Source organism: Bombina bombina, chromosome 11, assembly GCF_027579735.1.
Source record: "Bombina bombina isolate aBomBom1 chromosome 11, aBomBom1.pri, whole genome shotgun sequence".
Lineage (NCBI taxonomy): Eukaryota > Metazoa > Chordata > Amphibia > Anura > Bombinatoridae > Bombina > Bombina bombina.
The window spans coordinates 132,865,340-133,009,518 of NC_069509.1; positions in this window are offsets into that span (position 1 = coordinate 132,865,340).

Consider the following 144,179-nt stretch of genomic DNA (forward strand, 5'->3'; position numbering starts at 1 on the left):
AATTCAGCCTTCATATGATCATAACCCCATGGGATTCATATAAAACATCAAACATACACCCACTTGTGTCCTACTTGAGAGGAAGCCTTGCTGAGTACAGAACTGTGTATACTATTTTGTACTTATCAAGCACATTATTATATTGGTAAATAAAATGATTTGCACAAACATGGATAAATATGGGAATTAATTGATTCATCGACACATGGGTGTAATGATACAAATACGTAAATAAATGTAAAAAAGCAAGTACATACATATACATTATAAAATATTTGTTAATAAATAAACACACTAATACTTGAAATAGACAAAAAAGGGAAAAAATATTCTACATTACTAGTGCAATTTATTTATATTTTCAGTAGTCTCTGTATAATTAAAATATTGCTGCAGTCACATATTGTATATAAACTGATGACATTGGGCACAGAGTATTCAACAAACTGATGTAACAATACAGATCAGTTTTGCTTTTAAAGGGAGATGAAATCCAATTTTTTTCTTTCATTATTCAGATAGAGCATGTGATTTTAAACAATTTTTTAATTACTATCTAATTTGTTTTGTTCTCTTGTATTCCTGTGTTTAAAATAATACCTAGGTATGCTCAGGAGCTGCTGATTTTCAGCTGCAAATATATGCCTCATTTTATTGGTTCAGCTAGCTCCCAGTAGTGCATTGCTGCTTGTTCAACAAAGGATACCAAGAGATTGAAGCAAATTAGATAATAGAAGTAAATCAGAAAGTTCTTTACATTTGTATTCTCTATCTGAATCATTCCTATGGCTGATTTTCAAAACTAAATTCAAATCAGCCAATAGAATGAAAGCTTTGTCTATTGGCTAATTTGAATTAGGATTTGAAAATCAGCCAATAGGAATGCTTGGGCACTGTTATATAAGGGGGAACCTCGCATGCAAGCTTCAGTGTGCGGCAGTGACTGCATGAGGACGAATCGGATGGAAGATAAGAAAAAAAAGAAGAAACTTCGGATAGAAGATTAGAAGCATCGGATAGAAGATAGTAGATGGAAGAAGACTGGCCCAGCGGAGCGCTGCAATGTTTTTTTTTTAGTTTAGTGTGCAAAAAAAACCTGTAATTACTGATGCCCTTTTGTTCACCGTTGGTTTTTTTTAGAGGTGGTTTTTTTTCAGGGGACTTAAGTTTTAGCATAGGTCTTACTGATTGGAATTTTTCATTTTTAGTCATTTAAAAAAAAAGAAAAATCTGTAATGGTTGGTTTTATATTTTCTGTAATAGTAGTTTTTTTAATGGTAACTTAGGGGGTATTAGGGGTGTTGGAGGAAGTTAGCTGTTAGGGGGTACTTTACAATGGGGATGTGTGGCTGATAAGGGGTTAATAGTATAGCTGGGGTAGCTTGCGATGTAGAGCTGTGGCAGACTAGGGGTTTATAGTGTAGCGGGGTATTTTATGATGTAGGGGTGTGTTGGTTTAGGGGGTAATAGTGTAGCAGGGTACTTTGTGATTTGGTGATGAGTCGGTTTAGGGGTTAATAGTGTACCAAGTAGTTTGCAATGTGGGGGTGCGGCAGATTAGGGGTTAATAGTGTAGCAAGGTACTTTGCAATGTGGGGGGTGTTGGTTTAGGGGTTAATAGTGTAGCAGGGTACTTTGCAATGTGGGGGGGTCGGTTTAGGGGGTAATAGTGTAGCAGGGTTGTTGGCGATGTGGGGATGTGGTGGATTAGGGCTTAATAGTGTAGTTTAGAGCAACTTTTTTCTCCGGCCAAACTAATTATGGGAACTTTCAGGTTGCGTAAAAAGTTTGATTGTAAAATGTGATTGCAACTTGTAATACGAGCGCACATTGCAGCTCAACTCCGCCCATAGAACTTATGGGAAGCATAAATTACCATGAGTTTGCAGAAACAAATTTGCGGGAATTTAAACACCATATCACTTGTCATCTGTGCAAATGAGTGCAAAAAACACAGCGATCTCACATTTGCGCTCCTCGCGCTAACGATAGCATCCCACTCGTAATCTAGCCCTATATGAGAATTGAGCACATACGATCCACTATATTGATAAGCGACCCAACTATTAGAATTAATTCCAGTATTTATGTTTGAAGAAACTGATTGAAACTTTACTGCAATTCTGTTTTTGGCACATAATAGTTTGAAGCTGCTGATTTGCAGTTGCCAGATTGCGAGTGGTGCACTGTTGCGTTCGAGCGATATTGGGTTTATCGCAGCTGCTTGCGTGAGACAGAAGTAGCGCATATTACAAGTTGAAAGAAAACGTATTTGCTCAATCGCAATTGAATGTAACGAGCATTGGGATAGCGAGACCTCAGAGCTCTGTTTGACTGTAACGCTCAAATAAAAAGTTGCACAAAATACATAAAAATTCTCTTGAATTACACCCATAATAACACATCTAATAAAAATTATTGAAGAGAAAAAAAATTGATGCTTACCTGATAAATTATTTTCTTTAGAAATGATGATGGTCCATAGTCCTCCATAACATATGGATATACTTCCCACCACTAGGAGGAGGTCAAGAACAAGTGCTTAAAAACCCTCACACTTCCCTTCAGTTTAAAGGATTACTGTATAATTGTTTTAGGTGTGTACAACGATTATATATACCTTCTTATCAAGGTTAAACTTATAACATTCACTTACTTCCAATGCCTAACGATCCGTGTAACATAAAAAAAAAGTATTTCATATTTTTTATCCTGTCGTCATTCCAGACAACCCACTAATATGGGCTGTCTAATCGCTGTTTACATCCTCCAATCGGCAGTCTATTCTATGAATATAATTAACTGGATATTGCGTCATCTTGCGCATGCGCAGTCCATCCGTTGTTATCGCGCATGCGCTTTCCTTTAGCTGAAGCTGATAATGCCAAACTACAGGATATTCTCTCCTTACCTTCAAAGCGCAGCTCCCTCTTTTGAATTACACCCATAATAACACATCTAATAAAAATTATTGAAGAGAAAAAAAATTGATGCTTACCTGATAAATTATTTTCTTTAGAAATGATGATGGTCCATAGTCCTCCATAACATATGGATATACTTCCCACCACTAGGAGGAGGTCAAGAACAAGTGCTTAAAAACCCTCACACTTCCCTTCAGTTTAAAGGATTACTGTATAATTGTTTTAGGTGTGTACAACGATTATATATACCTTCTTATCAAGGTTAAACTTATAACATTCACTTACTTCCAATGCCTAACGATCCGTGTAACATAAAAAAAAAGTATTTCATATTTTTTATCCTGTCGTCATTCCAGACAACCCACTAATATGGGCTGTCTAATCGCTGTTTACATCCTCCAATCGGCAGTCTATTCTATGAATATAATTAACTGGATATTGCGTCATCTTGCGCATGCGCAGTCCATCCGTTGTTATCGCGCATGTGCTTTCCTTTAGCTGAAGCTGATAATGCCAAACTACAGGATATTCTCTCCTTACCTTCAAAGCGCAGCTCCCTCTTTTGCTCCAGTGAGTGACGTAGTCAATGTCGTTGCTGAAGCTTGCGCAGGCGCATCGTATCTAAAAGCCGCCATATTCCGACCTGGGTTGTCAGCCCGGATAGGACTCCTTGAAACGGTACCCATGCAGTGGGTTTGGAAAAGGAGAAAATTATAAAAAACAATTGCGGTGAAACGGTAACTATTTAAAACGATGAGTACATTGAAAAGTGTATTGTTTAACATCCTTTATTTGATTAATGCATACTTTTTTTTTTGAGTACAGTGTCCCTTTAACGTATAGCCGAGCATAGAATAGGAAACATATAGGTAGGAAAGACAAAAACAGAATTTATGTTTACCTGATAAATTACTTTCTCCAACGGTGTGTCCGGTCCACGGCGTCATCCTTACTTGTGGGATATTCTCTTCCCCAACAGGAAATGGCAAAGAGCCCAGCAAAGCTGGTCACATGATCCCTCCTAGGCTCCGCCTACCCCAGTCATTCGACCGACGTTAAGGAGGAATATTTGCATAGGAGAAACCATATGGTACAGTGGTGACTGTAGTTAAAGAAAATAAATTATCAGACCTGATTAAAAAAACCAGGGCGGGCCGTGGACCGGACACACCGTTGGAGAAAGTAATTTATCAGGTAAACATAAATTCTGTTTTATCCAACATAGGTGTGTCCGGTCCACGGCGTCATCCTTACTTGTGGGAACCAATACCAAAGCTTTAGGACACGGATGAAGGGAGGGAGCAAATCAGGTCACCTAAATGGAAGGCACCACGGTTTGCAAAACCTTTCTCCCAAAAATAGCCTCAGAAGAAGCAAAAGTATCAAACTTGTAAAATTTGGTAAAAGTGTGCAGTGAAGACCAAGTCGCTGCCCTACATATCTGATCAACAGAAGCCTCGTTCTTGAAGGCCCATGTGGAAGCCACAGCCCTAGTGGAATGAGCTGTGATTCTTTCGGGAGGCTGCCGTCCGGCAGTCTCGTAAGCCAATCTGATGATGCTTTTAATCCAAAAAGAGAGAGAGGTAGAAGTTGCTTTTTGACCTCTCCTTTTACCGGAATAAACAACAAACAAGGAAGATGTTTGTCTAAAATCCTTTGTAGCTTCTAAATAGAATTTTAGAGCGCGAACAACATCCAAATTGTGCAACAAACGTTCCTTCTTTGAAACTGGTTTCGGACACAGAGAAGGTACGATAATCTCCTGGTTAATGTTTTTGTTAGAAACAACTTTTGGAAGAAAACCAGGTTTAGTACGTAAAACCACCTTATCTGCATGGAACACCAGATAAGGAGGAGAACACTGCAGAGCAGATAATTCTGAAACTCTTCTAGCAGAAGAAATTGCAACTAAAAACAAAACTTTCCAAGATAATAACTTAATATCAACGGAATGTAAGGGTTCAAACGGAACCCCCTGAAGAACTGAAAGAACTAAATTGAGACTCCAAGGAGGAGTCAAAGGTTTGTAAACAGGCTTAATTCTAACCAGAGCCTGAACAAAGGCTTGAACATCTGGCACAGCTGCCAGCTTTTTGTGAAGTAACACAGACAAGGCAGAAATCTGTCCCTTCAGGGAACTTGCAGATAATCCTTTTTCCAATCCTTCTTGAAGGAAGGATAGAATCTTAGGAATCTTAACCTTGTCCCAAGGGAATCCTTTAGAGTCACACCAACAGATATATTTTTTCCAAATTTTGTGGTAAATCTTTCTAGTTACAGGCTTTCTGGCCTGAACAAGAGTATCGATAACAGAATCTGAGAACCCTCGCTTCGATAAGATCAAGCGTTCAATCTCCAAGCAGTCAGCTGGAGTGAAACCAGGTTCGGATGTTCGAACGGACCCTGAACAAGAAGGTCTCGTCTCAAAGGTAGCTTCCAAGGTGGAGCCGATGACATATTCACCAGATCTGCATACCAAGTCCTGCGTGGCCACGCAGGAGCTATCAAGATCACCGACGCCCTCTCCTGATTGATCCTGGCTACCAGCCTGGGGATGAGAGGAAACGGCGGGAACACATAAGCTAGTTTGAAGGTCCAAGGTGCTACTAGTGCATCCACTAGAGCCGCCTTGGGATCCCTGGATCTGGACCCGTAGCAAGGAACTTTGAAGTTCTGACGAGAGGCCATCAGATCCATGTCTGGAATGCCCCACAGCTGAGTGACTTGGGCAAAGATTTCCGGATGGAGTTCCCACTCCCCCGGATGCAATGTCTGACGACTCAGAAAATCCGCTTCCCAATTTTCCACTCCTGGGATGTGGATAGCGGACAGGTGGCAGGAGTGAGACTCCGCCCATAGAATGATTTTGGTCACTTCTTCCATCGCTAGGGAACTCCTTGTTCCCCCCTGATGGTTGATGTACGCAACAGTTGTCATGTTGTCTGATTGAAACCGTATGAACTTGGCCCTCGCTAGCTGAGGCCAAGCCTTGAGAGCATTGAATATCGCTCTCAGTTCCAGAATATTTATCGGTAGAAGAGATTCTTCCCGAGACCAAAGACCCTGAGCTTTCAGGGATCCCCAGACCGCGCCCCAGCCCATCAGACTGGCGTCGGTCGTGACAATGACCCACTCTGGTCTGCGGAATGTCATCCCTTGTGACAGGTTGTCCAGGGACAGCCACCAACGGAGTGAGTCTCTGGTCCTCAGATTTACTTGTATCTTCGGAGACAAGTCTGTATAATCCCCATTCCACTGACTGAGCATGCACAGTTGTAATGGTCTTAGATGAATGCGCGCAAAAGGAACTATGTCCATTGCCGCTACCATCAACCCGATCACTTCCATGCACTGAGCTATGGAAGGAAGAGGAACGGAATGAAGTATCCGACAAGAGTCTAGAAGCTTTGTTTTTCTGGCCTCTGTCAGAAATATCCTCATTTCTAAGGAGTCTATTATTGTTCCCAAGAAGGGAACCCTTGTTGACGGAGATAGAGAACTCTTTTCCACGTTCACTTTCCATCCGTGAGATCTGAGAAAGGCCAGGACTATGTCCGTGTGAGCCTTTGCTTGAGGAAGGGACGACGCTTGAATCAGAATGTCGTCCAAATAAGGTACTACAGCAATGCCCCTTGGTCTTAGCACAGCTAGAAGGGACCCTAGTACCTCTGTGAAAATCCTTGGAGCAGTGGCTAATCCGAAAGGAAGCGCCACGAACTGGTAAAGCTTGTCCAGGAATGCGAACCTTAGGAACCGATGATGTTCCTTGTGGATAGGAATATGTAGATACGCATCCTTTAAATCCACCGTGGTCATGAATTGACCTTCCTGGATGGAAGGAAGAATAGTTCGAATGGTTTCCATCTTGAACGATGGAACCTTGAGAAACTTGTTTAAGATCTTGAGATCTAAGATTGGTCTGAACGTTCCCTCTTTTTTGGGAACTATGAACAGATTGGAGTAGAACCCCATCCCTTGTTCTCTTAATGGAACAGGATGAATCACTCCCATTTTTAACAGGTCTTCTACACAATGTAAGAATGCCTGTCTTTTTATGTGGTCTGAAGACAACTGAGACCTGTGGAACCTCCCCCTTGGGGGAAGCCCCTTGAATTCCAGAAGATAACCTTGGGAGACTATTTCTAGCGCCCAAGGATCCAGAACATCTCTTGCCCAAGCCTGAGCGAAGAGAGAGAGTCTGCCCCCCACCAGATCCGGTCCCGGATCGGGGGCCAACATTTCATGCTGTCTTGGTAGCAGTGGCAGGTTTCTTGGCCTGCTTTCCCTTGTTCCAGCCTTGCATTGGTCTCCAAGCTGGCTTGGCTTGAGAAGTATTACCCTCTTGCTTAGAGGGCGTAGCACTTTGGGCTGGTCCGTTTCTACGAAAGGGACGAAAATTAGGTTTATTTTTTGCCTTGAAAGGCCGATCCTGAGGAAGGGCGTGGCCCTTACCCCCAGTGATATCAGAGATAATCTCTTTCAAGTCAGGGCCAAACAGCGTTTTCCCCTTGAAAGGAATGTTAAGTAGCTTGTTCTTGGAAGACGCATCAGCCGACCAAGATTTCAACCAAAGCGCTCTGCGCGCCACAATAGCAAACCCAGAATTCTTAGCCGCTAACCTAGCCAATTGCAAAGTGGCGTCTAGGGTAAAAGAATTAGCCAATTTGAGAGCATTGATTCTGTCCATAATCTCCTCATAAGGAGGAGAATCACTATCGACCGCCTTTATCAGCTCATCGAACCAGAAACATGCGGCTGTAGCGACAGGGACAACGCATGAAATTGGTTGTAGAAGGTAACCCTGCTGAACAAACATCTTTTTAAGCAAACCTTCTAATTTTTTATCCATAGGATCTTTGAAAGCACAACTATCCTCTATGGGTATAGTGGTGCGTTTGTTTAAAGTGGAAACCGCTCCCTCGACCTTGGGGACTGTCTGCCATAAGTCCTTTCTGGGGTCGACCATAGGAAACAATTTTTTAAATATGGGGGGAGGGACGAAAGGAATACCGGGCCTTTCCCATTCTTTATTAACAATGTCCGCCACCCGCTTGGGTATAGGAAAAGCTTCTGGGAGCCCCGGCACCTCTAGGAACTTGTCCATTTTACATAGTTTCTCTGGGATGACCAACTTGTCACAATCATCCAGAGTGGATAATACCTCCTTAAGCAGAATGCGGAGATGTTCCAACTTAAATTTAAATGTAATCACATCAGGTTCAGCATGTTGAGAAATGTTCCCTGAATCAGTAATTTCTCCCTCAGACAAAACCTCCCTGGCCCCATCAGACTGGGTTAGGGGCCCTTCAGAAACATTATTATCAGCGTCGTCATGCTCTTCAGTATCTAAAACAGAGCAGTCGCGCTTACGCTGATAAGTGTTCATTTTGGCTAAAATGTTTTTGACAGAATTATCCATTACAGCCGTTAATTGTTGCATAGTAAGGAGTATTGGCGCGCTAGATGTACTAGGGGACTCCTGAGTGGGCAAGACTCGTGTAGACGAAGGAGGGAATGATGCAGTACCATGCTTACTCCCCTCACTTGAGGAATCATCTTGGGCATCATTGTCATTGTCACATAAATCACATTTATTTAAATGAATAGGAATTCTGGCTTCCCCACATTCAGAACACAGTCTATCTGGTAGTTCAGACATGTTAAACAGGCATAAACTTGATAACAAAGTACAAAAAACGTTTTAAAATAAAACCGTTACTGTCACTTTAAATTTTAAACTGAACACACTTTATTACTGCAATTGCGAAAAAACATGAAGGAATTGTTCAAAATTCACCAAATTTTCACCACAGTGTCTTAAAGCCTTAAAAGTATTGCACACCAAATTTGGAAGCTTTAACCCTTAAAATAACGGAACCGGAGCCGTTTTGAACTTTAACCCCTTTACAGTCCCTGGTATCTGCTTTGCTGAGACCCAACCAAGCCCAAAGGGGAATACGATACCAAATGACGCCTTCAGAAAGTCTTTTCTAAGTATCAGAGCTCCTCTCACATGCGACTGCATGCCATGCCTCTCAAAAACAAGTGCGCAACACCGGCGCGAAAATGAGGCTCTGCCTATGCTTTGAAGCCCCTAAAGAATAAGGTGTCTAAAACAGTGCCTGCCGATATTATTATATCAAAATACCCAAATAAAATGATTCCTCAAGGCTAAATATGTGTTAATAATGAATCGATTTAGCCCAGAAAAAGTCTACAGTCTTAATAAGCCCTTGTGAAGCCCTTATTTACGATCGTAATAAACATGGCTTACCGGATCCCATAGGGAAAATGACAGCTTCCAGCATTACATCGTCTTGTTAGAATGTGTCATACCTCAAGCAGCAAGAGACTGCTCACTGTTCCCCCAACTGAAGTTAATTGCTCTCAACAGTCCTGTGTGGAACAGCCATGGATTTTAGTGACGGTTGCTAAAATCATTTTCCTCATACAAACAGAAATCTTCATCTCTTTTCTGTTTCTGAGTAAATAGTACATACCAGCACTATTTCAAAATAACAAACTCTTGATTGAATAATAAAAACTACAGTTAAACACTAAAAAACTCTAAGCCATCTCCGTGGAGATGTTGCCTGTACAACGGCAAAGAGAATGACTGGGGTAGGCGGAGCCTAGGAGGGATCATGTGACCAGCTTTGCTGGGCTCTTTGCCATTTCCTGTTGGGGAAGAGAATATCCCACAAGTAAGGATGACGCCGTGGACCGGACACACCTATGTTGGAGAAACAGGGTTTGTCTTTAGAACTATCACTCAACATGAAGGGGACGGGGACTGTGGACCATCATCATTCTGAAAGAAAAGAGTTTATCAGGTAAGCATACATTTTGTTTTCTTTAATAAAATGATGATGGTCCATAGTCCTCCATAACGTATAGGAGTAATACCCAAGCCGATGGTCTATGCTACAGGCAGGGTAGGACAATTTTTCTGACAGTTCCAATTTAACCGAATTACGTCCTGAAGGACTTTTTTCTGCCAAAATCTGCTTGTGAAGAAGCAAAAACATAAAATCGATAAAATTTGGAAAAAGTATGCAGAGGAGAGATAGATAGATAGATAGATAAATAGATAGATAGATAGATAGATAGAGGTATAGATATATATTTTACCAAAAAAAATCATATATATATATATATGTAGAAATGTGTATTTGTGAAAAAATAGAACATATTCTGCTATGTGAAGAACATTGGGATGTGAAATATTTATATTATATGTCAGGTTAGCACACTTAAGAAAATGTGATCGGCTTTGCGCACGAGTAAAGTAATTTTTTTCCACTTTTCAAAATCTATTGAAGTCTATGGGAGAATACGTTAACTCGGTCGTGAAATTTTCACTTTGGCTTTTGCATGCATCGGGTTATCAAACAAGCAAAAATGTTTTACTTTCAACTTATAATACATGTGATACCCAACCCGTGCCAAAATCCGAAGTCAGCACGCAAGTAGGAGTGATTAATATCGCTCCACACGTAATCTAGCCCATAGACGGGACATGTTGATACACAAATACGGATTAACATAAATGCTAATACTCTGATATTGGCAGTTCATGCTGATACTCAGATATAGACAGGACATGCTGATACTCAGATATAGATAAAAATACATCTAATAAACTGTGATAAATAGGACATGCTGATACACAGATATGGATAAATATACATGCTAAGACACTGATATAGACGAGACATGCTTATACTCAGATATAGACAAACATATGTCTAATCTAATTAAATAAAGAGTACATGATGATACACATATATAGACAAATATACAGTTTAATATAGACAGGGCATGCTAATATTTATATATAGATAATAAACATACATCTAATACACTGATATAGACAGGACATGCTGATACTTATATATAGATAAACATACATTTAATCTCTGATATAGACAGGGCATGCTGATACTTATATATAGATAAACCTACATCTAATACACTGATATAGACAGGACATACTGATACTTATATATAGATAAACCTACATCTAATACACTGATATAGACAGGACATGCTGATACTTATATATAGATAAACCTACATCTAATACACTGATATAGACAGGACATACTGATACTTATATATAGATAAACCTACATCTAATATACTGATATAGACAGGACATACTGATACTTATATATAGATAAACCTATATCTAATATACTGATATAGACAGGACATACTGTTACTTATATATAGATAAACCTACATCTAATACACTGATATAGACAGGACATACTGATACTTATATATAGATAAACCTACATCTAATACACTGATATAGACAGGACATGCTGATACTTATATATAGATAAACCTACATCTAATACACTGATATAGACAGGACATACTGATACTTATATATAGATAAACCTACATCTAATACACTGATATAGACAGGACATGCTGATACTTATATATAGATAAACCTACATCTAATACACTGATATAGACAGGACATACTGATACTTATATATAGATAAACCTACATCTAATACACTGATATAGACAGGACATGCTGATACTTATATATAGATAAACATACATTTAATCTCTGATATAGACAGGGCATGCTGATACTTATATATAGATAAACCTACATCTAATACACTGATATAGACAGGACATACTGATACTTATATATAGATAAACCTACATCTAATACACTGATATAGACAGGACATGCTGATACTTATATATAGATAAACCTACATCTAATATACTGATATAGACAACAATGCTGATTTATATATATAGATAAACCTACTGTACATCTAATACACTGATATAGACAGGACATACTGATACTTATAGATAAACCTACATCTAATATACTGACATAGACAGGACAATGCTGATACTTATAACTAGATAAACCTGCATCTAATATACTGATATAGACAGGACATAGTGATACTTATAACTAGATAAACCTATATATAATACACTGATATAGACAGGACATACTGATACTTATATATAGATAAACCTACATCTAATATACAGAACAGATATAGACAGGACATACTGATACTTATATATAGATAAACCTACATCTAATATACTGATATAGACAGGTCATACTGATACTTATATATAGATAAACATACATCTAATACACTGATATAGACAGGACATACTGATACTTATATATAGATAAACCTACATCTAATACACTGATATAGACAGGTCATACTGATACTTATATATAGATAAACATACATCTAATACACTGATATAGACAGGTCATACTGATACTTATATATAGATAAACATACATCTAATACACTGATATAGACAGGTCATACTGATACTTATATATAGATAAACATACATCTAATACACTGATATAGACAGGTCATACTGATACTTATATATAGATAAACATACATCTAATACACTGATATAGACAGGACATACTGATATATATATATATATATATATATATATATATATATATATATATATATATATATATATATATATATATATATATATATATATATATATATATATATATATAAACATACATCTAATACACTGATATAGACAGGGCATGCTGATACTTATATATAGATAAACATACATCTAATACACTGATATAGACAAGACATACTGATACTTATATATAGATAAACCTACATCTAATACACTGATATAGACAGGACATACTGATACTTATATATAGATAAACCTACATCTAATACACTGATATAGACAGGACATACTGATACTTATATATAGATAAACCTACATCTAATACACTGATATAGACAGGACATACTGATACTTATATAAAGATAAACCTACATCTAATACACTGATATAGAAAGGACATACTGATACTTATATATATAGATAAACCTACATCTAATACACTGATATAGACAGGACATACTGATACTTATATAAAGATAAACCTACATCTAATACACTGATATAGAAAGGACATACTGATACTTATATATATAGATAAACCTACATCTAATACACTGATATAGACAGGACATACTGATACTTATATAAAGATAAACCTACATCTAATACACTGATATAGAAAGGACATACTGATACTTATATATAGATAAACCTACATCTAATGCACTGATATAGACAGGACATACTGATACTTATATATAGATAAACCTACATCTAATGCACTGATATAGACAGGACAATGCTGATACACATTTATAAGTAAATATGTTGCCTAAAAAAATGATATCAACATAGGAGTGGATGTCCTGAAATGTGAAGAGAGAGATTAAGGCAATATTAAACCAATATTACTTTTTATTAACATTTGTATACTTCTCAACATGTTAAAAATTAAAACTGCTAACTGAAGATGGTTGTTTTCTAATTTTTCTCCATTTGTGGAGTTAAGGTTTATGTAGGTCCAAGTTCTTAAAAAGAAACAAAAAAACAGAAGAAGGAGGGGCTTCAAGACTGGTCATTAGCAGGATTGAGTGTCCCGACAAGCGGGGGAGTATTGGTAGGTATGCTTACAAACCTGAAAACCGTGCAGTGGTGTAAAGAAGGTGGCTTTGAGCAAAGCAAATGAACAATGTCCTCCAGCTTCCAAGATTCTTTAAAATAGACCTTTATTCAGCAAAACAAGGGTCCAATACAGCAAACAGCATTGTTTTGTGCTACAACATGCACTTAATCAAGCATGATTAAGGGCATGTTGTAGCATGAAACGTTGCTGCTTGCTGTATTGGACCCATGTTTTGCTGAATAGAGTTCTATGTTAAATAATCTAGAAAGTGGAGGACATTGTTCATTTGCTGAATTTGGGGTTTGGTAAACCACCTCTGTTTGCTCATAATAAGTGCTGTACCCACACCTGCCTTTGTAAGTATTGTTCCTTTAAGAACAGTCAATGAAACTAAATCATGATATAGTCAAAGAATTTTTAAAAATTCTGAAACAGAGCTGAAAGAGGGAATTGTAGACCTGAGACACTAGAAAGAATACAAGATGACCTAACAGAAATATAATATAGATTTTCTGACCTCCAGGGCTTTGTAAGCAACCGCTAAATTACTGCCAGCTAAGATTAAAATCACAGTGGGAAACGCTTACAGAACAATCAAGGTTTTGTAATCTAGAAACAATCAAAGGATGCAAGCTATTAGAAGAGCAAATCATGGTGCGTGGGTTAATTAAATAATATTTCTTATACGTGGACCTCAAGTGATATCATTTTACAATTACATTTCTCTACATACATATGAAAAGTATAAATAGCTGTAGCATCTTTACAGATCTGTCAGCTAACACAGACTTCCAAAAGAAACCAGTGACCCTAGAGGTGGTTGTTATATAAAGAGGCTCCTTCAGTATTGGAGGGATTCTGTATCCTCAAACCGCCAGCAGCTATGAGAGCTAATGAGTTCCTGGGGGATATGCAAGAAAAACAAATACTGTACTCCCAACTAAAGAAAACCACAAGAAAGGATTACCTAGCCGCAAAGGCCCTGAAAAGATAAGCCAGGAACAATTTTAACGACAGAGCAACCAAATAAACTACATCTTCCAACTTTAATGACAATTTCTGGGATCAGAGATTATCCACAAGATTTTTCACTCCTAAATGGCTTTATTATAACTTCTTAGAGTCACATTGAACCTTCTGAGATTTGTGGGATTAGGTTATTAATTTTTTATGTTTAACCAAATGAAATTCAGTTAGGTATAATATCCATAATGTAAGTCACCTTATTGCTGTTGCTTCATTGATCAATTATGCAATTTTTAATCATTGCTTGATTTGGAGGTCAAAGGTTTGTGAGTTTTATTGTCGTACATATTAAATCCAATCAATACAAATACCAATAGCGCTTCTAGCTACTTGTGTGCTTCCCCATCTTTCTTCAATAACAGCACCAGAAATTTCTGATCTGGTTGACACCAGTTTTAAGGAAGTAATGTTACCATCAAATGGTCAATAAGATGCAAGCATGCCATGTACCTCTGCAGTCCTACAAACAGGTAGATTACGAGTTTTGCGTTAAGGCTTTTAACGCTGAAAAAAATGACAATTTCAGCGTAATGGCAGTAACACCAACCATGGCCTGTAACCCAACGTCTATGCCGCACTCAAAAAAAATACGTTTTTGTGTGGGATTTTCATAACGCCGGTATTACAGGTTGTGCGGTGAGGCTAAAATACTTCCGTTACAGCCTATACCGACACGATCCATGCCGCCATCTGAGACCAGTAGTTATGTGTTTTGTGCAACAAAAATGTTTCACAAAACTCAGAACTAAAGTGTTACAAAGTACACTAACACCCATAAACTACCTATTAACCCTTAAACCGTCACCCTCCCGCATCGCAAACACTATATTAAACCTATTAACCCCTACTCCGCCGCCCACCTACATCACGACTATTAAATAAACCTATTTACCCCTAAACCTCCGGGCTCCCACATCTCCTCAACTAAATAAATCTATTAACCCCTAAACCGCCGCCCCCCCATTGCAAAACACTAAATTAAACTATTAACCCCTAAACCTAATACCCTCCTTAACTTTAAATTATAATTACAATATAACTATATTTAAATAAATAAAAACTTACCTGTTACATACAAATAAACTTAACATTAAACTATAAATTAACCTAACCTTACTATTCTAATAAAATGTAAACTATCAATTAAAAAATCTAAATTACAAATTAAAAAAACTAACACTACGAGAAAAAAATTAAAATCTAAAATTACAAAAATTAATAAACACTAAATTACAAAAAAAGAAAAACACTAAGCTTACAAAAAATAATAAACGAAATTATCAAAAATAAAAACAATTACACCTAATCTAATAGCCCTATAAAAATAAAAAAGCCCACCCAAAATAAAACAGCTCTTTTACCTGTAAAAAAAAAATACAAAGTCCCTCCAAAAGTAAAACCCACCACCCAACCAACCCCCCAAAATAAAAAAAAAACCTAAGCCAATAGGATTTCAGTAGCTCTCATCCTATTGGCTGATTTGAATTTGAAGAATCATTTTGAAATGGCTACCTTGCATTGAAGCTTCAGTGTACAGCGGAGACCGTATGAAGAGGACGCTCTGCGCTGAATGTCTTCAACGCTCCGCTCCGCCCTACCGGGATGAAGATAGAAGACGCCCCCACGATGTATGAAGATGTCGCTGCCTGGATGGAGACTTCTCGCCGCCTGAATGGAGATGGATGTCCTGACTTCAGGAACCGTGAGTAGATATTCTGGGGATAGTGTTAGGTATTTTTTTTATTTTTTGGAGTGTTTTTTTTCTCAGATTAGGGTTTGGGTAATTTGATAAAGAGCTAAGTGCCCTTTTAAGGGCAATAAAAAAGAGCTGAATACCCTTTTAAGGGCAATGCCCATACAAATGCCCCTTTAGGGGCAATAGGTAGCTTAGTTTTTTTTAGAGTTAGTTTTTTTTTTTTTTAGGGGTTTAAGGGTTAATAGGTTTATTTAGTTGCGGAGATGTGGGGGCCGGAGGTTTAGGGGTTAATAGGTTTATTTAGTGGCAGCGATGTCGGAGAGCGGCGGAATAGGGTTTAATAACTTTATTTAGGTGTCGGCGATGTTGGGACAGCAGATTAGGGGTGTTTAGACTTGGTATTTATATTAGGGTGTTAGACATCAATGGGGCTACGTTATGGAGATTTTTCATTCCGCGATTGCAGGTGTTAGTTTCTTTTCTAACACTGTCTCCCCATTGATATCTATGGAGGAACACGTGCACGAGCACGTCAAAGCAGCCCTTGGCTTTTGTGCGGTATGGAGCTTAATGCAACCATATCGCACGCACAAGGAGGCTTTTCAGTAACTCATAATGGCAGCGCTATGGAGAGTGAAATAATGCATTTTTGTCGTTAGTTTCGCACCCTGTTTAGCGTAAAACTCGTAATCTAGGTGAAAGTAATTTGAGTGAACACAAATTAATACATGGTGCACCCAACTTTCACTTTGGGGGAGTAAGGAGGTAGACCGTATTCTATCATTAATTCCCTACCTACTCCAATACTTTATATAGTGAATGGGAGCAGTACCTTATCTTCAGTAGTTTGACTTCTCTGGAAATTTGCCGATTTTAGAATGAGAATGGTTGACCTCACTAAGCAGGATTCAAGGAGAGACACATACATTACAATATAATGCTAAAAATGATTTTGTGTGATTTTTTGATAATCTGGCCCTAAGAAGATAAGAATTAAAGGGTCAGTACAGTCAAAATTAAACTTTCATGATTCCGATAGTTTATCCAATTTTAAACTTCTTTCCAATTTACTTCTATTGTCAAATTTGCTTGCTTCTCTTGATATCCTATGTTGCCGAGCATACCAAGGTAGGCTCAGGAGCAGAGATGCGCTACTAAGACATTGGATGAGCATATTTGATAATAAAAGTTAATTGGAAAGTTATTTATAATTGTATACTCTATCTGAATAGTAAACGTTTAATTTTGAGTTTACTGTCTGTTTAATACAAATTTACAATAAACAATATGGCCCCACAAATGTTTATTTCGTAATAAAAATAGCTACATTTCTAATGCTCTTATCATTTTATTCATAAACAAACTTAGCAATAGGTTATACATATTAGGCATGTGCAGTCTGTATGTACCACAATTCTAAATCTGATCCCCATTAGTATGAATCTGTTTATATTTTTAAAATGACATTCTAATGGACAACTAATATTCATTTGTTAGCCTTACTGAACCTAATTAACTCCCATAAATAGATTAAACACATGGGTAAAGTCTCAATAAGGATCTGCAAGCAATGGTGATTGGCGGCTGCAGGTTACTGCCGCTCCTCATTGGCCGACTGGCTGTATTCTACTCAGAAGCTACAATCAGTAAGACACACAAAGAGGGACTTTACATATCCTCCTTCACATAGTTTTCTAGGATAAGTAATGCAAAAAGTCACTGCTCTAACAAATATATATTTATTATGTATTTTTTTGCATGAGAATGTCCATTTAAAATAGAAAGAAAATGTGTCTCAATGAAGCTTGTGGCATACAAATGGTTAAGCTCATTAAATATCTTGATTGGGGGTAAGATCTTTGGGGGAAAAAAGTATGTATTCCATAGTATTAATGAATCACGTGAGATTAGTTGCACTCAAGGGCCTAGATTACAAGTGGAGTGCAAAACTATTAGTCCATTGAGCGCTAACGCATTCTTTCCAGTCCCCATAGACATCTATGGAGCGCACTACAAAACCTTGTTCTGGTTAAATGAAACCCTTTTTTTTTAAGCAGAACATTTTGTACTTGAAGAAAACAGAGAAAATAATATGACCTAAGTCAGAGCTCGACAAACCCAGGAGCTAGGGAGGCACTGGGAATTTTACCTCTGGCTCCTAACTTTTGGATTATTCTTCATATATCTCTATACAAAAAGCACTGTTTGGCTTCAAAAAGTAGATCAGGCTTCTAAATATTCTTACTGGCTTTTAAATTTTAAACAGATTTTTCGACCCCTAACCTAAGTATTGCTTTTGAAACCACTTAGGTCTAGACTGGACACTCATACACTAGATGTTTTTTTTCTCCTACAATAGAAACATAGGTCTGTAAGGCATTCATGTTGTTTTTCTTTTTCTGATCTGTGAAATGCTCAGTAGAATAGGTTCTTCAAGGAGGAAACTGGAATAAGTACTGTAGGTGCAAAGAATAACAAGATTTCCTGTCTTGTCAATGAGAATGCTCTTGATAAAGTCTAAACAAAGACATGTTGAAATGAATTCCTCCACTGAACTAGGCTTGTCTTTATAAAGGATTTGCTCTTGTATCCTTTAACAAAGACATCTCTCAAACAAAAGAATAAATATGTCATCCCAGCTAGTTTCAGCAGCAAGTGTCCTAAATTCTATTGCATAATCTCCGCAGGATTTATTTGGTTTGCAATGTTTGATCCATTATAGCTTCCAAATGCTGCATATGTTTCATGTGGTTCTTCAGAATTTGAGCCTTGTGGCTAATAACCCTTTCTTATTCTGTAGGATCTGTACAAACTGTGTTTCTTCTGGTAATATATATACACAGACACACAGAGCAGGAGTCAGGTAAGGCTTGAATAAAAGTGTTTAATTAAAGCAAATAGAGTCAAGACAGTTCACTCCAGAGCAAGGAACAAACAAATCAAACAAAGCTAGATAACTGTAAGTAGCACAGTTAAAAACATAGGACTCAATGGGGCAAAGTAGTCCAATATAGGGAGCTCAATGCAGAGTACAAGAGGTTAAACTGAAGCTGTGATCATTAAACCAGCATAGTTCCTATGCACTTGAGTCTCTGACTATCCCCTACCACATCCTGGTCAGCAGTTCACATCTGTGACTTTCATTGGAGCATTTGATGCACCACCCCGGAAAATTATGGGGCCTCTCAGAGCTATCCAGCCTGCCTATCTGCATGGGGGGCTACCCTTAGGCCACCATTTAAAAAAACATCATCCCCGCTTTCAGCTTGGCAGTCACTCAACTCTTTACCGTCTGCTCGCTGGACCATGACCCTACTTTATCTACGGAATACATATACTGTAACCCAGTAGGGAACCCCCATATGAGCCAGTCATTCAACCAGCAACAACAGGTAGAGTCTATATGTTAGGATATATTAGCATTACCAACGCCATTTTGTCTTAGGCATCCATTTTGTCTAGAATGATTTATTATAACTGCTTATTATGTACCAAGAAATCTGCAGATGTTAGTAATATTTGTATAGCTAGATTGGCCTTGTGAATGTTCCTGGCAATGTGCCTGGGAGCCCCGTTATCTATGTAAGATGCCCAAACGGCCTTGCTTTGGGCTGAGCTATGCGCCGAAATGTACTTGTATTATTGTTATAGAAATACTCCTTAAAACTCCTCTTTTACCCAATTATATTTCAACAAGTTTCTCTTGTTCCTGAGAAATATGGTATAAGATAATGTAGTTATGAACACGTCATTGTTTAACCCTATATGCTGTAACTATTGCCTATAAAAAGTATTGTGCATCTTCAGATAAAAAGAACAGCTTTTAGACTGACTTGCTGCGTGTCTGGTTTCTGTTCCCGAGATATCTCGTTCAGGTAACCCATTCAGTTCCAGGTGAAGGTGTGCTAACTGACACTCTCTCCCTGAAAATAACACCTAAGACTACATAAAAGCACAGGCTTACTAGGCTAGCTCAACTTAACCTACCCAAGCCAAGAAAAAAAAATATGCTCCCACAGTACCACACAAGGCCGCTTATTCTGCCAAACGACCACACATACGAAGTAGAGGGAGGGAAAAATATCTGGAGCAGGAAAGAAAGAGGAAGAAGATGGCTGATGCCAAGATCTTATACAGGTAAGAGAGCCCAGCCCCTCTCACTCCCAACATAGTTGCACATACAGCAGTTACTCTCATAGCTAAGAAGGTTAACTCTTAGGTACGCTCCAGACTCACAAGAGTCCTACACTAAAGCAGTTACAAACACTGCTGCCATAGACTGCAATAGACATATGCACACTTATGAATTCCTACCAGCCTACCTAGTTTTACTCTAAACAAAGGATATCAAGAAAACAAAACAAATTGGATAATAGAAGTAAATTGGAAAGTTGTTGAAAAACATAATTTATGCTTACCTGATAAATTCCTTTCTTCTGTAGTGTGATCAGTCCACGGGTCATCATTACTTCTGGGATATTACTCCTCCCCAACAGGAAGTGCAAGAGGATTCACCCAGCAGAGCTGCATATAGCTCCTCCCCTCTACGTCACTCCCAGTCATTCGACCAAGGACCAACGAGAAAGGAAAAGCCAAGGGTGAAGTGGTGACTGGAGTATAAATTAAAAAATATTTACCTGCCTTAAAAACAGGGCGGGCCGTGGACTGATCACACTACAGAAGAAAGGAATTTATCAGGTAAGCATAAATTATGTTTTCTTCTGTTAAGTGTGATCAGTCCACGGGTCATCATTACTTCTGGGATACCAATACCAAAGCAAAAGTACACGGATGACGGGAGGGATAGGCAGGCTCTTTATACAGAAGGAACCACTGCCTGAAGAACCTTTCTCCCAAAAATAGCCTCCGATGAAGCAAAAGTGTCAAATTTGTAAAATTTGGAAAAAGTATGAAGCGAAGACCAAGTTGCAGCCTTGCAAATCTGTTCAACAGAGGCCTCATTCTTGAAGGCCCAAGTGGAAGCCACAGCTCTAGTAGAATGAGCTGTAATTCTTTCAGGAGGCTGCTGTCCAGCAGTCTCATAAGCTAAACGAATTATGCTACGAAGCCAAAAAGAAAGAGAGGTAGCGGAAGCTTTTTGACCTCTCCTCTGCCCAGAGTAAAAGACAAACAGAGAAGACGTTTGTCGAAATTCCTTAGTTGCCTGTAAGTAAAATTTTAGAGCACGGACTACATCCAGGTTGTGCAGTAGACGTTCCTTCTTTGAAGAAGGATTTGGGCATAAAGAAGGAACAACAATCTCTTGATTGATATTCCTGTTAGTAACTACCTTAGGTAAGAACCCAGGTTTAGTACGCAGGACTACCTTATCCGAATGAAAAATCAAATAAGGAGAATCACAATGTAAGGCTGATAATTCAGAGACTCTTCGAGCCGAGGAAATAGCCATTAAAAATAGAACTTTCCAAGATAACAACTTTATATCAATGGAATGAAGGGGTTCAAACGGAACGCCCTGTAAAACATTAAGAACAAGGTTTAAACTCCATGGTGGAGCAACAGTTTTAAACACAGGCTTAATCCTGGCTAAAGCCTGACAAAAAGTCTGGACGTCAGGAACTTCTGACAGACGTTTGTGTAACAGAATGGACAGAGCTGAGATCTGTCCCTTTAAAGAACTAGCAGATAAACCCTTTTCTAAACCTTCTTGTAGAAAAGACAATATCCTAGGAATCCTAACCTTACTCCAAGAGTAACCTTTGGATTCACACCAATATAGGTATTTACGCCATATCTTATGGTAAATCTTTCTGGTAACAGGTTTCCTAGCCTGTATTAAGGTATCAATAACTGACTCAGAAAACCCACGTCTTGATAAAATCAAGCGTTCAATTTCCAAGCAGTCAGCTTCAGAGAAGTTAGATTTTGATGTTTGAAGGGACCCTGTATCAGAAGGTCCTGTTTCAGAGGTAGAGACCAAGGTGGACAGGATGACATGTCCACCAGGTCTGCATACCAAGTCCTGCGTGGCCACGCAGGTGCTATTAGAATCACTGATGCTCTCTCTTGTTTGATTCTGGCAATCAATCGAGGAAGCAACGGAAAGGGTGGAAACACGTAAGCCATCCTGAAGTCCCAAGGTGCTGTCAGAGCATCTATCAGGACTGCTCCTGGATCCCTGGATCTGGACCCGTAACGAGGAAGCTTGGCGTTCTGTCGAGACGCCATGAGATCTATCTCTGGTTTGCCCCAACGTCGAAGTATTTGGGCAAAGACCTCCGGATGAAGTTCCCACTCCCCCGGATGAAAAGTCTGATGACTTAAGAAATCCGCCTCCCAGTTCTCCACTCCCGGGATGTGGATTGCTGACAGGTGGCAAGAGTGAGACTCTGCCCAGCGAATTATCTTTGATACTTCCATCATAGCTAGGGAGCTTCTTGTCCCTCCCTGATGGTTGATGTAAGCTACAGTCGTGATGTTGTCCGACTGAAACCTGATGAACCCCCGAGTTGTCAACTGGGGCCAAGCCAGGAGGGCATTGAGAACTGCTCTCAATTCCAGAATGTTTATTGGCAGGAGACTCTCCTCCTGACTCCATTGTCCCTGAGCCTTCAGAGAATTCCAGACGGCACCCCAACCTAGAAGGCTGGCGTCTGTTGTTACAATTGTCCAGTCTGGTCTGCTGAATGGCATCCCCCTGGACAGATGTGGCCGAGAAAGCCACCATAGAAGAGAATTTCTGGTCTCTTGATCCAGATTCAGAGAAGGGGATAAGTCTGAGTAATCCCCATTCCACTGACTTAGCATGCACAGTTGCAGTGGTCTGAGGTGTAAGCGTGCAAAGGGTACTATGTCCATTGCCGCTACCATTAAGCCGATTACCTCCATGCATTGAGCCACTGACGGGTGTTGAATGGAATGAAGGGTGCGGCAAGCACTTTGAAGTCTTGTTAGCCTGTCCTCTGTCAGGTAAATCTTCATTTCTACAGAATCTATAAGAGTCCCCAGGAAGGGAACTCTTGTGAGTGGAACGAGTGAACTTTTCTTTTCGTTCACCTTCCATCCATGTGACCTTAGAAATGCCAGCACTAACTCTGTATGAGACTTGGCAGTTTGAAAGCTTGAAGCTTGTATCAGAATGTCGTCTAGGTATGGAGCTACCGAGATTCCCCGCGGTCTTAGTACCGCCAGAAGAGCACCCAGAACCTTTGTGAAGATTCTTGGAGCTGTAGCCAATCCGAATGGAAGAGCCACAAACTGGTAATGCCTGTCTAGGAAGGCAAACCTTAGGTACCGATAATGATCTTTGTGAATCGGTATGTGAAGGTAAGCATCTTTTAAATCTACAGTGGTCATGTACTGACCTTCTTGGATCATAGGTAAAATTGTCCGAATAGTCTCCATCTTGAACGATGGAACTCTTAGGAATTTGTTTAGGATCTTTAAGTCCAGGATTGGTCTGAAAGTTCCCTCTTTTTTGGGAACCACAAACAGATTTGAGTAAAACCCCTGTCCCTGTTCTGATCGTGGAACTGAATGGATTACTCCCATTAACAAGAGCTCTTGTACGCAGCGTAGAAACGCCTCTTTCTTTGTCTGGATTGTTGACAATCTTGACAGATGAAATCTCTCTCTTGGAGGAGAGTATTTGAAGTCCAGAAGGTATCCCTGAGATATTATCTCTAGCGCACAGGGATCCTGAACATCTCTTGCCCAAGCCTGGGCGAAGAGAGAAAGTCTGCCCCCCACTAGATCCGATCCCGGATCGGGGGCCCTCAATTCATGCTGTTTTAGGGGCAGCAGCAGGTTTCCTAGTCTGCTTGCCCTTGTTCCAGGACTGGTTAGGTTTCCAGCCTTGTCTGTAGCGAGCAACAGCTCCTTCCTGTTTTGGTGCAGAGGAAGTTGATGCTGCTCCTGCTTTGAAATTACGAAAGGAACGAAAATTAGACTGTCTAGTCTTGGCTTTGGCTTTGTCCTGAGGCAGGGCATGGCCTTTACCTCCTGTAATGTCAGCGATAATCTCTTTCAACCCGGGCCCGAATAAGGTCTGCCCTTTGAAAGGTATATTAAGCAATTTAGACTTAGAAGTAACATCAGCTGACCAGGATTTTAGCCACAGCGCCCTGCGTGCCTGAATGGCGAATCCTGAATTCTTCGCCGTAAGTTTAGTAAGATGTACTACGGCCTCCGAAATGAATGAATTAGCTAGTTTAAGGACTCTAAGCCTGTCCGTAATGTCGTCCAGAGTAGCTGAACCAATGTTCTCTTCCAGAGACTCAATCCAGAATGCCGCTGCAGCCGTGATCGGCGCAATGCATGCAAGGGGTTGCAATATAAAACCTTGTTGAACAAACATTTTCTTAAGGTAACCCTCTAACTTTTTATCCATTGGATCTGAAAAAGCACAGCTATCCTCCACCGGGATAGTGGTACGCTTAGCTAAGGTAGAAACTGCTCCCTCCACCTTAGGGACCGTTTGCCATAAGTCCCTTTTGGTGGCGTCTATTGGAAACATTTTTCTAAATATCGGAGGGGGTGAGAACGGCACACCGGGTCTATCCCACTCCTTAGTAACAATTTCAGTAAGTCTCTTAGGTATAGGAAAAACCTCAGTACTCGTCGGTACCGCAAAATATTTATCTAACCTACACATTTTCTCTGGTATTGCAACTGTGTTACAATCATTCAGAGCCGCTAACACCTCCCCTAGTAATACACAGAGGTTTTCCAGTTTAAATTTAAAATTTGAAATATCTGAATCCAGTCTGTTTGGATCAGAACCGTCACCCACAGAATGAAGTTCTCCGTCCTCATGTTCTGCCACCTGTGACGCAGTGTCTGACATGGCCCTAATATTATCAGCGCACTCTGTTCTCACCCCAGAGTGATCACGCTTACCTCTTAGTTCTGGTAATTTAGCCAAAACCTCAGTCATAACAGTAGCCATATCCTGTAATGTGATTTGTAATGGCCGCCCAGATGTACTCGGCGCTACAATATCACGCACCTCCCTCTGAGCGGGAGATGTAGGTACTGACACGTGAGGCGAGTTAGTCGGCATAACTCTCCCCTCGTTGTTTGGTGAAATTTGTTCAATTTGTACAGATTGATTTTTATTTAAAGTAGCATCAATACAGTTAGTACATAAATTTCTATTGGGCTCCACTTTGGCATTGCAACAAATGACACAGGTATCATCCTCTGAATCAGACATGTTTAACACACTAGCAAATAAACTTGCAACTTGGAAATACAATTCAATTAGAATAATATTAAAACGTACTGTGCCTTTAAGAAGCACAGAAGATCTATGACAGTTGAAAATTAATAAATTGAAACAGTTATAGCCTCAATCCTTGTAAACAACACAACTTTAGCAAAGGTTTAATCCCATTAGCAAAGATAACAAATTCTGAAAGCAGGAAACAAATTACAGAATAAACGTTTTTTATCTCAGTCAAACTATAATTCTCACAGCTCTGCTGAGAGAAATTACCTCCCTCAAAATAAGTTTTGAAGACCCCTGAGCTCTGTAGAGATGAACCGGATCATGCAGGGAATACAATGAGTTGCTGACTGAAATATTTGATGCATAGTAAAAGCGCCAAAAAACGGCCCCTCCCCCTCACACACAGCAGTGAGGGAGAACAGAAACTGTCAGAAAACAGATTAAGCAACTGCCAAGTGGAAAAATAGTGCCCAAACATTTATTCACTCAGTACCTCAGCAAATGAAAACGATTTTACATTCCAGCAAAAACGTTAAACATAATCTCTAGTTATTAAACAGCTTTATGTATTTCTTACAGTGTAATTCTAGTGAAGTACCATTCCCCAGAATACTGAAGTGTAAAGTATACATACATGACATTATATCGGTATGGCAGGATTTTCTCATCAATTCCATTGTCAGAAAATAAAAACTGCTACATACCTCTATGCAGATTCATCTGCCCGCTGTCCCCTGATCTGAAGTTTACCTCTCCTCAGATGGCCGAGAAACAGCAATATGATCTTAACTACTCCGGCTAAAATCATAACTCAAACTCTGCCAGAGAGATAATAACACACTCCGGTGCTATTTTAAAATAACAAACTTTTGATTGAAGATATAAAACTAAGTATAATCACCATAGTCCTCTCACACATCCTATCTAGTCGTTGGGTGCAAGAGAATGACTGGGAGTGACGTAGAGGGGAGGAGCTATATGCAGCTCTGCTGGGTGAATCCTCTTGCACTTCCTGTTGGGGAGGAGTAATATCCCAGAAGTAATGATGACCCGTGGACTGATCACACTTAACAGAAGAAACTGTATGCTCTATCTGAATCATTAAAGTTTATTTTTGACTTTACTGTCCCTTTAACATACAGGCCTAAATTACAAGTGAAGCACTATTCATAGGTCAGAGTGCGCTGTCAATATCACTGGACAGTGCTAAGATTAGTGAGCAATCTGGTATTGCAATTACATGATGAAACAGAATTACCAGAGAATGTTTAGCCCGGCCAACATCCCTTTAGTACGCTCTATACTTTCAATGGATATAGCAACTGCGCTAAACATCTCTCACATTACAAGTTGAAAGTTATGTGTTGTGTACAAGTGCAACACATAATAGTGATAAAAAAAGTTAGCAAGACTTGAGACCTGAAGTAAAGTGTTAGGGCTACAAGAAAAGTCAAATAAAACTTGTCAAACATATTAAAATAAAGTATTACACTCATATACACTGTATATACAGATATTAAAAATAAAATTTAAGTTTATTATTAAAATAAAATGTGTGTTTATGTGTGTATATATATTTGTAGGTGTATATGTATATATCTGTACATATGTATGTGTATATGTATATATCTGTACATATGTATGTGTATATGTATATATATCTGTACATATGTATGTGTATATGTATATATATCTGTACATATGTATGTGTATATTTATATATCTGTACATATGTATGTGTATATGTATATATCTGTACATATGTATGTGTATATGTATATATATATATGTACATATGTATGTGTATATGTATATATCTGTACATATGTATGTGTATATGTATATATCTGTACATATGTATGTGTATATGTATATATCTGTACATATGTATGTGTATATGTATATATTTCTGTACATATGTATGTGTATATGTATATATCTGTACATATGTATGTGTATATGTATATATCTGTACATATGTATGTGTATATGTATATATATGTGTATATGTATATATATGTATATATGTATGTATATATGTATATATCTGTACATATGTATGTGTATATGTATATATATATCTGTACATATGTATGTGTATATGTATATATCTGTACATAGGTATGTGTATATGTATATATCTGTACATAGGTATGTGTATATGTATATATATCTGTACATATGTATGTGTATATGTATATATATATCTGTACATATGTATGTGTATATGTATATATATATATGTACATATGTATGTGTATATGTATATATCTGTACATATGTATGTGTATATGTATATATCTGTACATATGTATGTGTATATGTATATATCTGTACATATGTATGTGTATATGTATATATCTGTACATATGTATGTGTATATGTATATATCTGTACATATGTATGTGTATATGTGTATATCTGTACATATGTATGTGTATATGTATATATCTGTATATATGTATGTGTATATGTATATATCTGTACATATGTATGTGCACACATATATACACATATAAACATACAAATATATATATACATACAGCTTTCAACCTTTTCCAGTCAAATAACTTGAAATATAACATAAAACTTAGCAAATGACATATACCTTTTAAACAAAGTGAATGTTTATTTTTTCTCCATAGAAATACTTTTAATACCTTTGTTCTTCACTTAGAAGAAAATATTATATTTATTTTTAAATATATCTATATATCTATATCTATATATATATATATATATATATATATATATATCCATATAGATATATATAGTTATATATTCATAACAGTTTCTTCTAAGTTAAGAACAAAGGTATTTAAAGTATTTCTTAACACACCTTCAGCTTTAGTGCAATTGGCTTAGCGCACCTTCGGGGTAGCACACGAGCGAAAGCCAGTAAAGGCTTTTGTAGTGCACCCCATAGCCATCTTTGGGGAAAAGGAGTTAGCACAGTCATGTTATCCAATTTCCAGATGATAGCACGCCCAAGTCTTTTGCTCGCTCGCAAACTGTTTACTTTCAACTTGCAATACAAGTGCAAGAATAGGATCATTATTGGTTTAACTTACACAGTGTTAGCGCTAATAAGCACCTATATTTCTGCGCTCCGCTTGTAATCTAGACCACAGTAAGTAATTTATCTTGAGTAATCTGTGTTGCACAAATATTAACTTCCTACTAGATTTAACTAGGGTTTCAAGGTGTCAAGTTTTGAACTGAGCAGTCCAATATTTCATCTGGCTGTGCAGTAAAATCTGTACAAAAATACTGGCACAAGAAGTTCAAAGAGATACGAAAGTCAAAATTAAACTTGCACGATTCCGACAGCATGTAAGTTTAAGACACTTTTAAATTAACTTCTATTTTTAAATATGCTTTGTTCTCTTGGTATCCCCTGTTGAAAAAGAATATGCACATATCCTACACTAGTGGGAACTGCTGCTGATTGGTGCCTGCACACATTTGTTTCTTGTGATTGGCTAACTAGATGTGTTTAGCTAGCTGCCAGTAGTGTAATGATGTTCCTTTAGCAAAGGATAAGAAGAGAATGAAGCAAATTTGATAATGGAAGTATATTGGAAAGTTGTTTAAAATTATATGTTCTATCCGAATCATGAAAGCAAATTTTGGGGTTTCCTGTTCCTTTAAATGACTTTGTTGGTTTAAATGACTGATTAAAGCATTACTAGTACAAAAGTGTTCAATTAATGGCAGATGGGAATAAAATCATTGCTTTTCTTTTGTTAGTGACATCAATTGGTAACTCAATGTATTTGTTACTAATAACCAAGGAAATATACACACTGTCATACACATCAACATACTAGAACACACATGGATAAATAAGTGCACAGTGATATAAATATGCACATACACTGATATAAATATATGCACATGCACTGATATAAATATATGCACATACACTGATATGGACAGACAGTGATATAAATATATGCACATACACTGATATAAATATATGCACATACACTGATATAAATATATGTACATACACTGATATAGACAAACACTGATATAAATATATGCACATACACTGATATAAACATACGCACATACACTGATATAGACAAACACTGATATAAATATATGCACATACACTGATATAAACATATGCACATACACTGATATAGACAAACACTGATATAAATATATGCACATACACTGATATAAATATATGCACATGCACTGATATAAATATATGCACATACACTGATATAAATATATGCACATACACTGATATGGACAAACACTGATATAAATATATGCACATGCACTGATATAAATATATGCACATACACTGATATAAATATGCACATACACTGATATAAATATATGCACATACACTGATATAAATATGCATATACACTGATATAAATGTATGCACATGCACTGATATAAATATATGCACATACACTGATATAAATATATGTACATACACTGATATGGACAAACAGTGATATAAATATATGCACATACACTGATATAAATATGCACATACACTGATATAAATATATGCACATGCACTGATATAAATATATGCACATGCACTGATATAAATATATGCACATACACTGATATGGACAAACACTGATATAAATATATGCACATGCACTGATATAAATATATGCACATGCACTGATATAAATATATGCACATACACTGATATGGACATACACTGATATAAACATATGCACATACACTGATATAGACAAACACTGATATAAATATATGCACATACACTGATATAAATATATGCACATGCACTGATATAAATATATGCACATACACTGATATAAATATATGCACATACACTGATATGGACAAACACTGATATAAATATATGCACATGCACTGATATAAATATATGCACATACACTGATATAAATATGCACATACACTGATATAAATATATGCACATACACTGATATAAATATGCATATACACTGATATAAATGTATGCACATGCACTGATATAAATATATGCACATACACTGATATAAATATATGTACATACACTGATATGGACAAACAGTGATATAAATATATGCACATACACTGATATAAATATGCACATACACTGATATAAATATATGCACATGCACTGATATAAATATATGCACATGCACTGATATAAATATATGCACATACACTGATATAAATATGCACATACACTGATATAAATATATGCACATACACTGATATAAATATATGCACATGCACTGATATAAATATATGCACATACACTGATATAAATATATGCACATGCACTAATATAAATATATACACATACACTGATATAAGTATATGCACATACACTGATATAAATATGCACATACACTGATATAAATATATGCACATGCACTGATATAAATATATGCACATGCATTAATATAAATATATGCACATACACTGATATAAATATGCACATGCACTGATATAAATATATGCACATACACTGATATAAATATATGCACATACACTGATATGGACAAACAGTGATATAAATATATGCACATACACTGATATAAATATATGCACATACACTGGTATAAATATATGCACATACACTGGTATAAATATATGCACATACACTGATATGGACAGACAGTGATCTAAATATGCACACACACTGATATGGACAGACATTGATATAAATATGCACACATACTGATATGGACAGACATTGATATAAATATGCACACACACTGATATGGACAGACAGTGATATAAATATGCACGCACACTGATATGGACAGACATTGATATAAATATGCACACACACTGATATGGACAGACAGTGATATAAATATGCACACACACTGATATGGACATACAGTTATATAAATATGCACACACACTGATATGGACAGACAGTGATATAAATATGCACACACACTGATATGGACATACAGTTATATAAATATATGCACATACACTGATATGGACAGATATTGATATAAATATGCACACACACTGATATGGACAGACAGTGATATTAATATGCACACACACTGATATGGACATACAGTTATATAAATATATGCACATACACTGATATGGACATACAGTTATATAAATATATGCACATACACTGATATAAATATATGCACATACACTGCTATAGACAAACAGTGATATAAAAATATGCACATACACTGATATAAATATATGCACATACACTTATATAAATATATGCACATACACTAATATTATAAATATATGCACATACATTGATATAAATATATGCACATACACTGATATAAATATATTCACATACACTGATATGGACATACAGTGATATAAATATATGCACATACACTGATATAGACATACAGTGATATAAATATATGCACATACACTGCTATAGACAAACAGTGATATAAATATATGCACACACACTGATTTGGACACACAGTGATATAAATATATGCACACACTTATATGGACAGATAGTGATATAAATATATGCACATACACTGATATGGACAGACAGCGATATAAATATATGTACATACACTGATATGGACAGACAGTGATATAAATATATGCACACACACTGATATGGACAGACAGTGATATAAATATATCCACACACACTGATATGGACACACAGTGATATAAATATATGCACATACAATGATATAAATATATGCACATACACTGATATGGACACACAGTGATATAAATATATGCACACACACTGATATGGACAGACAGTGATATAAATATATGCACACACACTGATATGGACAGACTGATATAAATATATGCACATACACTGATATGGACATATAGTGATATAAATATATGCACACACACTGATATGGACACACAGTGATATAAATATATGCACATACACTGATATGGACAGACAGTGATATAAATATATACACATACACTGATATGGACATACAGCGAAATAAACATATGCACATACACTGATATGGACAGATAGTGATATAAATATATGCACACACACTGATATGGACAGACAGTGATATAAATATATGCACACACACTGATATGGACAGACAGTTATATAAATATATGCACACACACTGATATGGACAGACACTAATATAAATATATGCACATACACTGATATAGACAAACACTGATATAACTATATGCACATACACTGATATAGACAAACAGTGATATAAATATATGCACAAACACTGATATGGACATACAGTGATATAAAGATATGCACATACACTGATATGGACGGACAGTGCTATAAATATATGCACATACACTGATATAAATATATGCACATACACTGATATAAATATATGCACATACACTGATATAAACATATGCACATACACTGATACAAATTAATGCACATACAGTAATATAAATATATGCACATACACTGATATAAATATATGTACATGCACTGATATAGACAAACACTGATATAGATATATGCACATACACTGATATAAACATATGCACATGCACTGATATAGACAAACACTGATATAAATATATGCACATACACTGATATAAACATATGCACATACACTGATATAGACAAATGCTGATATAAATATATGCACATACACTGATATAAACATATGCACATGCACTCATACTGACGGGCAGTGATATAAATCTATGCACATACAGTGTATGTGCATAGATATATTTATATTACTGTATGTCCATTTGAGTGTATGTTATACACTCATATGGACATACAGTGATATAAATATATGCACACACTGATATGGACAGACAGTGATATAAATATATGTACATACACTGATATGGACAGACAGTGATATAAATATATGCACACACACTGATATGGACAGACAGTGATATAAATAAATGCACATACACTGATATAGACAAACACTGATATAAATATATGCACATGCACTGATATAAATATATGCACATACACTGATATAAATATATGCACATACACTGATATAAATATATGCACATACACTGATATAAATATATGCACATACACTGATATGGACAAACAGTGATATAAATAAATGCACACACACTGATATGGACAGACAGTGATATACATATATGCACACACACTGAAATGGACATATAGTGATATAAATATATGCACACACACTGATACGGACACACAGTGATATAAATATATGCACATACACTGACATAAACCTATGCACACACGCTTATATGCACTTGCACTGAAATAAATATATGGACATAAACTGATGCACATACACTGATATATATATATATAAGCAGCATGAGGCAGGTGCACTCTCACGAACAGTTCTCCAAGTGCCAGGGTGCTAGAGTATGCAAGGGTATATAGAAATAAAAAACAGCACTCTTTGGATTTAAACAGCAAATCAATTTATTTGGTAACTTTTCGGGGAATGCTCCCCTTCATCAGAACCTGTTGAAGGGGAGCATTCCCCGAAACGTTACCAAATAAATTGATTTGCTGTTTAAGTCCAGAGAGTGCTGTTTTCTATTTATATATATATATATATATATATATATATATATATATATATATATATATATTTATATTTATTTATTATACCCTGTTTAGCAAATATGTTGATATGGTAAAACCACACAGTTTAAAATATTATACAGTACAGTAATCACCAGGAGGACACTAGCCCACCAACAGAATGCCTCCCAATAGTGATCATCCCTCATTTGTCCACCACCCCCTCTTCCAAGGCCTGCACCAGCTCCACATGACCACACCCAAACCAGAAACAATCCCACCCATGGCACGCCCTGATACCACCCACAGCACACACGGTTTACCCTCCCATTGTGGCCCCACCCACTGATCAACGTTGAGCCTCCTGGAAGTGCCCCCTATATGTAATTGCTGGAGGAGCCACTGGCACCCATTATTCATCTGTCTATCCATTCATAAATAATATTTATCTGTTTGCCGTATATTATTATGATACAATAAGGGTGAAACGGAAGCCCTGCATTGGTGCACAGGTTAATGGAGTTGACCTGCATCGGTCACAGCACATACAGATTTCACTGGCTTTATCTGAGGATACACATGGCCCTGTGCAGCCCAAACTCACCTCCATGTATAATGCACCTGCCCCGCCCTTGGTGCACACACACTGAGGACACAAATTCATGGGCCAGTGTCTTCTTGCTGCCACTGTCTAGGTTTGTTTCTGTGTCTTGTGCCTAGTGGTGGATTGCAGCCAGCTGAAGCCTCAACATAACGACGGGGGAACTAGAGGGACGGACCGAGGAAGTAGGAGAGAGGCCATGGCTACAGGGGCTCACTGGGGGGGGGGGGGGGGCATATTAGGCAGGTACTGCACAGATACATATTCTTAAATCTGGAATTCCAAAATTCAAACAGTCTAAAATGTAAACATTTTCACTAATATTTCTTTAAAAATACAATTATCAAAAAATACTATTTTTCCTGCCCGTAAGCTGTATTATGTAAATATTGCCTAAATGACATAAGATTTTGTTGTTTACACTTGGTCCCATCCCCTCTCCCAACTGTCCCATTTTAAAAATGCAACTGTTGCAAAATCCAAAGTATTCCAAAATCCAAACTATTCCTAAATCCAAACCTTTTCTGGTACCAAAGCAGTTTGGATAAAGGGTTTTCTACCTGTATTCGAACTGGGAGACTGTCTAACTGTGCAGCTACCACTTGTTAATCCATATGTATATAAAGGATGTGCCACTGAAAAAAAATGTCAGACCCTCCCATACGACGCAGATTAAAATTCTTATTTTTTTTCTTTTTATTTCAGTTTTTTATTTTTTATTTAAAATAATTGTTATTGAGGTAGTTATACAGACGTGTACACTGACAATTATAAACAATAACTGTGTAACAGACAAATACACTTGACACACTATATACTATTCTGCAAAATACAACTGTGTGTATATATATATATATATGTATATAAATAAAATGAAAATTAACACCTCAGAGATTATTTATTAAGACCCCTATCTATGTACCTATAAGTAATATTATATGAAATAAAGTCCCCCAATTGACCTTTAGACGCCTCTTGGATCTCTGTGCCAATTATATAGACAACATGGGGAGTTTTAGGGGTTAAGTAAGATTAAGAGAAGGCCTCTCATGGACCTAGGCTATTAGAAAGATATATAATCTGGAAACTATTTTACTCAAAAGTGGGATAATTATATACAAATCAACTAGCAAGTGGAAAAACATAAAATATAATTAACAAATGTAGGAGGCCATTATAACATTAATTAGAAGCGAATATTCACCACAACTGGAGCACGGGAGATTAATCATTAGTATAGGACAGTTGTAGCTCATATTAAATATGGTTGAGGGTTATAGATTAGGATCTAGGTTCTGAACTAAGTAGAACAGAATTCAAATTGGTAACAAAAAGAAAGGGCAAGTAATTCAAGGTTTAAAGTGATACTTCCATTAGGTGTCAAAAACTAATATTGCACACCTTTCTGTCTCAGCCGCTGACAGCAGGGCAGCATGTTATACTATCCCAAAAAGGAAAGACCCTAAATCAATAATAAAATAAAGTATAACCTTCTATAAGGAAGGTAATGAGCATTAGTGATAATGACAGATACAACAGCCCATAAAAACAACTGAGTGATGGTCTCCGTTAATCCTCACTTTACATATAGGGGTACAATCTAATAAGAGGCATACTGAACAAAATAATGCTTCTTATGGGACTCAAAATACATTCTACAGTGACTGCACAACCAATTCTATGTTTGAAAGTAAGTCTATTTCTATTATGAACAGTACAAATATTGTAGTTATATAACACGTGCTCAACATATGTGCAGTTATATCTAGGAGCTACTACAGGTAACAAAAAAAATATCAGCCACCTAGCATGAAGATACATGCTTAAGTGTACGGTTCGGTTGCTTATAAAGAGCAGTATTGAACAGAAGTCCAAGCACATATTTAAAAAAATATGAACTTTTTATATAGTAAAGGAACATTGTACACTAGCTTTTTCTTTGCATAAATGTTTTGTAGATTATCCATTTATATAGCCCATCTGGGAGTGTTTTTGTAACAATGTATAGTTTTGCTTATTTTTAATAACATTAAGCTGATTTTCAGACTCCTAACCAAGCCCCAAAGTATCAGATGTATACTGATGTATACAGATTCCTGCTGCTCCTGTTTGTGTAATCTGTCTTTTCATATGCAGGGGAGGGGGGGGGGTGTCTGCTGTTTCTTCTTTCCCAGACCCTTTCACTGGGTATCCCAGCCTAACCAAATCAAAAGTGCTAAACTGTACTAAGTGTCTATTACATGCAGTTATAGGAAAATTGGTGCATATTGTCCCTTTAAACTGTAATCTACATCAGACTAAAATTAGAAAGGGCAGCATTGATGTGAAATGTTTAACCAATGTATAATTTATTAATCTTGTCATTTCTAGTAATAAAAAAAAATCAGGTTAATGTTTTCAATACAATATAAACATTAGAAAACCACATTTTCGGACAAATATTATAGGATATATCAGATAGAGACCAACGGCTGCTTGCATGGTTTAGATCAACTTGGAACTATTTCCTGCAGTAGCAATTAACCTATAGCTATATATGTTAAGCCCTAAGGCAATACTTCCATATCTAAAAGTAAATGTGATAATACACCACAATTACACATGCAATTACATTTAACAAATTAGCATCAGTCACGCAGTGAGAAAGTTTAACACGGCATAAACTGTACACTATGAATTTTATCACATTTAGAGAAATATCCAATAGCAGGAATCACTACAGAAAATAACACATCTAAAATAAGAAGTGAGCAATCTAATTACACATAGGTTTCGATGTCGAGCGGGCCTGTCGAAATATTCCAAGCTCCCGACATAGCGGCATTGCTGAGGGGCATTTAGTATACATGCCATTGATAGGCGATACTGGCTATAGACAACACCCAGCATCGCCGACCATATTGGTGATATATAGTAAAAGGTTCCCTAGAATATAACTGTCGTCTGCCTAAACACTAATCTTAATACCCCTAAACTGAAGAACCCCATGGTCGCAAACTACACTATGCCACCACATACCCAATGCAAGTCGCTAACTATTAACCCCTATGTGCCACATACTCACGGCAAGTCGCTAACTATTAACCCCTATGTGCCACCTACTCACGGCAAGTCACTAACTATTAACCCCTATGTGCCACATACTCACGGCAAGTTGCTAACTATTAACCCCTATGTGCCACATACTCACAGCAAGTCACTAACTATTAACCCCTATGTGCCATATACTCATGGCAAGTCACTAACTATTAACCCCTATGTGCCACATACTCACGGCCAGTCACTAACTATTAACCCCTATGTGCCACATACTCACCGCAAGTCACTATCTATTAACCCCTATGCCACCACATACCCAAACAAAACTAACCTAATACCTAAACCCCCTCTAAACTAAAAACCATAAGTTAATCAAAAAACATAAATGTAAGTAAATAGAAATAACTACTAAACCTAAACTGCCACAACCCCAAACACAATCTAACCCTACTCTACCTAACGCCTAACCCCGCCTCTAAACTACCACCCCTCTAAACTAATCCTACTAAGTTATAAAAAAAAATAGGTTACAAAAAATAATTAACTACAGTATCCAAAATTAAAAAACACCATTATACCTAACACTAAACTACATGGTCCATAAAATAAAAAAACACCCAAAACAAAACAAAAAACCTAACACTAAAATAAATTACAATAGTCCCTAAAAGGGCCTTTTGTAGGGCATTGCTCTAAAGTGATCAGCTCTTTTTGGAAGAAAACAATTTCAACCCCCCCCACAACACAAGTAACCCCCTACCCCCAAAAATAACAGCCTATAAAATAAAAGTTAAAATAAAAAACCCCATTTCTTTAAAAAAAAAAAAAAAAAAAAAAAAAAAAAAAAAAAAAGACCTAACTCCAAAAGTCGTACTCACTGTTGGGTAATCCAGATCCTCTTGATCCGAAGTTGGGCCCTCTTCATCTGGGTTCCTTGCACTGGGGGCTCAACTTTGCGGCGGGGGAGGTGGACTTTGGCTCTTTTCTACAAGCCCTCCTCTTCCGCTGTACACTAAAATTCCAGAAGTGCTGTACCCCAATATATAGGGGTATCGCCTAACTCAGATTTGCTGATTTTAAATAGAATAGAAATGGATAATTAGAATTTAAGAAGATGCGGAGCAAAGGCAGCGGAAAAGGCCGCCAAAGTCCACCAAAGTCGCGGCGAAGATGGGCCCCAGGTGCCAGCAACCGGGATGAAGAGGGCCCCAATGTTGATGAAGATTGCAGAGTGGAGACAGTAAAAGAGGCCGCCGAAGTTCACCTCCGCGAAGATGGGCCCTCAGCGCCAGGAACCAGAATGAAGAGGGTCCTGACGTTGAAGATTGCGGAGCGGAGGTGGAGGAAGAATGGGGTACCGGAATGGGGAAATGGATTTAAAGTGTCCCAAATTCCTTGCAGAAGGTAGCACCCCCCAAACAATTGGTATCCCTAGGTCCCTCATCAAATTGCCAACAACATTCTAAAAGGGCGACTTGATCCCCTGCACCCTACTTGATCAGCACCCCTTTTAAGAAGTGGCAGACCTGGGCTCAATTTTGATCCGGTGGTGAGTTCCAGGAGCCCAGCTAGACTGGCAAGGGTTTTGCTGGCCTTTCGGTGATCGGCCACCAGCATTTTTGCACATCTCTGTGACACATTATTTAAACATTGATTATAAGTTTAGCAACATAGCTTCATAGTTATAATGGGGCGACTTAGTATCATTTATTATAGTGAGTTATTTTTTGACAGTAGGCAGTATATGGGAGTTAGCTGGGTTTTCCAGGGGCATGTAAGTTAAACATTACGTCAGTGTAGGCGTTATTAGGGACTTAACTGGACGTTCCAGGGGGTGTAGGTTAGGCGTGATGTAGGTGTAGGCGGTCAGTGGAAGTTAGCAAGGTCGTGCAGGGGAAATGAGGAATAGAAGAAAATAGAGGGGCGCCTCATGTGTAGGATCAACAGATATAAAAATCAGTAATAACAGTAGTAGAGCCAAATGGGTACTCACACACCTCACAAGCACACCAATGTGCTGGTAGTAGCAGGCTGCAGATTCAAATAGGTGTGGCAGCTCACCTCTCAGGTAGTACTGTGATGCTGGAGATGGAAAAGGAGACTGTTATTACTGATTTTTATATCTGTTGATCCTACACATAACTATTCCTCATAGTTATACCCGGACCAGTCGGCGAGGAGGAGGCAGCCACCACAGGGCTTTTCCACTTGGTTTTGAAAAGGACTCATTTTTGCCTTGATTTTGTAATTATATTTGGACTTCCCTCATTTGAGAGGATTTTATTTCATTTTTCTTTTATTTTGTTTTATTATTTTTTTATCTGTATTGTATACACAATTACCAATTTGCATTTTTTAAAGAGTATATAGATTAATATCACTATCTATATTATCACTAGCGCCCCCTTACTTTGCTGTAAGGCTATATATACACGTGCAGGGGAAATGTAGCTTAAGCATGACATAGTAATAGAAAATATAGGCCCTCAACACTATAAATAATCAAATCTGTTTTATTAACATAGGAAAAGCGACGTTTCAGGGTCGCAGCTCCTTATTCATGCTTGATGACATTATAATGGCCCAGTACATTTTTAAATACCTTCATTTTGGCGCCCTTACACCCACAATTGGGAAGGCGCTCCATCTAGTGGCCATATGGATGCATACACCTGATGTCTACCCTTAATTTAATATTATACAACTATCTACAGAATTATCTAATGACTTTTAAAATGAATACATAAATGTTTAAAAAAAATTAATATACTAAAAACTACATTTTTGCTGCTAGAAATTTTCAAATAGTTAGAGAAAATTAAGGTTAAAGTTACATGATTAAAAATAGCATGATAGGTCATATTTTTTATTGAGCTCCCTTGGTGTTAGTGTTTCCAATTTGTGGATCCACCACATTTCTCTTTGTTTCAAGAGGCGCTCCCTATTAATACCTATCCTATTGGGTGGAATGTGATCTGTTATTTGCCACCTCAATTGACTTATACTATGGCCTTTCTCAAGAAAGTGGCTAGACAAGGGGGCTTCAAGATACCTACACCTGATATTCGAGCGATGTTGGCTCATACGGTCCCTAGCTTTATGGGTTGTTTCCCCTATATAGACCATGGAGCAAGGACACTTAATTAAATAGACCACATAAGTAGCCTCACAGGTGTAAAAGCCCTTAACAGAATATTTTTTACCACTATGTGGATGGTGAAAATTAGCCCCTCTAATTACAGAATTGCAACTCATGCAGTTAAGACACGGGAAGGTTCCGATGTTTTTGTTACCCAATAGAGATTGTTTTAATTGTTTGCCTACCCCAATGTCTGTGTGGATGAGGTGATCCCTCAGGCTCTTGACCCTTTTATGGGCCATTAGGGGAGGTTCCTCAAATTGTTTAATATCCGTATTGCAATCTTTGAGGATATGCCAATTTCTGCGGATAAGACCTGCTATTTTATTGCTTAATGGGTTGTATTGGCTTACAAATACCATCCTGTTGTCTTTATTTTTAGATGTTTTACTTTTAATTTCATGCAATGTCTCTACTGTATGATTTAAAAGTTTTAGAGGGTAACCCCTATCTGAGAATTCCTTGGTCATTTCATTAAGCCTCACTGCCTGCCTGTCCTTATTTTCAACAATTCTTTTAACCCTAAGAAACTGACTCGTGGGTAATGAGTTTACCAGTGATCTAGGGTGAAAACTGTTATATTTTAAAAGACTATTTTTATCAGTTTCTTTTGTATGGAGATCAAACTCAAGGTGATGTCCTGCCTTCAATGCTCGGGTGTCCAAAAAAGGTATTGACTCCTCGCTATAGCTTACTGTGAATGACAGGTCTCTCACCTCTGACTTTAATTCCCCCTAATGGCCCATAAAAGGGTCAAGAGCCTGAGGGATCACCTCATCCACACAGATATTGGGGTAGGCAAACAATTAAAACAATCTCTATTCGGTAACAAAAACATGGGAACCTTCCCGTGTCTTAACTGCATGAGTTGCAATTCTGTAATTAGAGGGGCTAATTTTCACCATCCACATAGTGGTAAAAAATATTTTGTTAAGGGCTTTTACACCTGTGAGACTACTTATGTGGTCTATTTAATTAAGTGTCCTTGCTCCATGGTCTATATAGGGGAAACAACCCGTAAAACTAGGGACCGTATGAGCCAACATCGCTCGAATATCAGGAGTAGGAATCTTTAAGCCCCCTTGTCTAGCCACTTTCTTGAGAAAGGCCATAATATCAAAAGTCAATTGAGGTGGCAAATAATAGATCACATTCCACCCAATAGGATAGGTATTAATAGGGAGCGCCTCTTGAAACAAAGAGAAATGTGGTGGATCCACAAATTGGAAACACTAACACCAAGGAGGCTCAATAACGAATATGACCTATCATGCTATTTTTAACCATGTAACTTTAACCTTAATTTTCTCTAACTATTTGAAAATTTCTAGCAGCAAAAATTTAGTTTTTAGTATATTAATTTTTTTTAAACATTTATGTATTCATATTAAAAGTCATTAGATAATTCTGTAGATAGTTGTTTAATATTATTAAATTAAGGGAAGACATCAGGTGTATGCATCCATATGGCCACTAGATGGAGCGCCTTCCCAATTGTGGGTGTAAGGGCGCCAAAATAAAGGTATTTAAAAATGTACTGGGCCATTATAATGTTATCAAGCATGAATAAAGGGCTGCGACCCCGAAACGTTGTTTTTCCTATGTTAATAAAACAGATTTTATTATTTATAGTGCTGAGGACCTATATTTTCGATTACTATTTACACAAGGACCTAGCAGTATCCTTGGGTTACTCGTGCACTATCCCTGGAGTGTGTGCTGTTCCTGTTTGTTGTATTTTAAGCATGACATAGTTATAGGCATTCAGGGGAGTTAGCGAGGCGTGCTTGTGAAAGTAGCCTGCACTTTGATTCAGACATATCGACACAAGATTGATATGTTCAAATCAGCAAAGTGCAGCTTTCAGCTGTCGAGACTACATCGCCTGAGCTAGTTAGTGTAGGTGTAGAGAACTTAGGTCCCCACAGCAATATTTGAAGTGTGCCTACACAGAAACTATTTTGGTATCAGTGAGCACACTGTCTGCGCCACTTCAAATAGAGCCCCCCAAAGCCGCAGCAAAATGGCGATGTGGGTGGTCACCCTCCTATTGACTTCTATGGGAGAGACATCACCACTTGCTGGCATTGCTCGTACATGCCCCTTTTCTTATAATATCTCAATGTCGATGCTTTGAATTTCGGGGCCTTAGTGTCTAACTTACACCAACTCGCCTTTTTAAAGAGTCCAAAAAGATTACACATTTTGACAGTATAACATTCTTCATGATTGGAAAATCTGTTGATGGAGGCATATTTCTTAATGCGCTGCATATACCTTTCTTCTTCTGCCCCCCAATAACAGGCTCCTCCACTGTCGACAGGTGCATGTGCCTTTTCTGAAGAGCATAGGCCAGACTACAGTCAATATATCCACTCCTGTATTCTATGTTTTGTATGTAGAGTTTATTCACTTCATGATATATAAATGATATCATGCCAGTAATATATATTTTGATGAAATAACTTAAAAAGTTAAACTTCCTAGAGACGTACCCTGCCGCTTCAGAAGCTGACTCCGCCCCCCCACCAAATTCCAATTTTGAATAGAGCAATATCATTAAAATCATCAGCAAGGACATCAAACACACTGATTTATTTTGTGCCACATCTGACACTTTATCAGAGTATAAACTGGTCAGCCCTGACTGTCCTATATACAGCAGCTACAGATCTACATAACTGATGTACTGTTAAGCATAAATCCCCATTTATGCAGCTACATTAAAATATATAGTATGGGCCAGATTACTAAATATTGCTTGCGGGCAAGTGATATTAGCGCTCCACTGAGTAATACCAGCACACGCTAATGTGCAGTGAAGAGGGTAAGTAGCACAGCGATGGCAGCACATTTTTAAATATACAGGTATATGTATAGGACTATATAATGTGTTAATATGTGTATATATACATATTAACACACACAGATATATGTATATATATATATATATATATATATATATGTATATAGTTATATATATTTACTGGGAACACACAGTTCCCATAGACTGCAATGTTAAGTGCCGTTTTGTTTTCTAACACCTCACTCCCACCAACTTTAGACCTCAAAAACTTTCTAGTGCTGTTTTTTATCTTTTATAAAAAAACTTAAATACCCTCTATTTTGAGGGCATTTGGCGCACTTTTAGAAAATAAACTAGAGATTGGATCTCCCAGTAGCAATAACAAGCCACTTGTAATGGCTGGTTAATTATTGCGGGCACGCGATAATTTAGCGCTCGACTTGTAATCTAGCCCTATATTTGCAAATATTTACACTATTAAATATGGACATTGCAAAATATATAACAAAAAAAAAAATTTAAAATACAGGTGGCCCTCGGTTTACAACGGTTCGATTTGCACCGTTTCAGAATAACAACCTTTTTTTTCCAGTCATGTGACTGCTATTGAAAAGCATTGAGAAGCAGTGCATTGATTAAAATAGCCAGTAGGTGGAGCTGTCCGCTTGTGTTGCAGCAAAGATATGCAAGCCAAGCAAGCTGAAATTAATCAGTTTAACCAGAACTGAGCTATCGAGCAGCTTGCAAAGGAACAAGATCTTCCTGTCTATAAATCAGTCCAGATTGGAATGCATAGAAAGAACTGTTTGCAGAAAAATGCAAGTAAAGTCTGTGTTGTGTGATTATTTTATTAGGTTTATAATGCTGTTTAGCAAATGTTTTTGTTCTTTTAACTTAGTTTAATTATATATTCTGCGTTGTGTGATTATTTTATTAGGTTTATAATGCTGTTTAGCATTTAAAGTCTTCATTTCAAAGCTTTAAAAATAATGTATTAGGTGTTACTTATGACAATTTTGAGAGGGGCCTGGAACCTAACTCCCACACTTCCCATTGACTTACATTATAAACTGGGTTTCAATTTACAACGGTTTCGATTTACAACCATTCCTTCTGGAACCTAACCCTGACGTAAACTGAGGGCTACTTGTACTCTATTTTAGATGCAACAAACAAAAAAAAAATAATAATATCCCTTTAGCTAGTATATCTGTCATTCTGTATGCCGCTCTCAGCCTTGAAACTGTGCATTTACTGTGTATCTTTTGTTTTAATCTCCCTGCCTTCATTTTCTAATCCATCAGTCTCTTTGATGGAATGGTTTGATTTTCTCCTGTTTATTTTTTCCTTTCTGTAGTTTTTGGGCATTATTTCGGTCTGGTTCTGGCTCTACATAAATGCTTTTTTTTGTATCTTTCTGAACCTATTTCTTATACTTGTGTGCACTCTGCTTTGCTTGCTGTTTCTATCCCATGTAAATGTTCTTAAATAATAGCAAATAACTTAACATGCTCAGTATCTCATAGTGATTACTTAAAGGGACATGAAACCCAATTATTTTCTTTCATGATATAGAAAGAGCATGCAATTTTAAACAACTTTCTAATTTACTTCTAATATCTAATTTGTTTTATTCTTTTGATATTCTTTGCTGAAAAGCATATCTAGATAGGCTCAGTAGCTGCTGATTGCTTGCTGCACTTAGAAGCCTCATGTGATTGGCTCACCCATGTGCATTGCTTTTTCTTCAACTAAGGATATCTAAAAAATTAAGCAAAATAAACAATAGAAGTAAATTGGGAAGTTGTTTAAATTTGTATTCTCTTTCTGAATCACGAAATAAATATTTTGGGTTTAGTGTCCCTTTAATATCCATATACATCAAAAAAGGTGACATTTATTCACATATATTTACTTAGAATTGTTCAAAACCTCTTTTTAGAAATGCTTCTAGTAAAAGCTATATAACTGTTTAGTAAAGGCCCATTTAAAGGAACATGTGTCAGAGCATTTTCCCATTGCACTATTGCTTGCACATAAGTAAATGTATTGGGGTCAAATTATCAAGCTCCGAATGGAGCTTGATGCCCCTGTTTCTGTGTGAGCCTTCAGGCTCGCCGGAAACAGTAGTTATGAAGCAGCGGTCTAAAGACCGCTGCTCCATAACTTGTCCGCTGTCTCTGAGGCTGCGGTCTTCAATCCGCCCGATCCTATATGATCGGGCTGATTGACACCCCCTGCTAGCGACCGATTGGCAGCAAATCTGCAGGGGGCGGCATTGCACAAGCAGTTCACAAGAACTGCTTGTGCAATGATAAATGCCGACAGCGTATGTTGTCGCCATTTATCGATATGTTGCGATGATACGCTACATCGTATCATGTCCACTCGCACTTTAATAAATTGACCCTTTAACCTCTACAAAGCCGAACTTACAATATCAAATACCCAATAGCAAATTCCCCCATAGAAGTCAATGGGCAAAAAAAGTGGAAAAAACCTTACACCCTACTCACGTACAAACCGGATTGCATATTCTCAAGTGCGCTAACCCGACATGTAAATATGAATATTTCACATTCCTATGTTCTGCACATACAAGAATATGTTCTATGTATTTATGAATACATATATATATATATATATATATATATATATATATATATATATATACAGTATATATGATGGTATTTTAATCAATATATATAGCTACACCTTTTTATATACATGATTACATATAGGTATATAATAGATATATACAGATATATATTGGGATATCTATTTAGAAATACATAGAACATATTCTGCTATGTGCAGAACATTGGAATGTGAAATATTTACAGTAAATACATAGTATAACACTTTATTAAATATGAATATTGCATCTATATATGTGTACATATGTATTTATGTGTCTATATGAGTATATGTCTGTTAATACATATATACACATATAAATACATACTGTATGTACACATATATAGGCATTTATATATATATACATACATATACATATAGGGGCCTATTTATTATTGTGCAAGCGGACATGATCCGTTATTGCATATCTTGTCTGCTGCACATCGATAAATGCCGATAGCATACGCTGTCGGCTTTTAACATTGCACCAGCAGTTCTTGTAAACTGCTTGTGCAATGCCGCCCCCTGCAGATTCGTGGCCAATCGGCTGCTAGCAGGGGGTGCAATACGATCGGGTTGATTTCTGGCGAAGTCTGTCCGCCACCTCAGAACAGGTGGACAGGTTATGGAGCAGCGGTCTTTAGACCGCTGCTTCATAACTTCTGTAGGCTCACCGGAAACACGGGGCATTGACAAATATTCCCCATAGCCTTTCTTGTATAACAGTTGAGACCTCATATCTTTGAGCCCTTATAACTTTTTTTGGCAATATTTTTTAGAAATAATTTTTATGATATGGTGTTAATATGAGTGTAACTGTACTTTGTATTGTATTTTTGATGTGTTTTATGAGATCTTTTTGTTTCGCAAAACAGTTAACAAAAGCTCTGAGGTTGCACTTGAACTGCATTTACTTTCATATTGTAATACCAGCGCAATTTAACCTACACTCAAACGAACGCCAAAACCCGAAATAACTAATTTGCACTCCACTCCTAGGGGCCTATTTATCAAGCTCTGTATGGAGCTTGAAGGCCCGTGCTTGATTGACACCCCCTGGTTGATTGACACCCCTGCTAGCGGCCGATTGGCCGCGAATCTGCAGGGGGCGGCGTTGTACCAGCAGTTCACAAGAGCTGCTGGTGCAATGCTGAATGCGGAGAGCGTATTGCTCTCCGCATTCAGCAATGTCTGTCGGACATGATCCGCTGATCGGATCATGTCGGACAGACATTTCATAAATAGGCCCCCTAATCTGACCCTAAATCCACTCCAAAGCAGCAATGCGATACAGTGGCCTAGATAAACATATCAGGAGAACCAATGACAAGAGGCATATGTGTGTATCCACCAACTAGCTCCCAAAAATGCTTTTCAACAAAAGGATACCAAAAGAACAAAGTACATTTTATAATAGAATTATGTTGGTATGTCTCTTAAAATTGCATGCTATATTTAAAACATGAAAGTGTCATATTGACTGTCCCTTTAAAGAAATCGCCAAAGCACCAAAATGCATGAGAATTCCTTTTAAAATGATCAATGTGCTAATTAAAACAGTTACATCGTTATATCAGGATAAATGCAGTATAATTAATATGCATTAAAGGGACATGAAACCCAATTATTTTTTTTGTGATTTAGGTAGAACATACAATTTTAAACAATTTTCCAATTTACTTCTATTATCAAATTTGTTTCATTCGCTTTGTATCATTTGTTGAAGGAGCAGCAGTGCACTACTGGTTTCTAATTGAACGCATGGGTGAGCCAATGACAATCGGTATATGCAGCCACCAATCAGCAGCTAGAACCTAGGTTCTTTACTGCTCCTGAGCTTACCTAGATAAACCTTTCAGCAAAGGATATCAAGAGAAGGAAGCAGATTAAATAATAGAAGTAAATTTAAAATTTGTTTAAAATTATATGCTCTGTCTAAATCATGGATGTCTAATTATGACTTTACTGTCCCTTTAAACCTCAATAATTATTTTGCAGAAAAAGGATAACGCAACTAGAACATTATTATACCCAAGTAAGACAAAAACATTTACACACTGCTCCGTATTCTGGCATTAACAAATTATGCAAATATCAGTATCAAATTAAAATAGGAAAACACACACAATACACAAACCCATAAATAAAAGAATAAAACACATTTAGTTAGAACAGAATTACAGATGACGCCATTAAATATTGTCTGTGGTCTTCACATAAAGCACAGAAGAGGTCACCCCATAGGTCAGCAGGGAACTGGGGAGCATCCAGACCAGATGTTACTAGTGAGGGTTTAGTTCCTGTCGTTCTGTACTGCAGAAATTTCGAGATATAATAGCCAGAAATCTGGAGACCACCCTGATCAAGCACCTGCTAAGCTGTAGGATGAGATGTGACCTTTATTTTTCAACAACAAAGTGTGAGCTTTTATTCATTCAAGGTCTCTGTTTATAGATTTAAAAAAAACACATTAGCTCTGCGGAATCTGTTGGCACTCTACAAATAACCGATAATAACAATATTAACACATAAAATTTAAAAATAAATAAATAAAATTGCCACCTATTGACTTATGACTAGATGGCCTATTGAAGAATATTCCTCTGGAGACAGTCTATATGTGCCATGTGAACTTCTAAATGGGAGCTTTATAACTGGAATTCACAGTAAAAGAGCAATGAGTGTGGTTCATAAAAACAATCTTTATTGAAAAAAAAGTATAAAAACATAATAGCTGCAAAAATACACTGGCTGCAAACAGGGGAGCCCACCTGACGCATTTCACGCCCACATACTAGCACTATCTCAAAGATACTGCCATCCGGTTGAGCATTCCTCTTAATTGGAACATGCCCCTCCCTTCAGGTCAGGCTGTCATTACTCATGGTGATATCTGCAAGACTAATACCATACTCTTAGCATAAATCATTCCACGTTACAGTGTACTGGTATATAAGTAAGCAATTATTTGAGTTACGTTAAATATCTCCAAGGTACAAAACTAAATCCAACAAACTTATCAAAATTTCTCTCTACTATCGTCATTCTGGTTATGAAATGTCTTGAGGGTCCCTCTATATGACTATAAATCAATACTAGGATACACTTGCATCCCATAAACGTAAAAAATGATAAAACCGAGATTATACGTATATAGTAGGAGGAAGAAGCTTCTAACCTTATATAGTATATATATGTATATATATATATATATATATATATATATATATATATATATATATATATATATACTGTATATATATATATATATATATACACACACAAATATAAATATATATATTTACACACACACAGTACTGTGTGAAAGTCTTAGGCCTCCATTAGATTTGTTGTTTTAGCAAAGTTTTATTGACTATTTTGTGGTCTTTTTATTAAGATACAAACAGAAAATAAAGAAAATATGTACATAAAATATTTTAAAAAAACACATTTTTCAGAACAAAATTGCTTCTTCAAGCAAAAGTCAGTATTTAGTGTGACCCCCCTTGGCACTAATCACATCTTGAACTCTTTTGGGGAGACTGTCCTGAAGTTTATGAAATAATCTTCGGGTATATTATACAAGGCTTCTTTCAGCACTTCCCGGAGTTCTTCTTTAGATTTAGGTTGTCTTTTATTTCTTTCTCTGTTCAGGTGATCCCATACTGCCTCTTTAATATTTAGGTCTGGTCCATGACTGTTTTATCAGCTGTTTTTCTCTCCAAATATGATTTCACTGCATTGGTACGGTAGTGTGCTTGGTATCATTATCATGCTGAAAAATAAAACCATTCCCAATCAGGCACTTTCCAGAAGGAATAGCATGATGAATTAAAACCTGTCTGTACTTTTCAACATTCATGATACCACTAATTCGGACAATATTGCCAACACCACTAGTAGAAATTCAGCCCCAAACCAGGACAGACCCTCCACCGTGTTTCACTGAAGGCAAGCACTCATTCTTCCATCTCTCTCCAACTCTTCTTCTCACATATTGTCCACGATTGGACCCAAAAATTTCAAACTTGGATTCGTCACTCCATAATACTCTTTTCCACTAATCTTCATTCCAATCTTTGTGAGCTTTAGCATATCTTAGCCTTTTCACCCTGTTCCTTTCGGAAAAAGTGGTTAAGTTTTGGCTGCTTCTACAAAGACCATTCCTGACCAAGCTTCATTCGGACTGTAGAAGGGTCAACTTGGCATCCCGATGAAGCTGCCAGATGCTGAGCCAGGTGCTTGCTGGACTTTTTCCGGTGTCTCAAAGAAGAAACTCTGAGAAACTTCTCATCAGATTTTGAAAGTTTTCTTGGCCTTCCAGTCCATTTTTGTCCTTGATCTCTCCTGATTCTTCAAATTTCTTTATAATCACTTGAATACCACATTTTCTGATTTCCCTTTAAAAGTGGCCTTGCGGATGCAAAAGTATGATTTTATGTCTGTCAAATTCTTTATCATTGCACAAGCATTTCACAAGAAATGCTTGTGCAATGCATCCTCCTGCAGATTCTCGGCCACTAGCAGGGGGTGTCAATCAATCCGATCATATCCGATCGGGCTCATTGCTGTCCGCCTCCTCAGAGGTAGCGGACGAGTTAAGGAGCAGCGGTCTTAAGGCTCGCGCGGAAACAGATGCATTGGGGCTGATTGTCTGCTTAGTAAATCGGCCCCCATATGTCGAATACCAAAAATTCATATCAGCAGTCCAGTATATTTTTTAAAGGGCTGACAACACCACAGCCATCCAAAAGTTCCACCAATAGGAGAATAATGTTTGGGTAGCTTCAAAATACAGGATCTACACCACTCTTTAAAATTTGCAAATTACCGGAATATTTCACAGATGTATAATCCGGCCAGCAACACCCAACCAATCACTAGCTCAAACCACAATAGCAGAAGGGTGTATGCTAGTGTGGGTAAGAGAAGGGATCTATGCCGACTGGAAGAAATGTAATAAGATATGAAACAAATGTTGCCAACAGATCGCAATATATGATTCAAAGTTTCAAAACTAACAGGTACAAAGTACGCAACATGTATAAATTGCAGGATGGAAAATGCTATTAATTGAATACAAATAGATTCAGGCACCAGCAGCAAGGCACATATATTTGTTGGTAGCAGGTCACAAGCTGTATTAAAGGGCAGCAAAGTTCTGTGTTGTTATGCCGCCACATGTGCGCATGTATGCATTAATAGTATAGCTCCATCAGTTCACTTATACGAAATGCGATACAAAGTTTACATGAGCATAAATTGTAAGGCCATTCGAGTCTAGGCAGTTATAGCCAAAGTGAGCTCAAACTGTAAGGCAAAATGAAGTGGCTGAATTAAAATAGATTTGTTGCAGATAGCTTACACGTGCATTAAGTCGTAGGCACCGGTATCTTCCACTCAATCAATGTGTGTCCCAAGTCAGCCAATTAGAGGACGAAGTGGAGCAATGTGGGTCAAGAGTCTTGCTTGCATAGCAATGTATAGCGTTTTTTGCACTGGATCTCCTCAATCTCTGCAAACCGGCACTAATCCAATAAAGCAACTGCATAAGCCATAGCCTACATGCGTTTCACCCCCCACTCAGGGCTTCATGGAGTAGTAAATTTATTCCAAAAGAAGTAGTTAGTATATGGGTATTCTCACTTATATCATGCTACTCCCGATGTTACTCCCGAAACCGGTATGTCTGTTGTTTGTCAAAGTCCCCAACACAATCGTCTCAAAGCCGGATTTATTGATTTTCACACAAAGGGGTAGATTTATCAAGCAGTGGTTGCTGCAATCTACCCCCGAAGTTTCGGGTCCACCTGAAACATAAGTTAAGAAGAGGCGGTCCCTAACTCATCCGCCACCTCTGATGTGGCGGACAGCAATCATCCCGATCAGATACGATTGGGATGATCGACACCCCCTGATAGCGACCAATTGGCCATGAATATGCAGGGGGCGGCATTGCACAAGCATAAATCAACCCAAAGTATCAAAGAAATATTTGTGTGAAAAGTATAAAGTATAAAACCATTTTCTCTAAAATTAGTTCACTGTAGGGTATATTGTGCATAGCCAGAAGACCCACCTACCAAATGCCATTCTAGGGGCAATGCCCTACTAAATGCCCTTTTCAAGGAAATCTTTTTTTAGGATAGAATTTTTTATTTTACAATAGGACATTTTTTATATCAGGTCAAAAGAGCTTTATTCCCTTTAGGGCACTGCCCTACCAAATGTCCTTCTTAGGGCAATCTTTTTTTAGAATAGGGTATTTTTTATTTATTTTTTTAAATCACAAAAGAGCTAAATCCCTTTAGGGATATGCCCTATAAAATGTCCCTTTCAGTGCAATTGTTAGAGTAGGTTTTAGTGTTAGTATGAGCTTTTTTTTAGGGTACTTTGGTTTTAAGATAGTCATAACTGTTTTATTTCTTTTTTTTTTCATTTTTGGTGTGCTTTGTTTTTTTTGTAATGTGCTTTTTAATTTTGTGTAATTTTAGTGTAACTTAGGGGGTGTTAAGGTAGGTACCTGGGGGGGTTAGCTGTTAAGTAGTTAAAGGACCATAATACCCAAATGTTTAAACACTTGAAAGTGATGCAGCATAGCTGTAAAAAGCTGTCTAGAAAATATCACCTGAACATCTCTATGTAAAAAAGAAAGATATTTTACCTCAAAAGTTCCTCAGTAGCCACCTCCCATTGTAAAGGATTTCTAAGCAGCATTTTAGTGTGTTTGTCCTGGGACAGCTTAGGGGATGAGCCTCGTGAACTCTCATATTATTTCACCAATCAGGTAAAGGAAGCTTACTATGAAATCTCATGAGAGTTAAGTCAAATCTCATGAGATCACAGTAAGAGTTCATGACCTCAGAACTGCTGATGCTGATTGGCTGCTGTTAATTTCTTCATTTTATTTTTTTTTTTACCTGCAGCTGGGAGCACGTGAAGTATAACTTTTTGCACAGAACTTACTCTGCTGAGCTGAGGAGATTGTGAGGTAAAATATCTTCCTTTTTTACATTTTTTACATAGAGATGCTCAGGTGATATTTTCCTGTCAGCTTTTTACAGTTATACTGCATCAGTTTCAAGTGATTTAGCATATGAGTATTATGTCCCTTTAAGTAGTGTAGGGGTAGTTTACATTAGGGGGTTGTGGCAGTTTAGGGGTAATAGGTTAGAGGGTTTCTTGCAGTAGGGGGTTGTGGCAATTTAAGGGTTAAATAGTGTAGGGGTATAATGAGGTGGGCTATTGGCAGTGTAGGGGTTAAAAGGTTAGGAAGTTTATTGTGGTGGGCTATTTGCGGTTTAGGGGTTAAGTAGTGTAGGGGTATAATGCGGTGGGCTATTGGCAGTGTAGGGGTTAAAAGGTAAGGAAGTTTATTGTGGTGGGCTATTGGCGGTTTAGGGGTTAAGTAGAGTAGGGGTATAATGCGGTGGGCTATTGGCGGTTTAGGGGTTAATAGGGCAATCTGATTTCCCTGCAAGCTTAACCCAATTTGAAAGGTTGTGATTTGAAAGAACAAAACCAGCTATTTTGTATACAAAAAAAAACAAAACAAAAAAAGCTAATTTTCATACATTTTATACTTTGTAGCTAACAAGTCATTGGAAACTCATTATGGGTAAAATAATATACAGTACACTGATCCTTTAAATCTGATAATTAGGCATTTTAGAATTGGAGATGCACACTACAGACTTCAGAATCCTAACCTTGTCACATCTCCCACTCATTGTGCTGAGAAGGGAAATCAGATAAGGAGCTGCAAAGCAATGATAGTTTTACTAACAAAATGACACTGACTATGGGGCATATTTATCAAAGTGCGAGCGGACATGATAGGATGTAGCGTATCATGTCTGCTGCACATCGATAAATGCCGATAGCATACGTTGTCAGCATTTATCATTGCACAAGCAGTTCACCAGAACTGCTTGTGCAATATCGCCCCCTGCAGATTCGCGGCCAATCGGCTGCTAGCAGGGGGTGTCAATCAGCCCAATCGTATAGGATCGTGCGGATTGCAGACCGCAGCCTCAGAAGCAGCGAACCAGTTATGGAGCGGCGGTCTTCATAACTGCTGTTTCCGGCAAACCTGAAGGCTTGCGCGGAAACAGGGGCATGAAGCTCCATTCAGAGCTTGATAATTCGGCCCCACAATCTGAATCATGCAAATTTATTTTTGACTTTACTGTCCCTTTAAGGTTATTCAAGCCAATAATTTTGTATGTATAATCCACACAAAGTAAAAGGCTATATGAGTTGCACATCTTTTTGTAAATTTTAATTATATCTCTATAATTTCTGATGTATGACTATTGAAACATATTGCCTAAAATGCGATTTGAACCTGTGAACTTTAAAGGGATACTAAACCCAAATTTTTTCTTTCATGATTCAGATAGAACATGCAATTTTAAGCAAATTTCTAATTTACTCCTATTATCAATTTTTCTTTGTTCTCTTGTGATGTTTATTTGAAAAAGCAAGAAATCTAAGTTTAGGAACCGGCCCATTTTTGTTTCAGCGTCCTGGGTAGCACTTGCTGATTGGTGGCTACATTTAGCCACCAATTAGCAAGCGTTACCCTGGTGCTGAACCAAAGATGGGCCGTTTTGTAAACTTAGATTCCAGCTTTTCAAATAAAGATACAAAGAGAAAATTGGATAATAGGAGTAAATTAGAAAGTTGCTTAAAATTGCATGTTCTGAATCATGAAAGAAAAAATTGGGTTTAGTATCTCTTTATTACAATAACAAGGTACTTATGTGCCAAGCTATTTAGGCTCTTGATGATGCTTTTAGATTTCTTAATAAAATCAGAGAGAAGACATTAGTTCATCATACACACATATTAAAGGGGTTCAAATTATCTTTGCTTAACCAAAAGTGAAGTGGATCTTGTAAGTTTATTACATTTTAGTCTGAGCTCGAACACATGCCTATTAATATTTGACTATTTCTCCATTCAAAACATTTACATTTTTGCATATTAATTAAAATACTGAACCAACTCACTTAAAGGGATAGTAAACCCCAAAATTTTCTTTTACGATTCAGACAGAACATACAATATTAAACAACTTTCCAATTTAATTCTATTATCACATTTTCTTCATTCTCTTGTTATCCATTGCTGAAGGGACAGAATTGCACTACTGGCAGGAAGCTGAAAATATCTATTTAGCCAATCACAAGAGAGAAATGTGTGCAGGCACCAATTAGCAGCAGCTCCCACTAGAGTAGGATATGTGCGTATTAAGAGAACGAAGCACATTTGAAAATAGAAGTGAATTTAAAAGTGTCTGAAAATGAGATGATCTATCTGAATCATGCACGTTTCATTTTGACTTTCCTATCCCTTTAACACATTTTCAAACTTTTAGTCAACTGGATAACAAATTAATTTGCCAAACTATAAATTTGTGAATAGATTCAAAAGTCAAAAGCATGTATCGAGGTGCTATTAAAAACTTAAATAGACATTCCAGCCAAAATTGGAATCCACATGGGTTAATTTCAGTTTTAAATAGAATAATTTTTGTAATATACGCGTTTTAGCAAAAATGTTTCTAATAAAAGCTATAGCTGTTTCAAAAGTGTATTTAAGTATGCACCGTGCACCAGCATTTTAAACACAGCACTTGGTCAGAGAGCCTAAGGTGCTTGACTCAGTGTGTTAACTGCTGACAAGATGCAAGCCCCCCTGATGCTCTGAACAGCTGCAGTATTTAAAATGCTGGTGCACTGAGAATATCTAGATAGCTTCACATGCACGTGCAGAGAAAAATGTTAAGACTAAAACAGGGATAACTTTTACTAGAAACATTTTTGCCAATTCAATTATATTGCAAATATGTTTCTATTCAAAGATGTAATTCATCTATGTGCATTTCAGTTTTGACTTGAATGTCCCTTTAAATTAAACACATAAAACAGATTGAGCAGTAACTCTTGTATTTGTTTGCAAATTTCCAGTCTAATGCTGTAGAATGTATCATCTTTCCTCTTGCTGGATACATGGGTGTGAATAATAGATTTAAAAAAATGATCATTACTCCCAAACCATTAAATATTAATAATAATATCCCTAACACAGTCTATTTAAACAAGTTGAACCCTTAACCCTTTCATATAAAGCTATTACAACACAAAAGTGTGAATGAGACGTCATCTCAGCTTACCTGGTAGTAACATGAAACTAGTGACTCTTCACAAATCAATCAGTCAGTAAACATAACTGTATTCATAAGACGGCAAAGTCTTTAGAGAACACAGATTTGCAGAATAGTGGGTGGGGAACTCGTGACTGATTAACTCCATCTGTTAGCAAAACGTATCTAAAGTAAAGTAAATGAGGAAAAATAAAAAGTATATTTCAAACACTCCTAAATTGCATTTGAAAAATCCAGGGTTCTACAGTGCAAATTTTCTTTGAATGTGTGTTCCAGAACTTACATTTCTTTGTTCAGTTTTGAATCATTGTGATTCAATATGATTAAAGGGACATTAAATGGGTAATATAAAATAACAAATCGTGTGTATGAAAAAAACTTTCAATATATTTTATTATTTATTTTGTCTTCTTTTCTGTAATTCCCTTCTGAAATTGTGAGCTTTTCAGTTAGAAATGGAAGTGCAGAACACTGTTATATTCCACACAGCCATTGGCTGCACACTCTAGTGACCTATTTATAACGGTCTGTAATTGGCCACAGCAGAGAAGGTAACCTAAGTTACAACATGGCAGCTCCCATTGTTTTATAGACACTAAAACTTTACACTTAATCCTATATTATAAAAGGCCAAGGCCAAGTGTGTTTGTCTAAAGCCGTCATGCACAGTAGAGACTGCGCGCGGACAAACACACCTGGCCTTCAGCTGCAGAGTAGTGCGCACTGCGGAAGCTGCCTGGTGGGGGCGTGACCGGCGCCGGGCGTGCCGTGATGGGGGCGTGGCCGGCGGGCGTGGGGGTGTGGCCAGCGGGTGTGACGAGGGGCGTGGCCTCGTGGGAGCGTGCGGGAGGGGCGTGGCCGGCGGGAGAGACCAAAACAGAGGAAGGAAGGAAGGAAAGAAAGAAAGCGAGCAGAAGAGGGGCAAGAGCAAAAGAGGGAGAGAGAGCGCAAGAGAGTGGGAGAGAAAGAGGGGGAGAGAGAGGGGGGAGAGAGCTCAAAAGAGAGGGGGGAGAGAGAGCTTAAAAGAGAGGTGGGAGAGAGAGCACAAAAGAGGGAGAGAGAGAGCGCAAAAGAGAGGGGGAGAGAGCGCAAGAGAGGGGGAGAGAGTGCAAGAGAGGGGGAGAGAGAGCGCACAAAAGAGGGGGAGAGAGAGAGCTCAAAAGAGAGGGGGGAGAGAGAGTGCAAAAGAGAGGGGGGAGAGAGAGCACAAAAGAGAGGGGGGAGAGTTTAAAAGAGAGCGCAAAAGAGGGGGGGAGAGAGCGCAAAAGAGAAGGGGGAGACAGAGTGCAAAAGAGGGAGAGAGAGAGCAAAAGAGGGAGAGAGAGAGCGCAAAAGAGAGGGGGAGAGAGCAAAAAAGAGGGGAAGAGAGCGCAAAAAAGAGGGGGAGAGAGCGCAAGGGGGAGAAAGCACAAAAGAGAGGGGGAGAGAGAGCGCAAAAAAGAGGGGGGAGAGAGCGAGCGCAAAAGAGAGGGGGGAGAGTTTAAAAGAGAGCGCAAAAGAGGGAGGAGAGAGCGCAAAAGAGAAGGGGGAGACAGAGTGCAAAAGAGGGAGAGAGAGAGCAAAAGAGGGAGAGAGAGAGCGCAAAAGAGAGGGGGAGAGAGCAAAAAAGAGGGGGAGAGAGTGCAAAAAAGAGGGGGAGAGAGCGCAAGGGGGAGAAAGCACAAAAGAGAGGGGGAGAGAGCGCAAAAAAGAGGGGGAGAGAGCGCAAAAAAGAGGGGTGAAAGAGCGCAAAAGAGTGGGGGGAGAGAGAGAGAGCTCAAAAGAGAGGGGGGGGGGAGAGCTCAAAAGAGAGGGGGGGGAGAGAGAGTTTAAAAGAGAGGGGGGAGAGAGAGTGCACAAAAGAGGGGGAGAGAGAGTGCAAAAGAGAGGGGGAGAGAGCGCAAAAGAGAAGGGGGAGAGAGCGCAAAAGAGGGGAAGAGAGAGTGAAAAAGAGGGGAAGAGAGAGCAAAAGAGAGGGGGAGAAAGAGCAAAAGAGAGGGGAAGAGAGAGCAAAAGAGAGGGGGAGAGAGAGCAAAAGAGAGGGGGGAGAGAGCAAAAGAGAGGGGGAGAGAGCAAAAGAGAGGGGGGAGAGAGAGAGAGAGAGCGCAAAAGAGGGGGGAGAGAGAGCAAAAGAGAGGGGGGGGAGAGAGAGAGAGAGAGCGCAAAAGAGGGGGGAGAGAGAGAGCAAAAGAGGGGGGAGAGAGAGAGCAAAAGAGGGGGGAGAGAGCAAAATAGGGGAGAGAGAGAGCAAGAGGGGGGAGAGAGCAGATGAGGGGGGGGGGAGAGAGAGCGAGCAAAAGAGGGGAGCGAGAGCAAAAGAGGTGGGAGAGAGCAAAAGAGGGGGGAGAGAGAGCACAAGAGGGGAGAGAGAGAGCAAAAAAGGGGAGAGAGAGAGAGCAAAAGAGGGGGGAGAGTGCAAAATAAGGGGGAGAGAGAGAACTCAAAAGAGAGGGGGGAGAGAGAGCGCAAAAGAGAGGGGGGAGAGAGAGGGAGCAAGGGTTGGAACCGCGGTACCTAAAAAATTGGCCCGTGTACACGGGCTTTAGGACTAGTTTATCAATATTTAAACAACTAATAAAACTTAAAAAAAAACATCTACATGTTATTCTTAGACTAATCTTTTCTTTCAATGCATCATTCTATTAAGCATTTATTTAGGACCTGATTATAAGTGGAGTGCTAAATATCGCTTTCTTAAAATCATAGATCACAAAAAAAAAAAAAAATCATAGAACACAATATAAAGGCAATGTTCAGTGCAGTTTATTTTCTAACACCCCACTCCCACAAATTTTAAAGCCCCTTAAAAAAAAAAAGACTACTACATTTTTTTAATAAAAAACTATAACGCCCTCTATTTTGAGGGCATTTGGGGCACTTTTAGAAAATCTAATCTCTGATTAATTTTTGGAGTGCTAATTGCTCATGGTAGCCATAACCAGCCACTTGTAATGGCTGGTTAATTATCCATTAACCCCAGAGTGACTGTATGACATTTTATATGTAACCCACTGAATAAATTGTGCCTTTATAATAACTGAGAGCAAATCTTAGAGCTATTGATGCCACACTTCTGTGAGCAGTGAGTACCACTCTTTGGAGCATTCGACTGATACATTTTAGGTAGTATTCCCCTGTAAAGTGGAGGAGAAGGACATTTATATTGACACACTACTTGCATCTCATACAACCTGAGTTCCAGTTTTGTAGTATGGTACTATCAGACACTTATATACGTATATACCGTGAACTCTTGCACATGTTTAATAGGGGCTGGTGCCTCAAAAACTGTGCATATAAAAAGACTGTACACAATGAAATAATGAAAATAAATATGAAAGTTTTTGTTTTAAAATTGAATGCTCTATCTGAATCATGAAAGTTTAATTTTGACTTTAAAGGGACAGTCAAGTCCAAAAAAAACTTTCATGTTTCAAAAAGAGCATGTCATTTTAAACAACTTTCCAATTTACTTTTATCACCAATTTTGCTTTGTTTTCTTGGTATTCTTAGTTGAAAGCTAAACCTAGGAGGTTCATATGCTAATTTCTTAGACCTTGAAGGCCGCCTCTAATCAAAATGCATTTTTCACCACTAGAGGGCATTACTTCACGTGTTTCATATAGATAACATTGAGCTTATGCACTTGAATTTACCATGGAGACAGCTCTGATTGGCTAAAATGCAAGTCTGTCAAAAGAACTGAAATAAGGGGGCAGTCTGCTGAGGCTTAGATACAAGGTAATTACAGAGGTAAAACGTGTATAATTATAACTGTGTTGTTTATGCAAAACTAGGGAATTGGTAATTAAGGGATTACAGGTAGCCCTCAGTTTACGCCGGGGTTAGGTTCCAGAAGGAATGGTTGTAAATCGAAACCGTTGTAAATTGAAACCCAGTTTATAATGTAAGTCAATGGGAAGTGAGGGAGTTAGGTTCCAGGCCCCTCTCAAAATTATTATAAGTAACACCTAATACATTATTTTTAAAGCTTTGAAATGAAGATTTTAAATGGTAAACAGCATTATAAACCTAATTAAATAATCACACAACACAGACTTCACTTGCATTTTTCTGCAAACAGTTCTTTCTATGCATTCCTATCTGGACTGATTTATAGACAGGAAGATCTTGTTCCTTTGAAATCTGCTTGATAGCTCAGCTCTGGTTAACTGATTAATTTCAGCTTGCTTGGCTTAACTGCAACACAAGTGGACAGCTCCACCTACTGGCTATTTTAATGAATGCACTGCTTCTCAATGCTTTTTCAATAGCAGTCACATGACTGGAAAAAAAAGGTTGTTATTCTGAAACGGTGCAAATTGAACCGCTGTAAACCGAGGGCCACCTGTATCTATCTCTTAAAACAACATAAATTCTTCTGGTGTTGACTGTCCCTTTAAGTTAAATTTTTTACTTTCTTTGGCAAGACTCATACAGTATTAAAGGGACATGAACTCAATTTTTTTTTCATGATTCAGATATAGCATACATTTTTGAACAATTTTCCAATTTACTTCTTTTATCTAATTTGTTTTATACTCTTAGTATACTTTATTGAAAAGCATACCTAGGTAGTCTCAGGAACCGGGAGCTAGCTACTGATTGGCTGCTGCATATATATGGCTCTTATGATTGGCTGATATTTTCAGCAAGCTCCCAGTAGTGCATTGCTGCTTCTTCAAGAAAGGATACCAAGAGAATGAAGAAAAATTGATAATAGATGTAAACTTTAAAGGGACATAATGCTCATATGCTAAATCACTTGAAACTGATGCATTATAACTGTAAAAAGCTGACAGGAAAATATCACCTGAGCATCTCTCTGTTAAAAAGGAAGATATTTACCTCACAATTTCCTCAGCTCAGCAGAGTAAGTTCTGTGTAAAAAGTTATACTCAGCTGCAGCCCAGCTGCAGGTAAAAAACAAATTAAAAAAATGAAGAAATGAACAGCAGCCAATCAGCATCAACAGTGCTGAGGTCATGAACTCTTTTACTGTGATCTCATGAGATTTCACTTAACTCTCATGAGATTTCTCTGTAAACTTCCTTACACTGAATAGGGAAATACCATGAGAGTGCACGTAAGCTCGCTCCTTCGGCTCTCCCAGGACAGACATACTGATATGCTGCTTAGAAGTCCTTTACAATGGGATGTGGCTACTGAGAAACTTTTGAGGTAAAATATCTTTCTTTTTTACATAGAGATGTTCAAGTGATATTTTCTAGTCATCTTTTTACAGCTATACTGCATCACTTTCAAGTGTTTAAACATTTGGGTATTATGGCCCTTTAAGGTTGTTTCCAAATGTATACTCTATCTGAATCATGAAATAAATAAATTGGGTTTCGTGTCCCTTTAAGTTTGAAGTAGTAGAGAGTCAGACAAATTTTGGATGGATAATTTGTCTTAAAAAATATATTATTTTGTCTAATATTCGTGAGGTGGGAAGTTTGGAATATGTTTGTTAATAAAAACCCATTTATACGGAGACTTCCGTTGTGGGAGGAGCTAGCGCACGCTGTGCATTCGCATCATGTAGCTACTAGCATAGACTCGAAGGTCCGGAAAATTGTGCTCCACACCGCTATTGCCCTTGGCTCCGGATCCATTTTGGGGCTGTTTGGGTGCTTGGTCTATTGCGGGCCTTAGCGGTGGATGTCTCCCATTCGCAGTTTTTGCCTGCGGCAGGTCCTGCAACACCCGTGAAGAGGGTTCCCTTGGTGAAGCCAGGATCGACTCCCGCTGACAGCACTACAGCCGAATACCAGGCATCACAAGACGCCTGCTGGATACAGGTCCCTGGTGACGTAATCTGGGTTGGAACTCTGAGGATGTCGCTTGTAGGTCGGAATTGTGTGTGCTTGGTGGTTCCCTCCTCGCGGCTACAAGAGGTTCTCGACATCCTGCAAAGTATCCAGTAATTCCCATGGGCACCTTGGCTGCTCTCTGTTGCACTTGCTATGAGGTTCTACGGAAACCCAGCTCATTAAAAGACCACCCTTCACCTTCCAAGCTGCAAGTATATTACTTTCTTCAATCCGCTTCTTTTTTTTTTGGTTGTTATTGTTGCCTATACAGCTGGCTGGGCTTATCAACCCTTTCCTTTGCCCTTTAAGGATTGTAACCCTGCTTCTAAATAAGATGGTCCTCTCTGATTACCACTACTTCAATTTTTTGTTGTGAAATAAGTTTAAATTAACAGTGTCTACAAAAATATATTTCACGTTATATCATCCTACAAATCTTAATTCAAAATACTAAATTCATATTCTGTAATGTCTATGACCCCAATATATCCCCCCCCCCCCCCCATTTTGGCAGAAAATCAAATTGAAACTGTTCCCTTTTATTGGAGAGAATCTCATCTCTGGAGATGATTTTAATATGTTGTTATGTCCAGAACTGGACAGATTTTCTAACAAAAAAATTGAAAGAGCATAATAAGGCTGCGACATGTTTTAATAAATTCTGTCATAAACTTAAATTAACTGATATCTGGAGGGTTAAAAATAAAAGGTATATATTTATGTGAATCTAAGTCTTTTAAGACCTTTTACAGGATTGATTTTCTCTTCATTCAGAAACACTTTCTATTTTAAGAATGAAAGCAGGAATAAGTGAGATAATAATATTGGATCATGCAATCGTATCCCTATCAGTTTCCTCTTCTTTTAATGCTAAAGATAAAAATCAATACTTCTCTTTTTCGTGTTTTTTCCTTAATAATCCTAGATTTACAAACTAGTTGAAACAAAAATTGAAGGATTTCTATACCTTTAATATCCCTTCCTATAATAAGACAGAAACATTCTGGGAAGCTTCCAAGGCGGTGTTACATGGTGAGATTAAATCATATCTCAGTTTTTGGAATAAGAAAATAATAGCCTCAGTAATCCAGTTTGCCAATCGGGTGAAAAATGCCTATAGGAGATTTCAACTGGCCTCTTCTTGGATTAACTGGAATAAATATGCTGAAGCCAGAAAGTAGAGGGATATATTCTTAAAACAAAAATCTCAGGCAAAAGAATTAAAAATTAGTAATCATTATAGAGGTTTCTATGGTTCCTCTGCAAAACATTTGGCCAAACTCAGAAAAAATAGAAAAAGTAAAAACTATATCTATGCTATCAAATCTGGCAATAATAGATATACTGATCCTAAGGATATCGGTAATGCATTCTTCTCCTTTTACCAACAATTATATTCAGGGACTGAACCTAATCTTAACAATCAAGATTTGTTTTGGTCCAACGTCAAGATTCCAAAAGTCACCAATGAAGAATTGTCCATTTTAAATCTTCCTATTTTGGCCGATGAGATTGAGCTTGCTATAAAAAAGACTAAATTAAATAAAGCAGCCGGCCCAGACTTTCTTCTGTCGGATGAGATTAAAGATGTATTGGTAAAGTTATACAATAACTATTATTTATCCAATCTCCCAATGTCCACTTATTTTACAGCTGCAAAAATTTCTCTGATTCTTAAAAAGGTAAAAACCCTGAAGACTTAACCTCATATAGGCCTATTTCGGTCCTAAATGTAGACTATAAAATTCTAATCTCTATTATTACGGATAGATTCAATCCTTGTCTTGATAAAATTATCCATTCAGATCAAACTGGATTTATGAAAAGGAGAAACCTAACTAAAAATCTCTGTAAAGTTGTCACTTTTTTAGATTACTCCTGGAACGAAGTCAACAAAGAGAGGAATCAAAAGATTAAATATACTGCAATACTTACACTTGATGCTGAAAAGGCCTTTGATTCAATTACTTGGGGACATCTTTTTAAGGCATTAGATAACTTTGGATTTAATAGTCAGATCACGCACTTTATTCATAATATTTATAACAACCCCATATCATATCTTCTTATTAATGGGACACTTTCCCTTAAAATCTATCTCAAAAGAGGTACGAGGCAGGATTGTCCGTTATCCCCACTCCTCTTTAATATTGCGCTGGAACCGCTAGCTATCTATTTAAGGGACACCTTAGAAGGAATTTCGTTCGGTAAATACTCCCTGAAAATTCTCCTGTATGCTGATGATTTACTTCTCTTTTTACATAATACATCCCATACTATTCAGTTAGTTCTTCAATTGTTTATGCTATTCAGGTCCTTCTCAGGATATATGATACATTATAAGAAAAGTAAACTTCTATGGGTTAGTAAGACCACTCTTAGTTATCAAAATTACCCATTTAAAACAGTTGATTCCTTCAGATACCTTGGCATCTATTTACAAAGGGATCCTAAACGTTGGTATAAATTAAATTATGTTCCCCTGATACAGAAAATAAATTGATGCAAAAATCAGTGACAGACGGTCTTTCTCTCCCAGACGTTAAGCTATATAATATAGCCGCGCTAGTAATTGACATTGATTGGCTTGTTGAAACTGAGGGGTTTACTTCAATTGATTTAGAAAGTCATTTTATCGCCCTATTTTCTTTAAAGGCCATTATACATTGCCCTTGTAATTAATTACCTCTAAATATACTATGTCAAATATCCTTTTAAAATATAATTAATGCTTGGCAAACATTTTGCTCCCTCCTTGTAGTTGACTTCAGATTTTCTGAATATCTTCCCATAATTGGTAATCCACAATTTACCCCAGGACATTTCCAGAAGGTTTTGTTTTATTATGGCAGAAAAAGAACTTAAATTCATTAATCAAATAATCGCTGAAGATGGGCTTATTTTACCACATTCGGATATCATACAGCAATTTAATCTTTCAAGAGCTGATTGGTTTGCATAACTTTAAGTAAGACATTATCGCCTAGAGTTCTGCGTTATCCTTAAAAAGTAGCGTTAAGGGGTGCTTTTTATCTAACGCTGGTATTACGAGTCAGGCAGGAAAGGGTCTACCGCTCACTTTCTTTCCGCGACTCGAGGCTACCCCAAATCCCCTTAAGTCAATTGCGTATCCCATCTTTTCTATGGGATTTGCCTAACGCTTACTTACGAGTCTTGGAAGAAGTGAGCGGTACAGCCCCTACCGCCAAGACTCCAACTGCAAAAAAAAGTCAGTAGTTAAGAGCTTTATGTGCTAAGCTCTTAACTACAGTGCTATAAAGTACACTAACACCCATAAACTACCTATGAACCCCTAAACCGAGCCCCCCCCCCCCCCCACATTGCTAACACTATAATAAAAAATTTTAACCCCTAATCTTCCGACCGGACATCGCCGCCACCTACATTATCCCTATTACCCCCTAATCTGCCCCCCCCAACCTCGCCGCCACCTACCTACACTTATTAACCCCTAATCTGCCGACCGGACATCACCGCCACTATAATAAATGTATTAACCCCTAAACCGCCGCACTCCCGCCTCGCAAATACTATAATAAATTTTATTAACCCCTAGCCTGCCCTCCCTAACATCGCCGCCACCTACCTACAATTATTAACCCCTAATTTCTCCCCCCCAACGTCGCCGCTACTATAATAAAGTTATTAACCCCTAAACCTAAGTCTAACCCTAACCCTAACACCCCCCTAAGTTAAAAATAATTTAAATAAAACTAACTAAATTTACTATAATTAAATACATGTTTCCTATTTAAAAATAAATACTTACCTATAAAATAAACCATAATATAGCTACAATATAACTAATAGTTACATTGTTGCTATGTTTAGGATTTATATTTATTTTACAGGCAACTTTGTATTTATTTTAACTAGGTACAATAGCTATTAAATAGTTAATAACTATTTAATAGCTACCTAGTTAAAATAATTACAAAATTACCTGTAAAATAAATCCTAACCTAAGTTACAAATACACCTAACACTACACTATAAATAAATGTATTAACTAAATTACCTACAATTAGATCAAATTAAATGCAATTAAATAAACTAAACTATAATACAAAAAAAATCTCCACTAAATTACAGAAAATAAAAAAAATTACAAGAAGTTTCTAATCTAAGCCCCCTAATAAAATAAAAAAGCCACCCAAAATAATAAAATGCCCTACCCTATCCTAAATTACAAAGTAATCAGCTCTTTTACCAGCCCTTAAAAGGGCTTTTTGCGGGGCATTGCCCCAAAGTAATAAGCTCTTTTACCTGTAAATAAAAATACAATACCCCCCGAACATTACAACCCACCACCCACATACCCCTACTCTAAAACCCACCCAAACCCCCCTTAAAAAACCTAACACTAATCCCCTGAAGATCTCCCTACCTTGAGTCGTCTTCACCCAGCCGAGCCAAATTCTTCATCCAAGCAGGGCAGAAGAGGTCCTCCATCCAGTTGAAGTCTTCATCCAAGCGGGGCAGAAGAGGTCTTCCATCCGATTGAAGTCTTCATCCAAATGGCATCTTCTATCTTCATCCATCCGGAGTGGCCGATGACTTCCCGAAGAATGACGGTTCGTTTTAATTACGTCATTCAAGATGGTGTCCCTCGAATTCCGATTGGCTGATAGGATTCTATCAGCCAATCCGAATTAAGTTAGGAAAAATCTGATTGGCTGATTCAATCAGCCAATCAGATTGAAGTTCAATCTGATTGGCTGATCCAATCAGCCAATTGGATTGACCTCGCATTCTATTGGCTGATCAGAACACTTCAACTGGATGGAGGACCTCTTCTGCCCCGCTTGGATGAAGAATTTGGCTCGGCTGGGTGAAGACGACTCAAGGTAGGGAGATTTTCAGGGGGTTAGTGTGTTTTTTTTAAGGGGGTTTGGGTGGGTTTTAGAGTAGGGGTATGTGGGTGGTGGGTTGTAATGTTGGGGGGTATTGTATTTTAATTTACAGGTAAAAGAGCTGATTACTTTGGGGCAATGCCCCGCAAAAATCCCTTTAAAGGGCTGGTAAAAGAGCTGATTACTTTGTAATTTAGGATAGGGTAGGGCATTTTATTATTTTGGGGGGCTTTTTTTATTTTATTAGGGGGCTTAGATTAGGTGTAATTAGTTTAAACTTCTTGTAATTTTTTTTTATTTTCTGTAATTTAGTGTTTGTTTGTTTTTGTATTATAGTTTAGTTTATTTAATTGTATTAATTAATAGTAAATTTAGTTTGTTTTATTTAAATTATATTTAACTTAGGGGGGTGTTAGGGTTAGACTTAGGTTTAGGGGTTAATAACTTTATTATAGTAGCAGCGACGTTGGGGGCGGGAGATTAGGGGTAATAATTGTAGGTAGGTGGCGGCGATGTTAGGGAGGGCAGATTAGGGGTTAATAAAATTTATTATAGTGTTTGCGAGGTGGGAGTGCGGAGGTTTAGGGGTTAATACATTTATTATAGTGGCGGCGATGTCCGGTTGGCAGAATAGGGGTTAATAAGTGTAGGTAGGTGGCGGGGAAGTGGAGGGGGGGCAGATTATGGGGGTAATAAATATAATATAGGCATCAGCGATGTTAGGGGTAGCAGATTAGGGGTTCATAGCTATAATGTAGGCTGTGGCGATGTCCGGAGCGGCAGATTAGGGGTTAATAATATAATGCAGGTGTCAGCGATTGCGGGGGCGGCAGATTAGGGGTTAATAAGTGTAAGGTTAGGGGTGTTTAGACTCGGGGTTCAGGTTAGGGTGTTAGGTGTAGACTTAGAGAGTGTTTCCCAATAGGAAACAATGGGGCTGCGTTAGGAGCTGAACGCTGCATTTTTAGGAGCTGAACGCTTTTGTTTCCTATGGGGATATCGTGCACGAGCACCTTTTTCCAGCTTACCGCTACCGTAAGCAACGCTGGTATTGAGGGTGGAAGTGGAGCTAAATTTGCTCAACACTCACTTTTCTGAGGCTAACGCAGCCATTCAGAAAACTCGTAATACCAGCGTTGGCTTAAAGGGACATTAAACCCAAACATTTTCTTTCATGGTTCAGATAGAGAAAACTATTTTAAACAACATTCCAATTTACTTCTATTATCTAATTTGCTTAATTCTTTAGATATCGTTTGCTGAAGAAATAGCAATGCACATGGGTGAGCCAATCACACGAGGCATCTGTGTGCAGCCACCAATCAGAAGCTTCTGAGCCTATCTAGATATGCTTTCCAGCAAGGAATATCAAAACAGTGAAGCAAATTAGATAATAGAAGTAAATTAGAAAGTTGTTTAAAATTGCATGCTCTTTCTAAATCATGGGTTTCATGTCCCTTTAAGGGTGCGCTGGAAAAAAAAGCCTTGCTAGCACCGCAGGTCTTCACCGACAAAACTCTAAATCTAGCGGTATGTTAATAATCAAGACTGGGATAGGGGTTTGTTAGATTGCTGGTCCGATATTAAATCCTGCATTAAAAAATTTGCAGCAGGCAGTTCTTCAATTTCACTTATCTATAATATTATGCTCAATAAACAAAGTCAATTATTCCTTAATAAATTATCCAATTATTGGATGTTTTTCTTTCCTACCTTAGACCCAAACTTTATCAGATATAGTTTTGCAGTTTTGGGTGAGTGTGAGATCTCAATGTTATAGAAAGAATCACATATGAAACTTCTGAATAATTATTATTTATCACCTTCTAAGATGGTGAGTGTCACGGATATCAGATGGCTAAGGCTACCCCACACCCCCTACAACCTCACCCCTGTTGTTTCTCAGTGGTTTTGTGCTCCTCAGAGCAACCACCATCTCTGGAGACTGTTTGCTTTATGTGTTCAGAGAAGGGTTGGTTTATGACCAGGAAAACCCTCCTAGGCTGGCCGGGCTCCTGGAACTCCCGGTCGGCCGCCTCACAACGGACACCCGCCTAACCCGTCTCAGGCTGGCCAGGCTCCTGGAACTCCCGGTCGGCCACAGGACAGCAGGAAACCCGCTAACTTTACCCCACGTCGCTCCAGCAACCATATGCCCCAGAGCTCCGCTCTTTTGGGGATTAGTAGCCCCTAGGGAGGACAAGAGGTGGGGTAATTAACGGAGGGGAGCTCCTTTGGGAACTGGGGGCTTTGGACACCCCTAACCCCGTAACTTCAACGGACTGTAACTCCGGTCCCCAGTAACGAATCATGCTGATTTTTGGACTGTGGCATCTGGGGACCGATAGCTTTAAAATGACACCACTCCGCTCCACCAGGATCACCCGAAACCGCCACCCCTAAGTATTGGGATTATGTGAGACTGTGGCTCCTATGGAGGTGCCAGGCTGTCTGGAGGGCAGGAATGGTTGGAAAATAGTGGGATTGTCCAGGGTCTTATCAAGATGAACTGTCTGTATAAAGGGAGTGTATCTTTTCAATAAAATGAGTTCCTGTGTAACCTGAATGCTAGTGTGTCTAGTTATTTGGGTGAGCTCCAGCTAAAATCACTATCCTGAGCTACATAGCAGCCTGTTCCAGGCAGAGGAAGGACACACTGGAAGAGCTACCTAGTCTGGGTAGCTGGAGTCTGCCACAGTGTGGAACACTGAGTACTGTGCTGTCAGGCATCAGGGGTGTCTACAGGCTGTGGTCACTTGCCAGCTACATAGCTGCAGTCGGCAGGGAGGAAGCAGGACCCCTTTTGGCGGAGCTACCCAGTCGGGGTAGCCGGGGGTATCCGTCACATTTGCTGGCAGCGGTGGGATCTGCTTCTTTTACAAGGCTCCTGCTGACAGAGGAGATGTACCACAGTAGCCGGTAAATATGGAGGCAGAGTTCCTAGGGAGAGTACAAAAGATGCTGACTGGAACAAAGGATCCTTGTTCGGAACAGGACGTTCTGACATGGAGGAACCTTGCCCTCCGAGACCTTTGGTGGGAGGCTCTGCAACAGGAGCAGGAAAAAGGAAAGGTCCTCCCCATGAATGACACGAGATTCCGGGTACGGTGGACCGTGAGACTGCCTTTCCTGGGAGAACAGCCAAAGAAGGAATTGCTAGCTATTCTACATAGACTGATCCAGCAAGAGATGTGGGTGGAGGACGGCTATCGAGCCCTCCAATGGCTCGCTATGCAAGCGCAGCCATGACTGGAGGAAGGATCCCCCACAGAGGGCTTTGGCTTCAGCGGCCCTGGATTGTTGTTTACAAAAAGGACAGAGGACCCACAGTTTGGGAGCGAGACAGATCAGGGTCTGGAGGATATCTCTGGGCTCCAAGAGGAACTGCTGGATCTCTTGGAGGAGACCTGGCTGCTGGATGATCTGGATTTTATAATTAACCAGGAAGAGGCACTGGTCAAGGAATACAAGAGGCTGCTGGATCTCGCTAAGCAGCGTGCCAGGGGCATACAGATCTGGGGTGCATCCCTCTGGGATTCATGGAGCTCGACTGTGGAGGAGTGGCAGCAAAGAGAAAGGGAACCAGGGCTGCTGGATCCTGATCAGCAGTCTGGCTCTGAGCTTATAGACTTGGACAAGGGAGTCACCCCAGCAGAAGTGCTGACAACAGGGCAGAGAGCCGCCGGCCTCTTCCCAGCACCTGTAACAGCTCCAGGAAACCTGGGAGCGGAGGTAGTTGTCCTCCCTCCCCTTACAGAGAACCCCTTGCAGGTAGAGATGGATGTCAATAACTCTCCCCAGCAGCAGAACCCCTTCCCGGGAGTGGAGACAGTCGGTCTCTCTCCCCAGCGGCAGAGCCAGGAGCCTGGAGAGGGGACAGTCAGTCTCTCTCCCCAGCGGCAGAACCATCCCCTGGGAGCGGAGGTAGTTGTCCTCCCTCCCTGTTAACAAAAACCCTTCCCGGGAGAGGAGACAGTCGGTCTCTCTCCCCAGCGGCAGAGCCAGGAGCTGGGAGAGGAGACAGTCGGTCTCTCTCCCCAGTGGCAGAGCCATCCCCTGGGAGTGGAGGAAGTCGTCCTCCCTCCCCGTAAACAGAACCCCTTCCCAGGAGTGGAGACAGTCGGTCTCTCTCCCCAGCGGCAGAGCCAGGAGCCGGGAGAGGAGACAGTCAGTCTCTCTCCCCAGCAGCAGAGCCATCCCCTGGGAGCGGAGGTAGTCGTCCTCCCTTCCCATAAACAGAACCCCTTCCCGGGAGAGGAGACAGTCGGTCTCTCTCCCCAGTGGCAGAGCCAGGAGCTGGGAGAGGAGACAGCCGGTCTCTCTCCCCAGCGGCAGAGCCATCCCCTGGGAGTGGAGGTAGTCGTCCTCCCTCCCCGTAAACAGAACCCCTTCCCGGGAGAGGAGACAGTCGGTCTATCTCCCCAGCGGCAGAGCCAGGAGCCGGGAGAGGAGACAGTCGGTCTCTCTCCCCAGCAGCAGAGCCATCCCCTGGGAGCGGAGGTAGTCGTCCTCCCTCCCCGTAAACTGAACCCCTTCCCGGGAGAGAAGACAGTCGGTCTCTCTCCCCAGCGGCAGAGCCAAGAGCCAGGAGAGGAGACAGTCGGTCTCTCTCCCCAGCGGCAGAGCCATCCCCTGGGAGCGGAGGTAGTCATCCTCCCTCCCCTTAAACAGAACCCCTTCCTGGGTGAGGAGACAGTCGGTCTCCCTCCCCAGCAGCAGAGCCATCCCCCGGGAGCGGAGGTAGTCGTCCTCCCTCCCCTTACAGGCAAACCCTTGCAGGAAGAGATGGGTATTGGGAGAGGAGAGAGTTTGTCTCTCTCCCCAGCGGCAGCACAGTTTCCCATGGAGTGGAGGTAGCAGACCTCCCTCCCCAGCGGTTGATCTCCTTCTCAGGAGAAGAGACGGACGGACTCTCCCCTCAGTAGCTTGGCAGGGTCTCTACCCTTTTCTTGTCCTGGAGTATATCTCACAGGGGGCAGGCAAGAGGGGTAACCGCTCATGCAGTTGGTGCCACAAGTTTGGGCACCCGAGTTTTGCCTGCCCCATCAAGGAGCAACCTCAACCTACAGTCTGGGGTGGGTATACTGCCGGGAAACTGGCACTGGCTTTGTTTGTGGGTGGGTCAGCCGGTTCTCAACAGAGTGTCACAGAGGGAGACAGTTTGGCCATGGAACTTAAGGACACTGGAACTTGTGGAACAGCAATTGTTTGGGAGCCGGCCTTAGCAAACTTGTTTGGGACTTTGCATTATGTGACTATCCCTGCGCCCAGGGTGCAGGGTATAAACTCCAGCAGGAACCCCCCCCCCCCAGGGTGCCCCAAGCTCAGGAGAGATGGGATAACCTCTCTCAGCAACCGAGAAGTGGAGGGCCACCGTCGGACAGCCCCAGGCCGACCCATTAAGGGTCTAGCCGGGTCTGCCAAACTGGAGGGGGGGAGATGTCACAGATATCAGATGGCTAAGGCTACCCCCCCCTACAACCTCACCCCTGTTGTTTCTCAGTGGTTTTGTGCTCCTCAGAGCAACCACCATCTCTGGAGACTGTTTGTTTGCTTTATTTTGGCATGTTTTTGTGTTCAGAGAAGAGTTGGTTTATGACCAGGAAAACCCTCCTAGGCTGGCCGGGCTCCTGGAACTCCCGTTCGGCCGCCTCACAACTGATACCCGCCTAACCCCTCTCAGGCTGGCCAGGCTCCTGGAACTCCCGGTCGGCCACTGGACAGCAGGAAACCCGCTAACTTTACCCCACGTCGCTCCAGCAACTATATGCCCCAGAGCTCCGCTCTTTTGGGGATTAGCCCTAGGGAGGACAAGAGGTGGGGTAATTAAGGGAGGGGAGCTCCTTTGGGAACTGGGGGCTTTGGACACCCCTAACCCCATAAATTCAATGGACTGTAACTCCGGTCCCCAGTAACAAATCATGCTGATTTTTGGACTGTGGCATCTGGGGACTTAGAGCTTTAAAATGACACCCTGGAAGTGCCGCCGCTCCACTGGGATCACCCGAAACCGCCACCCCTAAGTATTGGGATTATGTGAGACTGTGGCTCCTATGGAGGTGCCAGGCTGTCTGGAGGACGGGAATGGCGGGAAAATAGTGGGATTATCCAGGGTCTTATCAAGATGAACTGTCTGTATAAAAGGAGTGTATGTTTTCAATAAAATGAGTTCCTGTGTAACCTGAATGCTAGTGTGTCTAGTTATTTGGGTGAGCTCCAGCTAAAATCACTATCCTGAGCTACATAGCAGCCTGTTCCAGGCAGAGGAAGGACACGCTGGAAGAGCTACCTAGTCTGGGTAGCTGGAGTCTGCCACAGTGTGGGATACTGAGTACTGGTGCTGTCAGGCATCAGGGGTGTCTACAGGCTGTGGTCACTTGCCAGCTACATAGCTGCAGTCAGCAGGGAGGAAGCAGGACCCCTTTTGGCGGAGCTACCCAGTCGGGGTAGCCAGGGGTATCCATCACAGTGAGATTCTTCCCATCTCAACAGTTCCCCTGCCCACGTTGCATGTCGCTTAATGCCGATGTGTAACATATGTTTTGGTATTGCCCAAAAAGAAATTCAATAAACTCCCTCCCCTTTTCGGAAGGTGCTGAATACTATCATATTAGCAGCCAGACATCTTATTCTTAAAAATTGGAAAGCACATTCTACCCCTGATTTTTCTCTCTTCCTTAAGGAAATACAAAATCAAATTATATTTGAATCTTTTCATGTTAAAACCGCATCAGAAAAAAATAATAACACATTTTTTGTTAGACTGGTCTCCTATAATTAAAACGTATCCGATTATAAATCAAAAACATATTATCTCTCGCTTTTTGAATTCTATTAGTTTTACGGAGTTCACTCTAAATGATATATTTCCTGCCCATTGGATAATATCCAATAGAGAGTTTTAGGACTGGGTAGAGGAGGGGGGGAGAGGGGATGGGGCAGAATGGAGAGCGCGCAATTTCAATTTGTTTACATTGAAACTTTGTTCCGATGTAGACAAATTAGTCCCGTCAGGAAAGGGTCTTTTATTTTTATAAAAAAAAATTTCCTCACAAAATAATTCAAAGAATACACATTTCTTTCTAATAGTATGGAGAGTCCACAAATCCTTTTAATTACTAGTAGGAATTAAACTCCTGGCCACTAGGTGGAGGCAAAGAACACCCCAGCAAAGCTTCAAGTATCCTCCCATTACCCATAATCCACAGTCATTCTTTGCCTGTGTAACATTGTAGGTGATGTGCGAAGAAAGGTGTCTGAAGAAATCAAGTTGTTAATCCTTTAATGGGTACTGCAAGCAAGGATTGGGGTTATGCTGTGTCCATGTAATTCTATTTAGTAAGAGTAATAGTGGCTTTTAGCAGTTGGAAGATGGCGAGGTGGTCTTTGCTTACCTTCCAACATTTTTGCTACCCCAATATAGAAAACCAGGGTTGGTTACTCTGTTTTTTCTTTATCTACAGGTCTATGTCAGTGAGGACTCTGTCACACCTGTTTGCTGTACCTGCGCTACAGCGGATCCACAGGTAAGTGCTTTTACCTTCTAGGTGAGAAGGATGCAGCACTTAGGAGTTCCTTGTTTAAAAACAAAAAAGGATACTTAGAGAACAAATGTGGATCCTTATGTGACTGAATATCCCTTTTAAAGGTTGGGGATTTATTGGGCAGCAGTTCAGGGCACTGTTCTGTCATGTGAAGGCTTTATTTGATTTTGGGTTTGGGGGTTTGTTTGCACAAGTTTACCTTTTATTTAGTTTGGGTAATATCCCTTTAAGAAAGTTGTTGGAACGCACCTTACTTTTGAATTTGCGATCATGTAACCGCTCTGTTTCTTCCTGAGTGCTGAACAGTTTGTTTCTAGCCGGCTGTTTGGAAGACGGATTTTCAAGGAGACAGACCGGATTTTCTAGCATTAGATTGTTTTTCCTGCCTATCGCTCCTCTCTGATGTTTGCAGATCTCTAGGATCTGCAGTTTGAACAGGATTTATCTGCTGGTGTGGATTGGAGTGAGGTTGGGTGAGGTGCCAGTTTTAATAATTATTTATCTATGCTTAGAGTTTTATTTAAATTTTTTAAATATTGAAATTAGAGTATAAGGGAAATAAAGGGCTCTTTTATTTACTATGGAAGTCGATCCCAAGCTTTCTCTGTCATTTTATAAATATCTTTATTGTGCAGATGCCAAGGCTATACCGCCTGTGCAATTTTGCTCCCCTTGCCTTAATAAGGTTTTACTATGTAAGGATAAGGATTCCTTATCTGAGCCTTCTTTTTCTCAGGATAATGCTGTTCAGGGTTGTCTCAGCATTTTTTTAACATGTCCCAGTCTTTAACAGATTCACATGCAGTGCCCTGCGGTTCCTCTCAGTCAGTCTCTTGGAGTGTTTGTTTGCCTAAAGATTTTGCTGTGCAGTTGACTTCTGTGCTTTACCTAGTTTTCTTTGGGTTCTGATTCCGCCAAGACTGATTTGGTTAGTCTTTCTCAGTTATTTAGCGAGGATCATTCCTCTGCAGCTTCTGAAGGCGAGATCTCTGATTCAGAATCTGCATTTTCTAGTACAATAGATTCTGAGGAGGTTAATTTTAGATTTAAACTGGAGCATCTCCGTTTAATTTTTAAAGAGGTTTTAGCTACTTTGGATGACTCTTACAGAGGCTCCTAAAAGGCTTATAAACTGAATAGAGTTTTTGTTGTCAAACCTAAATCTGTGGAGGTTTTTCCTATTCCAGATCGCATGTCTGACATTATATCTCAGGAATCGGAGAAGCCGGGTGTTCCTTTTAACCCATCTCCTGTGTTTAAAAAGACGTTTCCTGTTGCTGATTCAGTGCGAGATCTGAGGGCGCTATATCTACCTTAGCCAACAGAACTATTCCTCTCAAGGATAGTTCCCCTTTTAGAGACCGTATGGATAAGAAACTGGAGGGTTATTTAAGAAAGACATTTCTTTATCAGGGTTTGTAGTGGCAACCAGTTGCTAGTATTGCGACAGTTGCTGGTGCAGACTCTTATCGGCGTGATTCTTTGTCTGATCTAATTTCAGAGGAGACTACTATAGAGGAGATCCAGGATAGGATCAAGGCTCTAAAGCTGGCTAATACTTTTATCTGTGACGCCAGTATGCACATTGTTAGGCTGAGAGCCAAGATTTCTAGTTTTGCGATACTAGCCCGTAAAGCCCTTTGGTTAAAGTCTTGGTCTGTGGATGTGACTTCTAAATCCAAGCTTCTGTCTCTACCTTTTAAGGGTAAGACTTTATTTGCTCCTGGTCTGGCAAAGATCATTTCCACAGTTCCTGGTGGAAAGGGAGTTTGTTTGTTTTTACCACAGGATAAGAAGAATAGACCCAAGGGTCGTCAGACTTCTAATTTTAGTTCCTTTTATAACTTCAAGGGACAGAGATCTTCCTCGCCTTCTAAATCTGAGCAAGCCAAGATTTCTTGGAGAGCTAGCCAACCCTGGAACAAGGGTAAGCAATCCAGAAAGCCTTCCACTGAGTCAGCATGAAGGGGCCACCCCCGATCCAGTACTGGATCAGGTAGGGGACAGGCTTTCTTTTTTCAGCAGGTTTGGATTCACAATGTTCCATATCCTTGGGCAATGGATGTAGTCCTCCAGGAAAACAGGATAGGATTCAAGCCTTGTCCCCTCAGGGACAGATTCCTATTATCAAGATTATCTGTAAACCAGGTAAAGGGAGAGGCCTTCTTAGACTGCGTAAGGGATTTGTCCTCTCTGGGAGTGATTATCCCAGTTCCTCTAGCAGAACAGGATCAGGGATTTTATTCAAATCTTTTTGTAGTTCCCAAGGAGGGAACTTTTGGACCCATTCTAGACTTATAGTCTCTCAACAAGTCCTTCAAAATAGAGACTATTCATTCTATTATTCCTCTAGTTCAGGAGGGTCAGTTTATGACCACTATAAACCTAAAGGATGCGAATCTTCATGTGCCTATCCACAGGGAACATTTTAAGTTCCTGAGGTTCGCTTTTTTTGGATCAACATTTCTAATTTGTAGCTCTGCCTTTTGGCTTCGCCACTGCTCTTCAAATCTTTACAAAGGTTCTAGGGGCTCATTTGGCTGTGGACAGATCTCTAGGGATTGCGGTTGCTCCTTACCTGGACGCTATCTTGGTCCAGGCACCATCTTTTCAGTTAGCAAGGTACCATACAGATTCTCTGTTAGCTATTCTCCTCTCTCACGGGTGGAAGGTGAATCTAGGGAAAAGTTCCTTGGTGCCAAGTACCAGGGTATGTTTTCTGGGTACAATCATAGACTCTGTATCTATGAAGATTTTTTTGACGGAGGTCAGAAAATTCAAGCTTCTGGAGGCCTGTCGTTCTCTTCAGTCCTCTGTTCGTCCATTGGTGGCTGTATGCATGGAAGTAATTGGGTCTCATGGTGGCATCCATGGACATTATTCCATTTGCTCGCTTCTATCTGAGACCTTTACAGTTATGTATGCTCAATCAATGGAACGGAGACCACTCGGATCTCTCTCAGAGGATAGTTTTAGATAGTTTTAGACTCTCAGACAAGGATGTCTCTGTCTTGGTGGATCTCCCAGGACCATTTGTCTCAGGGCACTTGTTTCCTGAGACCTTCTTGGGAGATTGTGACCACGGATGCCAGCCTGTTAGGTTGGGAAGCAGTTTGGGGGTCCCTAAAAGCACAGGTACTTTGGACTCAGGGGGTGTCTGCCCTCCCTATAAATATCCTAGAATTCTTAATTCTCTATCAGCTTGGCCTCAATTGAGTTTAGTCCGCTTTATCAGATTTCAATCGGACAACATCACTTCGGGGCGTATATCAACCACCAAGGAGGAACCCGGAGCTTATTAGCTATGAAGGAGGTGACTCACATTCTTCAGTAGGCAGAGCCTCACAATTGTCATCTCTCTGCCATTCATATCCCAGGGGTGGACAACTGGGAAGCGGATTATCTGAGCAGGCAGACGTTTCATACAGGGGATTGGCCCCTCCATCCGGAAGTTTTCTCGATGTTAACCCTCAAGTGGGGAGTTCCGGAGCTGGATCTGATGGCATCTCGTCTAAATACCAAGCTTCCAAGATACAGAGCAAGATCAGGAGATCCTCAAGCAGCTCTGGTAGACACCCTGACAGTGCCATGGGATTTTGGTCTAATTTATCTGTTTCCTCCGGTTGCCCTCCTTCCTCGGGTAATAGCTCATATCAAACAGGAGCAGGCTTCAGTGATTCTAATAGCTCCAGTGTGGCCTCACAGAACTTGGTTTGCAGACCTAGTGAGGATGTCCTCATTTCCCCCGTGGAAATTTCCTCTGAGGAAGGATCTTCTACTTCAGGGTCCCTTCCTCCATCCAAACTTAATCTCTCTGAAGCTGACTGCTTGGAGATTGAATTCTTAGTCTTGTCCAGACAAGGTTTTTCTGTGAAATTTATTGAGACTATGATTCAGGCTTGTAAGATTTATTATAAGGTATTGCGTAAATACCTTCATTGGTGCTGATCTAGGGGTTTTTCTTGGAGTCAGTTAAAAATTCCCCATATTATGTCCTTTCTTCAGAAGGGCCTGGAGAAGGGTTTATTAGTCAGTACCCTAAAGGGTCAGATTTCGGCTCTGTCAATTCTTCTGCAGAAGCATCTGGCAATTTTGCCAGATGTTCAATCTTTTGTCCAGGCTTTGGTTAGAATCAGGCCTGTGTTTAGGTCTCTTGCTCCTCCTTGGAATCTTAGTTTGGTTCTTAAAGTTCTACAGGAGGCTCCATTTGAGCCTATGCATTCTGTTGATATCAAGTTATTGTCCTGGAAGGTTTTGTTTCTGCTGGCAATCTCCTCTGCCTGTAGATTTTTAAAGCTTTTGGCTCTATAGTGTGATTCTCCTTATCTTATTCTTCATGCGTATATGGCTGTTCTCCGTACTGTTAGGATTTCTACCTAAGGTGGTCTTGGAACACAATATTAACCAAGAAATTGTTGTTCCTTCATTTTTTCCTAATTCTTCCTCTAAGAAGGAGCGGTTATTGCACAATATGGATGTTGTACGTGCTTTAAGGATCTATATACAGGCTACGAGAGATTTTCGTCAATCTTCTGCTCTTTTTGTTGTCTTTTCTAGTAAACGGGGAGGTCAGAAGGCTACTCTCTCCTTCTGGTTGAGAAGTTTTATTCGATTGGCTTATGAGACACCTGGACTGCAGCCTCCAGAGAAAATTATTCTTCCTCTTGGGCCTTTAAAAATGATGCTTCTATGGAACAGATTTGCAAGGCAGCCACTTGGTCATCATTGCATACTTTTTCCAAATTTAATAAATTTAAAGTTTTTTCTTCAGCTGAGGCTTCTTTTGGGAGGAAAGTTCTTCAAACAGTGGTGCCTTCAGTTTAGGTTTGCCTGTCTTGTGTATCCCTCCCTTCCATTCTGTGGACTCTAGCTTTGGTATTCGAAATGTTGAATCGTCTGACCACAAAACATGATTCCACTGTGCTACTGTCCATCTCAGATGAGACTGAGCCCAGAGAAGTCAGCGGTGCTTCTGGACAGTGTTGATGTATGGCTTCTGCTTTGCATAGTAAAACCTTAACATGCATCTGTGGATGCAGCGGCGAATGGTGTTGACTGACAAAGGTTTACCAAAGTATTCCCAAACCCATGTCAAGATATCCCTTACAGACTCATGACATTTTTTAGGACAGTGACATCTGAGGGATCAGAGACCACGCACATTCAGAAGTGGTTTTCGGCCTTGCCCTTTATGCACCAAGATTTGACTGGATTTCTTGAATCTTTTAATTATATTTTGCACTGTAGAAGGTGAAATTCCTAAAATCCCAATGATTTGTCTTTGGGGACTGTTGTTCTCAAAGTGTTGGATTATTCGATGACTCATCTGTTGGCAGATTGGCAAGCCTCGACACATCCTTGTTCTTGATGGCCTTTTTTGGAGGCTCCTTATATACTATGATTACATGATTGCCTCACCTGTTTCACCTTCTTATTTCAACTTGTCACATCGTGTTGCAGTCATCAGATTTGAAAAGAGTGTATAATTTAAAAAATACATTAAATTCACAAAGTAAAACATCAAATAATGTGTTAATAATGTGTTTTCAATATAGTACAGGCTAAATTGAATTTGCAAATGACTCTATGGGGTCAATTTATTAATGTGCGAGTGGACATGATACAATGTAGTGTATCATGTCCGCTGCACATCAATAAATGCTGACAGCATACATTGTCGGCATTTATCATTGCACCAGCAGTTCTTGTGAACTGCTGGTGCAATACCGCCCCCCTGCAGATTCGTGGCCAATCAGCCGCTAGCAGGTAGTGTCAATCAACCCCATCGTATTCTATCGGGTTGATTTCTGTCCACCACCTCAAAGCAGGCAGACAGGTTATGGAGCAGTGGTCTTTAGATCACTGCTTCATAACTTCTGTTTCCGGCAAGCTTAATAAATTTACCCCTATGTTTGTTTTTTTGCATTTTCCATACTGTCCCAACTTTTTTGGAATTGGGGTTGTATTTTACAAGGTAGCTTCTGTGTTAACTTCTGTGGAATATCTCCTGGAAAAAACAGCCGTATGGTCCAGTATCCTTCCCTTTGCTACACAGCCAGGTGCCAATGCTCCATTTTCAACTGAAAAGTCGGTGTAGTCCATCAGCCAATCAGATTTTTCCTACCTTAATTCCGATTGGCTGATAGAATCCTATCAGCCAATCGGAATTGAGGGGACGCCATCTTGGATGACGTCCCTTAAAGGAGCCGTCATTCGTCGTAGTCCGTCGGTGAAGAAGGTGGTTCCGCGTCGGCGGAAGGAAGATTCAAGACCCGGCTTGGAAGATGACTTCGCCCGGATAGAAGACCTCTTCAGCGCCTCTTTGAAGATGACATCGGCCGGATCGAAGACTTTTCTTCAGCGCCGCCTGGATGATGACTTCATCGGATGGAAGATTTCTTCAGCGCCGCTTGGAGGATTAACTTCTTCCGCTCCGGATGTCCTCTTCAGTTCCATCGGTGGCTCGGCTGTGTGAAGACAACTAAAGGTAGGATGATCTTCAGGGGATTAGTGTTAGGTTTTTGTAAGGGGGGTTTGGGTTAGATTAGGGGTATGTGGGTGGTGGGTTTTAATGTTGGGGGGGGGTTGTATTTTTCTTTTACAGGCAAAAGAGCTGTTTTCTTTGGGGCATGCCCCCACAAATGGCCCTTTTAAGGGCTGGTAAGGTAAAAGAGCTTTGAAATTTATTTAATTTAGAATAGGGTAGGGCATTTTTTTATTTTGGGGGGGTTTGTTATTTTATTAGGGGGCTTAAATTAGGTGTAAGTAGCTTAAAATTGTTGTAATATTTTTAACATGTTTGTAACTTATTTTTTTATTTTTTGTAACTTAGCTTTTTTTATTTTTTGTACTTTAGTTAGTTTATGTAATTGTATTTAATTGTAGTTATTTGTAGGTAGTTTATTTAATTAATTTAATGATAGTGTAGTATTAGGTTTAATTGTAACTTAGGTTAGGATTTATTTTACAGGTAATTTTGTATTTCTTTTAGCTAGGTAGTTATTAAATAGTTAATAACTATTTAATAACTATTCTAACTAGCTAAAATAAATACAAAGTTACCTGTAAAATAAATATAAATCCTAAGATAGCTACAATATAATTATTAATTATATTGTAGCTATCTTAGGGTTTATTTTACAGGTAAGTATTTATTTTTAAATAGGAATAATTTATTAAAAAAGTATAGTGTAGTGTTAGGTGTAATTGTAACTTAGGTTAGTTTTTATTTAACAGGTACATTTCTCTTTATTTTAGCTAGGTAAGCTATTAAATAGTTAATAACTATTTAATAGCTATTGTACCTAGTTAAAATAAATTGAAAGTTACCTGTAAAATAAAAATAAATCCTAAGATAGCTACAATATAATTATTATTTATATTGTAGCTATATTAGGGTTTATTTTAAAGGTAAGTATTTAGTTTTAAATAGGATTCATTTAGTTAATAAGAGTTAATTTATTTATATTTATTTAATTAATATTTAAGTTAGGGGGGCGTTAGGGTTAGGGTTAGACTTAGGTTTAGGGGTTAATAATTTTATTACAGTGGCGGCGGTGTAGTGGGGGGCAGATTAGGGGTTAATACATTTATTATAGGTGGCGACGGTGTAGGGGGGGCAGGATAGGGGTTAATAAATTTAATATAGGTTGCGGCGGGTTCAGAGAGCGGCGGTTTAGGGGTTAAACTATTTATTTAGTTGCGGAGAGGTGCGGGATTAGCAGGATAGGGGTTAATAATTTTATAATAGAGGGCGACGGTGTAGGGGGGGCAGGATAGGGGTTACTAGGTATACTGTAGGTGGCAGCGGTGTCCGGGAGCGGCGGTTTAGGGGTTAATACATTTATAAGAGTTGCGTCAGGGTCTAGGAGCGGCAGTTTAGGGGTTAATACATTTATAAGAGTTGCGGCAGGGTCTAGGAGCGGCGGTTTAGGGGTTACTGACTTTATTGAGTTGCGGGAGGCTCCGGGGGCGCCGGTATAGGGGTAGAACAGTGTAGTTTAGTGTGAGTGCTTAGTGACAGGCTAGCAATAAAGCTGGGAAAAAGCCGAAGGGCAGCGAGATCGGATGAGTGATAACTCTCACAGTCCGCTGCTCATCGCTTCGCGGCTTTTTGACAGCTTTATTTGATAACTTAGGCGTATTTTTTAAGGTCCGCGGCGGCGATGTGAGGTGAGGTTAGGCGGGCGTATTGGGCCGGTGAAGCCAGAAAAGTAGACGGCTTGATAACTACCCCCCATCGCATGCAATTTTAAGCTACTTTCTAATTTGCTCCTATTATCAATTTTTCTTCGTACTCTTAGTATCTTTATTTGAAAAGCAGAAATGTAAGCTTAGGAGCCTACCCATTTTTGGTCCAGCACCTGGGCAGTGCTTGCTGATTGGTGGCTAAAGTTTGTTGTGGAAAAATATAAAAATAATTCGAATTAGGCTTGTGCATTGGTTTTGTTACAAATGTGAACTCATAACAAAAACATGGATACTCGGTTGGTCTTCACAATATGAATATCAGAATGACTAAATTTAAAGAAGACAAAGAAATACTGACGGAAAAAAATATATAAATATATCCATCAGGAATGAATGAGGTTTAAAAATAATTTAAATATATACATACACAAATGCCTTAAATGCCTTTAGCAGAAATGTATATGTAAGATGACTTTATCACATGTTAATTAATGACAAAACATCAATGAGACATCTCAATAATCTGTGCCTCGGAGCAACAGCGCTCTGTATCAGCTGATGCAGCAGAAATGATTTATTAAAATCCAAGTAGGCAGATTGGCATAAAGCCTGCTTGTGAAATATGTAATGTCAGTTATATAAGATAATTTACACAATGCCTCCCAACAATTAATATTTTTAAATAATATCACTCTGTCAAACCAAGCCCTTTTAGGAGAACTACTAGGGGCTATAACCCCTTTTTTTTCGTGGCCGGACTTTTAGCCGACGGACATTTGGCCGAAACACAGTTGGCTGTCAGATAACAGTCCGGCCACGAGATAGATAGATTTGATAAATAGATAGATTAGATAGATAGATAGATAGATAGATCAATAGATGCATAAGATACATTTGATAGATACGATAGATAGATAGATAGATAGATAGATTTGATAGATAAATAGATAGATTTGATAGATAGATAGATAGATAATTTCCCAGACAGAGAATTACAAGACGTGCGGGCTGGGACCCATGGTAAGGTTCCCAGAGGCAGTTGCGGCGCCCGAGGCTCTGATTAGAATAGAGCACTCTGGAACGTATCTGCCCTCGGCCGAAATCGGAACATTCTTTAGCTTTCTGTCTGTCGGCCAAATGTCCGTCTGCCAAATGTCCTTCTGCATATTGTCAGAGCACCTTTTTTTTGGGGGGGGGATAATACCCCATATTACCTAAAGAAATCCTTGCTCTGTTTTTTTTCACAAATAGGTTTACAATGCATGCAACTGGCAGCCAGGGGACAGAAAATTATTCAGTTATCATTCTGTATTTGCTATTGGCAGCTAGAGGGTAGAAAGAGATTATATTATTGCTCTGTGTACTGCTGGGAGTTGGAGGTACAAAAGGCAAAATAAAATAATGTGTTACTAGAAATAAGGAAGCTAAATTACAGTTTTATGTTTAAATGACTGTTTTGTGTGTGTTACTGGCAGCAATTGTGGTAGAAACATATCTCTGTATTATTAAACAACCGAGACTTAGAAAATAGTTAAATATGTGTCACTGGCACCCAACAGTATAAAATCACTGCTCTGTGTGTTAATGGCAGCCAAGGGAGGTAGAATTAATTATCTGCCTTCTCAGGTAGATTTCGAGTTTTGTGTTACGGCTTTTAACGCTGAAAAATTGTCAATTCCAGCGTAATGGCCAAAAACGCATATTACGAGTTGTGTCGGTATAGCTATACCGCAAGCATTTTAGCCTGTAACGCAACGTCCATTCCGCACTCAAAAAAATTACGTTTTTGCGTCGGACTTTCATAGTGCCAGTATTACAGGTTGTGCAGTGAGGCTAAAAAGCTTGCGTTATGCTCTATACCTAACCCCTAATACATCGCTCACCCACATCGCAACTATTAAATAAACCTATTAACCCCTAATCTGCTGCCCACCCACATCGCCAACACTATAATAAAGCTATTAACCCTTAATCCGCTGCTTCCCACTATCGCAAACACTACATTAAACCTATTAACCCCTAATCTGCCGCCCACCCACATTGTGACTATTAAATACATTTATTAACCCCTAATCTGCCGCTCCCGACATCGCCGACACTGATAAAAATTATTAACCCCTATTCCGCCTCTCCCCGACATTACCGCCACTATAATAAAGTTATTAACCCCTATTCCGCCGCTTCCTGACATTGCCTCCCATATTGCAAAACACTAAATTAAACTATTAACTTCTAAACCTAACACCCCCCTAACTTTAAATTAAATTTACAATATAACTATCTTAAAATAAATAAAAAAACTTACCTGTGAAATAAAAATAAACCTAACATTAAACTATAAATTAACCTAACCTTACTATTCTAATAAAATAAAAAATACTACCAATTAAAAAAACACTACAAAAAAAATGTAAAAATCTAAAATTACAAAAAATAATAAACACTAAATTACGAAAAATAAAAAACACTAAGCTTACAAAATATAATAAACAAAATTATCAAAAATACAAATAATTACACTTAATCTAATAGCCCTATAAAAATAAAAAAGCCCCCCCAAATAAAAACACCCCGTAGCCTACAATACACTACCAATACCCCTTAAAAGCGCCATTTGTAGAGCATTGCCCTAAGTTAAACAGCTCTTTTACCTGTAAAAAAATGCAAGTCCCCCCAACAGTAAAACCCACCACCCAACCAACCCCTCAAAATAAAAAAATCTAACTCTAAAAAAAACCTAAGCTACCCATTGCCCCTAAAGGGGCATTTGTATGGGCATTGCCCTTAAAAGGGCATTCAGCTCTTTTTTCATTGCCCTTAAAAGGGCATTTAGCTCTTTTTCAAAAGCCCACACCCTAATCTGAAAAAAAAAAACATCCCAAAAAATAAAAAAAATACCTAACATTAACCCCAGAATATCTACTCGCGGTTGCTGAAGTCCGGACATCCAGGCGGCGAGAAGTCTTCATCCAGGCGGCGACATCTTCATCCATCGCGGCAGTGCAGAGCAGCGAAGACAACCAGCGCGGAGCGTCCTCTTCATAGGTTTCCGCCGTACATTGAAGCTTTAATGCAAGGTAGCCGTTTAAAAATGGCGTACCGGGGGGCGGAGCCTACACTCAAAGCGGCTAGATGCGTCTCTGTGAAGCTCTGTGAGTTCTTATAGATTTTTTGCAAATTACTTACAGCAAACTGATGCTACCTTAAACTCATAAGAAGGATTAAGTTCTTGAGATTTAATAGACTCTAAGAGCTGAGAATTGGACTGTGTTTTGCCTATGCTCTTTGAGTCAGCCACGCTGCAGACTTTCTCACAGGCCTAGAAGCCATTTTACAACTACGCAGCACTGAATAAGGAAAGTGAGCCCTGTGTGGATAATGAAGTGTGGGTCTGGGGCTGCCGCACATTAACCCCCCACCGTACACCGAGGTTACGATATCCAGTATTTGGATAACATTCTCTACATTTGCAAGAGCCGTACTAAGTTTCTATAGCTGAAAAGGAAATACTTATAATTACTGCCCAGATGGCCCTGGCAGCGATTGACAAATGGGAATTGGAGATGCAGAATTTGATACGGCACCATTTTGAGGACTTGGGGAGGCAGTTGTGCCAGATCCTGGTGACAGGAGGATTTATGCCTTTGGAGCATGGCGATAGTGCTACGGAGCAGGTGGGGGAGGTGATCACTATAGTGCGACATTCCTCCTCAGTAGATCAGGCCTTACCCAGGGATGATGTGTGCAGTTCCGGATTGCTTGGTGGCGATACAGCACCCTCCCAAGAAACTTCTATAAAGGCAGCCGGGAGATCAGTCGATGGTGCTCAACTAGCAGACTGCAATCCCTACCCTATAAAGCCCCCGGTTCCTAGCCAAGTCTCAGTTTGCCGGTCAGTGGGGGAGAGGAGCAGCGCACCGGAGGTGACTAAGGAGCCCTTGGAGATTACTAACAGAGGTGCCGCATATTCTTCCAGGGCTCCCACACATGCACAGCAGTCGCCCTCAGTGAACATAGCAATATCACCCGAAAAGTGCTGCCGGGTGGCTGGAAGAGAGGAGCCTGTATATAGGACCTGTGACGCGAAATATCGGTTGAAGGTACGTTCCAGACCCTGTCACTTTTTGTTGGAACTGGCGAACTCACCTTCATTTCCCCTGTGGATTACTTTTATTCCCCACATTGTCCAGCCATCAAGACCGGGAGCGGGCTCCCTGCACTTGCTACAAATGACGGATCAGTTGACCTGGGAACACTCTGGAGCTCACTCCAGGATAGCCAGTCAGTTTCTCAGCAAGGAGGTTTGCACCCCGCATTGTACCACTAATTCAAGCTCTTTTAAACATTTGAAAACCGGAGTGGGGTGACTATATCCATTATTGTGAAACTATTCAATGTGCAGCATTATCCTACGTATCCCCATAACAATCAGCTCACCCTTTACTACTTGGCCTTTGTTTTTGCTTTTTACTATTACAGTCTCCCACAACAGTACGTATTTGTTTTCATCATGAGGCTGCTTATGTTCTCATGATATACACTTTGACCCTATACTGCCATATTTCTGTTAACATAGTTTGATTTTAGCTGCTCAGGTTTCCAGGGCATATATTAACTTTGGGGATTTAAATTGTTAAATATTGCCTGTATATTGCCATAACCCTGTTACATAACCTGATTCTATGAACAAAATTTGGGGAAAAAATCTCCAAAAAAATGTACACTTGGTTAGCACTCTAATTCCCTAATCTGGAATTTTGTCTGAGTTACAAGATGGCGGCTCATATGGATTGAATTTAAAACATAACTTTTATTAAACTATGTATTAAAATAAATGGAATGGACAATACATTTAAAAACCCAGGAATGATTCAACTAATAAAGGAATTCTAAACAGAGTTGTAATTAACCATGTAAATAACTGCTATAATGTCAATAGCATTTATAAATAACTGGACTGGGATTTCAACCGATTCTATGCGTTATCAAGTTCTAATACTAGTGGGAGTAACACACAAGATTGTTAGAACATTCTTATATATAGTAAGTATTCTTAAGACAATATCAGGTTATGTAGTGTGGTGGTTATGGTATCATGGGGTATACCATATACTTTAATATGGGGTTCAGTGTAATATTGATGCTCATTGAAAATTATCCCCAAATGGGTACACTGAGCTGAATATTGATTGACCCCTGTAATGATATTTATGTCTCAATTTTAATTACTTTATAATTGATAACTTGATTCAGTGAGCTGATAGTAGATCCAAAGTTAATAAATAGTTAAACACCTTTATACGGGTGTCATCAGTCTACTAGTGGCTATCGTAAAAATATTCAAGAATCTGGCTGATATCCAAATTGCTATAGTGTATTTATGGTTTTTTAAGTCTCTGATTTATTCCAAATTATGGTAGACCATTAAGTATTTGATGCAGTTCTAATAGCACAGCAAGTTGATTGCTGATATGCCTTATTATTGAACTAGAGTTTGTATATCCATGCTCATCTAATATATATAGCTCCTCTGTAAACTAAGCAGCTGATTGTAATATCAGTAAACTTTAGGCCATGATTATTGATCTCTTATACTATCATATCGTCTAAGTAAGTCTCTATAAATAATAATATAGATATATCTTATATAAGGAGCCTACGGTGAGGTATAAAATGATTTATATAGGTCAATAAATGTGACTTGTTAATTCAATATTATCAGCGTCGCCTACTGCAGCTCCGTTATTTTGCTGCAAGTAAGTGTACTTCAGCCGCAAAGTAAATTAACAAATTAACAAAGCCAAAGACAAAAGTTGTAAGTTAGTAGCCACTTAGTTTCTAGGAGTATTTCAATGACAGCGTGTCAATAAGGATACTAGGTTTTTACTTTTAAGGCAGTTGGTTCATCGCTAATAGAAAGCTGACACAAACAGTGATACAATGTCAGTGACTACCCATAGTAATTGTAATAATTTAACCACCTTGAAAACTGATTATCTGTGGTTTAAATCAGTTTCCCACAATGGTATCTTATTTTCAATGTGTCTTTGCAGCGTTACTCGCCGTACTGTTTGTTAAATAAAAGCCATTAAGTCTGGCTTGTTAGTTAAGTATTAACTACAAAGACTTAGTAAGTCATCGGTATACCGCTGCTTTAAATAATTACAAGTCAGTCACCATTTAAATAACAGAATCAACGATTTCCTGAAAATTAAAACTTATATAACACTATAAGGAGCCCATTTTACTCCCAACCTCCCCTGACATGTTTCGCCGAGCAATTCGGCTTTATCAAAGGGTTTTTTCCCCAAATTTTGTTCTAAGTTTGCCAGTACACAGCACCTAACAATGATACTATAGACATAAGTGGGATAGAAGCTCATCTTCCCCCAAATATAAATTGCTATATAAAAGTATCAATAACTATATTCCCTATTTACAACCAGTGGTGCCATTGGGCCCTCCTTTGTTCTACAGGGAGTGCAGAATTATTAGGCAAGTTGTATTTTTGAGGATTAATTTTATTATTGAACAACAACCATGTTCTCAATGAACCCAAAAAACTCATTAATATCAAAGCTGAATAGTTTTGGAAGTAGTTTTTAGTTTGTTTTTAGTTATAGCTATTTTAGGGGGATATCTGTGTGTGCAGGTGACTATTACTGTGCATAATTATTAGGCAACTTAACAAAAAACAAATATATACCCATTTCAATTATTTATTTTTACCAGTGAAACCAATATAACATCTCAACATTCACAAATATACATTTCTGACATTCAAAAACAAAACAAAAACAAATCAGTGACCAATATAGCCATCTTTCTTTGCAAGGACACTCAAAAGCCTGCCATCCATGGATTCTGTCAGTGTTTTGATCTGTTCACCATCAACATTGCGTGCAGCAGCAACCACAGCCTCCCAGACACTGTTCAGAGAGGTGTACTGTTTTCCCTCCTTGTAAATCTCACATTTGATGATGGACCACAGGTTCTCAATGGGGTTCAGATCAGGTGAACAAGGAGGCCATGTCATTAGATTTTCTTCTTTTATACCCTTTCTTGCCAGCCATGCTGTGGAGTACTTGGACGCGTGTGATGGAGCATTGTCCTGCATGAAAATCATGTTTTTCTTGAAGGATGCAGACTTCTTCCTGCACCACTGCTTGAAGAAGGTGTCTTCCAGAAACTGGCAGTAGGACTGGGAGTTGAGCTTGACTCCATCCTCAACCCGAAAAGGCCCCACAAGCTCATCTTTGATGATACCAGCCCAAACCAGTACTCCACCTCCACCTTGCTGGCGTCTGAGTCGGACTGGAGCTCTCTGCCCTTTACCAATCCAGCCACGGGCCCATCCATCTGGCCCATCAAGACTCACTCTCATTTCATCAGTCCATAAAACCTTAGAAAAATCAGTCTTGAGATATTTCTTGGCCCAGTCTTGACGTTTCAGCTTGTGTGTCTTTTTCAGTAGTGGTCGTCTTTCAGCCTTTCTTACCTTGGCCATGTCTCTGAGTATTGCACACCTTGTGCTTTTGGGCACTCCAGTGATGTTGCAGCTCTGAAATATGGCCAAACTGGTGGCAAGTGGCATCTTGGCAGCTGCACGCTTGACTTTTCTCAGTTCATGGGCAGTTATTTTGTGCCTTGGTTTTTCCACACGCTTCTTGCGACCCTGTTGACTATTTTGAATGAAACGCTTGATTGTTCGATGATCACGCTTCAGAAGCTTTGCAATTTTAAGAGTGCTGCATCTCTCTGCAAGATATCTCACTATTTTTGACTTTTCTAAGCCTGTCAAGTCCTTCTTTTGACCCATTTTGCCAAAGGAAAGGAAGCTGCCTAATAATTATGCACACCTGATATAGGGTGTTGATGTCATTAGACCACACCCCTTCTCATTACAGAGATGCACATCACCTAATATGCTTAATTGGTAGTAGGCTTTCGAGCCTATACAGCTTGGAGTAAGACAACATGCATAAAGAGGATGATGTGGTCAAAATACTCATTTGCCTAATAATTCTGCACTCCCTGTATAACTTGATTCTATGCTTAAGTAGGTAGGTTAGTCTTCGGGCTGCACGCCTCATCACTTATAGGCTCTCTTGATTTTAAATCTGTTCTTCAAGTGTTATTAAATGTATAGTAGTCATGCAAGTACCTGTATTCTCCCATCTTTAGCCCAAATCACCGCCTGCACCTAAATGTAGAGTATAAGTAGATCTATAACTCCTGAATACTTCCACATAATGCATATACACATTAGGCTACCTAATGCCATATGGAGATTTCATGCCCTATCAGGTAAGAAAATCCATTAACATAGTTAGGAGTTGGCTGGAGCAAGTTATTCATCCTCCTGTTGTGGTGCATAGGGCCCATGCTCATATGACAGGATCAACCTTTACTTATCACTAATGCTCTGTTGAGATATGATGCCATACACAGCTACCAAACTGAAAAGATATAAGTATTGTATGAATGGTGTCCTCTGACAAATGTTAATATAACTCCTATTACTACCTAAGTTATACTTAAAACAACTTGTGTCCTCATACACAAATGGCCAATGATGTATTCCCCTTTACATGTATTATGAACTGGTACTTTAATGTTTTAGTGTTCCTAGTCAATTTTTTGGAAATGGCTTTATATTCGTTGTTCTCCAATTTATACCCAACTCCCTTAATTGCGCCTAGTCTTAACTGCCTAGTTTCCTATTCCTTATGTAATGTATTTCTTATGTTTGATCTTCTTTATTATTATATTTTATTATAATTATCATTATTTAGATTTTCCTTACCTCAGTATGCTCTTATAGTTATATGATTCACATAAATATGTACGTACAGTTAGTAGCGCACCATTATATATACTTATCAAGGGTCCAAGAGTGGCCCTGCATACTCATGGTCCACCAGTGACCCCTACTATACCCCTCAATTAAAATTCGCTATTGTTAAAGGTCCAAGAGAGGCCATTAGTTTCTTTAAGGGGATTTTCTGTTTGAGCCTTGTCACTCTCAAGTAGGGGTTATCTATCTATCATTGTTTATCATTGTTTATCCTTGTCTACCTTTGCTTGCTGTTCTTACTTTATTATGTAACAAAACGGAAAATGTGAGGTCTATTTTTAGCATTCTGTTTGCAGAACTGTGAAGTAACAGATTTGACTGTATAATGTGGTAATTCAATTGATATGTGTTTTTGTTTTTTGGGTTCTCATTGCATACAAATTTTGTAACTCAATATACCTGTTATTTCACATATTCGACCTCAATAAAAAGTATTAAAAAAAAAATAATAATAAAAAAAAAAAAATGGCGTACTTTGCATTCCTATTGGCTGATTTGATTCTTCAAATTCAAATCAGAGCTACTTAAATCCTATTGGCTGATTTGAGCAGCCAATAGGATTTCAGTAGCTCTAATCCTATTGACTGTTTTGAAAAGCCAATAGGATTTCAGTAGCTCTCATTCTATTGGCTGTTTTAATAAGCAAGATAAAAATGTTATAAGGGACAAAAGGTGATTTCTAAAATGCATAGCAGTGCATTTGAGTGGTGCTGGTGACATTTCATGGGACATAAATAGTGCTTGCACCATAAACAAAGTACAGCGGGGCACAAATCCTACTTCCTACCAACTTACATGCACATGTTAAGAGCTTACACCGTGATAACTCTCTGAAACTCTATTTTCTTATCTTCATCTTTACAAATGACAATCTTAGAAATCACAGGACAGCATTTACACAATCACCTAACAAGACTAAACAAATCACAACAAAAACACTTTCCTTTCAAACATTTATTATTATTTTTTTTAAAACTGCTCTCTTAGACCCAGTGATTAAAAGTGCAACAAGGCGGCGAGATATTTAAAAGGGATCCTTCGCCATGTCAAGAATGCCGGCAAAATATTAAAAAGGGCTGGCAGTACTGTTTAAAGGCAACATTGCAGTGAGATGTTTTACCATACATTTCAGTGAGTGGCGATGTTTTTCTGACACCACCGATATATTCAAAGTAGCAACACCACCTACATTGAAGGTGTATTGTAAATGCAATGATCGCTTTACACAGTACTGTATGACAATACAATTTACATGTGTCAACATATACTTAACCCCTGTTCTTACAATACAATAGTTAATTAAACATATTGATAGTGTATTATAATGTTACAATATGTATGTAAATGTGATTGTACTAATCTTCTATTATGTCCTAAGGCCAGGGCTCGACAAACCCAGGAGCCAGGAAACCACTGGCTCCTAGAATTTTATCCCTGGTTCCTAACTTTTTGGATTATTCTCTATATATCTATATTCAAATATCACTGTCTGGCTTACTGACTCCTAAATTTTAAACCTATTTGTCCACTCATGCCTTAGGCGTGTTTTTTTTAACTTATTTTAATATTGCGATTGCAGATTTTCAACATTCTTATTTACATTTTATTGAGAACACGCATTTATGATCGCAATAGTCATACTTCACAATATTGCGATTGCAATTTCGTTTTTGTCAAAATTATATTTCATAATTATGCAATAGCATTTTCGCGTTTGTAATATTCATATTTGGGCAATTGTGTTTTACTTATAATATTGGGATTGCACTGTAGCAAACGTGTTCTATATTTATATTAATATATATATATAGATCTATATTGACTATATATCTATTCTATCACAATAGAAGATTAGTACAATCATGTTTACAGTTTACATACATATTCTAATATTATTCTATACAATCCCTCAGCTCCTATAGTTTTAATATGAAGATTTTTTTGTGTTTGTCTTTATTAACAAAGTCGAACGCAGACATGTTGAATATATAGGCGTTCCGTGGGAGTTTACTGGGCGTTACATGGGAGTAACCTGTATTTTAATGGGCAAACATCACAGTGGGTTTCTAATATTCAAAGCACTGTCCTCCATGTCTTTTTTTCAGCCATATCAGTCTTGCCACCTTTTCAGTGGCAACATTTCCCAGTGTTTCCCAATTTTAGTCTCAATGGTACATTACTGACTGTAACTAAAGAAGATAGGGACTTGGGAATTATTATTTCAGATGATTTAAAATTTGGTACACAATGCCGCAGTGCAGCCAGTAAGACCAGTCGAATACTTGGTTGCATTGGGAGAGGTATTAGTAGCAGAAATTGCAAGGTTCTTATGCCACTTTACAGATCATTAGTTAGACCAAATCTGGAATACTGTGTACAGTTCTGGAGACCATATCTTCAGAAAGATATAAATAAACTAGAAGCTGTCCAAAAGATGACTACTAAAATGGTACATTGTCTAAAATATAAAACGTACAAAGAAAGACTCCATGATCTAAATATGTATAGTTTAGAGGATAGAAGGGAAAGAGGTGACATGATAGAAACCTTCAAATATATGAAGGGACTTAATAAAGTTGAAGCTAAAAGCATTTTTCACAAAAAAAATAAATGCCAAAACAAGGGGTCACAATCTAAAGTTAGAGGGTTGATGGATTCAGGAGAAACTTGAGGAAGCATTTTTTTACAGAAAGGGTGGTGGACTCATGGAATAATCTTGAGAAAGGCTCAGAAGGAGTTGAAACGCGTAGATTTGTATACTATAAGGAAAGTAACAACGAAGATTGCAATCTAAAAGTTTATTGTTGCAAAGAACAAGCTGTTGGAATTACCCTGTAACAGTAAAGTATCTAAGAGCGGTAAGGCGCAAAAAAGTGTTTGAACAAATAGCCTGAAAATAATTGCTACAGACTCTGTGTGAACCCTATGGTGCCTGGAGACACGCTGAATACATTAATCGTGTCATCGGAAGGTAAGCCTGAAATATTCACTGCAGACTCCGTGAGAACTGTTTGGCGGTAGATCTGCTAGCCTGGAGACACATTGGAAAATAATACGTGTCATCGGAAGGCAAGGTAACAAAAAGTAAGAGGATATTTTGGGCACATTAGGGGCGAGAGCAAATAAGTATTCAAAAAGGCATTTGTTTTTACCGCTGAGGTCTCATATAATATTGACTGTTACCCAATCTGTGTAGTGGATATTGGACTGGTGTAGTACATGAAATACCGACACACACAGCAAATCTATTTGGGGATAGAAAGACTAACAAAGTTTGAAACGTGCAACATTATATTGAATAAAATATTTGGATACAAAAGTTTGCAATACGTGGAATAACTTCTAATAGGTGAAAATAACCGTTTCTTTTTCAAATACAACAGTAACGAACACCAAAGCATCCTACTGGCCAGTAGAGGACATGTGATCATTTACGGATGGACATTTACACAGATGGTCATTTAGCTAATACTGTTTGAATGTTTGAATTTATTTATCTACAAGGAATATACTTAGAGTGTTATATAGTGCGCACTACTAACACATATTGTTGTTTATAATATCAATTTATTGGGTTGGTTTTATGAAGTATTAATTAACTATTAGTTTTTAATTTGATTTTATCTATTCAGAATATGTATATTAATTGGTGTAATAAAATGTTATAGATCAGAATTTAACATAGAATATTTAATTTTATTATTTGAAGCTGTATGAATTTAACTGCTACCCATATCTAGTTATATAAGTCAAATATTAATTGGTATCTTTATTGAGTATCAGTAGCTATTTTTTAGTTTTTTTTAGTGTCTTTATAGAATATCAGTATCTATTAAATAGTGGCCTCTAGTTATCAAGCTCCGTACGTACCTGCCTTCGCCGGCCCCAATACTCTCGCCTAAGCTCGCCTCACATCGCCGCCGCGGACCTGAATACGTTTGCCAAAGTTATCAATAAATCTGTCAAAAAGCCGTGCACCATGTACGGGGCGATGAGCAGCGGACTGTGATAGTTATCACTCATCCGATCTTGCTGCTCTTCGGCTTTTCTACAGCTTTATTGATAAGCTGTCACTAAGCACCCACACTATACTATACTGTTCTACCCCCTATACCGCTGCCCCCGGAGCCCCCCGCAACTAAATAAAGTTATTAACCTCTAAACCACCGCTCCTAGACCCCGCCGCAACTATAATAAATATATTAACCCCTAAACCGCCCGCTCCCGGACCCCCCCGCAACTATAATAAATGTATTAACCCCTAAACCGCCGCTCCCGGACCCCTCCGCCACCTACATAATACTTAATAACCCCTATCCTGCCCCCTCTATACTGCCGCCACCTATAATAAATGTATTAACCCCTATCCTGCCGATCCCGTACCCCGCCGCAACTAAATAAATTGTTTAACCCCTAAACTGCCACTCCCGGACCCTGCTGCCACCTATATTAAACATATTAACCCCTAATCTGCCCCCCCTACACTGTCGCCATCTATAATAAATTTATTAACCCCTATCCTGCCCCCCTATACCGCCGCCATCTATATTAAACTAATTAACCCCTAAACCTAAGTCTAACACTAACCCTAACACCCCCTAACTTAAATATTATTTTAATAAATCTAAATAAAAATTACTCTTATTAACTAAATTAATCCTATTTAAAACTAAATACTTACCTATAAAATAAACCCTAAGATAGCTACAATATAACTAATAATTATATTGTAGCTATTTTAGGATTTATTTTTATTTTACAGGCAAGTTTGTTTTTATTTTAACTAGGTACAATAGCTATTAAATAGTTATTAACTATTTAATAGCTACCTAGATAAAATAAAGACACATTTACCTGTAAAATAAAAACTAACCTAAGTTACAATTACACCTAACACTACACTATCATTAAATAAATTATTCCTATTTAAAACTAAATACTTACCTGTAAAATAAACCCTAAGATAGCTACAATGTAATTAATAATTACATTGTAGCTATTTTAGGATTTATATTTATTTTACAGGTAACTTTGTATTTATTTTAACTAGGTACAATACAATAGTTATTAAATAGTTATTAACTATTTAATAACTACCTAGCTAAAAGAAATACAAAATTACCTGTAAAATAAATCCTAACCTAAGTTACAATTAAACCTAACACTACACTATCGTTAAATTAATTAAATAAATTACTAGCCAGTACCTACAATTAAATACAATTAAATAAACTAAACTAAATTACAAAAACAAACAAACACTAAATTACAGAAAATAAAAAAATATTACAAGAATGCTAAACTAATTACACCTAATCTAAGCCCCCTAATAAAATAAATAAAAAATAATAATAAAAGTCCCTACCCTATTCTACATTACAAAGTAATCAGCTCTTTTACCAGCCCTTAAAAGGGCTTTTTTGTGGGGCATGCCCCAAAGTAATCAGCTCTTTTGCCTGTAAAAAAAAATACAACCCCCCCAACATTAAAACCCACCACCCACATACCCCTACTCTAACCCACCCAAACCCCCCTTAAATAAACCTAACGCTACCCCCCTGAAGATTTCCCTACCTTGAGTCGTGTTCACCCAGCCGGGCCGAAGTCATCATCCAAGGGGCGCTGAAGAGGTCTTCCATCCGATAGAAGTCTTCATCCAAGGGGCGCTGAAGAGGTCTTCCATCCGATAGAAGTCTTCATCCAAGGGGCGCTGAAGAGGTCTTCCATCCGATAGAAGTCTTCATCCAAGGGGCGCTGAAGAGGTCTTCCATCCAATAGAAGTCTTCATCGAGGCGGCGTCTTCAATCTTCATCCATCCGGAGCGGAGCCATCTTCAAGCGAGCCGACGTGGAGCCATCCTCTTCAACCGATGCCTACTCGCCGAATGAAGGTTCCCTTTAAGGGATGTCATCCAAGATGGTGTCCCTCGAATTCCGATTGGCTGATAGGATTCTATCAGCCAATCGGAATTAAGGTAGGAAAAATCTGATTGGCTGATTCAATCGGATTGGCTGATCCAATCAGCCAATTAGATTGAGCTTGCATTCTATTGGCTGTCTATGTGACAAATCTAGTAAAGGTACAGTGAAACTGAATGTACATATGTATAATTTTTTATTTTGTGTAAACACGCTTTAAATACATCCCCCCACTGTCTGGTAAACCCAAAAAGGAAATTTCCCATTGGTCTGTCAATGTTTTGAATATCAGGGCCTTAAAGGGACACTGAACCCAAAAATGTTCTTTCGTGATTCAGATAGAGCAGGCAATTTTAAGCAACTTTCTAATTTACTCCTATTATCAACCGTTAAATATGCTGTCGGAAGCAATTTTGTTTAACGACTGCTTACAATGTCACACACTGGGGCATATCTATCAAGCTCCAAATGGAGCTTGACGGCCCATGTTTCTGGCGAGTCTTCAGACACGCCAGAAACGCAAGTTATGGAGCAGCGGTCTAAAGATCGCTGCTCCATAACCTGTCCGCCTGCCCTGATGAGGCGGACAGAAATCGTCACAATTCAACCCGATCGAGTACGATTGGGTTGATTGACACCCCCTGCTGGCGGCCGATTGGCAACGAATCTGCAGGGGGCGGCGTTGCACCAGCAGCTCACAAGAACTGCTGGTGCAATGCTGAATACGGAGAGCGTATTGCTCTCCGCATTCAGCGAGGTCTGGCAGACCTGATCCACATTGTCGGATCAGGTCCGCCAGACCTTTGATAAATAGGCCTCTATAGCTCAATATCGACACCTGTGTTCTTGCTACAGAAAACATTTTTGCGCCCCATAGAAAGTATTAGAAACCGTTAAGTGATAACTTATCCCAGTTTTCCAATGAAAGCGCAAACCAGACGGTAAAGTCAAAATTAAACTTTCACAGTTTCAAAAGAATTGCAAATTTGAAACAAACTTTCTAATGTACTTATATAATCAGATATGCTTTGTTCTTTTAGTATTCTTTGTTGAAGAGTATATCTACGTAGGCTCATAGGAGCTAAGGAGTGTGCACTATATGGCAACAGTGCTTGCAACAATATTACACTCAGTGTTCTCCACTGAACATTTTGCCAGCCGGGTGGCATTATGAAGAAGCCGGAAGGGGCATATCCAAAGCACACATTAAATGCATATTTTAACATAAAATGTGCAATTAAAAATGAAAAAAAATTTGTATTGGCCAATTTTAGCCGGGTGATCAGTAAAATCAGCTGGGTAGTGCACCCGTTAAAAAGGTCCTGGGGAGAACAATGACACTGCTACAATGTTGCAAAACACTACTGCCATAGAGTACTAAAGACAAATGCACACTCCTGAGTTCCTGGATTGGTGGTATCCCCCCTAGGGGAAGTGACAAAAAAGGGTAACAGGGTACTTTTTGCCTCATTTAGCATCTGTCCTATCCCAAGGGCAGGTCTGTGAATGATGCTATTGACCCCTAAGTGAGCTCAGTGCGGTATCAGTCCTTTGACAAGGTACTGCAGTTGGTCAGAGAAGCAAGGCCTAGGGTTCTCATGACAAAGTTAGACACTAAATGAACTTTCAGAGTGCTTCCTATTAAACTGGATTCCTTACAGTTGATTCAAGTCAAGTTGAAGGAAGCCTATTATGTAGGCAGATGTTTGCCCATGGGCTGTTTATCCACTAGGTGGTGGGGATGGAGGCAGGTAGCAGGGCCCTACTACCACAATGATTTTTTGTTGGTAGGTCAGAAAGTTTGGGGAGTGCTCTAGGCTTATGGACATAATGTTTTCCTTAATGTACCATTTTGGGGTTCCATTTGAAGCCGACATATCGTAGGGGCCTGCTACTAATCTGACTTTCCTTGGAATAGATAGACACGGTAGAGTTGGTTTGCCAATTGCCAGAGGAGAAGCTGCAGAGACTGATGGACGCGGTTAGTTTGACTGCGTCAGCAAGTTTTTTTTCAAGTTGCGCAAACTTCAATCCCTGTTAGGCCAGCTCTATTTTGTATGCAGAGTAATACCAATGGGGAAGGTTTTTAACAGGTGATTAGAGGATTCATAGAAGGGTGATGGCAGGGCAGATAGGAAATGTCAGATCACAGAGGAAATGAGGGCCCACTTGCAGGTTTGGGAAATTGTTCTAGAGGATTTTAATGGGGTTCGTGTATGGAGGTCTCAACCAGTGCAGAGCCAGTCGCTTCATCTTTTTACAGGGGCTCATGGTTATGGGGCATATTTTTAGAGTGCTTGGAATGCGGCTCCTTGGCTGGCATCTTGAGTAGAAAAGGGTTTACAAGGAACCTGATGCTTTTTGAATTGTTCCCTATAGTGATGGCAGAGGAGTTATGGGGAGATCTGTTAGCAAGTGTCTGAGGTGCAATATTAATTTTGTGGCACAGCATGTGATGGGGTAAGAAATGTATTAGCAGATGCTTTGTCTCGCTTCCTGTGAGAGCAATTTAGGAAGTTGGCTCCATGCTCATCACATACCTAACATGTTTTAGATTAAAAAAAAAAAAAAAATACATTGTTCACACTATAGTTACTAAACCATCAGGAATTTCTTTCTTCTCTCTCACCCTGTGGGTTTGCGTTACACCTCTCCTCCTTCTTGATATATATATATATATATATATATATATATATATATATATATATATATATATATATATATATATATATATATTGGGTAATCCTAGGATACCCGGGTAAAATGGACATTACCCAAGCGGGTGTGGGTAAAGCCCGATGTAAGATCATAAATCTCCTCAGAGTGCGGAGTCACTGCATCAAAAATATATAGCATGCACTGTAATTCCCCATCTTCACTATCCTTTTTGCCTTGGGGTGGATGCCAGATGATCGGCGGTGCACCTTCCTTTAAACCCCCAGGCAGAGGCAAAAGAAATAGTGTAGATGGGGGGAATTACAGTACATCAGGCTTTACCCAGATCCGCTTGGATAATGTCCATTTTACCCAGGTAATCCTAAGATTACCGTATTTCTTGCTTTACCCGTAACTTATAAATAAGAAAATTTAGAACTTATTCTTCAGCAGTAACATAAAGAACTTCCTGATAAAGTAACATATATAATCGTAACCCACATGCATACGTTCGCAAAGTAACATATATTATCGCAACCAACATGCATAAGTTTGCATCATGTAACAGAGTATAGCATAAGGCTTCAAATGAAAAATGTATCCCCATTGGATGCCTAAACATGATTGACATGCAATCCTACCAATTAGAATCAAGATAATTCCTCATGATCATCAAATCCAATACACAAGGTGGGATTTATGAACCAGTAAATAGATTTACCAAACAGCTGGTGTGTAACCCCTCTGAGGAAGCGTGAGTAAAACATGTGTCAAGCTTCAGAGAGTTCATAATCTCATTTTTTAAGCACTTACTCTCTATGATAACTGTTGATTGCCAATAGCTTGTAAACGTATGTTATATTCTGAGACCAGTTGTTGTGCTATGTTAGTGAAACAAGTCAGTTAAACGTTAAAGGGCCATAATACCCAAATGTTTAAACACTTGAAAGTGATGCAGCATAGCTGTAAAAAGCTGATTAGAAAATATCACCTGAACATCTCTATGTAAAAAAGAAAGATATTTTACCTCAAAAGTTCCTCAGTAGCCACCTCCCATTGTAAAGGATTTCTAAGCAGCATATTAGTATGTCTGTCCCGGGACAACTGAAAGGATGAGCTTTGTGCACTCTCATATTATTTCACCAATCAGGTAAAGGAAGCTTACTATGAAATCTCATGAGAGTTAAGTCAAATCTCATGAGATCACAGTAAGAGATAATGACCTCAGCACTGCTGATGCTGATTGGCTGCTGTTCATTTCTTCATTTTTTTAATTTGTTTACCTGCAGCTGGGAGCAGCTGAGTATAACTTTTTACACAGAACTTACTCTGCTGAGCTGAGGAAATTGTGAGGTAAAATATCTTCCTTTTTTACATAGAGATGCTCAGGTGATATTTTCCTGTCAGCTTTTTACAGTTATACTGCATAAGTTTCAAGTGATTTAGCATATGAGTATTATGTCCCTTTAATCTAGCCCCCACTATAGAAGTGGCTTAAGCAGACAGAATCTATTGCACTGAATAGCTGTGCAAAAGTTAAAGTGAATGTAAAGTCAGCCTCTTCTCTAAACACCTGTGTAACAGTTGTCAAAAAAAACCTTGAGTTTCATTCATCAAATTCTACCTTTTTTATTCGTTACCTTTATTTTCATTATTTTATCCTTGTTTTCGCTGAAATCAACCTCCTCCCGGCATTCGCGCTCCGTTCCTCTATTTTTTGATCGACGTCTTGATAGCCAATAACGGCTCTAACCACAGGGGGACCCACCCCATTACCATGACGTAATACGTCATCATTGCGCATGCGTTTACTCACAATGTTATACGGAGTCCTGTCATTTCAATTGAAAAAAATACACGGGAGCGCGCAGTGCCAATACGTAAACAGCGGGTGGGACCGCTGTTTACGTAATATGGGGAAGAATAAGCAAACAGAGAGTGGGAGGAGTGGGTAAGTGAATGATCGATAATTGTTATATAAAATAACATTGAAATAATACATTTTATTAAAAACGGATTGTGGCGGTATGCTTTATCGTATGATTCTCTACAACAATATATTATACAATCTGGAAAAATTTACATTCACTTTAACTGTGCAAGCAAGGACTTTATAATTAAGGATAGAGTATTAGCTAGATAGCTTTAATCTCACAATCTGACATCCCACATATTAACAGGTCCTCTTGTTACAGCATTATTTCTGAATGTATTAATAGCCGGCTGCAAAAAATATTGTTTGTATCTGACTGCTTGATATTATACAAACTAAGTACAATGTTTCATATTTAGATACATGACTCTCAGAGGTATTATTCACACACCTATAAATTATGGGTATAGATACAATTTTTTCATTAAAATCTTCCATGTCTCAAAAGTAAATCCATACAAATTTTTGCATAGAAAATTAGCACATCTAGGCAAGTTCCCCGCTTGCGTTTCCCCAATAAAACTTCACATACATTGTTACCAATGCACAAGAGGATTCTGGGTAAGATATGCAAATTAGATATGCAAAATCTCAGTTTTTTTTGCTTCAAATACTGTTTTAACACAACGATTCCTTAACAGGATTATTGCAGCAAAATTCTGTAAAGATGTTTGCACTACTGATCTCACAATTTTTTCTTGCCAACTAAAAGGTTGCAAACTTTTTTCAAAACACTCAAAATATTTAATTCCCTAATAGAAAAACACATGCATACAATCTCTGAGGAAGTGTGCCTGGTGGCACAGGAAACATGTCAGATCTTACCTGTGGGTATGGCCAACCACCTTTTTCTTATTTGATATATTACAACATATTTAATACCCTAATAGAAAAACACATGTATACGAAAATATAGGTGAATGCGCCATACGCAGAAAGCAGCGTAATGTGATTTATATTGGTTGCAGGATTTAATTTTGAAAGTGCGCCCTTTCCATCCCTATCCATCGACCTCCATTACTTTCAATAGGAGCCATCTCACCACTCACAGGGACTGCCTCTTTTTTATGATCATTCTACCAGGGCACCCCCTGCAAGGGTTGTTGAGAAAACTATGTCTGATCTGGCGAGGTTTAGATATAGCGAACCCTAAGGATAATATACAAACGTAAAATTTATGTAGAACATTTCGCTAACTATATTTTGCTTGAATCTAATACTTCTATACTTTATAAAGGTAGTCAGTGCTGTCTGCACAGCTGCCAATGCTATGTTTCTAAATCAAGGCTTTATCTACAGCCCATGAAGGCAGATATTGTCCTTCTCATACCCCCCAAACAATTTACAAGGTCAAAAGGAGCAGTTATATAACTGAAATTAGTCATACTCCTTTGATGCAGTTCATAGATATACTATTATAGTACATTCTGCAGTGAATGCTATTTATTATAGTGATATAAGTTTATTTAACATGAGGTAAGTTTTCTATAAACACATAATACAGTGCAAACACCCTGACTCTTTTTTTACAGTCTAATAAAATAAAGCCATATGAATAAAAAAAAAAGTTTTCTTATCAAACTTTGAAAGTCCTTTAAAAAGAACTTTATTTATAGAGTTGGGTAACAATTGGATATAAAAGACCAAATTAAAAAGGAACAGTAAACACAAGACATCTCTGTTCTGTTGCAATAGAATAACTAATTAGCCAAGTCTAAACATTTGTAAAACACTGTGTTTACTGCAAGTTTTTTTTCAAGAGTCAAGTTCCACTCACCCCTTGCCTTATTAGGATGAGCCAAGCCAAGATTGAGTCTGCTACCATGGTCATAATATTAGTATAAAGTGCATTGTTTTACTGTTGTTATCAGTTTAAGCAAATTAGGGGCAGATATGTAGCGGAGGTAGCCTTGAAAAGTCAGCAGGGTGTGTATAAAGTTCTGAGAATTACAAAATCCACAGCTAAATTACATGAAGATACAAGGCTGCCCCCTTACGTCAGTTCTATTGACAGATTTGCATTTTAGCCAATCAGTGCTGCCTCATGAATAACTCCACAGGAGCCAGCACAATGTTATGTACATGGCACACATGAACTAGCTCTGTCTAGCTGTGGAAAAACTGTCAAAATGCACTGAGATAAGAGGCAGCTTAGAAATTAGCATATGAGTATACCTAGGTTTAGCTTTCAACAAAGAATACCAACAGAACAAAGCAAGTTTGATGATAAAAGTAAATTGGAAAGTTGAAAATTGCATGCCTTATCTGAATAATGAAAGTTTAATTTTTACTACACTGTCCCTTTAACTCCCTGCTAAGAAAAGCCTAAGTATATAAATGGGGGAAATTAAACATGTTCCAAAAGATGCCTTGATTCATCCCTGGTATTTTATATCTAGGCTTACCAGAAGTCCCACTTTTACTGGGATTGTCCCGGTTTGGAGGCGCTGTCCCAGTGTCCCACCCAGTTGTTCATTCTGTCCCAGTAGGTTTGACACCTCCAGGTTTCAAATCATGTGTCTGGGTTTCAGCCCACCTGAAACCCGGACACATTATTCAAAATGACTGGACTGTGGCTCTCCAGCATAGTTGGATGCTGGTACTTTGTTACATACAGCCCTGCTTAGCTTAACGTTCATGTCCTTCAAAGTTTACATTTAGTAATACAGACTGAGTGAGCAGCGTAGGTTTTTTTTTAATTTTGTAGTACTACTTGGTTTATTTTTCTAAGAATTTAACCCCCCCCCGACCCCTGGTGATATTGCCGGTAATACACCTTTCTTTAGGGGAATCATATGGGTATGACTAGGAAGTACAGACAGGCAGGATTTTTAGCCTTGATCTTGCTTTACTTCATGCAGAATAGCATTTTGGCTATAATCTTCCTGCATTATGGTATAGAGTAGCCTCTTAAACAGCTTTAGCAGGTATGTGTTTCTTTTTTACTTTCATTGAATGTTGTATTTATGCCTTATCAGTATTTGGCGTTGTTCCTTAATTAGACACATAAAACACATATTACACTGCAGATATTAAATTGTGAAATTGATAATTATGAAAGTGATAATTATGCTTGATGTTTGGCATTATTTAGAATCTGAGATCTAGATTAATGATTTATTTGCCATGAGAACGTAATGGTGCCTTTTTCACTAGGGGGTGGTCTTATGGTCTATTTAAACTGTGTGATTCACTTGTTTGACTGAGGAAGGGTAGAGTATCCACAAAACATTACACACATAAAAGCTACTACTTTAAAAGGACCGGTAATTGCCACGCCCCCTTGACCACGCTCCTGACCACACCCCCACTGGCACCGCACCAGGTGGTCCCAGTTTCACCTCTAAAAATTATGGTAAGCCTATTTATATCACATCTCATAGCTTCCCCTTACCTGACATCTGATTAAACACTGCTAACCTTTAATATAACAGAACATCACAAATAAGATTTCAGGATTAAAAAAAACTTACATACAGTAAGCAATGAGTTTGACAATAGACAATAACGTCAAATTGAAAACCACAGTGACCTCTGTGGTGGGAGTACTGCACTGCACACAATATTAAATACATTAAAGGGAAATTCCAGCCAAAATTGGAATCCACATTGATGTATTTGAGTTTTGAATAGTAACATTTTTGTTATATATATGTATTAGCAAAAATGCTTCTAATAAAAGCTATAGCTCTTTCAAAAGTATATTTAAGTATGCACCGTGCACCAGCATTTTAAACACAGCACTTGGGCCGCTGCAGTTTTTAAAATGCGGGTGCACTGAGAATATCTAGCTATGCTTTACATGCACGTGCAGAGAAAAATACTAACACTAAAACAGTGATAACTTTTACTAGAAGCATTTTTGCCAATACATGGATTTTGCATATATGTTTCTATTCAAACATCTGATTCATATATGCACATTTACAATTTAAAAAAAGTTTCCACTTTACTTGTATTATCAAATACATTTGATTTGTTCCCTTTGTATTCTTTGTTGAAGAGATACATAGGAAGGCGTCTGGAGCAGCACTAAATGGAAGGTAATGTTAGTGGTCTTGCTTTGGTTAACAATCTTGCAAAACTGCTGCCATATAGTGATCCAGACACATGCATGCTCCTGAGCTTACAATCCTTCTTTTCAACAAAAGACCCCAAGAGAACAGAGGAAATTGGATAATAGTAGTAAATTAGAAAATTGTTTAAAATTGCATGCTCTATCTGATTCATGAAATAAATTGTTTGGGTTTCATGTCCCTTTAATTTTGACTTTACTGTCCCTTTAAATATATACCCACACTTATTCAACACATGTGCAAAGTTTACATCATCTCAGTATCATAACCAGCACTAGTTGACATGTGCACTAAAGAAGGTGCCTGCTCTTAATAATGATGGCATTGATGGCGGTTGCTTGCACTCAAAGTTGGTGATGTCCGCGATTAAATTATAAACATTAAAGGGACACTAAAGTCATAATTAGACATTCATGATTTAGACAGAGAATATTATTTTAAACAACTTTCCAATTTACTTCTATTATTTAATTTGCTTCTTTCTCGTGTTATCCTTTGATGAAAGGTTTATCTAGGAAAGCTCAGGAGCAGCAAAGAACCTAGGTTCTAGCTGCTGATTGGTGGTTGCATATATATACTTATTGACATTGGCTCACCCATGTGTTCAGTTAGAAACCAGTGGTGCATTGTTGCTCCTTCAACAAATGAGAGCAAGAGAATGAAACAATTTTTATAATAGAAGTAAACTAGGAAGTCGTTTAAAATTGTATGTTCTATCTAAATCATGAAAGAAACTTTTGGTTTTGATGTCCCTTTAAAGTGCAGATGCGAACATCTCAAGTGCATTTACCAGTATATTCTATCTAGGTAATCCTCCATGATAGGTCTAATATAATGATTCTCATGGAGGGTTTAGCTCAGAACAACATTTCTACAATCAATACTGAAAAATGGCAAAAAAAAGGTAAAAGGAAGATAATTACACTTTAAACTGCTGAAAGGTTACATCATTTTTTTGGGTTTCATGTCCCCTTAAAATGAATGTCTACCACAAAAAATGCATTATGTTTAAAAACTGAAATTTACAGACTACCTATTTTACTTTTACAATTTTTTACCTCATTAAAATTAATTATTCATTTCCAAATTCATCTAACAGATAAAAGCGTGAAATTGAACCATATTTCTGAAGTGACATTGAATAATATCTGATATTCATTTTCGGAAAGTAAAATCATTGCAAACTCTATGCACTTTAAAATATTCAAACATTAAAGGTTGCCAGTTGCAGACCTTTTAAGACTGAAGATCCCAGTAGATAATGAAATAAAATTACACCGAAATCAATTTCCTATTTTTCACTATCATTTTGAAAATTGCACTTCAAGTTTAGTTTTTGTATGAGTAGAGCTAGTTTTGTTTTTTTTCTCTCTTTCGAGAGGAACAATCTCAACGGAAAATTGCTATTCTTCCTAATTATTGGAAATGCACTGGTAGCTTCATTTTTTTCCATTCCCTACTTCTTAAAAATTGCATTATAATATGGTTTAAGCTTGAAAATGAAAAAAACTATTACCGTATAGCAGATTGCGTCTATCTGTTCGTTATTTAATGATAATCGTAATTCTTTATAAACGGATCTTGTGGCTTGTAAAAAAAAATTGCTTTAATTTATTTGCTGAAAATAAATCTCACAATGCCTTTTCCCCATTTAATAACTTTTTTTTAAGTTGAATAACTTTGAAATCTAATGCACCCAAGGAATGACCTGGACAGTTCGGGTTTCCATTTGGGTATTCGGGTTTGAAGCTGGGTCAGGCTAGAACATGCAGATGTCAGGGTTTGCTCGGTAATAGTCACAGCCAAAAAGATGACGTGCATTTGTAACATACTGCACATGCCCACAGTTATTTCTCTCTTGTGCTTGTGTCTTTGCCTGTCAGTGTGTCTGAGTGTGGGAGTGTGTCTCTTTGTGTAAGTTTTTTTTTTTTATAGAGAGTGTATGTCTTTGTGTTTGTCAGTGACATTCTGTGTGTGTGAGTCTGTGTGTTTTTGAGTGTGAGAAAATGTGTGTTAGTGTGTGAGAGTGTGGGTGTGAGCATTAGTGTTTTTGAGTATACTTGTATGTGACTGAGTGACTTTCTGTGTGAGATAGTTTGTGAGAGAGTAGGTGTATGTGAGTGTGTTAGTGCGTGAGTGTGTGTTAATGAGTTAGAGTGCGTGTGAGAGTCTGATTGTGTGTGAGACTGTGAGTGTATTATAGTGTGTGTTAGTGTGTGTGAGAGTAAGTGTGTGAGTATGTGTGTGAGTGTGTGTTAATGTGTTAGAGTGTGTCTGAGAGTTTGTGTGTGCATAATAGTGTGTGTGAGTGTGTGTGAGAGTTTGAGCGTGTTTGTGTGTGAAATAGAGCGTGTGAATATTTATGTGCAAGTTTGTGTTTATGTGCTATTATACATAGTGTGTAGTCTACAAAAATGTTTTTTTGCTGTGCACAGAGCAAGGGTGTTCAGGTTTGGCCTGAACTAAAGGATGTAACCCTTATTACACCTGAACACTCTACTTTAGCCAATTTGTGATGTTCACTTAAGGGTTAAATCGCCATTACTTCATTCTCACCTTAACCCAATAAACACACAGACGACTTTTTGGAGGTATAAGACAGTGGAGCGATGTAAAAAATTTTAATAACCAGGCACAAATAACTAAACTTTCTTAAAGCTTAACACTAGGTGGCGACATCTGAGGTCCTAATATATACAAATAACATAGTCCATCGTTCAAGCGCTGCAATGCTCCTGCCGAGCATTGCCTATCAAGGGGGTTGACTTCATCCATTAGGGATTTCTAGCTCAGCAGGCCCACGGGGGAGAGGCGTTACAAGCTGCGACTTGTAACATCATGCCCCTCCCATTAGCTTGACCTCTCCCTTACAGAAGCCAGACAAATTATTAGGCTGTGACCCCGCTGGCAATATACATTTCAACACCTAGCTTCGAACCTTAGGGGCCCTCCAGATGTAAGACGCCTCAACAAACATCACCGATGTCAAAGGACTGATAGTGAACGGAGCTAACCTCCGGATTGATCGCGTCAGTCACCGATTTACCTTTAGGGTACGATAAATGCAGAATCATCCAGAATTTCCCTGCTTCCTTCTTTGGAACAAATACCAGTGGGAAGACAACCAGACCTTCCTTAAATGGCCCTGCCATGCACCCCAATTTCAACTCCTTGTCCAACTTTTCTCTAACTGCTGATTTTACGCTGATTTTAAATTCCGCCTCTGCTGAGCCCCTACCACTTCCCCCAACACAGGTATGCAAAATCCTTTATGCAAACCGGATAGTAAAAGCCCAGGCGCCTCCCTGTTCAGATAAGCTCTGAGCGAAGGCTCAAGAGCGCCCAACTTCAGTGGCGTTGGCGCCCTTTGGGCCAGCAGCTCTTCTGCCTGCGTCACACCCGATAGCTTCTTTCCTCCTTGAACATTCAGCCCCGGAATTCGCCATCCCACAGTACAAGCAGGAGTGACGAAAGGAGCAGTTTGCCACTCTGTCACACTTGCCGTCGTTGTATTTCCAACATTCCCTGCCTTTCTGCTTTAAGCCCCCAATCTGTCTGTTCAAACATGCCTTCCCTCCCGGAGGGAACGTCAGTCGTACCAAATGACAATAACAGGTTCCCCGCCATCTTACGCCTATAATCCGCATTGTATGACCTCCATACCCCTTCTTTGTACGTTTTATGGATAAACTCAATCGTTTCCATATACTTTAGCACATCTTATCTCTGCTCTGGCCTGGCCTCAGTCAGACAGGATGCCAGTACCCAAAAACAACTCCACCACTCATCTATAGTTTTTGGTCTTTTGACCTTCTTAGGACCAGTGCCGTTGTCGCTCCACTCCTTAGCCCTGTAAGCCTCAACTGATAACTCAAAAATATTAACATATTTTCCGTTCATAATCTTTTTAACTACCTTACTCTTAAGGTGAGAATGCAGCTGATGCTGCAGGGATATGTGTCTCCCTGTATAGCCACCTTCCTCTCCGGTTCCCCAAGGGGTGACAGCTCTCTGGTCCAGGCTTGGCAGCCCTCCTTGGCTAGTACTCCCTGGAAGCACCCAACCTATATCCCCAAGTCCTCCACCCAACCCTGGCGCCAGTCTCAACTCTTGTCTCTCTTGTCCAGCTACCAGCTTGCGCAAATACCTAAGTTTTAGCCGAGTCAGGAGCCAAAGCGAATAGTCAGATGAGCCGGAATCAGGAACAAGGAAAACAGCAGAGTCAGGAACAAGCCAGGGATCAGGAACCAGGAAGGACGTCAGGCAGCCAGGTAATACATAGGAACTCACACAAACAGGTCTGAGACAACGCAAAGGCAAAGCATACTGACCAGAGGCCCTTTAAATAATAAGTGATGACATCACAATTCTGAGACTGCATCCTGTCTCACATGGATGATGCACACCAGTCTGGCCATAAAAGGAAGTTCAAGAAATGAGCAGCATCCCCCACAATGCACCATAGTCAGGAAGAGAGGTGAGTAAAATGGCTGCCAGCAGCACATGGCAAACAACAGGGAAAAAACCCTGACAGTACCCTCCCCTCAACGACCACTCCCCCGCGGGAGGACAAAAGGCTTATTGGGGAAACGGGCATAGAAGGCATGGAGGAGGGCGGGAGCATGAACATCAGAGGCGGGAACCCAAGAACGCTCCTCTGGACCGCAGCCCCTCCAGTGAACCAAATACTGTACACGGCCCCTGGACATACGGGAGTCAATAATGCTGCTGACCTCATACTCCTCATGGTTGTCAACAAAGATAGGACGGGGACAAGGCAACACAGTGGTAAACCGATTACAAACCAATGGTTTCAAGAGGGAGATATGAAAAACATTGGAGATGCGCATAGAAGGAGGAAGGTCAAGAGCATAGGCCACAGGATTAACCCGTCAGAGTATTCGAAAAGGACCAACATAACTGGGAGCCAATTTATTGGAAGGCACACAAAGGTTCAAGTTGTGGGAGGACAGCCAAACTCTCTCACCAACCTGATAGGAAGGTGTGGGCAGACGCCTACGATCAGCCTGGAACTTTTGGCACTGCATAGAACGATGAAGGCAATCCTGAATCTGCACCCACGTGGAACAGAGTTGCCGGATATGCTCCTCCAAAGGCAGAAAACCCTGATACATGAATGAATCGGGCAACAAGGATGGTTGAAACCCATAATTCGCCATGAACGGGGATAACTTGGAGGAAGCATTAATAGCACTATTACGAGCAAACTCTGCCCAAGGTAACAGTTCAGACCAATTATTGTGGTGATCTGAGACATAGCAACGGAAGAACTGTTCCAGAGCTTGATTAGACCGTTCCGCAGCCCCATTGGATTGAGGGTGATATGCCGAGGAGAAGGAAAGCTGGATCCCCATTTGAGCACAAAAGGAACTCCAAAATCTGGAGATAAACTGGCTACCCCGGTCCGACACTATCTCCTTGGGTAACCCATGTAAACGAAAGACCTCCCGGGCAAAAATCGAAGCAAGCTCCTGAGCGGTAAGCAGCTTCATCAAGGGAATGCAATGTGACATTTTAGAAAAACGGTCAACCACCATAAGGATAACAGTATTGCCATTGGAAATAGGGAGCTCGACAATGAAGTCCATGGAAAGATGTGTCCAAGGACGCTCACCATTAGCAATAGGTTGAAGAAGACCCACAGGAAGACGTTGAGGAGTCTTATTCTGTGCACAAACTGAGCAGGAGGCAACATACGCAGCAATATCAGAATGAAGACCTAGCCACCAGAATTGTCGAGTGACAGACCAAATCATTTGGTTTTTGCCTGGGTGACCGGCGGCTTTAGGATAGTGGTAAGTGTGCAAAAGTTTAGTTCGAAGATTCTCAGGAACAAAACACTTACCACTAGGTTTCTCAGGAGGTGCATTGGTTTGTGCAGCCAGGATCTCCTCCCCCAAGGGAGAAGTCAAATTAGTACGTATGGTAGCCAAACTATGGTCAGGAGGTATAACAGGAGTAGGTACAGACTTCTCCTTAGACAGAGGTGAAAATTGTCGAGAGAGGGCATCAGCCCTAACATTCTTACTACCAGTCAGGTAGGAGACCACATAATTAAACCGAGACAAAAATAGCGCCCATCTGGCCTGTCAGGCGACAAACGTTTTGCTTCAGATAGATAAGTTAAATTCTTGTGGTCAGTAAGAATGAGCACTGGCACGCTAGTACCCTCGAGAAGATGCCTCCATTCCTTGAGTGCCAAAATTATGGCCAGTAATTCCCTGTCGCCAATTTCATAATTGCACTCCGTTGGAGACAATTTCTTAGAGAAGAAACCACACGGATGCAAGGAACCGTCAGGCGTAGGACGTTGAGACAAGAGGACACCTACTCCAGTCTCAGACGCATCGACCTCAAGAACAGGGTTAGGATGAGCCAGAACTGGAGCGGCAGCAAAGGCAATCTTAAGACTATCAAAGGCCTTTGCGTAATGTCAGGGTGCCAGGAATCAGACTGAGACGAGAAGTGCAAAAATAATCACAACTTTATTCATAGCAAAAAATAATAAAAAGTCCACAAGTCAAATAACAAGCCAGGAGTCAAAACCAGAGCTGGAAGTCAGACGAGCCGAGTCAGGAGCCAAAGCGAATAGTCAGATGAGCCGGAATCAGGAACAAGGAAAACAGCAGAGTCAGGAACAAGCCAGGGATCAGGAACCAGGTAGGACGTCAGGCAGCCAGGTAATACACAGGAACTCACACAAACAGGTCTGAGACAATGCAAAGGCAAAGCATACTGAACAGAGGCCCTTTAAATAATAAGTGATGACATCACAATTCTGAGACTGCATCCTGTCTCACATGGATGATGCACACCAGTCTGGCCATAAAAGGAAGTGTAGGAAATGAGCAGCATCCCCCACAATGCACAATAGTCAGGAAGAGAGGTGAGTAAAATGGTTGCCAGCAGCACATGGCAAACAACAGGGAAAAAACCCTGAGAGGGTTCACCTGCTGTGGGCACTGGTGGTGGATGTGCTGTTCCTTCCGCACGCCCCGCTGCTTGCTCTCCTGGTGCTGGCACTTCCCCGGATCCTGTAGCTTGCTCCAGCCCTGCTGCCATTCTGCTGACGTACCTTATCCCATCCTGGAAAGACAAAATGGAGCCAGAGTACCAAGGACACCATAGTGAGGGCCAAACCCCACCCCATGCATAGGTCTGCCCTGCTATTCCCCCAGCCCTTGCACCTGCAAGTGACTTCCTGGACCACCCTGCAGGCACACAGCATGATCCCTGCTCACTTATGCCACATTCATACCCCTGGCCGTAAGAAACAACTTCTTGGCCTAATCCTGCATCCCTCCTAGGAAATGCCCCCACTGCGGTAACAGGTGGGGCCTGAGTGGCCTGCCCACTATCATGAGGCCTATTCCCTGACCCCTGAGCCAGCAACGATGCCAGCCAATATATCTCTTCCATAACTGTCTGCTGTTATCTTTCCAGAAGCTCATGCCCAGCTTTCATGCTGCCCAAGCTGCTATGCCCCAATCCCAACTGATCGCCTGTTCCCCTTGGACCAAATTCTCCATTTCCACCTCCCATGGGCCTCCCATGCCCCCTACCTAAATCCCAATAGTGAACCCCACCAGTATCCCCCAAGCTCTGCCGCACCGGACATCTTGAGCCAAAAGCCCCCTCTCTACCACCACCTGCTCGCCCATTTGACCCGCCACCCTGGGTCCCCGGACTCCCGACTCTACCATACTCCCTCAAATGGTTGGCAGTCAGATAGATAACTTGGTGATCCCTGTGGAGAGAGCACATAGAATAGGACCAATACGTGAAAATTCTACGGCCACACAGAGACCCAGACCAGTTATAATAAAGTTTTTAAACTACCAGGATAAGTTCCACATTTTACGACTCTATCGCAAGAATGGGGGGATTAAGGTAGGCCAGACAAGATTGTTATTGTTCCAGGACTTCTCGACAGAAACACAGGCAAGGAGGAGAGAAATGGCGCCATACTGCTCCAGATTAATCAATGGAAATTTGAAGGCTAGATTGCTGTATCCGGCTAAAATTGTACTGGAGAGGGATGGCGCCATGTTTACTTTTTCGAAAGTTGAAGAGATCAAGGCCTATTGTCAAAAAATGGAATATAGTGGAGTTAGTGAGTACCCTAGGCGGAAATGTGTTATTATGAGATGGATGGTGGTCCAAAAGCCAAAAAGGCTATTTTGGTTAAGTTTATGTTGTTTTAATGCATGCCCCAGCCCTCCTCTTTTTCCCTTGATGTTTATGTACTTAACTATGTTGGGAGGGGGGGAGGGAAGGGGGCTAGTATCATTGGGGGAGTGCAGCTCCCCCAACAATTTTTGGTTCGGATTAATGAGATTAGATTTTTGATTGTGAAATATAGGTTTTGTAGTATGGATAATCAGATTGCCGGGACATGGGACTGGCTAATCTCGTCAAGAGTTGGTTTTTTTTGGTTTTTTTTTTCTCTTTTTTTCTCTCTCCTCCCTCTCCCAGCGTCGCCCCCCCCTCTCTCTCCAAGATGTGGTTGATTGTAGACGGAAAGATATTGGTAAATATAGATGAATAGACTGAATCTGTTGTCTTGGAATATAGGAGGAATCTCCTCACCCATTAAGAGGAAACTAATGATAAAACTCCTGGGCTCCCATAAACTGGACTTAGCGTTTATTCAGGAAACGCATCTACCTCCGGTAGAAGCTGCTAAATTACAAACTAAATGGGTAGGAGAGGTTATATGTACACCTTATAGCCAGAGGAAAAGAGGGTTAGCTATATTGCTTAGCAAAAATTTAAATTACCAAATCTTATCAGTTTACAATGATCCAGAGGGTAGATATCAAATCTTGGAAATTAAAATAGATAAGAAATTTTATATCTTCTGTAACCTCTATGGTCCCAACAAAACTGATAGAGATTTTTGGGAAGTATTAGGATTGAAACTTTTCCAGTTTCTAGGAAATAATATAATAGTAGTGGGAGATTATAACATGACCTTCTCATATATCCTAGATAGATTCAACAGTAGATCGAGGGATAGGAGAACCAGGGAGACCAAGATTCTTCATAAGTTTTGCCAAAGATTGGCACTAAAGGATATCTGGCGAATCCAACACCCCGATCAGAGGGGCTACACGTGCGAATCCAGGTAATTTAAATCCTTTTCCAGGATAGACTTTTTCCTAGTCTCCAGTCAACTGATGAAGTTTGACATAAAAGCGGAGATTAAGGATGTCAAAGTATCTGATCATGCAATTATCTCATTAGAGATCCAATACGGGACCTTCACTCGGAGTAGCAATGCGCGTTTCTTCTTCCCCCAATATCTGGTACAGAACATCAAATTTAGGTCGTGGTTGCAAGAAAGATGGAAAGAATTCTTTAAACATAATAAAGACTATTTGGACAAACCTGAAATCCTCTGGGAGACTGCAAAAGCAGTCCTTAGAGGCGAAATAAAAGCATACTTAATTAGGATGAAGAGAAAAAGGGACCAGAGAGAGGAACAACTAGCCAATACACTTAAAAAGGCATATGTGCGTTACATTCAAGATAAAACTGTACTGAACTGGGATAAATATAGGAAGATCAGAGGAGAAAGGGACCTGTTTCTTAATCAAATGATGGTAGAGGAGGACAAGATGCAAAAAGCTTTCTTTGCGGGGAATCAGGGTATCTCAGCTAAAATATTATCGAAAATGGTCAAAAATAGACAACAGAAAAACTTTATTACAACTATTACATATCAGAACAGGAGATTCAACAAGAGTTCAGAGATTAGACAAGTTTTTTTGACTATTATCAAAAGCTGTATTCTCCCACTATAATAGATCAAGACAAAAAAGAGAAATTCTGGCAGAAGATTAAAATACCCCAGATTACAGAGCAAGACCTACAAAGGTTGAACGAACCAATTACAATAAGAGAGATATCAGACGCCATAATCAACCTCAAAGGAGGTAAAGCTCCGGGACCGGATGCTCTACCGGCCGAATTTTATAAATTATTACGAGAACCAATTCTTCCTCTTTTACAGGCAATATTTAATGATTACTTTATTGGAAATAAACCACAATCCCCTTTGTTCACAGCTTCAAATGTGGTCCTGATTTTAAAGAAGGGAAAAGATCCGAGCTCTCCTTCATCATATAGACCGATCTCCCTCCTAAATCAGGACTACAAACTGCTAACAATTATTTCCAATCGTCTCAAGGAAAGCCTGCACTATATGATACATCCAGACCAGGCTGGTTTTATGACAGGTCAGAATCCAGTTAAAAACATACAGAGAGTACAGCTGGTCCTGGATTATTTTGCCAATAAAGAGCACAAGAAATCTCATCGTAAACCTGATCTGGCGATTCTTACAGTCGACGCCGAAAAGGCGTTCGACTCGATTGGGTGGGATCATCTCTTTGAATCATTAGAGAGGTTTGGCTTGACAGGGGCATTTCATCAATTCATACAGAAAATTTATAAAAATCCTGTATCAGCAATCATAGTAAATGGTGAAACATCAGACAGATTCTTTCTGAGGCGGGGGACAAGGCAGGGGTGCCCGCTATCCCCATTACTTTTTAATCTGTCTTTAGAACCCTTGGCAATTTATTTAAGACAGGAGGTAAAGGGGATTAGAATAGGCCAACAGGAGATGGTGCTATTACTTTTTGCGGATGATCTCTTATTATTTCTAAGCAACAAAATTCAGTCCATACCTCAAGTTCTATCTATAGTTGGCCTATTTGGATCTTTTTCCGGTTATAGGATTAATAACGAGAAATCGGAACTGTTATGGATTCAGAAACCAGCCCAAACAATAAATCATCCGTTCCAGGAAACTTTATGTATACAATATTTGGGCTTAAGTCTGAGTAGCAATCCTAGGGAGTGGTATGAACTTAACTTTGTTAAATGCATCAAGCAAATACAGGAAAAAGTTCAAAATTGGGTTAACCTGCCACTTAGTATGACGGCTAGAGTTATGCTCATAAAAACTATTATATTCCCTAAATTACTTTACTTTCTTCAAAACTTTCCATTGCTGTTATACAAGAAAGATATTTTGATGCTTCAGAGGGCTTTTAATAATTTTATTTGGCGGGGGAAGAGGCCACGAATAGCTTTTGAAACTTTGACACTGACAAAACGATGTGGAGGCCTTGTATGCCCAAATATTAGAACCTATAATTATGCCGCTGTCTGTAAATTTGCATTGGATTGGATCACTGAAGGAGACCATGTTACATGGTATGACCTGGAGTCGCACATGGTGGCTCCCTTTGATTTAAAAGCGATTATACATAATCCAGCGAGAAAATTGCCGTCCAATATAACACAATATGTGACTATTCAAGATGTGGTTAGGACATGGCAGAAAGTATGCTTAGCAACTAAGAGTAATTTTCGTAAATCTGTCTTCCTCCCACTTACAGGGAATCCAAGCTTCCCGCCAGGTTTGAACATGTCGGTCTTTTCCAGATGGGCACAGGCAGGGCTCTATTCATTAGGCCAATTGTGTCAGGAAAACCAATTGGTAGTTAGACCCTTCGAGGAATTGAAAGGCAAATATAATTTAGAAAGGTCATCCTTTTATGCCTACTTACAAGTTAGACATTGGATTGGAGACCTAAGAAATGAAACAGGGATCGTATTAGACATGGGGGAAGTTAGTAGTGTAATCTACACTTACTCCGAGGGGGCAACATTTTTTTCAAGAGTATATAAAATGCTAATGAACATTCAAGGGGAAGCCCATATGGAGGGACTACTTAGGAAATAGAACAAAGTATTACCTCTAATAGGGAAAGAACGGATAGCCGATAGTGTCAGACTGGCAATGAAAGCAACAACCCTAGTCACCTGGTGGGAATCGCATACCAGATTACTGAATATGGCATACTTGTCCCCGGCCCGAATAGCTATATGGAGGGGCGATACAACATCTGGGGAGTGTCCCAAATGTAGACAAGAAAAGGCAGATTTAACCCACTGTTTCTGGGAATGCCCTAAAGTGAGGCAATTCTGGTACAAAGTTAATTTTTGGTGTAATAAGGTTATGGGAGTCCAGACAAGGCTTTCACAACCTGAGATATTCCTTCTGTTCCAATACAATAGTAGTAAACCGGGAGTCAACCATAAATTTTTGAATGCCATGATATTGGTAGGGAGAAACGTGATCCTCTCTAACTGGAAGAGTAGAGGTGATCTCAAGTTGTCCGAATTCCTTAGGAAAGCCCAATATCAAATATTATTGGATCAGCATAATATAAAACCTTCTAATAACAAACAACTTCGACAATTTTTTAACAAATGGAAGGAGATGATTCTATCCCTTTCTATAATTAGTCAGAGGCAAATATTGTCTGAATGGTTCCAACATCAGATACAGATAGGAAGATTACCCAGATCATGGGCAATGGACTAACGGACGGGGAGAGGGGGGAGAACTAACTAATTATTTTCCCTCTGCCTCTTTCCCTTTTTTTTTTTTTTTTCTCTCCCTACTCTTGGTAAATATTGTAAATATGTAATGAGACCTAGTGGAACCAAATGTATTCCACTAGATTATACTGTGATATTATACTTTTGATGTATTTTCTCTGTTTAGTAGATAAGATTCGATGTGGATGGTGGAAGCTGTAAAAAAAATTTTTTCCTTCCTTGTTCCTGTTTTGTGGAAAATCAATAAAAAATAATATATAAAAAAAAAGAAGGCTCATTAATATATTTTTGCATTGCTTCTAAAACAGTTCTGACGGACTTCCTGACAGCTCCAGAGAAGGCTACACTAAATGTACGGTTAGACAGATAGGAAGAGAACCACGAGAGAGCTGTGTCGCAGATGCCGAAGGATTGGAGGGTTTGGAGCAAAAGAGGGTGGTCAACAGTGTCAAAGGCTGCAGACAGGCCAAGGAGGATAAGCAGAGAGAAGTGGCCTTTGGATTTTGCTGTAAGTAGGTCATTGGTAACCTTGACAATTGCAGTCTTTGTGGAGTGATGGGGATGAAATCCAGATTGCAGTGGGTCAAGAAGAGAGTTTAGTGTAAGGAAATGGGATAGACGTGCATATACTAGCTTTTCGAGGTCCTTTGAGGCAAGAGGGAGTAGGGAAATATAGCTATATAATTATACCCTTTGGGTTCACATTATGTTTCTACTGATGGTGTCAGGAACATACCTTCTAAAGTAGAATTAGACCTCTTTATAAGAAAACTGGTTCTGTACAGTAGATCAGACTTACCTAACCAAGTGATATTTGATGTTTGTTATTGGGTAATTTCTAAAGCACCAAAAGACTAAACTCTACTCTTTAAAGGGACACTCAAGTCAAAATCAAACTTTCATGATTTAGATAGAACAGCAATTTTAAACAACCTTCTAATTTACATCCATTAACAAAATATGCACAGTCTTTTTATATTTACACTTTTTGAGTCACCAGCTCCTACTGAGCATGTGCAGGAATTCACAGACTATAAGTATATGCATTTGAGATTGGCTGATGGCTGTCACATGATGCAGTAGTTTTGAAAATAGACATGACTTTGAAATTTGTCAGAAAAAAAATCTACTACTCATTTGAAGTTCAGACTAAGGGGTTGAATTATATCCCTTGTTTCAGGCTCGCCGGAAACAGAAGTTATGAAGCAGCGGTCTAATAACTTGTCTGCCTGCTATGGGGCAGCGGACAGAAATCAACCCGGTCGAATACGATCGGGTTGATTGACACCCCCTGCTAGCGGCCGATTAGCCGCAAATCTGCTGGGGGGGTATTGCACAAGCAGTTCTGGTGAACTGCTTGTGCAATGATAAATGCCGACAGTGTATGCTGTCAGCATTTATCAATGTGCAGCGGACATGATACGCTACATCGTATCATGTCCACTCGCACTTTGATAAATATGCCCCTAAGTGCCATTGCATTGTTTATTTATCATGCATTTGTTAATTATGCAGATCTACTGTATTTACTGGTCCTTTAACATGAAAATTGACCAGTTCCACCATGCCTAGAGCATACAAGATAGGACACATGAAACATCATCCAGTTAAAATGTAAATTACTTCATGATTATTTTTGCATTTGAAATATCTGGTTTTGGCAGTGCTATATAAAAGGTACAATAAATAGAAAAGACAGGAAAGATAGAAACATTACAGAGCAGTGCTCCTTAGAGCAGCATTTCTCAATTTCAGTCCTCAGGGCACACTAACAGGCAAGATTTTCATGATGCCTGAACTAGCGCACAAGTGAAACAATCAGCTGATTAGTAACTATGATTATTAACCTGCTCCCACCCAAGGTAATCCTTAAAATCTGACCTGTTAATGTGTTTCTGAGAACCGGAATTGAAAACACTGCCCTAAAGAGCTTACAATCTAAGAAAGCAAAATAATCACTAGTTTTCCTATTAAACCATCATTAAATATTCAGTACAAGAACAGAATAACATTTCCAGTGTTAGCGTTTTTAAAAGATCCTAAGTGTCACCAAAGAAACAGGCTACCAAATGTACTAGTATACAGCATACTGTATGTTTTTAGCATATGTCAGTAAGTGAATTTGTTTCTTTACTTAGAATTACTATACAAACCCATGCACTGAATCTTCCCTCTATATAGGAGTTAGCTGACTGCACTCACATCTATTTGATTGCTGAGTGCTTGGGATTGCTGTCCTCACTGGCATTTTGTAACAATTAACAGGGTTTCCCAAAGACTTGTCACGTGGCAGAATAAATGCATATCTGCAGTTTATTCCCCTATTAAAAGTAGGTTGTGCTCACTAGGAGAACGTTTTGGGTGCTGGAAGCAAAGTTTCTTCTAAAATTAACTGCATATTATTGAGTTATTTAAAATCAGTATAACTAGGAGAGTGTTACGTCCCTTTAATCAGTGCTTCTTAAAGGGACAGTGTACAGTAAAATAGTTTTTTCCTCATGTGTTTCCAATGACTTGTAATACCTTCAACAATGTATAAAATGTATGATAAATAGCTTGTTTTGGTTTATTTTTGTATATGAAATAGTTAGTTTTGTTCTTTTAAACCATAACTCTGGTTTGAGCTTGCTGGGAAATCAGATATTATTATGTTATCACTTTTTTACACACACATGCTTCTTTATATAATCTCTGTCTAAATACCAAAGCCCAATACTTAGAGAGAACTGAAAACTAACATTTTATTACTTATCTCTCCTAAACTGTACAGGGAGTATAAATTCTTCTGCTGGCTATGTCTGCACAGCTTATCTGTAACCTATACTTAAAGAGACATAAAACCCCAATTTTTTTCATGATTCAGATAGATTATACATTTCTAAACAACTTTCCAATTTACTTTTATTATCAAATTTGCTTCATGCTCTTGGTATCCTTTGAAGAAGCACCAATTAGCAGCTAGCCCCCAGTAGTGCATTGCTGCTCTTGAGACTTCCTAAATATGCTTTTCAACAAAGGATTCCAAGAGAGCAAAGACAATTAGATAATAGACGTAAATTGGAATTTTGTTATAAATTGCATTCTCTATCTGAATTATGAAAGAAAAAGGTGGAGTTTTATGTACCTTTAAGTATTGAAACTTTTAGTATAGGCAGTGATACCACAGGCAAAAATCAGCTATTTCAAATGCTGAAATAAAAGTAAATAAGCTATCTGAAATAATTTAATTCACTACAGCAGGTAAAATGTGTCATTAGGAACAAATTAAAGGGGGAAAAATGTAGGTGTTGCTCTATCATAAGCAAATCTAGTGCAATTGACTACAGTAATTTTTATTATTATAACTTATTATTAGCCAGTTACACTGACAACAGAGAAATACAAATAAAAGTGCCTAGTTGCTTTGGACTTTATGATATGAGATTTTAATATAAAATGTTTAGTTATTCGTAGTAAAAACAGCTTTGCTATATACTTTCAATATTTATTTTGCCCCTTTTCATGTAAATTAGCTCTGAAAATCGTGGATTTTCAATTTCACTTTCTCATAACTGGAAATGCAAATTGCAGACTTCTCAAGGAAGGCTAACCTTGCTACACATCTTTCCTTACATGTCTTTAGCAGAGACCAACTGTTTGTACTAACATAATGGCGGTAGTTACCCTTGTTAGAAGCAATAATTTATTCCTGCAAATAAGGAAAGTAGTGTGTGGAGTTTTGCTACTGGAAAACAAGCAAACAAGAAGTGTGAGTTTTTTGGGGTTGTTTTTGTAACTATCAAGACTTGGCTATGTCAAGCACTATGTCAAGCACTCCCTTTTGCTTTTTCCGACACTAAAACCTGTGATAACACCAAATTAAAATAGAAAAATTTGAAGTGATTTCCTTCTGTATGCTACAAAAATACCCAAACAATAACTCACCACATGGTTCTTCAACTGCAGCTAAAGATTTTTTTTTATTTTTTTTTTGAGAATGTACACAATAAATATATAAAAATAGAATGTCCTAACCGTTTACTTATAATATTAATAAAATTTTGATTTACAAAGCTATGGTGTTATTGGTTATAAAATCTGTGAGTATGTGTTTATAACGGCACGACCATTGATTTGCAGATATACAGAACGCTCTGATTGCAATCAGCCAAGCAAGTGATTTGCAGCTGCAATCCCCTATATATGAAATTAATTGTGAATTGCTCAGCTGTGAAATAACCAGGAGTGCTCAGAATTAGCACCTTATTGTATTACACTAACAATGGTTTTATAATGCAAAGCTGCACTCTATATGGTTTAAAAGAATGGACAACTGTATTATATCTAGGCTTGCCAGATGTCCAGTATTCAATGGGACAGTCCCATATTTTAGCAGGCTGTCTAGTAAAATCTATACACAAATAGTAGACTCTTTAACCTTTTAATGCTGTTATGCCATTCTATTCCGTCATAACACTGGACTTTAAAGCCGTTTTGATGAAATAGAACGTCATAGCCACGTGAAGCAAAGCTAGGGATTCTCAGTGTGCCAGCATTTTATGGAGATTTTTTATGATACTATTATTATTATCATTATTATTATCATCAGGTATTTGTAGAGCGCCAACAGGTTCCGCAGCGCTATGAACATGGGTGGTATATAAAAACGGATTACAGGCATCAAATGGGTGAAGGGTCCTGCCGAGAGTTGCACTGTTGTAGTCGGCTCTTATGAAGGTGAACTACAAACAGCTGGGCTCATAGGCTTACATGCTATGGGGTTTTAGGGGATAGCAGTGGAGATAGGAAGGTTAGTGTAGGTTGTATGCCTCCCTGAATAGTAGAGTCTTCAGGGAGCACTTGATGCTTTTAAAACTAGGGGAGATTCTTGTGGAGCGAGGCAGAGAGTTCCATAAGATGGGAGCCAGTCTTGATAAATCTTGTAGACGGGAATGTGAGGAGGTAACAAGAGGAGGAGAGTAGGAGATCATGAGCGAAGCGAAGGGGATGGGAGGGAGAGTATCTGGAGACAAGGTCTGAGATGTAAGGGGGAGCAATGCAATTGAGGGCTTTGTGTGTCAGAGTGAGAATTTTGTGTTTAATCCTGGAGACAAGAGGAAGCCAGTGAAGGGATTGGCAGAGAGGTGCGGCAGATGAAGAACGACGTGCAAGGAAGATGAGCCTGGCAGAGGCATTCATTATGTATTGTAAAGGAGCTAGGCGGCAGCTAGGGAGACCAGAGAGAATAGAGTTGCAGTAGTCGAGGCGGGAAAGAATCAGAGAGTAGATACTACCAGTTTCCACTCTTTACCACCACACTACACTACAGAAAAAAAAAATAAGATTTAAAAAAAAATAATCAGGTACTGGCAGGTACTGCCAGTACCTAAGATGGCGGCAATGGTTAGGGCAGGGGAGGTTTAGATTTTTTAGGGGGGGATCAGGGAGGTTTAAGGGTTAGGCAATCCTACACTGCAGGAAAAAAATTATATAAAAAAAAAAAGTTTTTATTTTTTTATTGGCAGACCAGTACTTAAGATGGGGTGACCAGTGGGGGGAGGGAAGAGAGCTGTTTAGGAGGGATCAGGGGCGCGATCTGATATAGGTCGTAGTTTTCGGCGCAAGCGAGGGAACCCGGGCCGCCCGTAATTTTACCTCGCAACTCGACCTATCCAATATACTGCGCCGTCAGATGCTAAACTGGCGTAAGTAGGAAAAACCTTCGATCAACTAAAATGTGCGCAAATACACATTTTAGTCGTCGCAAGTACTTACGCCAGTATTTTGTTCACGTAAAGTCTCAATAAAGTGTAGTTTTATGCAAATTACCCTACGAATCGTAAAAAACAACGGCCAATTCTAAAAGATGCGACACGTAATTATGCCATTCAAAATTCATACATAAACCCATGCGCAGTGGCCATTTTCTTTAGTGTGTTTGGTTGGTTCTTGGAGCTACAGCACACTACAGTGAGTAGAGAGATTAGTGGTAAGAGTGATGAGAGAGGAGCATTTCATTAAGTTAGTTAGGTCGTATTGTTGGATTGGTAAGCCTGTATATTTACTTACACTTTTTTTTACATATTGCACACATTCTGCATACACACATATACAAAATACACAACACTTTTTTTTTCTAACACCTCACACATTTTATTTATCTTTTACGGTGTGATAGGCTGAGTGTTTGGTTGTGATTGTGTGTGATTGAAGTGGGAGTGAGTGTGTGAGTGTGTGTAGTTTGAGGATGACAGGGAGAGCTAGGGCGGGGGGAGGAGGGAAGGGGAGTTGCAGGGACAGGATTATGGACAGGAGGAGCAGCAGGGTCCCCGTCAGGGAGTGAGTGGAGGGGGGAGAGTTAGAAGGGAGGATGGGAGTGGGGTTGCCCCAAGGTCAGGCACACTCAGAAGAGGGACAGAGGGTGCACATGGGGATAGAAGGGGGGGAGGAGGGAGAGGATAGGGAGGAACCCACACCAGGGACATCCCAGGGAGGGAGCCAGGCGGCCCAGGACGAGGAGCGCATGAGGTGCCCCAACTTCTCTTTTGCAGAAAACCTCGCGCTAGTCCAGGCCGTCCTGGAGAACCACACCACCCTCTTTGGCCAAGAGAAGGGCAAAGGAGTTGCCCGAAGGCGGAAAGATGCATGGCTGAGGGTCGAGGAGGCAGTCAATGGCGTGGCCCAGCAGAGGAGGAATGTGGAAGGGCTCAAGAAAAGGTGGAATGACTGCAAGAGGCGGGTAAAGGAGAAAATGGGCCAAGAAGCCATGCAGCAGAGAGGAACAGGCGGTAGTCCTCACCATGAGGCGGAATATAATGAGTGGCAGGAGCTCATTCGCAGGTCCCTGAGCGTCACAGCAGTCCGTGGACTTCCAGGGGCTCGTGACTCAGGGACTGCAACATCAGCACAGCATGCTGGTGACTGGTGAGTAACATCCCACACACCAGTATTATATGTATTTGAGATATAACATCCTTTAATGTCACACATTCATGTACACAATGAGGAGCATGGTATTTGGCCTACTAACAAAAACATCTACAATTATATGTCATTATTCAGATAGAGAATACAGTTTTAAACAACATCCAAATTTACTTCTATTATCTAATTTGCTTCATTATTTTGTTATTCTTTGTTTATTAAATATCAATGCACATGGGTGAGCCAATCACATGAGGCATTGATGTGCAGCCACCAATCAGCAGCTTCTGAGCCTATCTAGATATGCTTTACAGCTAAGAATATCAAGAGAATGAAGCAAATTAGGTAATGGAAGTAAATTACAAAGTTGTTTAAAATTGCATGCTCTAGCTGAATCATGAGAGAATAAAAATGGGTTTAATGTCCATTTAATGCTACTTAACACATTGAAATTCATGATATGAGGTGGAATAGTGAAATACTAACATGTCTCGGAGTAACACAGGCCACAAGCCACATGTAGAATTTTCAGTAAATGGACACTATAGCGATCACAATACTTTTAGCTCAAGAAAGCCAACATCAGGCTAAAGCAAATTGTGTGACCATAGTGTCACTTAAAGAACACATTTTCGCCATCACTGACATGTACACAGAACTACTGTATGTAAAACATACATGTATACTTTGCATATTCAAATCCCTCATATCACAAATCACAACGTGCACATGCATGTTATAGAGTTTGACATGAGAATGAGTATAGGCCCTAGCATGTATCAATGTACATTGTATGCCCACATGGATATATATATGATTGTACTAATACCTCTCATCATTTGACTCCTCCACAGAACCTCCTGTCACCAGGGTGCAAACGGCCATGCATCCACCGCAACCACCAGGCCAGAGGATGGCTCCACCACAACAACCAGGCCAGAGGATGGCTCCACCACAACAACCAGGCTAGAGGATGGCTCCACCACAACAACCAGGCCAGAGAATACCTCAACAGTATGCTCCCAGGCATGAGGTGGGTTGGATTGCCTCTGTTGAGGACCCATATGTCATGCCCCCAAGATTTGAAGAGGAGCCCTGGCCGGAGGACTATTCGTTTGGTTATGAGGGGCAGCCAAGGCATCCCCAAAGGGTAGATATCTTTACCCCCCCCCTCCCAATATCATGCAAGTCAGGACTTTTACCACCAGGACATACAAACTGGTCAGGCTGAGTGGTCGCACACCAGTCGTCAATGGGACTACCAGTCCACCCGGAGAGCTCCACCATCCGCTTCCCTTGGAAGAGCTCCAGCATATGAAGAGGAGCATTTAGCTGTGGTAGTTCCTCCTGAGGCACCAGCCAGCATAGTTCCTCCTGAGGCACCAGCCAGCATAGTTCCTCCTGAGGCACCAGCCAGCATAGTTCCTCCTGAGGCACCAGCCAGCATAGTTCCTCCTAAGGCACCAGCCAGCATAGTTCCTCCTGAGGCACCAGCCAGCATTGTTCCAGATGCAACAGCAGCTACAGGTGAACCTGCGCCTAGAATCCCTGCTGGTGAAGAGCCTTTAGATCCTCTCACTTCCGCCCTGGGCGACGAATACATTGCCCTCCAGAGAAGCAAACATCAACCTGCGAGAGGCTCACATCAACCTGCGAGAGAATGCAGAGAGACCAACGCAGGTTTTACAGGAGCCAACAGACTTTACTACAGCGTTCCATTGAGCTGCAATGGGACATGGCAGCATCTTTAAGTGGTATCGTCCAGAACCAATCTCAGATGCTGAGAGTTATTTCGGACATGCAGATGCAGAGTGACAACAGATGGCAGGAACAAAACCACCTGTTGGGTGTGTTGTTGGAGCATTTCACACCATCAGGACATTGCCTCCAGCCTCTCATCTGTGGCCAGCACTCCTGCAGAATCCTCTGAATCCACACAACCCAGGAGAGGCAGGAGAGCCACTCCAGGCACCTCAGCCCCCTCATCTAAGAAGCCTAAAAAAAAAAATATTGTTATATTTCATCCTAAATCTTGTCCTTTGTTATTTACCATATAATTGTCATCCACATCCATGTGAGGGGTGTTTTAGTACACTAATATTTTTGAAAAATATAATAAGGCCTGTGTGGAAATGGCCCAGAAAAGGTAATATCATCATGTTTATGACATATTCATGTTCTCTAAACCACATCGTGTATGAAGGGTACATATAGTGATTTTCACTTTTAACTATTTATTAACTATTTACTAACTACCTAGTTAAAATAAATACAAACTTACCTGTGAAATTAAACTTAACCTGCCTTACACTAAAACCTAACATTACAAAATTAAAAAAACAATAAAAATGATTCCTATTCTAATACCCTTAAAAAAACACCCTAAAATAAAAACCCTAATCTATAATAAACTACCAAGGGCCCTTAAAAAGGCCTTTGTGGGCCCTTAAAATGGCTTTTTGTAGGGCATTGCCCTAAAGATATCAGCTCTTTTCCTACAAAAGAAAAACAAACACCCCTAACAGTATACAAACCCCCACCCCCCAAACCCACAAAATAAAAATAAAGTAAAACCTAATCTACCCATTCAGCTCTTTTGCTCCCCATTAAAAATAAAAAAATGTCTATTCTAAAAAGAAAAAAACACCTAAAATGAAAAAAAACATTACACAAAATAACAAATTATCAAAAATAATAATAATTATTCCTATTCTAATATCCATTTAAAAAAAAAAAAAACACCAAAAATAAAAAACATAATCTATAATAAACTACCAATAGCCCTTCAAAGGACCTTTTGTAGGGCATTGTCCTAAGCTAAACAGCTCTTTTACCTGGAAATAAATTACAAAGAGCCACTAACATTACAAACCCCCACCCCCCCAAACCCACAAAATTAAAAAACTATCTAAAAAAACCTAATCTACCCAGTGCCCTGAAAAGGGCATTTGTATGGGCATTGCTCTTAAAAGGGCATTTAGCTCTTTTGCATTGCCCTGAAAAGGGCATTTAGCCCTTTTAGGAAAAGCCCAAACCCTAAACTAAAAAAAACCCACCCAAAAAAGTTTAAAAAATCCTAACACTAACACCCGAAGATCCACTTACAGTTGCTGAAGTCCCAGGATCGGCTCCATCTTCATCCAGGTGGCATCTTTTATCTTCATCCCGGCGGGGTCTTCTATCTTCATCCCGGCGGCACAGAGCGTGTCCATCCTAAAGGCATCCGGCGTGGAGCATCCTCTTCATACGGTCTCCGCCGTATACTGAATCTTCGATGCAAGGGACGCGATCAGGGGCGTATTTAGGTTTTGTGTTGCCCTAGGCACTCAGAATTCCGCTGCCCCCCTTTTTTTTTGCTGTTTGTCACATTATTTGGAGTATAGACAATTAACAGCTATTCTATGATCACTTTAGTAAAGTTGCACTGTGATCACAACAATGCTGCTTTCTTCTCCTATTTCATACAAAATTAAAATATGTTATTTGTATGAAATAGGAGAAAGCAGCATTTTTGTGATGACAGTGCAACTAAAGTGATCATAGAATAGCTGTTAATTATCTGAGACTGGACTCCAAATAATGTGACAAACAGAAAATCATTGATTGGTTTGGTGATGCAAATTCCACTGCATTATATATGAAGCTATAAGTACAGAGAAACTGCATTTTTTTGTGTGTGGCACTAGCAAATGATAAGCATTTAAATGTTATTCAGTTACTTCATGTTGTCTGACATTTTTATTTTTGTCAGCTTGCTGCATATTCCACCCTCTGTGTTAGCAATTGGCCTTCCTTAGAGTAACCAATTCATTGATATTTTTGACAGAAAAAAAGCAGGGCAAACAAGAAATAAAATCAATATATCATACAGGGCTGTTTGGAACAAAGTAAGGAGGGATCAGATCATCAGGGATGGCAATGGCATGGGTTTCTGGGAATCTTTAAATAAAGGTTTTAAAGAAGCAGCCACTAGCACAGAATTGCATTGCACTGCAGATTTGATTCTTGCAATTATAATACATAATTTGAAGCATATTCTTTAGTCATTATATATTGTTTGATCAATCCTTGAAACCATCACTATTTATTTACATTACAAAATTATAATTTTCAAGACTCGCAAGAAACAAATTTAAAGTTTTAAAAAAAAAAAGTAAAACTTTTTTGGGCCCACTGCCTGCCCCAGTCTCAAATTGTTTCCAAATTTCACACAAACAAGGAAATGATGATCACATTGTGATTGCGCTAAGTAAAAATTTAGAGCTTAGAGAATAGAGGCGCAATCACAAAACAAAAAATACCTTGCAATTTATGCACTGCGTCTGCACTGCTATGTGCCGCCTGGTCACCCCCCTCCTCTCCAGTCCAGTCCTCTGTCACTCTCAGCCAGACTCTGCTCCGCTCCAAATCCGATCGATAACGATCACACTCATTCACTGGCTGACTGAGTCTGAAGTCTGTGGCGAGCGGAAGGAGGAAAATGTCACATGACCTCGGCAAAAGCCGGGTCACGTGACCGCCTAAACAGGATTTTTTTTTAAATTAAATAATAATGCCAACATTGCCAACATATCAGTGCCAGTGCCACCCCCTCAAATCTGCCGCCATAGGCACCGGCCTTGTTGGCCTATGCATAAATACACCCCTGGATGCGATTCAAAATGGCGTGCCTTGTATTCCTATTGGCTGATTTGATTTTGGAAATTCAAATCAGCCAATAGGATGAGAGCTACTGAAATCTTATTGGCTGTTCAAATCAGCCAATAGGATGAGAGCTACTGAAATTCTATTTGCTATTCAAATCAGCCAATAGAATTTCAGTAGCTCTCATCCTATTGACTGATTTGGACAGCCAATCGGATTTCAGTAGCTCTCATACTATTGGATGATTTGAATTTCCAAAATCAAATCAGACAATAGGAATACAAGGGACGCCATTTTGAATAGCGTCCCTTGCATCGAAGATTCAATATACAGGGGCAACCGTATGAAGAGGATGCTCCGCGCCGGATGTCTTCAGGATGGACCTGTGCCACCAGGATGAAGATAGAAGACGCCGCCGGGATGAAGATAGAAGATGCCTCCTGGATGAAGGTGGAGCCGCCTGGATGAAGATGGAGCCGCCGCAATGAAGATGGGGCCGCCGGGATGAAGATCCTTCAAGCGGGACTTCAGCAACTGTAAATGGATCTTCGGGCGTAAGTGTTAGGATTTTTTAAACTTTTTTTGGATTTTTTTTTTTTTAGTTTAGGGTTTGGGCTTTTCGTAAAAGAGCTAAATGCCCTTTTCATGGCAATGCAAAAGAGCTAAATGCATGTTTAAGGGCAATACCCATACAAATGCCCTTTTCAGGGCAATGGGTAGATTAGGTATTTGTTAAAGTTAGGTTTTTTTTTTATTTAGGGGGGTTGGTTGGGTGGTGGGTTTTACTGTTGGGGTGGTTTTGTATTTTTTTTACAGGTAAAAGAGCTATTTAACTTAGGGCAATGCCCTACAAAAGGCCCTTTTAAGGGATATTGGTAGTTTATTGTAGGTTATTTTTTTTATTTTTTTTGAGTGGGCTTTTTTATTTTTATAGGGCTATTAGATTAGGTGTAATTCTTTTTTATTTTTGATCATTTCGTTTGTTATTTTTCTTAATTTAGTGTTTGTTATTTTTTGTAATTTAGTCTTTTTTACTTTTTGTAATTAGATAGTTTGAAATTTTTATAGTAGTGTTAGGATTTTTTAAATGTGCAATATAGTTTTTTTAATTGGTAGCTAGTTTAATTTTAGTTAATTAGTTATATTAGTTTGTTTGTTTAAACTATTTTTTTTTAAAATTTGACAGGTAAGTTTTAATTTAATTTAGGATAGGGAAATTGTAATTTTAATATAAAGTTAGGGGGGCGTTAGGTTTAGGGGTTACTAGTTTAAATTAGTTTATTGCGATGTGGGAGGCTTTCGGTTTAGGGGTTAATAGTTTAATTTATTATATTTCGTTGTTGGGGGTTTGTGGTTTAGGGGTTAATAAGATTATTATAGTGGCGGCGGTGTAGGACTTAATAACTTTAGTATAGTGGGGGCGATGTGGGCGGACGGCAGATTAGGGGTTAATAATATTTAAATAGTGTTTGCGATGTGGGAGGGCGGCGGTTTAGGGGTTAATAACTTTATTATAGTGGTGACGATGACGGGGAGCGGCAGAATAGGGGTTAATTAATTTTATTAGTGACAGCGATGTCAGGAGTGGCAGATTAGGGGTAAATAACTTTAATATAGTGTTTGCAATGCGGGAGGGGTTTAGGGGTTAATAGGTAGTTTATGGGTGTTAGTGGTGTACTTTGTAACACTTTAGTTATGAGTTTTATGTAACAGTTTTGTTGCGTAAAACTCATAACTACTGCTCTCACATGGCGGTACGGTTCTTGTTGTTTTTAGGGTGTAACGCAAGCTTTTTAGCCTCACTGCAAAACTCGTATTGGCAGCGCTATGGGAATCCCATGAAAAAACGTAATTTTTATGAGTGCGGGACTGATGTTGCGGTACAGCTATACCGACAAGACTCGTAATGGCTGCGGTGCTGTTTTAACGCTGAAATTACCATTTTTTTAGCGTTAAAAGATGAACGCACAACTTGGAATCTACCTGTTAGTAAATAACTTTAACTTTTCTTCATCCAACAACAAAAAAATAATAATAATTTTAATGCTTCATTTTGCTCTTTCATAAATAAGCATGACAGAGTTGTTGTGTTTAATATCCCTTTTAGAGAGTCCACCCTTTTTTTTTGGAGCACACATTTTAAAAAAAATCTAGCAAATAAAAATTTCTACTTTCCCTTTAATTCCAATGCTTTATTAACTTACGATCAAAAGGGAGAATGGTCCTTAGATAATAATTTGTTCCTATGAATAACCTGTGTAAAATTGAAAGCTAAGGCTATTTGAATAATTTAAAGGGACAAATCTACAGTAGCAGGGTTAGTATTACTCTTAATCTAAATCTGAAGAGTGGCTAAAAAAACTAAAAGGGTGTATGAGTACCTTAAAAAATAATTCTTTAAAATAATCAATCATCAGAAGGAATATTCAACACATTTAATTGCAACACATATAAACATAAATAAATATCAATCTCAAATCAATATCCTAATTTGTGGCCAAAAATATATTAAAATTCATTCAGTGGAAGAATCAAAAGCTAAAATTTGGATTCTGCATTATATACCAGTGCGTCAAGTTAATGCATAGGGGCCTATCTATCAAGTTCCGAATGGAGCATGATGCCCCGTGTTTCTGGCGAGCCTGCAGACTCGCCAGAAACAGCAGCTATGAAGCAGCAGTCACAAAGACCGCTGCTCCATAACCTCTCCGCCTGCTCTGAGCAGCAGGACAGACATCGCCGGAAATCAACCCGATCGAGTACGATCGGGTTGATTGAGACCCCCCTGCTGGCGGCCCATTGGCCGCGAGTCTGCAGGGGGTGGCGTTGCACCAGCAGCTCTTGTGAGCTGCTGGTGCAATGCTGAATACGGCGAGCGTAGTGCTCGCCGTATTCAGCGAGGTCTGGCGGACCTGATCCGCACTGTCGAATCAGGTCCGCCAGACTTTCTTAAATAGGGGCCATAGTCTTTTGCATTAAATTTCATTATCTGCACCAGCGATTCCAATTCTTATTTTCTATCACAAACAATCTAGTATCTCCAGTTTGCTTGGACCTTACCGGACCTCCGATGGAGTTAACAATACTTGCTTAAAGGGACATGAAACCAAAATATTTTCTTTCATGATTCAGATAGAGAATATAATTTTAAACAACTTTACAATTTACTTCTATTATTTAATTTGCTTCCTTCTCTTGTTATCCTATGCTGAAAGGTTTATCTAGACAAGCTCAGGAGCAGCAGAGAACCTAGGTTCTAGCTGTTGATTGGTGGCTTCAAATATATATTGATTGTGAATGGCTCACCCATGTGTTCAGTTAGAAACCAGTAGTGCATAACTGCTACTTCAACAAATGATACCAAGAGAATGAAACAGATTAGACAATAGAAGTAAATTAGAAAGTTGTTTAAAATTGTCCCTTTAAAGTGATGGTAAATCCAAGAGTTCAAAAAAATGCTAGGATTTACTATCACTTAGAATAAACAGTAGTTTCAGTCATCACTTATTAAAAAAGGGTGCTAAATTCACTGTATCTGTGCCACAAGTACATCGCTAAACTCAATGCCTCTGGCCGTCCATAGCACAGTGCTCTTTACCAATGAGGTGACGTTTCCATCTCTAAACCAATAGCAGTACTATGATGTCAGATGACTATTGGTTTAGAGGTGGAAACGTCACCTCATTAAAGGGACAGTAAACCTAAAAAATAATGTTATATAATTCTGCACATAGTGCAGAATTATATAACATTATTTTAGTGCTATAGTTATAAAAGCCTTTTTTCCCTTTTAATATTTAAAAAATATGCTGCTTTTACAGACCCGCTCTCTGCTCTCTGCTGAGCGGGTCTGTTTTTTTTAGTCAGCGCATCGGGCCAGCTGTATAGTCACAGCCCGGCCCGACCGCGCCATAAGACTAAGTGCAGCTCGCTCCTGCTCTGTCTGACAGCAGGAGCGAGCTTCACTTAATGTTATGGCGCGGTCGGGCCGGGCTGTGACTATACAGCTGGCCCGATGCGCTGACTAAAAAAAACAGACCCGCTCAGCAGAGAGCAGAGAGCGGGTCTGTAAAAGCAGCATATTTTTTAAATATTAAAAGGGAAAAAAGGCTTTTATAACTATAGCACTAAAATAATGTTATATAATTCTGCACTATGTGCAGAATTATATAACATTATTTTTAGGTTTACTGACACTTTAAAGAAGAGCGTTGTGCCGTGTCAGCCGGAAGTGCTGAGTTTAGCGATCTACTTACTTTAAATCAGGGATTTGGATTCAGTTAACATAGATGGTGTGAAGGTCTTCCGCATAAGTCAATGTTCCAGTGTCTTGTACCCTAGATACGTTTTCTGGTGTTGTTCTAGCCACATAACTCCTTTACAGCCAATTGGAAAACTGGCATTGGTTCTTGTAGTATTAAAATCTAGATGTTTGTTCCACTCTTACAGCAATAATACTTTTAGCGGTTCTTAATAGTAGTCAGTTTATATGCACTTATCTATTTGTCAGTTTAGGTGCAAATACTTTGGATGTACGATAATAGATATATCAGTCAATTGCTCTCCTACGCGTTTTAGCACTGAATACCTTTATTAAGAGTTAGTAATACTTGCCATACTTTTATTTTTCCTCTTGTGTCTGCAGTTTTCTTAAAAGACGTCCTCTTATTTTAACCTTTAAAGGTGCCAGCTGGTCAATGTCCACATCTTTGTACTGGGTCCCTCCATCTGGTAGTGTAGGAACAGGGGGGAAAATAAAAACATGGTGAGTAGTAATCAGTCAGAGTTGTGTCCAACAATTTTTTTTTTTTACATAGTCAAATACTGAGATCATATTACATAATGTTTATGCATTTAGTATATTTTAAAAGTTATTGGGGACCGGAAGGGGAGGAGCTAGCAGCAAAGTGGGACACTAGCACTTGGCTCTATCGTGAAGGGCAAGATTGATCTACCCCCACATGCGTTTTTCCTTGGCTAGTGAGGACATGACCTGGCCTGGATTCAACACAGCAGGAGCAGGTACCTTATTTGCAGACTGACTCAGAAGCAGAGTCATGACACAAAGCAGCATTCAGGCACAGTGTAAAATCCAAAGGCACAGATGGCCAAAACATACAGAGCTGCAAGATCCGAGCCGAACTAGTGGGAGCAATGTCCGAGAAAGCAAAGGAGAAGCTGAATCTGAAGCGGGTTAGAGTGGTGCCGCGGAAGGCGGAGGTGTCCGACTCCTGTGGCCTTTTCTATACACCGCATATGGAAACCCTCCAAGTAGAGGGAGGACAGCACAACTCCTAGGAAGAACCATCGCAGTGGACTTGCCTCATCTGTAATTGGAAGCGAGTGGTCCAAGACCCAGGATATCTGAAGAGGTTCAGGATCGCTTGCCAGAAGGAACTTTGAACAGCAGGTACTACGGGCAAAGCCCTTCTTTATTCTTTTTAAAGAGCTGCCAAAAATGTAACTGTTTGCCATATAATAGCCTTAAAACTATGACTCTGTGATACAACTGCCTATAAAAATTGGTAATCGTAGGTAATATTTGGAAAGTTAAAGGTTTTATTTGGCTATATGGGCATATCAACTGATGAAAGGCCACTGAGTAAATAGCCCAATCTCAGCTTAATTATCTTTCCCTAAGTAATACTTAACATCAAAGATAACAGCATGAATTTTCTGTAGTCATATAAGGGTGAACAGTGAGTCAAGAGGTACTTTTTTTCCTGTGATAACAGAAGGAGCTGGTGGAGGCTATTTACCGGTAATTGATCAGAAGTACTAAATTTGAGGACATTCCCTTAATTAGCCATACAGGCTTTATACTCGGTACAAGTGAGCCCTCAAAAATACCCTTTCAGGAAGGAGAAGGGAAAAGGGGGAGAAAAAGGAAAAAAAAATTAAAAGAAACTTGATACATCGTAAATAGGCATTTCTGGAAGAGAGGTCAATGTGGGTCCGCTGAAGGGAGGACTATTTCATCCTAAAGAGGAAAAAAAAAGGGGGATACTCTGATTTTTTGGGACTCTCTTTTTTTCTGGGGACTTTCACTCTGCCAGTACCTAAATAACCCACAGAAAGTTTAGAAAGCTTAGGTGTATATTTATACTACTCTTTAATTGGATTGGATCAACCCATTCTCCACAACAAGGAACCAGCTATAGAGTATAAGACCTCATGTATCAGCTTTTAAGTAAAAGATTTGGGTTGAGCTAGCTTTTTAGAGTTCTTGATAGACATATAAAGGCTTTGGGGCCTATCTATCAGGCTCCAAATGGAGCTTGATGCCCTGTGTTTCTGGCGAGCCTTCAGGCTCCCCAGAAACAGCAGTTATGAAGCAGTGGTCACAAAGACCGTTGCTCCATAACCCTGTCTGCCTGCTCTGAGCAGGCGGACAGGAATCGCCACAATTCAATTCATTCGTACTCGATCGGGTTGATTGACACCTCCCTGCTGGCGGCCCATTGGCCGCGAGTCTGCAGTGGGCGGCGTTGCACCAGCAGCTCTTGTGACCTGCTGGTGCAATGTTAAATGCGGAGAGCATATTGCTCTCCGCATTTAGCGAGGTCTTGCGGACCTGACCCGCACTGTCGGATCAGGTCCGCAAGACCTTTGATAAATAGATCTTTAACAGACTGGAACTTTCTCCCATAAAGGATCTATTTAGAACTCTTTTGTGGTTAGGTTTTACAAGAATTTAGAAATTGGTCCTGAGACTATACTGTTATAACCTTAATTCTTTTTCTTACAGCAGACAGTGGTCAATGTTTTCTGGTATAATGGCTTTTTGTAACTATAGCAATGTGTGATTACAATAGGGCAATTAAGTGGCATGATCACAATTTTTGGTAGACACTATAATAGGATTGATTCACGATACCTGTACACTGAGAGACAGGTTTATGGTTGAGATAAAATATTATCATAATACCAATATAAATACACGTGTTCTCATAATTACATGTAAAATTACACACAATATTTCACGTATTTCCAGCTCTCTTAGGCTGGTTTTAACTGTTTTTGGTTACTAACACTTGAGGGTTTTTTTTTTTCTTCCTCGCTTTTTTTCTCACAAGCCGTGAGATAGAGATAAATAGGCTATTAATTGTTACTAACAGGCTATTTCACAAGTGTGGTCTTGGGGCTAGATATTAGTCACCCTTCACTAACTTCTATGGAAAGATATATTTCACATTCTAAAGCTTCATCACCCAACATGCCGTCTAAACAGAAAGATAAAAAGTTCAAGCCCAATGAGAGTATTTCAGAATTACATACACATAGCGAAATAGGTTTGGGTAATGCAGACAACACACTGCTATTACAGCAGATCTAATAATTAGTAATGCCACAATTTGAATCTTTAAGACAAGAAATGGCCACTGCCACTAGTGAAATTAAACAGTTGGCGACCCGCATGAATGAATTAGAATTGAGAGTCTCAGACTTAGAAGATAAGTCTGTAGTGCAGGATCAGATGACCAACTCGCATGACACTAAACTTAATTTCCTACAGTCTAAAATAGAAGAACTAGAAGACAGGTCCAGGCGCAACAACCTTAGGGTTGTTGGGCTCCCAGAAACAGGGGAATATCAAGACCTGATAAGTTTTGCAGCTACTCAGCTCCTCAAGTTAGTAGGTAGTAACACAGACAATGATAGTGGAGGACCCTCTAGTGGGGCTGGAACAACATTAAGGGATTACCAAGTTGGAGTCCGGAGGAAGCTAGATTGTGTTGTTACAATGTTGCAGGTGTGGAGGTGGGTGTTTGTGCTTACCTTTATAGGGTCCTGCAGTAGTGATACCAGCCTCTTCCTGTTCCAGACTTCAAGGAGAAAGTTTCTGTAGATCCTGAGAGTGCTTGGATGATGGATAGAGCCAGAAGAAAGGCGATGCCACCAAAGAGATACCGTGAAGTGGTGGAACTGACAGCCAGAAAGAAGGGACCTGCAAGAAAAATGGAGGATCAGCTTTCTGATGAGGCGGTACCCCCCACACCCAGTAAAAGATTAGATTAGATTGTCATTGCACAAGTAGAAAAACAGGGCAACAAAATGTATTAAAACATCTAACCCAGACATTGCAAATAGATAGTATAAGGTGCTATAAATAATTATAACAATGGAATAACTTAGATGTTAAATACACATAATATAACGTGCAAAATTCCAAGAATATATAGTAAGAGTGCATAGTGCAAATCGGTATCAAGCAGCAGTCAGTTGTATGAAAAAGAATGTGTAAGACACAGAAGAAAATGTAACAATATAATACAAATTATCAATGTGATTTTAAGTGCATAGTGTAAATCAATATTAAACAGCAAGTCAGTTGTACAAGAAGAATATATGTGACACACCAAGAAAAGGATGTGAATGTGATACAAGTTATCAATTTGGTAAAGAAAAGTGCATAGTGCAAATCAGTATTAGACAGCAGTCACTTGTATAAAAGAAATATATAAAGCACTGGAAAAGTGTGATAGTGTAATACAAATTATCAATGTGATATGGATATGTGCATAATACAATCCATGCGATGAGCACAGATGATAATACAAATGAATAAATAAAGGTCATAAACAGCAATTGTAATCCAAGATAGCCTGCAGTTTAAAAAAATAGGATAATCTAAAAAAAAAGACATGATAAAAAATTAAGAAAAATCGGCATTAAGTATTTGTATTCAGCAAAACAACAGCTCTGGGAAAAAAAACTATTCCTTAGCCTGACTCTCTTGCTATTCAGGCTCCTGTACCGCCTCCCAGATGGCAAGGGAACAAATAGTCCATGGCTGGGATGGGAAGAATCTCCAATGATACAGTTCACCCTTTGCAGGCATTGCTTATGCTGAAGGTCCTCAATAGAGGGTAGCTGGATACTGATGATGTACTAGGCAGTTTTTACCACCAGTTGTAAAGCTTTTCGGTCAAGATTGGTACAGTTACCATACCACACCGAGATACAGTTGGTAAGAATACTCTCAATGGTGCAGCAATAGAAATTAAAAAATCTGGGTGGACAGATGTACTTTCTTTAGTCTCCTTAAAAAGTAGAGTCACCGCTGTGCCTTTTTGACTGAAATAGATGTATTCAGTGACCAGGACAATTTTTCATTGATGTTAGTTCCCAGGAATTTGAAACTAGTCACCTGTTCTACCTCGGACCCATTAATATAGATAGGTAAATGTGTACAACGTTTGCTCTTCCTATAGTCCACAATCATCTCTTTGGTCTTCTTAATGTTAAGAGATAAGTTGTTATCAGCACACCATGTCACCAGGTTCGTTATCTCCTCCCTAGCCGACTCATCATTGTTACTGTTTTATCTTAGTTTATATAAGGAGATCAAGCAAAGATCTTCATAACTGTAAACTTTATTAAGAATCTATACACACACACACTATGCAAGAGGCACTTCCTGTCTCTACCATTGTGCACATAACAACAGGTTGATATGGTTCATACCAACTGATAATCTCAATATCACACATTTCCCTTTTTCTTTTTAAACAACAGAAAACTTAAAGTACATTTTTTTTAACTGTAGTCTATGTGAAAAAACTTCAGTCCCTTTTAACATTGTTCAATTAGACGATTAGATTTTTTGATATATCGACCTGACCTTGTTTGCATTGCATCACTGGCAGGCAAGTCAGTCGAGCTTTGCAAAGTTTCTCTGGCATCTGCATTCTCCAGCTGCAATGGAGTGTTCAATGTATCCTCACAGGTTTCCTTCACTGCCGAATTGTTGTGAACTGATGGAATAGCCATTAAATGTCTACTATTCCTACGTAAACATTGCCCATCATTGGTTTGAACTACATACGATCTTGGAGAATATTGCTGGATAACTGTCCCTTCAGTATTCCAGCTGTTTGAACCTTGTACTCGCACAGGAGTTTGTACCTGAAGATTCTCCAAAGGCTTTGCAGCTCGGTCATAGTATTCATTCCTTTTTTCTCTGAGTTTCAATTTGGTTTCTATTACATGTTTTTGTGGGAACCTTTTCCAAGGTTTCACAACTGGTACTCATGTGACCAGCTGTCTGCCAAACAATAATTCTGCCGGTGACTATCCACATTTTAAAGGAGTAGCTCTATAGCTAAGAAGAGCCAGACATGGATCCTCGTCTGCATCTGTTGCTTTACGAAGTATGTTTTTCACTATTTTTACTCCAGCTTCTGCTAATCCATTTGATTGTGGATATGCCGGGCTGGATGTTCGATGTTCAAATTCATAGGTACTGGCAAAAACCCTAAACTCTCTACAATTGAATTGAGGACCATTGTCTGATATTATTACTCTTGGAATGCCATGTCTCGCCAAAATTGCTTTTACTTTTTTGATCACTGTACATGCTGACTCATCTTCCAATAATGCTATCTCTGGGTAATTAGAGAAGTAATCCATTACTAAGATATAATGCTGATTTTGAAAACAAACAAGTCCATTCCTAACTTTTCCCAGGGTGCCAACGGGAAGTCCGTATCCAGTATAGGCTCTTTAGGTAACTGAGGTCTGAATTTTTGGCAAGTCCAGCATTGAGTGATCATTGTCTCAATGTTTTCATTCATATTTGGCCAGTACAAAATGTCTCTAGCTCGTCTTTTTTTCTTTTCTATACCTGAATGACCTTCATGTAGTCTTTTCAGTGTTTGACTTTGCAAACTCGCCTTTCAAAAGTACCCCTTTTATCAAAGAAATTTCAGAAATGTATGGTCTATACAGTGATGGCATTAGTGTCTTAGATTTGCCACTAGAAACTGCTTTCTTCACTTGATTTAAAAGAGCATCTGTTTCTGTAGCCTGTTCTATTGCTGCCCACATTGCATGACTAAACGGGGCTGTCTTCAAGATCAGATTGACGTAGTCACCTCTTTCTGCAACTGTAAGTCCTCATTGTTAAATGGTAAGTAAGCTCATGACAGAGCATCCGCTACCACCAACTCCTTGCCAGGTATAAAATCCAAGGTGAAGTCATACCTTTGAAGTCTCAGCAACAAACATTGAATTCTTGGAGGTGCATCTATCAAGCCCTTTTGGTAGATGTGAATCAAAGGTTTGTGATCAGTTTCTGCTGAAAATACTCTTCCATACAAATAAACATGAAATTTTTCAGATCTGTAAACTAGTCCCAGTGTTTCCTTTTCAATTTGAGCATATGATTTTTCAGTATCTGTCAATGCCCTAGATGCATAAGCCACAGGCATCCATCCCGAGCCTTGATTTTGAAATAGAACTGCTCCCAATCCATTTTGTGAAGCATCAGTTGACAACTTTGTTTTTGCTGTTGGATCAAAGAATTGCAGAGTTGGTGCAGTAGTAAGCATGTCCTTCAAAAACTTCCATTCTTTCTGGTGATTCTCTGACCATTCCCAGGCATAGTTTTTTCTGAGTAGTTGTCGCATTAGTACAGTTTTGTCTGGTAAATTAGGTATGAACTTGACAAGGTAATTCACCATTCCTAGTAAGCGTTGTATATCTTGCTTATTTTCTGGCTGTGGCATTTCTGTAATTGCCTTAATCTTTTTCATGTCTGGTAAAACACCACCTCCCGTGAGTTGTTCTCCCAAATATTGAATTGTAGTTTTTCTGAATTGACACTTTGTCTTATTGAACTTCAAATTATTCTCCTTAGCAACATCTAAGACCATCTTTAGCCTTTCATCATGTTCTTGCTTGGTTTTACCCCAGATCAGAATATCATCAATGAATACGGTTGTGCCTGGTATTCGTTCAAGAAGTTGCTGCATGGTACTATGAAACACTTCTGGTGCTGAACACAAGCCGAATGGCAATCGTTTGTAACAGTACCTCCCATAAGGAGTATTAAAAGTGCAGAGTTTCATGATTTCCTCCTCCAGTGGAATTTGCCAAAATCCTGAGGATGCATCCAGTTTACTGAATACAGTTGCTCCACTTAGCTCCCCAAGCAATTCTGGTTTTGTTGGTAAATGGAAGTGTTCTCTTAAGATGCTTTTATTCAGTTCCTTGGGATCAATAGAGATTCTGAGACCCCCATCCGGTTTTTCCACCAACACCATAGAATTAACCCATTCAGTAGGTGTCTTGATTTTCTTTATAATACCTTTATCCTCCATCCTGGCAAGTTCCCGTTTAAGACGATCCCTTAGAGCAACTGGAACATTTCGCATGGCATGCACTACTGGATGAGAACCTTCTTTTAGTTGTATTTTATGTTGCATTGGAAGACATCCTATTCCTTCACATACTGCAGCATAGTCTGTTAATAAATGTTCTATGTCCTCTTCTTTATTAGTTCCATCAATGGCATTTAGCTTTTTAATCAGTCCTAAAGTTTCACACATTTGAAGACCCAGTAGAGCTGGTTTGTTTCCTGGAACTACCAGAATGTTCATTTTATGCGTTTGATTTCCATATTCCAGGAACACACTGCACTTGCCAAGCACTGGGATAAAATCCCCATTATATGTCTTTAGTTTAACTGAGCTTTTCAGAAGTTCTGGTTTGTTCCTCAATTGGTGATACTTGCTCTCAGGCATCAAATTAGCTTGTGCACCTGTATCTACTTTGTAAGCAATATTAGTGCCATTTGTAATAGCTTTAATTACCCACTCCTTATCTGTAGCTTTGGTTAAGTCAAGTATTCCAATAAAGAATTCTTCTGATTCCTCACTTTCTGACTGGTCAACAATGTGAACTATTTTTTTTAGCTTTACACATCTTTTGAAAGTGATTCCTTTTTCCACATTTTCTGCAGATTTGCCCATAAGCCTGACATTGTCTTATGCCATGCTGCTTTCCACATCTGGTACATAGCCAGTCTGATTCAGGCTGAGAATTTGCTGTTTGTGTGATAAAACTTTTTCCTTTCATTTTATTTTCATAATGTGGATGCACTTTGTTTTTCCCCACTGTAACTGGCATTACTGGTGTTGCTGCTGTACTGTGGCAGAGTGTGCGCACTTGTTCCTGTGCTGCCTCTGAACTTTGACAAATTTCTACTGCCTTTTCCAGTGTTAAATCTTTCTCTCTGAGCAAGCGTTCTTTAACCCTTATATTTCTGCTGCCCATGAATAACTGGTCTCTGATTAATGAGTTACACATTGCTCCATAATTACATGATCTACTCTTCAGTTTTAAGTCTGTTACATACTCCTCAATAGTCTCTGTTTCATTCTGCATTCTACATCTGAAAAGATACCTTTCATAGGTTTCATTGCGTCTAGGTACACAGTACTGTTCAAATTTGTCTAGAACAACCTGATAAACATCCCTTTCTTCATCTGTACAGGGAGTGCAGAATTATTAGGCAAATGAGTATTTTGACCACATCATCCTCTTTATGCATGTTGTCTTACTCCAAGGTGTATAGGCTCGAAAGCCTACTACCAATTAAGCATATTAGGTGATGTGCATCTCTGTAATGAGAAGGGGTGTGGTCTAATGACTTCAACACCCTATATCAGGTGTGCATAATTATTAGGCAACTTCCTTTCCTTTGGCAAAATGGGTCAAAAGAAGGACTTGACAGGCTCAGAAAAGTAAAAAATAGTGAGATATCTTGCAGAGGGATGCAGCACTCTTAAAATTGCAAAGCTTCTGAAGCGTGATCATCGAACAATCAAGCGTTTCATTCAAAATAGTCAACAGGGTCGCAAGAAGCGTGTGGAAAAACCAAGGCGCAAAATAACTGCCCATGAACTGAGAAAAGTCAAGCGTGCAGCTGCCAAGATGCCACTTGCCACCAGTTTGGCCATATTTCAGAGCTGCAACATCACTGGAGTGCCCAAAAGCACAAGGTGTGCAATACTCAGAGACATGGCCAAGGTAAGAAAGGCTGAAAGACGACCACCACTGAACAAGACACACAAGCTGAAACGTCAAGACTGGGCCAAGAAATATCTCAAGACTGATTTTTCTAAGGTTTTATGGACTGATGAAATGAGAGTGAGTCTTGATGGGCCAGATGGATGGGCCCGTGGCTGGATTGGTAAAGGGCAGAGAGCTCCAGTCCGACTCAGATGCCAGCAAGGTGGAGGTGGAGTACAGGTTTGGGCTGGTATCATCAAAGATGAGCTTGTGGGGCCTTTTCGGGTTGAGGATGGAGTCAAGC